At 35.0% G+C, this 144179-nt stretch overlaps 1 protein-coding gene across 2 annotated transcripts; it reads right to left on the bottom strand.

The window, feature by feature from the left end:
* Nucleotides 1–27737: 27737 nt before the first annotated feature.
* On the bottom strand, nucleotides 27738–81363 carry Gabra1 (gamma-aminobutyric acid type A receptor subunit alpha1). 2 transcript variants are annotated; one of them, XM_005325416.5, is made up of 10 exons: nucleotides 80895–81363; nucleotides 78497–78585; nucleotides 75103–75215; nucleotides 62356–62423; nucleotides 57212–57432; nucleotides 54465–54547; nucleotides 47114–47257; nucleotides 37342–37494; nucleotides 32411–32613; nucleotides 27738–30621 (listed from the first exon to the last, which is right to left on the bottom strand). In XM_005325416.5, exons 2-10 carry the CDS (start codon nucleotides 78568–78570, stop codon nucleotides 30310–30312), a joined length of 1371 nt encoding a protein of 456 aa, XP_005325473.2. In that variant the 5' UTR covers nucleotides 78571–78585; nucleotides 80895–81363; the 3' UTR covers nucleotides 27738–30309. The 2 variants fall into 2 exon arrangements, with proteins under 2 accessions (XP_005325473.2, XP_040128022.2); XM_040272088.2 differs by lacking the exon at nucleotides 80895–81363 and adding an exon at nucleotides 80762–80831.
* Nucleotides 81364–144179: the final 62816 nt, after the last annotated feature.

Genomic DNA, 144179 nt, shown 5'->3' with positions numbered 1-144179 from the left:
AAGAAAGTTATGGAGAAATTAAAAACAATACGTATGCAAATGGAATGAATCCAGTGTTCCCAAATTCAGTGTCCATGATTTGGACATAACAATGTTTAAGATAATAGGACTTGAGGAATTAGACCCAAAAATAGAATTGCTGGAAAATCTATGTGAGAAGCATTAAGACCTCACAGATCCCATTATCCATCTTCACTCTCCCACAAATACATATACTTGCAAATGGAGCCACTCACCAACCAAATGGAAGTCAGCAATTTTATTCTCTGAATAAATTAAATCTGATATGCTTCATCCTGGGGAACAGTGTGGCAACATTCTAATGACAATGGTTTGGGGATTTCAGAAATCTTTAAAGGAGGGAAAATTTATTTGGGATCTCAGTTTCAGAGGTCTCAATCTATAGGCAGCAGACTCTATAGCTTTGGGTTGGTGGTGAGGTGAGGCAGAACATCAAGAGGTGGGGCACAGGGGAGCAGCGCAGGACCTGGAAACAGGAAGCAAAGGACTCTGCCCACTAAGGACAAAATAGAAGCCCCAAAGGTATGCCCCCAGTCCTACCTGCCTACAAATTCAGTGTCCATGAATTGGACATAACAAACCTTCCTGTTCCAGCCACATTATCTGCCTTCAGTTACCAACCAGTTAATCTATATCAGTGGTTAAGCCATTGATCAGGTTCCATCTCATAACTTAATCATTTTGCCTTTGTGTGTTCTTCCACTGTCTCACACATGAATTTTTGGAAACCCCTCATATCTGAACCATAACAGCTTATTTCCATAGCCATAAAATTATTCAATTGATTTCTGCCATTTATTCTTAATTAATAATTATTTGTAGGAACTCTGGTGTCCTCAGTTCTGCCTACCTACAGTGTGATTGTCAGTTGATTATACAACCTAGGAAAGCTGGCAACCACGAGGACCAATGACAGAATGCATATTCTTAAGCACTGTGCTATACCAGTGTGACTGATCACCTGAGCTACCCAGAATTTTCCATCATACACTGTGAGTAGAAAAACCCTTGCAATTTTATTCACTTAAACTTTCAATTCAGGAACTAGAATGATCCTAGCTTTTCGGTACACCATGATACTACAACAAATGTTGGTTCTAAACTTCGTGCTTTTCAAAAAAATGTTAAGTTTTTAAAAGTAAAAGAATTTTTAAAATAACAATAGAATATAAATAAGTTAAACATAAATCTGAAACACGAGAAACATCAACGATAGGGCCACTACTCAGGAGAAAAAAAAATACTGTAACCATGGGTGAAAAAGTGCTTTAAGAGAATAATTTCCTAGTAGCTAAAAAACATTTCAACTCACTTTATATTTTAGAAAGTATCAATAAGACATGTTTTCATTATCCCCATATTCAACCAATATTTGATTTTACTTCCCACTCTCTTTATTGCACATTTTGGTGATGAATTTAAGTGTTCTGAAGTTCAGTTTTATGAAGGAGGTCATACTACAAAACTTTTTTTTTCTGAACAAATATTTTATTAGTTCTATCCTTCTTGTTCTCTCTGAGCAACTTTCAATTTTTAGTCTATTAATTCCCAGTTCATACAGTCTGACAAGTCTATTTGCCTTCAAGGAAAATATTGAAATTACATGGTTTTGGCCATTGATTTCTGGAAAGTGTTTCAGAAATGATTTATGATACAATGATAAAACACTTTTTCAAAGCATTATAACCAATAATGGAAACTAGGGCACCAGCATAAGAAGGAAAGTATATGGAAATTTGATGAGAGTATAAGTAATGAGCAAAATCAACATTTAAAGTCATAAAAATGCAACTTGTCAACAGATTCTTGGTCTAAGCTATCCATTATAAATCCTGGCTAAAATAGAGAGTAATAAAGCAAAACAAATCTGCAAAACATAATGGAGGCAAAAACCTATAAAAGAAACTGATGTTAAATATGATAAATAAAACTAAGCATTTTATATTAGTGTGTAAGTAATGCAAATTCAGTTTTAATATTCATATCTGATCAAAACTGCAAGAATATGTACATATGTACGCAAAGTGAATCTGTTAATGTGAAATATGCTTTAAACCTATGCTGAAAATATCTCATATTTTAGGAATAGGACAATAAAAATAAGTAGGATCAGGGCTAGTGAAGAAGTGAATTAATTTGCAACACAATAAGAAAAACTGCAAGGTTTATTTGCCTGTCCTTTGATTTACTAGTTTTTTTAATGTGGAAATGATATAAAAATGATTTTTAGGAGACAGTGTTATTATAATTTATTCAAATGAAATAACAAGTATTTATAGAATATCAAGCTAAGGGAAGTAAGCCAAACCTAAAACACCAAGTGCTGAATGTTCTCTCTGATAAGTAAATGCTCACCCATAATGCGCATGGATGTGTGTGTGTGTGTGTGAGGAGAATGGAGGAACTTTGATTGGGAAAAGGGGAGGGGTAAAAGGGGAGGGGGCATGGGGGCAGGAAAAATAGTGGATTGATAAGAATATCATTACATCAGGTTCAACCAGAGAAATGAAAAGTTGTGCTCCATTTGTGTGCAATGAATTGAAATGCTTTCTGTTATCATGTATAACTAATTAGAACAAAAATAATTTAAAAATAACAAATATTTGTAATGCAACATATTCTTTATAAAATTTAACTTTATTCTATTTTCTTCAGATGTTATTTACTGAAACAAAAAAATACATCTCTCGTATACACTTATCAGATCATACAAGATTGTTCTTAGTGTTTTGGACAAATTACATATGTTAACTAGTCCAATGCTCATAAAAACACTATGAAATGGTATTGATTACTTTTCCTTAGTGTACAAATAAAGAAGTTAAAAGTAGAGCTTATAATAAGCAGCTGAGAAGAACTTAAATTCAGACAATGTGATTACGAGTTTCCTTGTGCATATGGCACATTAGAGTAAGCACGTTCAAACCTGGTTGCCCAGAACCATTTTACCAGTGAACTTCCTCATAAACCAAGTATGAGATCTTGTGGTTATACACCTTCTCTACAGTTATTATCTTTAGACATTTTATTTTTTTTTAAATTTGATTGTGGCATATTATGGTTTTCCCTAAATCTCAGTAAATTTGAGCATCATTCCCTATGCTTAGTAGCTGTAGAATGTTTCTCTAGATTTTTAATTATTAAATTTTCATCAATCATATAAAGGTGTAATTTGCAAACCAAAAAAAAATGCCCAGAATTTAAGTGCAGAGTTTTAGTGAATTATGACAAATGACTCTTTGGTAAGGAATGGCAGATAAATCTGTGAATAGGGTCCTGTTTAACCCTCAGTCCAACCTATTTTCTCTCAATCAATCATATCCTTGGATCCAACCTGACACTAATTTTTTTCTGTTACTATCAGATTTTTTATTTCTTATGTAAATTAAATTTTACAGCATCCAGTCCATTCTACCTAACTTTTTTACTCAGCATATTTTTAGTTTCATTTATGACAGCCAAGTCGGATTTATTCCAAGACTGGTTCAACATTCAAAAACCAAGTAATGTAAAAAATCAACAAACTAAGGATAAGGAAAACATACGATTGTATCAACAGACACAGAAAATGTATTTAACAAAATCTAAAACCATTCATAATAAAAGCTGTATGCAATCTAAGAAGAGAGGGAACTTACTCAACTTTATAAAGAACATCTACAAAATGTTCACAATTAGCTTACATCGGTGTCAGAAACTGGATCCTCCCTTTTAATTAGGAATAAAACAAGGATATGTCTTTCATTTCTCCTACTTGCATTATTGTGGAAGTCATAAGTACTTTATGTGCTATAAATAAAAGGATTTTTTTGATATTTTTCTTGTGATAATAAGAAACTGGATTAATACAAGTCAGAAAACTGACACTCTTTACTCTAGGTAACCAAGACCATGTGATATTGGTGAAAGACTAGACAGATAAATCAACAGATCATGAAATAGAGAACTTAAAAAGAGTCCTATATAAATATAGTCCATTGATATTTGATAAAAGAGCAAATTTTTTTTTTTTGGAGAAAGGATAGCATTTTCTTAAACATTTTATTTATTTATTTTTTTTAGTTACATATGACATTAGAATTTATTTTGGCACATCATACATACCTGGAGTATAACTTCCCATTTTTGTGGTTGTACATTATGTAAAGTTGCACTGGTTATGTATTGAAATATGGACATAGGAAAGTGATGTCCAATTTATTCCACTCTCTTTTCCATTCCCATCCTCTCTCCCTTACCCCCAACTCCCCTGTCCAATCTAGTGAACCTCCACTACCCACCCCCTTAACCTTGACCTACTATGAGTCAGTATCCACAAATCAGAGAGAACATTGGGCCTTTGGTTTTTTGGGATTGGCCTATTTCACTTAGCATGATATTCTTCAGTTCTACCCATTTATCAGCAATTGTCATAATTTCATTGTTCTTTATTGCTGAGTAATAGTCCATTGTGTATACATACCACATTTTCTTTAAGGTATAGTATTTTAAACAAATGTTTAAATGAAGAACTGGAAATTCCAAATTCCTTTCTCCCCTCCCCATAAATGTTTAGACTGTGATCTTACTTATTTCACATACACACAAAAAAATCAACTTAAAATGGATCCTGGACCTAAATCTGAAATGAAAGATTGAAAAATCAAATCTTGAAAAGATGTCATTGGAGAAAATCCAGGTGTTCTTAATAGGGCAATGAACTTTTAGGTGTGAAATTAGAAGCACAGTTGATGAAAGAAAAAAATATGTTTGGCTCTATTAAAATTTAAATCTTCCTTTCTAAGATACAGCTAAGACAATGAAAAGACAAGCCATGGACTTGGAGAAAATCTTTTCAAAGCTTCATATGGATAAAAACTGGTTTTAAAAACACACAAAGAACTCTTAGAACTCAGCAATAAGAAGCAATCAACTAAAAATTGAGCCAACATCTAAAGCCAACATCTTACCTAAGAGGACTGACAGATACCAAGTAAGCATATAAACAATGCTCAGCATAAGTTTCTGTTACGGAATTGCAGATGAAAACCACAAGGTACCACCACAAACGTATCAGAATGGTTGAAAATAAAACCACTGACTTCCCCAATGGCGGGAGAGGGTGTGGCGCCACAGGCTTCAGTGTTGGGGTACCTCTCTAGTCATATCCGACTTCCACGCCTTTCCTGCTCACATTGGTGTACACTTAAAATATCTCTCCTATTTTTTCTAATCCCTAATAGGGAAGTTTCTCCACGTAAGATGCTGTATTTCTGGTAAACAAGTCAATAAATGAATACTTGCTTTTTAAGTATATCATTAACAAAATAAATTAGTGACCACAGGGTGCCATGGTTGAAAATGAGACGTTCCCTGTCACAGACATGACCAGAATGTGAGCACTGTAGCAAACCTGCAGATGTCACCTGGGGATGGCATGAGTCATTCACTCTTCCTTTATCTTGAGGAGAAAGAGCAGTACTGAATAGACTTTTCCCATCTCAGTACCACATTGTTTCAACATTTCCACCTTCTCCAATCCACCAGTTCACACGTGAACTGTGAATAATCACTTCTACATATTAATAATCATATATAATAATCAGTTCTACATATATATATATATATATATATAGCTTTAACTTATTAGGAATAATAATTTCTCTGATTTCTCATTTTTTTAGTTGGAATATTTGTGATGTGGGTATACAAATTATGCAAAATTATTTACTTTATTAAGTGGCGGGTTCTTCCATAAATTCATCTCATTATTGGCTCTAAAGTCTTCTTGAATATAGTACATCATAATATTCCTTTTTATTGAATACATTTAAGTATACAATATGAAGTTTTGGTATACATACACATAATGGAATAATTATTTCTGCCAAGCCAAATAATATATCTAGCATCACACATAACTCTTTTTCTCTTTTACTATTTTTTCTCTCTCTCTCTCTCTCTCTCTCTCTCTCTCTTTCTACCATGAATTTATTTTTTGTCTGTTCATCCATCAGTGTTTGCGTGGGGGGCGGGGTTACATATCTTGGCTCTTGTGTGGAATATTGCAATGAACCTGGGAGCACAGATAGCTTTACAACCTGCTGATTTCATTCCCTTTGAGTATATGCCTGGCAGAGGGATTACTAGGTCATGTGGCATAGTAGTCTAGAATACACTGACATTCTTAGAGTAAATTGTGTGGCTTTGCTTGGTCTTTGACAACTACCGTTCGATTGCTCTTGTATTTGATGCTTCTATGTTTTTCTTATTTCTTATTCTTTACTAGCAACTTTTGTGTCTAGATAGTTTCAGTTTGTCTAACTCTAATAATGCTCCCTCTCCTCTCATTTATATTATTTCTAAGAGGGGATAAACACATTGCAAGGGCTACTAAAATTTTTTTATAAGATCTTTAACTCTATATGAGTGTCAATATGCCAATTGGGACCTTTACTATCTAAACGTCTCCTCTAATATCTTCTTTTGAGGTCTTTGGATTCCTTTTTGATTCTTTACATTATTGAAATAGAATTTAACACATCTAGCTGAGTAAATTGATACAACATTTCGTTTTAAATACAATTATCTTTAACCCTGTTGGATAAATAAACATAACTGTTTACATAATTTTTCCAAAAGTGTTACCAAAAGTAAAGAATTAGGGAAAAATTATTTAGATTTACCATTTTTCTCCTTTCTTTCAGTGTATCAGATTTTGATGACCACCTATCCCATTTCTGTCATTAGACTAGCCTTTAATAACTTTGTTCATTTTTTTTTTGTCAACACTTAAACTGTTTCATGTACTTGATTTAAACTGTTTCTTGTATTTACTATTTTCTCCTGCGTAGATAATAAGGATTTGGAGAGCAATGGGAACATTCATTTAGCTAATCAGTACTTATGAGAAACTTAAGTCTTTAAAATGTCACACTTATATCTTAAACCACAGCAGAGTTGATCAGTTAATTTGGGACATTCGCTGTTACCTGACTTAAGGATAATGTATATAATCAGCATTTCTATTACTGAGGCTTAGAATTATAGAATGATGTAAGTACATGTTTACTGAATAGCTAAATGAAACAAAACTAAACCTGTCTAGAATAAATACTTTTTTTTTTTTTTAGATGTGCAGTAGTTTGCCACCAATATTTTGCATGGACATAGAATTCCTCAGAATAGAATTAGTGGGGAAGTTATTGAGATTTTATGTAGCTGCAGCTCAGAAATCATCAGTGTTTCCTTCATGTTTATGCAAAGCATCATGGCAACCTCTGCTAACTATTTTTTGTGTGTGTGTTGGCATTCTTGACTTTTCTAAAATTGGATAGAAAACATAGTTGTTGCTTCTTAAAACAATTGAAGTAGCATGAACAATGCCTTCATATAAGAAAGAAGAAAGTTTTAAGATCCAAATAGTCTGGTCAGATTCAGATTTAAAATCCTGGCTGCCTACTTCATGACTACATGACTTGGGGAAGTCATAACCTTAACTTACCTCAGATTTTGTTCTTTAAAATGAAAACATTATTTGCACCTTCCACCCAGAATTGTCAAAATGAAATGAATGAATGGGTGCAAAAGGTTTAAGACTTCCTGGTTCATAAAATCATTCATTAATAATAATAATAATAATAACCATTATAAAATACAATATGTAGAACTGAAGAAGTTTTAATAGCAAGCATTTGCTACATCCTAGTTCCTCAAAGGTTTCTATGCAAAGTAAAGAAATAATTATTTTGGTTTTCTGGCACTAGGTGTTGACCAGGTACAACCTCCCTGAGTACCCAAGGCACATGAGTTTGTGCTAGAAGCTATTTAGGTGATTTAAGTGCAGAATCAACCTTTCTTTGTCTGAATACTTGCAACTGTATTTCAGAACATAGGACGTGATTATGTACACTGTACTGAAATTCATACTGAGAAACTTGTTTCTAGTCCATTGTGAATCTTTTCTCTCTTAATGATTTGCTTTTCAAAACTGTGGCTTTGCATCTTATTTTTCCATTGTTCAAAGATGGAAAAGGAGAAGAGAGGCAAGAAGAGTAAGAGAAGGAGAGTGTCCTGGAGATGGATTGATGGTGTTCTTTCAGACTCAAAGAGTTCATTTGAATGGCAGCACTGTGCCCTCGATGCACAGTCATATTCCCTTACTCAAGTGTCAGCTTCAGTGGTGAAAATAGATCATTTTATCTTCTCTTTTGAGGTCAACCTCTTAGAGATGGAACAGTCCATCACTGTGTTTATCCTGAAATGGGTTTTTGAGCTGCACAGGAACATAGATGGTAATACACTGCATGATTACATTTAATTTGTATTTCAATTCTAACTCTCTGGAGCTCTGGTTCTGCTTTCTCATTTTCCATTTTTATGACAGTGGTGCATGGGGTGATAACTATAGATTTTCATCAGTAACTCCCAAATCCCTCCTCGGGTTGGTAAGCTAGAGCAATCTTTTCTTTTCAATGTTTTTCTTTGAAATTTTTGGTGATTTTCTATCTCCCTTGCACATCTTACTTGGGTTCTAAAACATAATTCACTTAAGTCCAATTTCATCAAGCTTTATTTGTATCTATATCTTCCTTTGAATTATTGTGGAATTCCATGTGCTTTGAAAATGATTCTTATTTGCTCAAAATGGGTAACAAAATGCTATAGTTATAGAAGAGAGAAATTGAAATTGATGCCTTGAAAAAATCTCTTGTCATTAACAAACACGAAGTTTTAGAGTTTTATCATTATCTCTTTGACATGTCCACTTACCAATGTTTTCTACATTCTCACATGTTAATCAACACTGGCAAGTTTGAAACACCACCGCCACATACCCCAACAAGACAAAGATTTCCCTCCAAATGAAACAATTGCTGTTTCCCTACAAATGAGCGTGCACTTCGAAACAGGCAACAAAACTATGAAATGCAGGATTAAAATGAATTATTATAAATATTATAAAGGATGAAAAATATATCATCAAATAAAACTTAGGTGCTGTGATGTCTATGAACGTTGTGAATGTTGATAAAGGTCAAATTTTACTAAATTCCTTCTCAGCCATGGAGTTCTGCATGTAAATCATATCAATAGGTATTTGCTGGGCTTCTCTCTCTCCCTCCCACCACTAAACCCCCTTAAGACTTCCACTGATCATCTCTCTGCTTTATGCCTGCAGATTTCCGGGTGGTCCACCCCTACTCCACAGCACTTCATGGTGTTTTCTTTGATGCCAAAATGCTTGTATCATTCTCCTCATGAACTTTGCAAACTGTGCAGCGTCCCACCACTGCTTTCAGTATAGCATCCAAATTTCTCACCACGATGATGCCTTTGTTATTGTTGTTGTTGGCAATGGTAAGAGAATGGTGGTGGTGGTGGTTTGTTTTGCCACAGCTATCCTCCCACACATTTTTATTTTAGAAGAAGATACTGCTCCCATTTCATTATCTTCTGTTAGGATTGTCAGCTACAGTGTCTGTCCAGGGAGGAGTACATGAGCCAAACTTGACAAGCTCTACCAAGAATTTTAATCCATAATAGATAACTAAGAAGGGTCAAAGGTAGTCAGAGCTGAGTCAATGGAATTATTGTGTCCCCCCAAAAATGGTGTGGATTCCTACTATGGAGATCCCTGGGACTCTCTTTTGTTCCGGTATCTCTTGTGATTTAGCTACAGAGCTTCTCCTTTGATTATGTGAATTAGCCAGTTCAAATAAGTTCCTTGGATTTCCAAAACTATATCTCTAGTTAATTTGCTTTTGTTGCTTTGTTAATGGATTCAGTTTTTACCACTTCCCCCTCTTCTCTTACAATTTCTCATCATGCCTCTAAGACCCACTGAATTTTATGTCCTTCACTATTTCACCATCCTCTCTTTGCCTCTATAGAATGATTTCTCATGTTTCCTTCACATGGAAACTCTATTTCTTATCTGCATTTCTCTACTTCCTATACAATCTCCAGAATTCAACTTCTGTCATTCCCTGCTGCTTCTACTCTGACCTCCTGTGGCCCAGTGAGCACAGTGTCAGCTGTTGCTTATCTTCTATTAAAATAAACTAATAAGTTTAGAGTCTGTTTTTTTTATTATTCATATTTTGTTTATAGTACTTAACTCAATGCCTTTTATATAAAAATTTAACAAATATTTGTTAAATAATGAATGTATGAATGCATGTAGGGAAAACCTATGCAACTCTATAAGACATTGTATAATCATGTTCCAAACTGAATATAATGAAGATCCAAGAAGCCCGTCCTCTGCCTAAGAAAAAAATTGAAAAAGATCAGTGCTGGGCCCTGTTACTCTGGGAGGAGACCCAAAGGGCATGGGTTGATTTGGTTCATGATAGATGGGATCAAAGGTGTTGCTAAAATGTTGAGCGGAACATTTTGACCTCAGCCTTGCAAACTGTACATTTCAAAATGTGCTTTGTCCTAAGATAACATCACAACAGTATGCAGATATGCTGACAAATAAAATTTATCTCATGTAAACTCTGAGTTTTTGTGGAATAATGAGGTCTCATGAATCCTTGGCATGAATGAGTGTGGTGACTGATCATCATTGGCTGCCTGGGAAGAGAAATCAGGAAGTATGTACAAGAGTCCATATGCTAGTATAAGGCATTACCCTCTATTTGCCTTTCAAATTAAATTGTTTCAGGAAATTCCCAAGGATATATAGAAAATGCCAGATTGAGAAATCTATAGAAAGCTGACTACAAAATCTTTGGAAAACTGATATAAAATCATAGAAACATTAAATTGCTAGGTTGCCCTGAACATAGTTATTCATATTGTTGATATGGAAGTCAAGGACTAGATGAGGTAAAAGGGTTTGCCCAAGACTGTCACCAATCCATCAGCAATAAAATTTATTTATTTTTTTCTATTTCGAAGTCTAGAGTTTTCAACTTACATAATCCAATTTAAGTTTTCTTTTTAAATCAAACACTGAACTTTTAAAAGTCACTTATTAGTTGTGGTGACTTTCCCAATTAATATACTTTTACTCCTCTTAAAATTTGTAAACTATATTTATAATTGGATTGCATAATTCTGTACCTGGCAGCTAGCAAGAAATTAATAATTGTTGCCTAATATTTTCATTGTGATATTTTATGGTCAAGTATAACATTCAACTGACTCATCTCCCAAATTCCTCGAAAGAATGTGTCAGTTTTCAAGGCTGGTTAAATTAGGTATGTTTAAGGGATTTCGGGCACATGTACTTTGTGTAGTTGATGAATTAAAATATTTGAATATCGTGTGTAGGACTTGGATCATGGAAAGAAGTAAAGAGGACAACTGGGTACAGAAGGATGCCCGAGGAAGGAGGAAATGTGAAGAAGAAACCAAAATACCCATTTTAATTAAGTAAGGTTGTCTCCAATTTCATCTCTTATAGTCTGGTGTTCAATTATCAAGGTTAAGTTTTCCTTTTCTCATTATAGTATCAATTGTTTATTACATTTTATTTATGAAATCAAAGGTGGTGAGAGCAGCAGCCATAATATTGGAACTCCACACAACACTCATAAGCCAAAAACATTATTAGAAATAAAATAGGGATGAGCAGAGTTAGCAAGTATAGGCAGCTGCTATATACCAAGCACTGAGCTCCCTGTTCCATGCTTGTTGCCTTATTTAATCGCCATTTTATTCTATGAAAAAAGTTCTATATGCTATGCTTGTATTTAGTTTTTCAATATAATGCTTTATTCATTTTTTTCAATGTGTATAGAAGCCAAAGTATGTTATTTCCACTTTTTTAAAAAATGGAAAAATGAGGCTTAGAGAGGTTATGGGATTTAATCCTGTCCAGACAAAATTTTGGTCTCCTTAAAGTTGAATCCATACTCATGAGCACTGCACTTTATTCAATACCTTCATGAGTAGAAATAATGCAAAGAATAAGATACATGATTTTGGCCAGGCGAGGTGGTGTACAACTGTAACTGCACCAACTTGACAGACTGACACAGGAGAATCTCCAGTTCGAGGCCTCAAGGATAATCTGGACAACTTGGAAAGACCCTGTTTCAGAATTACAAAACTAAAAAAGAATTGTAAAACTAGTGATAGAGTGCTCCTGAGTCCTGGGTTCAAGCTACACACACACACACACACACACACACACACACATAGACACACAAGTGTTAGAACATGGACTTGCCATAGAGGCCAGCATCAACTACTGATTTTCTATTCAAAAATACAATAGCTTAAACAGCCCGTTTCCCTCATGTTATCACCATATGCTCCAGTGGTCTCCAAATTGGCACTTTTGTCCTTCGGTTATCTCTCTCAGCATTTCTTGTCTGCTTATTCAAACCTTATGTTTCTATTTGGGGTAAAAGAATTAGCATTCATCCTCAGTTTCCAAGTTCACAGTGATGCACCCACCTCTGAACTCACAATACATTCTGTCGCTTCAATTCAGTGCCTTTCGTTTAAAAAAAAATGTAAAATTGGTGCATATTAATCATACAGACTGGTGGGTTCCATTGCAGCATATTTGTACGTGTAAGTAACATCATTTGATGTTTGTGCTTTCAGTGACATTTTGTTGTTGTAAGAGAAACAGTTTCTGCAGTCAATCAGGAGTCATAAGTGATAGCAGAGGCACATTAACATTGCATTCAATGCAACGTTGGGTTCAAATGTTTGATACATGTCCAGTGCCTCCATGCTGGGTCACTTGGCTAGTAAGAGGGAGTCTCAGGATCAGTGATAGGTGTGGGAGTGGGCAGATAACACCTGAGACCGTGGGTAACTGAAGGTTGTATTGCCAGTGAAGTGAATAGGGGAATAAGAACAGAGAAAGGTGCAGCTAAATGGAAGGATTTAAGAATTAGAAATTCATCTAAACATAAGCTCTTCCATAGAAGTTGAAGTAGACATGGGGTGGGTGAAGCACACCCCCTGAATCAGACATTCAGAGGGAGCTGAGAGCAGGAACTTGATTAAATCCATGCAACAGACAATCTTGTCAAGGACAATAAAAGATTCAACTTGCATATTTCATTTCTGTCTTTAGAAATGTTTGAACTTGAGGCAATTGCTGCCCTTGCCTGCTCTTGATAAACAGGTTGCTGTCATTTTCCTCCTGGATTTGTCAATGGATCAAAGACAGGAGATTTGACCACTCCTTAAAAGCAGGGCCCCTTTACTCTAGAGGACATTTGTATTTCATGAAGAAGAGCCAATGGAACAGTTGGGAAGGCAAGATTCACTTATTTTTCCTGTGTTATACTCAGGTACCCAAATTCCATGCCACCTGGACCCTCTAGCATCCCTGATGAAGGAGCATGGGGCCTGGCAGCCTGTGCACGGCTGCTCCCAGAGATGCCAGCGCTGCCTTGGGTGGCTCACAGCCTGATGGTCTCCAGACAATCTGTCGTTTCTGCAGTGTCCCATTGACCCTTGGCAACAGCAAATGCAAACAGGTGCCTGGAGGCTGAGGGATTCCAATACAGAGGATTTGCCCTTTCTTTATTTTAAAAAATAGGGGTGTTATTGAGACCACAAAGAGTCCTAAAGTTTCATTTAGAGTCAAGATCACCTTTGGGCTTGTTATAATTCTAAACCAAAAAAATATGTGGTTACCACCTTTGTTATGTTTTTCACTCTTGTCTTCACCAGGAGTGGAGAGTAAGAAGAGATATTTAAATATTGACAGAGACAACAACTTATGTATCATTTTCTCTAGATTCATATTGAGTGTGTTTGTGTGTGTGTGTGTTTGTGTGTCTGTGTGTGTCTGTGTGTGGAGAGAGAGAGAGAAGAATCTTAAATACTTTGCATACAGATATACATATAAGTAAAAATATAGAGATATGTGCGTATATATATAAAATTGTGTCTTGCATTTTGTACATATATGTATGTAGAGAGAAGAGATATCCTGGACACTTTACATATACATATATCAATATATGTAGGTACATATATACTCATCTATATATGTATGCATACATATATCATATGTATCTATATATAAAGATACCTTGAGTACTATGTAAGTATATCCATGATCTCTTCAAAGTGTATATATATATATATACTCTGATATAGTATTGATATATAGATGATATAGTTCATCTACTATGAATATGTATTTTCCCTTTTTTTATAAAACTAAAAGTTATTTACTGAGGTTTAACTATTTTCCTCATATGTCATATGTATACATACATACACACACATATACAGAGAGAGAGAGAGAGAGAGAGAGAGAGAGAGAGAGAGAGAGAGAGAGAGAAACAGAGAAACAAAGACAGCTACAGAGACAGAGACAGTTCAGACAGATTTATGAATATATAGTTATTATCTCCCCAAATATAAGACAGTTCTTCAATTATATGAATGAGGGACTTCATCAAAATGTTCAATAGTTCCATTTCTGTTGAGATCTTCACAGTGTTACACAACAAGGATCTCCAAATGTCTACAGGTTGAGAAAGATGACCTTGAACATGGCCAGGCCAGGGTGCTGCGTTTTGGAAAGGGTGATGCGGGAGGAGTGGGTGATGGGGGCTGTGGAACACTGTGAGCTTCATGCCAAGCCTGAAAGTGTGAGCAACCACTCACTTCCTGTCAGTCACTATGACAGTGCAGAATGCAGGTCCAGTTTTGCCAGATTTTCTTTCTATTCAAAAAAAGCCCATGAACCAGAGTGCACACAAGTTCTTTTGACTTACAAATGAGATTTTATTTCCTTCTGCACAAAATACACCAGAAAGCTGAATCTTGCTATCAAGTCATTTTTCATATCCTATAGATCAAAAAATTCAACTGACTCTAATTCACTCATTTCATTCTCCTTCCCCTTTCTTTTCTACTGAAATGTATCTTTAAAATTAAAAAATTATAAGTAATTTTTAATGAGCCTTCAATTATTCCTTTAGATTGGAGATGTAAGGTAAAATAAGCACAGAATTAAAAGATGCATTTGTATTATTCCTTCATTCAAAAGTCAATATATTTAGAAAATATATGTCAGAGTGATCATCCTCTGGGCTTAATATTTTTCTTATCCAGGATCTCTTCAAAGTATCCCTGATATAGTATTTGTTCACCTACTCTGAATATGGATTTTCCTTGTTTCATAAAACCAAAACCTATTTACTGAGGCTTAACAATTTTCCTCATATGTCATAGATCAAAATATTTTCTTTCTTTTTTTTTGGTACTGGGGATTAAACTCAGGGGCACTCCACCACTGAGCCATACCCCAGCCCAATTTTATATTTTTATTACAGAATTACAGACAGGGTCTCATTGAGTTGCTTAGTGCCTTGCTGTTGCTGAGGCTGGCTTTGAACTCTCGATCCTCCTGTTTCAGCCTCCTGAGACGCTGGGATATACCACCATGCCCAGCTCTTTTCTTGTTTTTGAGGTCACCTGAAGTTCATTGGTAGGAAAAATGCTTTGCCCATTTTCTGAGTCTTCCATATTCAGCTCACTTCATTTGATCATGATCTCTGCCCTACGACATTGGAATTATTTTGGTTTTGACCCATCCTAGAGAGTAGCAGAATTCTGATACTATTTATTGCGACCTTAAAGAATATGTGCCGCTCTAATTTTTCCAGCCCAAACTCAGCATCATCTATTGCTCATCCAAGATCCCTTTCCAATTCTCTGCTGGTAGTTCTTCTTTACATGTGGTTTACAAGTTTACAACTTCCAAATTTATATCTACAATTTTTCATAGTTTCATCCTCACCCCTCGGGCAGTAGTCAATAGATAGGGAATGAGTAAACCTCCCATGTGAGTACATATTGAAGCAGAAAATAAACTATTGAAGTTTTGATTCCTAGAAAATTATATTTCATTTGCAGACTCACTGAACTCAGAGTTGATTTTTCTAACTGCCCTTCCCATTTAGAGAAGAAGGTACTATTTTCTTTTCTTTTTCCTAAATACTTGGGGTGTACATATCATTTTTCTTTGCCCTAAAGCAATTCTTATGGTTTTTTTTTTTTTTCAAATCAACTCTCTATATTTTTTTTCTGGCTCTGTTATAAAAACAGCTCTGGGGTATGGTATTTAGAATGTGGAAAGGACACCAATTCTTAATTCAGACAAAGCTTCCTGGCCACTAGCATTTGATTACCCACAATAATGTTATACTTGTTATACTTAGAGTGAAATCCAAGCTCATTACTACAGTAGGTGCTTCCATATTCCTGTCCAGTATCTCCTAAAACCTTTTCTCTCAGCCACAAGACTTAAGCAATATGTGCTTTATTTCTCCTGTAGCACCAGCTCCACATTTCTCCTTGATTCACGTGGCTTATTGGTGGGACTTCTTGTCTTTCAAGCCTTAGAACTTCTGTTGACTTCCCCAGAGATCATCCTTGGCCAGCATGTGTTTTATTTATGTGGGTTTATGTTCTTCATTGTACTTATTATTTTAATGATTTTAATTATGCTTTTGTTATCTGCCTCTTTCACTTGAAAGTAAAGTCAATGAGGTTAGGAACCTGTATTATCCTGTTCACTTTGACGTTTGCATTGCTTACAACAGTGCCCGCCTATGGGGGAACAAAAATGTTCTTCCCTCTCCCCTCTTTCTCACTGTCTCCCAGAAAGTATAGGAAGGCTAATAAAATGACTACCTCAGTTTAAAAAAAAAACACAATAAACTTAAATGAGAATCCATTTACTAAGCTGTAAGAATTCATGATCTGCCCATGGAAAGCAGCAGCAGGTTCTCAGGCAGCAGAGTAAGGAAACAAAGACAAGCTGCTATTATTATTTCCCCAATCCTACAAAGATGTCAAAAGAAATATGTCCAGGACATCTCTGGTGTAGGTCTGAAGGGATGACATGGAGAATGAGGGCTTCTCCTTCGTGGAGTATGAAGCATCTTTCTAATTCAAATGTAATAGAAGTAACCAGTTATTTTATTTGTGACCTGATTCTCAAGCATTTGTTCTCAAGACACCTTTGCCATGTAATAAATTATTGAATATGCAGATTTTTGTAAATATGTTTTATACTTTTTATGCCTATCAATATTTACTGTTAAAATTAAATGAGGAAATATTCTCAGGGTGCCATGGTGAGCACTTGTAATCCCAGCAGCTCTGGGAGGCTGAGGCAGGAGGATTGTGAATTCAAAGTCAGCCTCAGACGCTAAGCAACTCAGTGAGACCCTGTCTCTAAATAAATACAACATAGGGCTGGGGATGTGGATCATTGGTTAAGTGCTCCTGAGTTCAATCCCCAGTACCTCCCCCAAAAATAATTAAATTAGGAAATATTTAAATGTTTATTACTAAATATTTAATGTTTACTTATTTATTTTCATTAGATATTCATTTTATAGAAAGTAATAAACTCATTAAATATTAAAATAAGTAATTTTAATGGAAATTAACTGTTTTTCAAGAAATATAAAGAAGAGTGGCTTGCTTTTTTGGCAAATTTTCTTTGGAACTTAGTAGAAGAAGGCTGAATTCTCATATCTTACTCTCATTCATTCTTGTGCTGTTCTGGTTGAAATATTCAAAGAAACTCTGGTTTCATATGGTTATACAGTTGAAAAGGGAAGGGTATTTATATCATCTTTGAAGATAGTCATAACTATTTTCTCCTATTACATAAAAACTTGACCAATTGTAGTTTCTTAAATGGTAGCTGCAATGAAGAAGCTAAAATGATATTTCTTAAATTTTTTTACTCTGCTGCATTAAAATTCAACAGTCTCTGTGTCACAGTGAATGGATATTTTAAAGGTACATAGCCTTATTTTTTTTAAAACATTATGCACCAGTCATTTGGGAAATCTTGTTTCACTCAATGAGTTATGTAAGTCTCTCTTGAGAGGGTATATCCTATCATGGGCAATAAATATTATCAGTTGTTTTCCTTGAAGAGAGAGGATGATTCCATTCATTTTTGAGAAAATGTCTATCCAATGCCCAAATTTCAGTCTGTAAGTAGATTTTTAAGTAAAAATGATATTCCACAAAACAACACTCCAGATGGGAATTCAAAAAAATTTAAGTGCTTTTCCTTGAGACATCGTGACAATTCATCCTGCTGCAAAAGTGTTTTATGTTACTATCCATTTTATCACACAGAATATTAAGGAGGGATAAACTCAGTGGTTGAGATTTAATAAATCATTTCATTGCTTTGTCAAGGACATCGCTAATTCAAACTGACTGTTTTTCCCCCTGTGAGGTGGAGTGGTAAATAATGCAATAACTATTACTACTTTGGGCTTCAGCTGTCCTGATTTGTTCTTGAGAACAAGCAGTTTTGTAGTCACAATTGCTGTTACATCATCAGTGCAAACATCAAGGCAATGAAACAAGGCCAAAATCTTAGTATCATTGTGAAAATGGTTTTGACCAAGTGGATACCCTTAAAGGTCACAAAAACCCCAGAGGGCCATATAGCACATGATATTATTACCAAACACTTGAACACATAGCAGGACAGATGGCTTAATCTCCAGTTCGTTTCTAGTCCTATTCAAACAAATCTTGGTTAGCACTGATAAAGTGTCGATCAATCTTATTTTTTTTTTCCTCAATGAAGTACACAAAACTGGGATATCAAAGAAACTAGAATCATCATATCTGAAGTGAGCCGTTCCAAAAGTGTCAGTTCAAATATTAGACCACTTTGAAGAAAGCTAACAAGTAGTTCTTAAAGATTGGCTGCCAAGTATACCACCTGAAATTTTATGGTAATAAAGTATCTGGAGTAATGGGTGCTTGAGTGAATATTTAATATTTTTTGCATGAATACACATTTATTTCTTATAAAGAGATATAGAAGATTTGTGTCATCCACCCTGCAGAAGGGAGCTTTCCTTCTATATAATATACATAAAAATACGTCATTGAATCAATCTTTAATTACATTATGAATGTTCTTAACAGTTCCTTGTCTCAATTTCTCATCTTACAATCAAACTAGGGACTCAAAACAGTTCAGTTTGACCTAGAATAGAGTTTTTCAAGAGATAAAAGTAGTAGAACAAAATAAAAAATGTAAGGCTTGAAGGGGAGGTACTGGGGAAGGAGATTGATCAGATTATTTTGTCAGCTTTGATTATAAATGTGGCATAATGAATCCCACTATTATGTAGTATTATAAAGCACCAATAAAACAATCAAAACCTAGACTCCTTGCACACTATAATGGATGTGTTTCAAACCTAATTTCTACTACATATCAGAGTAAATATCACCCAATATGTATAAAAATTGAACTTAAAAATATATGACCTATATATTTATTGGCAAAAATCCTGCCAAAAAAAATGGAAGACTTCAGGATTGTGACAACTGGAACTATTTAAACAATAAACTCTCCTAAGTATTGCTATGCAAATGCAAGTCCCTATACCTTCCTTAAAAGGTTTTTTGAGAAGGAGGATAAAGTAAATCAGGTGTAAATTACATGATACTTAACCATCTTCAAAGCCTGTTTCAAATGCTTATCTAAAGTACATGTACAAAGACATGAATTGGTGTCAACATACTTTATATGTAAGCAGTGATATGAAAAATTGTGCTGTATATTTGTAATAAGAATTGTAATGCATTCTACTATCATTTGTTTTTTAAACAATCAATAAAAAATAAATTTAAAAAAACTTCCCCTTCTCTCCTCCCCCCAAATAAATAAATAAATAAATAAATAAGCAATTCACCTTTTTTTTTAGCTTGGAGTTATAATTATGTACAAAAGCTTATACACACTAAGTATACATAGGTGTATGTATATATATCACTTGATGCATTTAGATAAACGTCTATAACCATCATTACAACCAAGATACTAAAAATATATATCGCCTCCAAAAATTTCCATGATTTTTAATCAAATATTTAGCAAGAGATTTATCCACTTAATTTATTTTAAATTGTACAATATTGTAAACTATAAGTACTATGATGTACAGCAGATCTATTTCTGTATTCATCTTGTAAAACAAAAATTTTATATTCATTAAAAATGGATGCTAACTCACAGTGGGGTAGGGGGAGAATAAAAGTACTTTGGATTAGATAAAGAGGAATGAAGGGAAGGGATGGGGAATGGGAATAGGGAAATAGTAGAATGAATCTGACATCACTTTACTATGTTCAAAGATAAATACATGACTAATATAATTCCACATCATGTACAACCAAAAGAATGGGAATTTGTACTCTATGTTTATATAATATGCTAAAATATAGTCTACTGTCATGTTTAAATAAAAAAAATGGTTCCCCACTTCCTTCTTTCCCAGTCTCTGGCAATCATCATTGTATTCTCTGTTTCTGTGACTTTGAAAATAATGTGAAGTCCAAATGAATGATCTCACAATAACATGGCAGGGATTAGAGGACCAGGCCTTTTGTCTGGAAATCTTTCTATGGGCTTTTAAAAGTAGGTAGAAAATGTGATTTTAGTAATATCCTAATGCAATCAATTAGAAAATAGTGCTTTGAGGGACATGACTTTATTTTTTTTTAAGCCTGCAAATAACTCTTGGACACTCCTGATGAAACAGTAAAACTTGGGTCACCATTTGCATTAGAAGCACAAACATGTGAGATTTGTTGATGGTCTTACAATAGAAAGACAATGTCTAGCTTCCTTTCTCCCATTCATGGTCCATAATAAATCTTCAGTTTTCTTGGTATCATCAATGCTGATGCATTGTTTAGACAGAAACAAGTGCATCCAGCACCCTAGAAATAGCATTGCCTTGGAAGGTGAGATCACGTTTTAGACACCACCTTTGCAATAAATTGTGCAAATTGGGTAATTGGTTTTCCTGTGCTGTAGTGACCTCATCTTTAAAATGAGGCTACTGCCCTGTATGTACCTTTCAAATTCCCATTACCTAAATTTTCACACTTCAAATAAGAGGCTTTGATTCCTGGCATTTGAATGCTTAAAAATGATCCATTTCAGTTTATTTATAGTTCTTTTTTTCCATTATGGGTAAACAGTGCTTCTGGGGTTTTAATAGATAAAGGTTTTGGGGGTAATGCTTAAAATGATGAACATGAGCAGAATCACGAGGATGCTCATTTGATCAGAATATGTCATTTCCTCCTTAGCAAAACACGATTTTATTCAGGAAATAATGTTTTTGCTTCTGCTGTACCCTTGTTTGATATTTAAACTTATTGTAAAGAATAGTTGCTTATGTACTTTTCAGATTAATGAGAATGAAATATTTGGTTTCAAATGTTGATATGTGAAAAAATATATTGAATCCTAATAAAAGGTCTACAAAACCTCTAGGTATTTCTATGAAAAACTCCTATACCATACTTCACAAGTCACATGCCTCACTACCTCAAGACTCAGGGTCCCTTTTCAAGATTGCTAGTAAATTTTTTAAATTTGAAATTTTGACTCTTAGCTGCATAGTATATAGGTAAAGTCTAAACCTATTTGCATTCACATCACAGAAAAATTAGAAGGAGCTTAATGACAGATCTGTTCCAAAAGTTGTTGCTTAGAGAGGACACTCATTCTTCCAGGGATAGGAGAATATATTTATGCTCCTACATTAATTTCTTAGGGGTAATAGCAAATTATCACAATCTGATGGCTTGAAACAACAGATTTTTTTTTTCTCAGAGTTCATAAGTCCACATGTCATCAGGCATGCACTCTCTTTCCCAGGCTACGTGGAGGATTCTCTCTTGGGTCTTCCAGATCTTAGTAGCTTCTGGAGTTGTCCAAGGCTGTATCCCTGGGACCTGTGTCTGTCTTCATGTGGACTTCTCTCTGTGTGTTGTCTCCTCTTATGTCTGTGTCAAAGCTCCTTATGCCATTTGTTTTTGACTTCTAAGGACTTGTCATTAAATTTAAGGCCAGATAATTAAGGCTGATCTCATCTTGATGTCCTTAATTATATCTGCCAAGAACTTTTTTTTTCCCCATTAAATTTGCATTGATAGGTTTCAGGAGTTTGAACAACATGGACATGCATTTTTAAGACTAAACTCAACCCAATATAAATAGAATTGTGTTCATGTGTTCCACAAAACCTTCTTTGGTCTGTGATTCTGCATTCTTCCCATGCATTCTTAAAGGGAGAGATGGCCCTGGAGAGAGAGTTCACATTATTGTCATCTTTCTCTTTCCTAAAGTCTGGCGTATTTCTTGACACATAGGTCAACTTACAACCTGTGTGCTCAATTAATGAATTTTCTGTAATATTTGCAGCAGAAGCCACATTTTGATTGCTTTCAACATTATTTTAATGTCATCTGGGTTAAATATTTTTCTTCTTCTCTGTAATGTGACATAGTTAAGGGTTAAGGCTGCACTGGGGAAGCCCAACATAATCATGTTTTAATTTCTTGTTGGAATTTGAGAAATGAGTATTATAATCCTGGATCTGCTTTTACCAGAGGACTTATCCATTATGACTTCAGTGATTTTTTTATTATTTATAAAATAAAACTTATGAAGACAACTGATGTCCAAATATGTGAACTCAGACTCCAGTTGTGAATTTCCCAACCCCCAAATAGTCTGAAAAAATATGACTGCTGATGAACCAAAAACTTTTGTTTACCTTTTAGGGTTTGAATAACTAACTGTTAAAAAGAAGTACCTGACAATATTATGAAGAGGCACTTATTGTGTCCCTTTGGTACAATTGTGAAGTCAGAAATAAAAAAATTGCATTTAATCATGTGGTGTCTCATCCTTCAATAATAAACCTCTGGGTCATGGAATATTATTCTGTAATATTTACCACACTCTAAAATTAGAACATTATTAGCATATTTCTATACCTCACTGTTCAAGATTATAAAAATGTTTAATAATTAAAATATCCATAAACATTCTCTTTCTCCTAAATCATGGAAAACTATATGGACAAAAGAATAGAGCTACAAGAACCAGAGCAGATGTTACTGTTTGACCTACAAATAGCTGTGCTGTCATGTAGAGAGAAGAGTATAATCTCATTTATAGTGTTGGAAATTGAGTTTCCCCTTTTAAGAACAAAGCAATTTGATTTTTGAAAATGTTTGAATTTAAGTATGTAAGAAAAGGACCTCTGTGTTAACAGGTTCATTGAATTTTATTTCTTTATTTTACAGGTACTCAATTTTCCATTTGTGGGTGGAATTTTATTCTAGTTACCAGGTTTGTATTGAATAAGACAAAAATCTCCACTATCTATTTTGATAGCTTTGAGTCACTTGTCATTTACAATGAAATATGTTTTTCCTAAATAAATATTTTATCATTTGAATCCTCTGTCTTCCTTCTTTCCTCATGTCCATGGACAGTTGCCTCAAATTCTCAAATAAAACCAATTAATCCTAAATATAGACTGGGTTAGGTTGATATCATGTGATGATGTATACATTTCCTGAAATCTGTCCCATGAACCAGCAGCATCAGAGTTTTCTGGGGACTTGTTAGAAATGTGAATTCATGGAAAACATCCCAGATTTGTTGAATTGGAAATTCTGCAGGTTGAGTTCAGCAATCTGTGTGGTGTCAGTGCTCCCAGGGAACTTGAAGCATGATTAAATTTGAGAACCACTGGTCTATAGCATTGCATAGCACTCAGGTACTGAAATCTCCTATTCCCTGCCCCCCCCCAAAGTCTTTGTTTGAGTATGGAAGCATGCATGAATGTGAAGGGAAGGGCTACATCTTTCATCTTTCCATCAATCTTTTGACCAAGTTGGTTGGTACAAGCATACATGCGGATTGGATTATTTATGTAGGTTGGTTCATACCCTTCTTTAACCCTACTTTCAATTTACAGATGAGAAATTCCTGCCTACCTTTAATTTTTTAATACAGCTGGCCCATTTGTAACTTTTTCTTCTTTTTTAGCTCATTTCCAGCTCTTTATTGCCTGATGCAAAGGAGGGCAGAGCCTTGAAAAAGAACCAATATTGCAAAAGAACCTGGAGAACAGGCAGCATGCTGGATTCTCCTCTAAACAGTTGATATCCGTGACTCCTCATAGCAGTTCTTCCCATTAGCTCTCATTATTTTCAGAACATTGTTGCAGGTTAATGTACAAAACATCTAAAGTACCTTTTAAGTGTACCATTCTGTACATTGTAGTAAATTCATAAAGTCGTGCTGCTATAATCCAAATGCAATTTTATCACACATCCGTTGTTCTAAAAAGATCCTTCATGTATGTGGTTCAGATTTCTCCACATTCTCTTTTGAAGATGGTTTATCATTTGATTATGGCCTTTCCTTGGGAACAAATTTTTATGTCATCATGTACTTAACTTACATTTTTCTAGTAACATAATGATATTGGACATCATTTAATATGTGCTTACTGATCATTTTTTAATGTCAAGTGTTAGCCCACTTTTAAAATTGGTTGTTGGTAAGATCGTGTAGTATTGTGATGCCTTTATACATTCTGGGAACATGTTCATTTTAGATTTAGTTTTCATAAATATTTTTATTCTATACTGCGGTTTGGGTTTTTAAAATTTTCTTCATTGTTCTAATGTTGCCTTTTAAAGCAAAGACATTTTTAATTTTGATTGAGTATAATGACTATTCTCTTACAAATTTGGGCATATTTAAGAACTGTTGACTTAACCTCAAACCATATTTTGCATTATATATTTTCTACATATTTTATAGTTTGGGGTCCCTATATTTTGATTTATGATTTAATTTGACTTATTTTTTATTTGGTGTGAGATATCAGTCTATTTTATATATGTCTTGTGTCATTTTTGTTCTTCTATTCCTGTTTTATTAGTATCATTGGTGTTTGATAGATGTTTCCTGGTATGCCATTTTAATTCCTCTGATATTGTATTGGTTTTGATTTTCTTTGTTTTTAACTTGTAAAGTTGTATTATTTTAAAATATTTATTTATTTATTTATTTATTTATTTATTTATTTATTTATCTTTTGGATGGGAGAGTACCATGGATTAAACTCAGGAATACTCAACCACTGAGCCACATCCCAAGCCCTTTATTTAGAGACAGGGTCTCACTGAGTTGTTTAGCACCTCACTTTTACTAAGTCTGGCTTTGAACTCACGATCCTCCTGCCTCAGCCTCCTGAGCTGCTGGGATTACAAACATGGGCCACCATACCCGGCTTAAATATTGATTCTTAGTTGAGAAAATTATATAAATTATCATGTGCAATATGTTGCTTTGAAATGTGTAGACATTGTAAAATGGCCAAATTGAGTTCACTAGCATATATATTACCTCATATACTCATATTTTTGCAGCCTGATGTCTTAAAATCTACTCTTAGAAATTTTCAAGAATACATCATTTTTAACTGTAGATATCATGTTGTATGACAGAACTCTCAAATATGTTGCTTCTAACTGAAATTGTGTATCCATTTAGCCAACATCTCACTGGTTCTACCTTTCTACTCTCAACTTCTTTTTAATTTTTTTAATTGGTTCTTTTTAATTATACATGACAATATAATTCATTTTGATATAATTACACAAAAATGAAGTATATCTTATTTCCATTTTTATGGATGTATACAATGGTGGGATTCACAATGGTGTAATCATATATGAATATGGGAAAATTATTTCAGATTCATTCTACTGTCTTTCCTTTTCCATCCTTCTCCCTTCTCTTCATTTCCCTTTGTCTAGCCTACTGAATATCTATTCTTTGCCCCTTCCTCCTTATTGCTGGTTAGTTTCCACGTATCAGTGAAAACATTCAACCTTTGGCTTTTGAGGATTAACTTATTTCACTTAGCATCATAGTCTCCAGATCCATCCATTTACTTGAAAATGTCATTAAAGTCATTAAAGTAATACTCCATTGTGTAAATATACCACATTTTCTTTACCCATTCCTCTGTTGATGGGCACCTCAATTGGTTCTATAGCTTAGCTATTATAAACTGAGCTGCAATAAACATTGATGTGGTTGCATCACTGTTGTATGCTGATTTAAAATCATTTGGATATATACCAAGGAATGAGATAGCTGGGTCAAATGGTGGCACCATTTATAGTTTTCTGAGGAATCTCTATCCTGCTTTCCAGAATGGTTTTACCAATTTGCAGTCCCACCAGCAATGTATGAGTGTACCTTTTCCCCCACGCCCTTGCCAGCATTTATCTACTTTAAACTTCTTTGAGTTCAACATTTTTTAGATTCTAGACAGGAGCAAGATGCTACATTATTTTCTTTCTTTGCCAGGGTTTTTTTTTTCATCCATGTTGTTGTAAATGGACAGAATTTCTTTCTTTTTAGAGATTAAGGAGTAGTCCCTTATGTATATAGTCCACATTTTCTTCATCTGTTCATCCATGAGTAGATACTAAGGTTGTTTAACATGTTATTATCTTTGAATGACAGATCTGTCCCTTTTTACCAGCAGCCATCCCCATTGCTAATATGCCTCATAAATGTTCAAACATCCTTCAAAACTTAGCTCAATTAATGCTTTCATATAAAAACGTCCCTGATATGATTCCCCAAGTATAGATCTCCTCTACCTGTGCATTTATTCTGTAATTTCAATTATCATTGGAAGTATTATAACCTTAGGTTTACATTTATTTTCTATAAAATTATGGACTACCCAAGACTATATTTTCATCCAGACAGAAAAGATCAATAAATATTTATCTCCTTGCCATCATCTAGCACAGTCCTTAACACACTGCAGGGAATCTGCAAATACTGGTAGAATTTAGTATAACTAATTCAACTTTTGAAATTAAGTGATTTGACTGAATTGTGGTTGTCAGAGTCAGGTGTTTGTTCTTATTGACTGTAAGAACTGCATAGATTTTAGAAAACACCAACAGACGCTTATAACTAACTGGTACAGTGAATTTCAAACAGATGGTCAGCAATAATGACAAGTCCTCTCTCATTTTGATTCCTTTGATAATTATATGATGAGCCTTGATGTGGGTTTTTTTTTGATAGCTAAATAATCATAATTTACTACCTCCCTATTTTCAGGAATAAACACAAATCAGTGAATGTGCTGGTTCAGCTGGTTTACATGGGCAGATTTTTTTTTTTAATTGAATAAGTCATTCTCTTGGAGTTCTTGTTAACTCTCTCTTGTTAACTCTTCTAAGTTCTGAATTATTTCTAGGAAGCTGAATACTAAACTTGTTAAAATGCAATTTATTTCATTTTCTTCTAGACACCATTTGATGCAGAAAGATTTTGTCCCTGTAGTCTGATCTATAGAAATTGGGTATCATTTTATACCTATTGCTGAAATGACTCTTGGTCTTTCACGTGATAATACTTTGATTAAACTGATTACAGAAATTAAAAAATTCTCCACATAAACAACAGAGAGTAATGATTCTCTACCTTGTCTGCACCCAGTGACTTGGGAAACGTTTAAAACTACAGTACCCAGACTGCACCCCAACACTGAGCCAGAGTCCTGGAAGGTAGATCAGAAACCCGATTTCCTGTATTAACAATAGACACAAACAAGTTTCACTATGTTTTTAACATTTTTATACTGTCCCATTTATGTTTTACAAAATTTGAATTGCTGCTGTTAATACCAAGTACCACGTGTTTAATGAATTTTTATCTTTGAAGGAATTCTTTTATAATGATAGTTAAGGCTCTAACTATTGATAAGTCTCCAAAAATCTGAGTGGCTGAGGTTCCTGACAATACTTGGTACTCTCAGGTTCTTCTAACATAGGGCAATAGATGGGCCTTTTGATAATGTGAAAAGAGAGTCAATATTCCATTTTATTATTGAATAATGTTAGCTTTATTATCATAATTGAATACAGTGTGACATAAAATTAAGAGCTTCTGCTAAACTCTGTAAAGCAATGCATGCATCTGCCATAAACAACCTTGACTCATATTAGGTTTTATTGCCACTTCACTGCACTGAGGTGCAATAAACATTCAGTGTCATCTTTAAAAAAGATTTCCTGGGAGTAAACAGGAACTGTCCTCTATAAGAGTGTATCTTTATTTTCAAGGAAGACTTAACTAGTATTACATGGTTTAGCAAAGCACGGTAGAAAAGCTACATAGAATAATTTGTCTCTGATAACTGTGCAATCCATTTATACAATAGAATATTACCCACATATACTAACAAACTAAGAAATGATAGGAATGCAATCATTGCATAGCAGAAGCAGACTAATAAGAAATATTCACATCTAGTGAGCAAAATACAGACCAAAATTTAACCATGAGGAGTCTGGAAGGTAAAATGCTCTCAATAAACACATTAGGTTAATGTCCAAAAATAACAAGATAAACAGCACAGAAGTTAGAGCCATAATTTATCTTTATTTTCTATACATAATATCTACATGTGATACCAGAGGATGAAAGGTCCTTGGTTTAGCCTTTATTGGCCTAGCTCAAGAAATTTAGGCAGGACCAAATTAAACAATGAAGCACATTTAAATGAAAACCAGAGTTTGTTTAGGAAAACACAGTATATTTTCCTACATCATTGGATAGCAGCTTTTTGAGAAAAACATTGCTCAAAACTCAGATATGGATCCCAACTGTCCTATTTGGCAATTATGCTAAAAGCTTTACATTGTATTATTATAAATGTGTTTAGACCATGACCTGTGGATTCTGAACACTAAATTTATATATCTGTGAAACTCTATCAGACAAAGGAGACTTCAAAAATACCTTCTGCATAAATATTTATCTCTAAAACATCTGGGCAGTAATGAAACAGACTAGAATTTTTATAGGGAGTATTAATGGACCTCTTTTATTTAAAGCCCTTACATAGTATGCCTACAAATATATTGCTACAGTATAAATGAAATGTAATAATATTACTCAATAAAAGCTATTTCCTGTACATTCTTTCATGTATTTTATATTGAATGCTACATATGGTACAGCACTTATTGAAATAGTTGGTATCAGCAAATATAGCAAGAATATACAGTTGATTTTCTAATTCCAACTAATGCTTCCCATTTTTTTTTATTTTACAATAGCCTAAAATAGGAAAATATGGTATGGCAGGATTTGAGCAGATAGCAACTGATCTACCGTTGAACACTGGACAACAGTTTGGAATTATCAGCTTTGTCTACATAAGTGGACTTCATACCCATATGTTTGAAGTACCATCTGCTTCCTTCAGGCTGTTCTGTTCTTAAATGCAGGCTCTGAATGTATTTCCATAGCATTTAACAACATTTTAACAGCTAAGAGTGGTGATTCCTACATGATATTTTAGGAACATAACTTTAAAAAAAGTAAAAAAATGTACAATCTCATGCTGAATATTTACAGATATAATTTATATATTCTATTTTTTGTTTTCTAGTCATAAATTTCAATCTAAAGCTTTTAATGTAGTTATATAAAAGAATACATTCAACAATTCTAGAGCTTGCAAAATATTTTTGCCCCTCTAAAAACATCTCCATAATAAGAATCTAGTGATTGTTGGATGAATGTGTTATCTGAAAATAGGGTGCAAAATAAAAATTAATTATCACTAATTAATTTTTAGTTTCCATTGAGAGAACATCTGTTAAGAGGATGCTTCATAGAGTCTAGTGGTAAAAGCTCAGATGGTGCAAAGGAGCCTATTTAAAGCATTTCTCTCCACTGGATTAAATGTGCTCTACAATGAGCAATTGCACCTTTGCCTATGAAATTTCCATAAATTTTAAAATAGCATTTTAACAGCAAAATAATGCATTAGAGATTTTTTAAAAGGAGAAAGAATGGGCTTTTTTTTCCTTTTTCTTTTTTCTTTTTTTTTTTTTTTAGCTTTGGAAACAAAAATGTTAAAGCTTATACATCAGCTTAAAATACAAACAAAAACATAAGCACACCATAATTTGTGCAATAAATACATAGATTTTTAAATTTTTTCTTCATTAAACATTTATATTTTATTCTTTTAAACACCTTCACACAAAAATATTTTTGACATATACAGTAGTTTTTGAATAATATTTGGAAATATATATCTACAAATGATCTAGGGATTATAGGTAAGCTCTATTTTTCTTCAACTTTTCCTCCTATCATGGGACCTTCTTCCCCTTCCTTTCCTTTCACGTCTGTCTCCTTCTGATATGGTTTTGCTCTCCTGCGTCTTCTCTCAGAATCCTGTCTCCAAGCTGCATATTCTGCTCTGCTCTGGATTGCCACACAGGGGTCTCTTGTTCTTATGTGAATTATGGAAATAAGGAAACCTTCAAATTCTTTTAAGACAGAGGCAATAAAGCAGATGGGAATTGCTGCATTAAGAACAGAAAGCCATTCCCAGTTCAGGGGACTAAAGGACAGAACACAACTATGAGAACCTATTGATGTGGTGTGGGGGCTTTTAGCTGAGGCTCTCTGTTGAGATATGTAGCCCAATAGACTAAGTTAAAGATTCCAAATAGCAGCGGGAAGGCTATTCTTGACAGGCGGTCAATTTTGCTGACACTGTTAAAGGTTTTCTTGGGCTCCGGTGGTTTCGTTTCCGGCTTGACTTCTTTGGGTTCTATGGTTGCACTTTTAGCAATGGTGGCTAAGCCGGGGTCACCCCTGGCCAAGTTAGGGGTGTAGCTTGTTGCTGTTGGAGCGTAAGTGTTGTTTTTCTTAATGAGAGGATCTTTCACCTTCTTTGGCTGTAGAAAGGAAGAATTTGGTTTAGTAAACCATAAGAAGCAGAAGTGTCAGCTGTTCAGCAAAGTGGACCTTGGTTGGGGACCCAAAGCTGAGTTTTATCCAAAATTTTAGGAATATAACGGATGATGGTCTTTTGGGATAAATTAAAATCGTAGATAATATTTTACACCCTCTTTTATCAAGAGGTGGAATCTATTTCATTGCTCATTGGATATACAACGGACTAGTGACTCTTGAGTATTGATTCCTATGCACCCTGATGATCCTAAACTCAAAAGGCTTGTCAGTGTCAGCCTTGAGTTTCTGGAAATTGCCACTGCCAAGTGAAGAACCTCAGAGAAGACAGCTGAATGGCCAGAGCCCATGTGCAGTGACAGGTCCAGCTGATGAGCAGGATCAGGCATCAGCCTCTGAGGGAGACCTTCATAGATCTTCTAGCCTGAATGGAGTTTCCAGCTGACTGCAATCATGTGAGCAAGCCCAGGTCACACTAAAGAAATACCACAGGGTTGTTTGTAGGATAAAATCTAGCATCGTGAGCAAGTAATTTGCTGTTATTGCTGAACCAATTATTATTTGAATGAAGAAAACTTGATATTCCAAATGAGCAAATAATACAGCAGAGATGAGCTGGGAAGGCAACTCAGTTGCAGACTGCTTGCTCAGCATGCGTGAGACTTTGGGTTCCATCTCCATAAATGTAAATAAATAGATAAAAGGATAAATGAAAAAATAAAGCAAGCAGGGTCATTTAGGGTATCTTGAATTCAATGCCTGTTCAATTATCTCTGCTCAAAAGTGTCATCTGTGCAAAGATTGACATCTAGAGCACTTCCCCTTTTTCTTTCATAGAGACAGTCCTAAAAAGTGATCATGATTTAGAACTATGCAATCTAACACAGTTACCACTTAACCATATGTGCTACTTGAAATGTAACTAGTCTGACTTGAGATGTACCATAAATACAAAACACACAAAAGATTTTGAAGACTAAGCATGAACACAATACAATGAAATAGATTTCCTTAATAATGTTTCATATGGATTACATGTTATAAAGCTAATATATTTTATTTACTGAAGTATATTATTAAATTCAATAATAAAGTTCCCTTGTTTGTTTATACTCTTAAATTGAGACTATTAGAAAATCTTAAATCACATATGTGGCTTACATTTTTTTGGCTTACACTGTATTTCTGTAGGACAATACAATTCTGAGAGCGTGTTTTCCATTCTTTGGTTTGCACTGAATTATACAAACATTTATAAAGAGAAAATATGCCTGTCTTTGACTTCATTGAAAACTGGGGATAGTTCATATTGCAAACTCAATTAAATTAAATCATTACAGCAAAGAATTTATGATCAAAGTGATCAGTCTTGGAAAACAACCAAAAGACAATGATTTTCACATTATAAAATTTATAGTAGACTTGATGCAGAAGGTAATTAGGTAAGTTCATTTGCTTCTAATGTCAGACTGGTTAAAACTGTTCTCAAATCTCAGAGATCATAGATGAGCATATTCAAGTAGAAATGTTTACCTTCCTATCTCTCTTACCTTTCCTTCACTCTGCCTACACTCACCCAAACAACCTCTCCTTTAAACATTAAAATTATCTCTTCACTTTGTCATTAACACACACACACACACAAAAAAAAAAAAAAAAAAAAAAAAAGAATCCTCACTACCCGCCTCTGCATGATTCATCAAATTCCCTGGGCCCAAGTATTCCAACCTAAAGGTTGACAAAGGCATAACAGTGAACTAGTAAAGTCTTTACCTTCTCTGGAACCACACTTTTGCCATCCCATGCATAACCTCTCTTGGTGAAATAGTTTACTGTGGCAAACTCAATCAGAGCCGAGAACACAAAGGCATAGCACACGGCAATAAACCAATCCATAGCTGTTGCGTAAGCCACCTTAGGGAGGGAATTCCTGGCGCTGATACTCAAAGTTGTCATGGTCAGCACAGTTGTTACTCCTATAAGAAAAGAATATTAAAAAGTGTGTGGGTTCATACTACAAAATTTCATGCCCGGAAATCAATCTACTTGTGCAAAGGGAATCAATAGTATCAAGGACCAAACATAGATTTTCTTTCGTCCTAGTTTGGTTTGGGATGAGGGAATACTAATTTAACCCCATTGTAGGGTGTGGTTTATAGTATAGCAGTTCTAAGGGGGACAGTCTGTCAGGGAGCTTATTAACAGGATCATGAAGTGCTCTAAATGGGCACCTTATACAGTTTCTTAGGTAGCATAGGAAATAACATTTTTCACTGTACCCAACACTTGAAATATAAATGATAGATCTTCAATGCTTTGGGCTCATTAAAAAAATGAGTTCTTCAGTTTTGTTTAATATTCTGTATCCCAAGTGTAGAAACTAGAAAGCCAATGACATCTTGGTAATTGATAGATAATTAAATAATTTTAGATAAAGGTTTGCCACATTAATACATTTTCTCTTACAATGTTTTGTTCTGATTCTAAAATTGACTCATTTGAAGAAAGTCTTGGAACCAATGTATGCATATATAGCAAGTTACATAAGTTTATATGTATAAAACCTTACACATATATAATATTCTCTTTATTCACAGAATAAAAGTTTTGTTCCTTTCTTATGGTCAGACAGCTAAAAGGTAGCAAAACTAAATTTTGAACGTGTTTACCTGATTCAAATATCTAAGACTTTTTTTTTCTCCTTTTTGCTAATGCTGCCTAATCTTTCCTACTCTGCAACTTTAAACCATGTGATTAAAATGACCCATGTTTAAGGTCAAAGCATTTTCAAGCCAGTTCTTTTTAGTCTATTTAGATAGTCAGATGCACTGGCATGTGAAAGATGATATCCTTTAATGTTCATTCAACAAATCAATGCTGTTAATGTCAGCCTACTATATGTAATGTACTGTATTAGATATAAGGTACTAAGTACAATACTATAATGTCCCTTTCAAGGCATTTGAAAATGCTTAAAAACAATTCAAAATAACCTAGTCATAAGGGATCATAATCCATGTCATTGGAAATGGCCAGACTCTTTCTAATGACTATCCCCAACCTTAGTACTTAGTAGGTTTGTAGACAGTAGGTTTGTAGACACTGAGAGGGACCCCAGTCTCCACATGTGCAAAATGGATGATTTGTTCTTCATTCTCTTTATTGTCTACACCACCACTGAATTTCTCCAAGGGAAATTTCTGTCCAGTCACTCACAAGATTTTTAGATTTTTGTGAGAATTAAATGCAATATTCAAAATAATTTTAAGTATTTTCTATTACTCATTGCTGTGGAAAGTATTGTCATCCATGTGTCTAAAACATAAATTTGTGATTCATTCTTTTGATTCATTATAGAAAATTAGTAGGATCATAGAGCTTCTAGGTGGCTAATGTTTTAGGTTGCTTTAAGTTGATCGGTATTCTTTGGTTTTTCTTGGATTTCAAGGTGGATTCCACTACATTAGGAAGTTAAATTATTAACTAAAAACAATGAGATTTTTATTAAATTTTATTTTAGACACATGGTTAGGGTTGTAAGAAATAAATCTTTTGTTAGCTCTGGAGGGATTTCAGAAAAACTGGGGGAAATATCAATTTTATGTAATTGACAAACAGTTTAAGAAATATTGGCTGGGGAACTGCCCCCAAATTTACATATTGATATTAACTAGAGCAAATAACAAGGTAATTAAAAGTCAGTATATTTGGGGAACACAACAATCCAGTTTCTAAGCTCAATTCTATAATTACTGAATGACCTTGGGAAAGTGTCTAACAATCTTAAGCTTCTGAGTTTTTTTTTTCTTTGCTAAGTGATTTTATTAAGTCTAATGCAGAGGGACAGTGTGGTGTGGATAAGAAATAAGATAATGTAATAAAGTGTTCAGTAATTAGTCTGATACTTCCTAAGGGCAAAACTAATGTTTATTTTTTAATAAATCTCTAGTAAAGTTATTTTTTTTTAATTTTGCTTTATGTAGGCTGTGTTCAGAACTAATTTGACAATGGGTATTTCACCAAGTGTATCCATCAATCAAGATCATTCATGAACAGCATCAAGAGAGGGATGGGTATGTTTGTGGTATTGCAATTCCTGCTGTAGAGAAAAAGAAAGGAACAAAAATGTACTTTACAGCTTTTATATTCCAAGAATTAAGCCTGACAATTTATATAGTTTGTTTTCCAAGTTTAATTATTTATTTTAATTTTATATTGTTGCTACTTTTTATGAGAAGGGCTCTTGCTCTGCTGCCCAGGTTGACCTCAAATCCCTGCATTCAAGCATTCTGGCTGCCTCAGCCTTCAAAGCTCTGGCACCATAGGTGTTTGCCTGGCATCATTTAAATCTTTAAGTAACACTACTTTACTTTCTTGTCTTTTCCCTTCAGAGACTGTGAAAGCTCAGAACAATGAAGAAATTTGGTCAACATCATAGTGCTAGTAGGTGATGAGATTGAACCTATAACTTGGATCTTTTTGGAGGAAAATTTATATGACAACATTACCTCCAATTAAAAGTGAGCACATGAAGCCAAAAGTATGATCTTTTATGACATAAAATAGACTTCAACTTTGTTTAATTCTGGATTCCTTTTAATAAAGTGCTAAAAAATATAACATTTTTTAGTTTGTTTTTCCTTTTAGTATTTCTTGAAAAACCATTGATTCACTCCGGGATCTACAGAAATCAAAACAACACACTGGTTCAGATTTAAAAAGAATAGGAAAAAAAAAAAGAATAGAGGGGCTGGGGTTGTGGCTCAGAGGTACAGTGCTTGCCTAGCACATGCAAGGTTCTGGGCTCAATCCTCAGCACCACATAAAAATAAATAAATAAAATAAGGGTCTTGTGTCCAACTACAATGAAAGAAAGAGAGAAAAAAAGAAAGAAAGAAACATTCATTCATTCCAAATGGTCTAGGAATATTGTACTTGTGATTTCACTGAACTTAAACATTAGAAACTTATAACTTGATACACAGAAATACTTGTCACCGCTGAGTTTATAGATATGTACTTATGTTCACCAAAAGGGCACCAGTCAATTGAAACGTAAGATTGTTGAAAATGTTAAGAACAATGTTTATGACTTATAGACTTTCTGAAATGCTTTGGAGAATTTCCAAATAGAAGGGGCAGTATTTGTTGCAGTGAGAGTGTGAAAGGCCAGCATTTACAAAAAGAAAGAAAAAAATAAAAAAAATATATATATATATATATAAATATATATTCACTATATTGCTGGACTATTTCTTCAATAGAATAAAGCAAAGCACATAAAATAAATAAGTTGTGTGATCCAATTTGTTTTTTATTTCCTGGTGAGTAAAAGACTCAAATGGTATATACCAATAGAGGCAAACATCTTCCCAAGAGGTCAGTCTTCAGTAGCTTCAGTCATTGACAATATTGACAAATGGTCATAAAAAAAAATTAATCTGAAATGATCTGTTCTTTGTCTCTGCTGCTAGAAATCATTCTGCATCTCAATTTAGCTGTGGGCTTAGGCTACCATCGGAGCACCAGAGCATGGATTTGGTGGTTTCCCACCTGGAAGCATTCCAAGTTAAGAAGAAAGTCTCTTTTCTGTCTCATGTGGCAAAATTGCTTTTTTTTCTCCGGTAACTGACTTTTTTGCTCCTTATACGTTATGGAGGTTGATACAGGAATCTATGCACACGGATAATCCTCTCTTTAGATCATAAACTTCTGAAGTCTATTTATTTTGTAGCACTGGGTTTTAAACACAGCAGGTACCTAGATGGCATTTGTGGAGTGAGCTGGATATCTGTATCATTCCCTAGTGAATATGTGCTTATTATTTCTAAATGAACAGTGCTGACCACACAACCTTGCCATTACAGCAAGATATCGCACAGGTGACAATATTGCATCATAATTAAGGGCCCAGGACCCAGAGCCAAGGGTCCGGGCCTGACTTCTCCCTCTTTCACCTAATAGTTTCTGACTTTGGATAGGTCACTTAATCTTGTGTTCTTGTTTGTCGTGTTTGTATAATCGTGATCTTGGTGGTATACAGGATGCTTTTAGGGTTCAATAAGATAACAGGCTAATTGTCAGGGACTACCCTTTTTATGAAATGCAAGCTCTAAAATGGTACATTAGATCAGTTTTTCCCTTAGAAAAAAAATAATTTAAATAATTCTTCTCTAGATTACCTTTAACTGGGAATATTGAAGCTAATAAAGGTTTTCAATTAAAAAAAATAAATTTATAACTCTTCAGGCATGCACACATTAGGTAAAGGTCATTAGTGACATGGTCACCAGTGAGTCTCCGGAATTAAGGCAATCCTGTTTTTATATACATTAGGAAGAAATTCTGTTGATGTTTCCTAAGATTCCCCCAAAACTGCACAGATACATGCTATGAATTCTAAATACTGTTTTCTGTGTACATGTGTTTCATCGAGTATGATGTTTTTTTCTGCATGCTATGTGAAACTATCAAATCAAATGTTCATGAGTCCCATCCATTCACAAGCAGTAAAACAGTTTGCTATTTAACAATGTCATTTTTAACCACACTACCTTAGGGATGGCATTTCTGTGAACCTTTCCATTGTATAACTTTAGATTTGAACACATAGCAATCCTTTTTTTTGTTTTTCCTTGAAAGGTCACAGACATGGCGTAACTTGCCCTCCAAACCTTGGCAGGCATGTCTTGACTGACACTTACCAAAGACAGTTCTTGCTGGTACAGACTCTCGGTTGAGCCAGAAGGAGACTTGTGACAGAATGACCGTCATTATGCATGGCAGGTATGTTTGAATAACAAAATAACCAATCTTTCTCTTCAAGTGGAAGTGAGTAGTCATAACAACATATTCTCCTGGAGGGTAAAACAGACAGTGAGGTTGAGCAATTTGACCTTGAAAAGAACCTATTCTGAGGTTTCCTATTAGCAGCAAAGACCTGGAGCTCAGACACATCCTTTCTCCATGTGACATTCAGTCCCTGGAGAGAAAAGCTTCCAAGAGAGAAAAGAGACATTTTAAACACACACAAAAATGGCTCTGTGGATGAGATGAAGGCTCCAGAGGTCTCATGGGTATCCTTACCAACTAACACTGCTGTGTCATATATTTAAGGGACAAACTCTGAGCATATATTCACACATTGGTTTTCCTGATCACAAAGGCAATGCGCTAGGTTCTGTGACCTGCATTAGGGTATTTTAAACAGAACAGATATCCAGGGTGACCTTTGCAAAACAGACTCAGGCTGTTCCTTAGCTGCTCTGGTGGGCAGATCAGTACAGCTGAATTCTACCTCCAACACTTCCTTGGATCTTAGGTGAATAATTTAGTCCACCTGATCTGCAAAATGAGGAGCAGGGTAGAATTTCATAGTTTTTTTATAATCTATATCCTGGAATCACCTGGGAAGCTTTAGAAAGATTCAGTTGTTCCAGTCCTACTACATTTACAAACCACTCTTCTAATTCTCAGGGAAATCTGGACTTATAATCTGTTTTTCCCCCCACTTCTGGGGATCCACTTGCTGGGGCTGGGCAGGCGCTCTCCCACTACCACTGAGCTACACCCCAGGCCTATACCAGCTTTTGAGCTTGGCCTGCTTCCTAAGCTGAACTGGGAGATGGTAGCCTAGGTAGGTACATTCCATGGTCTTTCTATCCTCCAAATCCTGGCTTCATTTAGGGGACCTAAGCAGTAGACACAACCTAAATTGCAAGAGGCTTTTATTTTCCTTCATGTGGTATATTTTCAATTACAAATCTTGGAAGTGTTTTAGCCTGATTCACCCAGAAGATATGCTTAGCTCTCTGTGGGTGGGCAGGAGAGAAATAGATGTGTTCTGGATAAGAAAGCATCACTCTATTTAGAACTCGTCCCCACCTTTCTCCTTCTTTCCCCTCCAAACTTCTCCCTCCTTGAGTTAGCATGTTCATCTCAGTTCATGGGCATCTGATCTCAGTCCCTATAACAGGAGGGCAGCTGCTCAGGAACTTTAATCTACAGGACTAAAACCTCTTCCTTATCTTCCAGCTGCTGACTTCCTTCATCACAGCTGAAATTAGTGATGTCCCTATTGTCACTATAGTACACTCTCGATTCCTGCTTTCCTTTTATCTCTCGTTCTCAATTTCTTTTTGCTAACTCATTGGTAGTTTCAACCAGAAATTTCTTATTAAGTTGTTCATATTTATCAGATATTGGTTTTCTTATGTCTTAAAAGCAAATGTGGGGGTTCCTGGGTTTCCTTGACTCTGATAATGTATTTTCCATCTCACCCCTGCTCCTACTGCTACCTGTATGTAGGTGTACAGATGGCTGACAAATCTACATCCTTGTGAACAGGCTCTCAAAGTAAAGAGGTATATCCCCAAATCTAAACAGGACTAGTCTCAAATTTTCTGTACTCCCAAGTCAAGGCTAGACAGTAGCTGTCTCACAGATATTGACTTCTCATTGGCACCATCAACTATGTTTAAAATTCATATTAGCTAACTTTTCCCAAAAACAATGAACAGCACATCTCTGTCTATTGCCTCAGGCCGAAAACAGAATGTGCTTTGGAAATATAGGAAGAAAGGAATCTGTTGGTCAAACAATTTCAGTGTTACCTGTGTGGTATCTTGTAATCTGACCCTGAATATGTCATTGTCACTGCCCTTATTAGCTTTGTAAATTTATTATAATAATCTATTAACTATCATATGTGCCTCCAGTTGCATATTTACTATAAGTTTCCCTAAACTTTCCTGTAAAGTGATTGTTTATATGTGATCATGTAATCTCATTTTTCCCACCAAAAATATCTTAATGTATTCTCATTGTGATGGTTGATCCTAGTTGTCATCTCTAGTGGACTGAGAGACACCTAGAAAGTTGGCAAAGTACATGTCTGCATGTGTCATTGAGGATGTTTCCAGACACCATTGGAATATGAGTCAACAAACTGAGCAGAGAACCTGTCTTGAATGTAGGTGGCACCATCCAATAGGCTGGGCCCTGGATGGAACAGCAGGTATGCATAGTAACTCTCCTGCAGGGGTCCACTTTTGCTGCTGCTATTACTCCCCCAATATCAGACTCTACCTTCTTCATACTTCAGATATGGACTTATCCCAGTACCTGCATTATTGGTCTGACCTATACTGAGACTTCCAGGTTTTTGGACTGAGCAGCTTTGCTCCATCACAGGCTCCCTTCCATGATGTTCTATGTCACCACAAGCCCAAAAGCAATGGAGCCAGCTGACTATGGACTGAAACCATGGGTCAATACCTTTCTTACTTTTAAATTCTTTATCTCAAATATTTTATCAGAGTAATAGAAGACTGACTAACATGCCCACTATTCACATCAAGGATTCCTGACCTCTGCACTCTTGGAATTTTGTACTAGATAACTATTGTAGGAGACTTGTGTTTTATATATTGCACAATGTTTAGCCACATATCTGTGTTCTCCTCACTGGTTGCCAGTAGCAAAGGATGATTTTCCCTTTCCCTATCTATGTTCTTTTCACACTAAGGAACAAATGCGTAAGCCAAATTCAAACCTCTCCACTGCATACCTCTAACACATATTACAGGGATTTGTCTCGACACACATTTTCACATTTCTGTATCTTGGTCTACAAGACTCTACTTCACATTTTCTGTGATGGAATATTTGTTCATTTGTGGTTTGGGCCAAACACAAACAACAGGTCGTGTGTGAAAATAGGAAGACATGTTCTAACAGAAAAGTATATTAGCTTGGAAGGCTATGGACTTGAGTTTAAAATCCAGATCTGCTATTTTCTTGCTATATAGCCTTGGGAAACTCATGCAAGCCTCTATTTTCTGATCTACAAAATAGTGGAAACTGTGATAGAGCAGAATGAAAACAAAGAGATCTAATTAGGATGACACTACAAAGCATGCTAAAATAAGTTTCAGTTCCTTTCTTCATTTTCTTCACCCCCCCTCCCAAACAGAATTGAAGGAACTATCAATCAGAATCAGTGAAGCTACTGGCAGAAGAGATGCATTCATTGTTTACAGATGCAAGTCACCAGTGCATTTACTTATTTATTTCATCACTGTTATTAATGGTCAGACTGGCTATTAACCAAGCACTTCTTAAGTGCTTTATTTATAGCTCTTGTTTATATTTATAATAAGATCTCAGACTTTGTATTATAGTTATTTATATGTATATTCCTCCCACCAAACAAAAAGCTAACTGTGCACAGGGCACCTCCTTGGGATACACCATGACCTCACAGATTGTCAGTATCTGGTTCCTATCAGTGGTGAAAAGGTAGCTTAAGGGCTCTCCATCCCTACACAGTCTACGAGCGTCTCTGTCTTGAAAGGAAAACAAAACATTAACTAATAATTGCCTTTTATATTTTTTCTTATGTACTTCTGGTGATGTCTGTAAGGTCATTTGAAGGACAAGTAAGTGATCCAAGTTTGAGGGAAAAAAAATGCAGAGAACCAATTTCCCCAGAGTTTTCATCTAACATGTAGTCTTGGGTGGACAAATCCATGTTATAATTTACCATCTCAGGGTACACATTATTATTCCTAACCATTCACTCACTTGTGGCCTGTAAAATGTCATCAGCTCAAAGAAAAAAAAATTCCATCTTCCCTATAATGTCAGTAAGAAGAATGTCTACATCTACTCCATTATCTTTTGTTATTGGAATCTGGCATTTTTGTGAAGATTGTGAAAAGAATATGATTTTTTGATATCTAAAGAGCCATTATTTGACATCATATTTATTTTATAAACAACCTTCATTCCCTAACAGATTGGAGAAAGAATAGAAGGGCTTTCAGTATTTTGAAACCTTCTTTCTAAACTAAATGAAAACTAAGAAGTTTATTTATTGGCACAAAACTTTTAGATAAGGGAAGGAAACGACAGCAACATCAGAATCAAGTTGTAATCATTTAAATATGAAAGGAAAAAAAGACAACATCAGAAAGCCCCACTCTCCTATATTAGATTGAAAAAGTCTAGACAATAAGGGCTTATGCGCTAAGCATGTCAATTTCTTTTCCTCTAATTCAACGGTCTAGAAGAATGGCAATTCAAATATCTTTGCACTACATCTATCCCTGAGGGAAGCTTGTAAATTAGATGTGACAATGTTTCTGATATATTACAATATAAAATTAAGAAAAATGGAAGAAAAATAATGGGATATAATTTTGCAAAATGCTATTAAGGGCTTGTGTAGAGCTGACTTCTAATCTTTGCTTCTTCCAATGTTAGTTACTAAAAGATTACTACCTTGCTTAGCTTTACTTGACTTCAGTTTCTTGACATGTCGAATTCATGAGATAGTAGTTAGCTATCCTGCCATGCTTTAAGGCTAAAAACAAATAATAGATGTAGAAAAAAACAAAAATCCTAAGTCCTACACAAATTAACAATGTGAAGATGGAAAAGGCAGCTTTATATGTTCTCTCCAGCTTGGGAAATCAAATGTCCAGATAGTGAATAAAATTTTATTGGGCACTGATTCCTTCTACAGCTATCATGTGCCTTCTAAGTTTTTAAAATTCATTCTTTTCTATAAACAAGATTCTTTAAAAAGAAATGATGCATCATAATATTACGGATGGGTGGGGTGGCTGGGGGTATTTTAATAACTGCTTCAAATGGTACTGAAATAGAAATAAGGAGAAAGAGAAATAAGGAAATAAGTCTACAGTGCTGGGTCACTTCACCTTTCTGAGCCATTTTTCACGCTTGAATTCTAAAGTGACTGACCAGATAACCACAGTCTTTTTTTTCCCCTCTAGATCTCTAAGTTTATAATTATTTCCCTGGAGATCATGTATGAAGCTTTATAAATGGTAGCCCTTGAGGTGCCTATGGTGAGTGCTGACCACCACTGTCACTTCATGATCAAAGACAGTTGCAGTCCTCATTGTTTTGACATTGCAAGGTCATCCTTAAATCAACTCATTCAGAGGAGCCTCTTTAGCTCAGAAAAAGGGCCCCACAATTCTTCTTAGCCATTTTATTCTGAAGATAAATAAATGATCGTCATTCAGGAGAAACAGCTTATTGCCAAACAAATCATGATTTCCTTTAAACAAATTTACTTTGGTGAATACAGAGAGCTTCCAGTTATCATTATGTGTTTAAAAACCTTTTATGTCATTGCATTCTCATTGTTTTCTTTACACCAGTATCTTTCTTATGACTAATGGCCAATCAATTTTTTTTTATGTGTAAGTTACATCTCATGCCCTTGAACCACTGTTGTCATTTTTGAATGAACTCCCCTTAAAACTTTGCTTCGGAAATGTCATGTGATAAGATGTTAGGAGAAGGGGTCTTGCCTAGAATCTGGGTCCAAACTTTCTTCCCCAATACTTCTAGCAGAAAAGACCTCCTTCTCCATTTCTTCACCACTTAACTTTTGTACTAGCTCTGCCATGACCACAAATAGTAACATCTGCTATTTTCTGCCTGGTTTTTACACAGCAGACCCTGTTCCTAGTGATTGACATGCATTTTCTCATTTCAAATTCACAATAGTTCATGAAGCATATACCAACTATGAATAAAGATGAATAAAGATACGAGAATATTTGCCAAAAGGAACAATTCATTAGTGCTCAAGCCCACAATATAGCCCTTGTTACATAATTCCAGAATTCACCTCCCTAACTGTGCTTCCCTGTATCACATGTCTGTGTTGCCTCTTACTCTTGTGCTTTGTAATTGAAAAGCACACTCTGTAGCCAGACAGCTCAGATCCAAACCACAGATCCTCCTCCTCCCAGCTGTGTGATCTTGGAAAACTAATTAAACCCTGCTGTGCCTCAAATTCCCATCTACAAAACCAGGATAACAATACTGCAAAACCCCTAGGATTTCATGAGGATCAAAGATGAGAATACTGGCTATAATGTTAGCTACTTATATCACTCAACCAGGAGCTTCTTGAGGGTAAGAGCTGTGTGTCTTTCATCTCTCCTATCCAGACTCAATCACAAGTTGGAAGCAATAAAACATACACACACACACACACGCACACACACACACACACAACCCTGATTGAAGGAATAAGTGGATAAATGAATGAGCAATAGAAAACTATATTGGATTTGAAAGCCCATGATAATTTATCCTTTCTATGTGCATATAATGATTTTGCTCCACCAGGTGAATAAGTATCCTTCAAAGTGAGACACTAATGAATTTTCTTCCCCTAAATTTGATGGCAGACTCCAAGGAAGGGATTGCATCTCTAATGTGTTTGCACTGAAATAAATAAATATATATAGTGTTAGAATTCCCATCATTTCCCCTTTGGTGTCAACAAAAATGACTGGAGGTATTTTGACCTGGGATTGTGTGCTTACGTGTTCAAATGTGTGCTGGTGGCAGGCGAGCTGGACACCCTCTAACCTTGTCAGAGGTGATCTGAACTCATCCCCCAAGGAGAACTCCAAGGAAGACCAAAGATGTCCCTTATCTACCCATTCTCATTGGGAGGCTAGCTCTTATCATCATTTTCTAGTCTTCTGGTAAAAAAAAAGGGAAGGGGTATTTCACTCAATGCCAGTTATCTTAGTGTTTTCAGGGCTACACGAAGAGATGTGACATAGAGCACTGAAGACCTTTCACCGCTTCTTTGTTTCTTTCCCTTTAAATCTACTTGGGTGGATTAGTGATGAGCTGAATTCAATGTCCTATTTGGAGCTGAACACATGCATCAAACTGAGCTCCTATCCTTGAGATATTATTCTCCCTCTTCCCCAATACTCCTCGAGAATAACAGGGGAAAGTTCCTGTTTCATACAGGCAAATTAGCTTTCCCTTCTGATAGACCCAATTTTCTTTCTTCCTTTTTTTTTTCTTTCTTTCTTTCTTTCTTTCTTTCTTTCTTTCTTTCTTTCTTTCTTTCTTTCTTTTTTTTTTTTTTGAGTAACTGGAATGCAGTTAGTTTGGATCCTTAGGAAATGAACTTGGGATGGATTAGGATGTGGCTCAATGGTAGAGAGCTTGCCTAGCATGCACAAGGCCTCTGGTTCAATCCCCAGCATTGAAAATTTAAAATAAAAAAAGAAGAAAGAAAGAAATAATTGTGAGGGAGCTTTTGGAATCTGTCTAACAAAGCCAATTAATTTTGCACACCTGGCAACTAGGGCCTAAAGTGGGTTACAGTGACACGCTGAAGGTTGCTAGGGCTAGAAGCAGAGTGGAGGCCTTGCTCCTCTGAGCCAACGTCCAGGCTTGCACACTGTTGCATACATACTTTTAAATTTGAATGCTTTTCCTGACATACTCCAACTTCCATTTTAATCATAAAGGTGGCCTTTTTGTACCACAAAATGTCTGCATCTATTATTTGAAATGCCCTTGGCTTAGAACTGTGATTATTTGTCTCTCACCAGATGTAGACTCGCAAAATGAAAAGCCAACTTCTGAAGCAATCCTTCCTTAAATATTCCAGTCTATCTTCATTTATCTATTTTTTATTAATTCAAAATATTTATTCAGTGCCTCCTATGTCTCAGCTATTACAGAAAATAATAGAGGTACAGAGGACGGACATTGTCTCTGCTCTCACAGAAATGTTAATCACAGTGCTTACCATCCATTTGGATAATTATGGTGTACGTGTTCATGTGCTCTTAGACATTGGATTCCATGAGAGCAAGACCTGTGCCTTGTCTGTCATTGACTCTCTAGCGCCTGACATAATATCCAGGTTATAAGAGTGTTAGATGTTTAAGAAGTAAACACCGACTTTTTTTTTAGTATCGTTTTTCAATACAGAATGTTTTGAAAGAGAAAAATCTTCAGCCCTTTCCATGTTTGGGATATGTTCAGGATTAGAGTTACAGCTACTACATGCCATTTTGATCACCTACCATGTAATATTCTGCAGTATTTCATACTATCTCATCTTTAATGCAAAGCTATGACTTTCCTATTCCTTAGATGAGAATACAGTTTTTGTTTGGATAAACAACTTGTCAAAAGTAACAAGACTTCTAAGGAATAGGACCAGGACTTGGGTCTCCATCTTACAGCTCAACCCAGGACCTTCTACCACTCCATTTCTAATAAAAGCCAAGCTGAGGAACATTCTTGCCCATATATTTTTAAACAAGCAGCATAAATATGTAAGATTCTAAGGTAGCTATGGAAGCTTTGAAAGAAACAAAAGACAGATCCAATTAAGCAGAACTCACCAACAATCACAGTTAAGAGATATCAACCTATTATTTGAAGGTATTGGAGTTATGAGAGTCCCAAGATAAAGTCTGAAATCTAAAAAAAACTTTTTTTCTGATGAAAATTGTATTTAAAAATTGTAAAAAATAATCTTTCTTTACTAATCCCAAATCAAAATGAATAGACAAATGTAAATTATATAAGACATTCATAAAAATAATTGTTGGTTCATATTAAATATTTCAGTAATTACACATTTTAAAATATTGAGCTTTGTGGGTATAAGTTTTCTTAATTTTTAAATTCCGTCTTTTAGTTATAGCTATTCTGGCTTGAAGATCACATTCTCAGACAGTAAAAGATAGTTATTCACATAATTAACCCTTAGTGTTTGAAACGCTTTAATAACTCGGATATGGCTTTCTAATAGTATCTAAGCTAGTTCCAAGAATATCATTAGTGAATCACAACACTCCAAAGGAGGGTACCCTACCTACTTTCAGTTCCAACATGGAGGATCAGTACCATGGCTACAGCTCCCTTGACTTTAGCTGTGGAAGATCTTTGGCTAAATCCACAAATAGATTTATAGAATGAATTGTTTTATTTATTTATTCATTTATTGGTACTGAGGACTGAACTCTAAGGCACTCAAACACTGAGCCACATGCCCAGCCTTATTTTGTATTTCATTTAAAGACAGGGTCTTACTGAGTTGCTTAGCACCTTGCTATTGCTGAGACTGGCTTAGAACTGGCTACCCTCCCTCCTGCCTCAGTCTCCCAAGCTGCTGGGATTACAGGCATGTGCCACCACACCCGTAACCATCTGTCAAAACTTCACTGAGAATCATTTATTGATTGCAAGAAATGCAGCCTGGATTATATTAATAGCCAATATTTATGGAAAATTTTTTCCTATGACAAGTAATCTTCAAGGGTTTAATTTCTTCTTCCAAAAACATGCAGGGTAATGAAAACAGCTTGCAAAAGTGTAGAAATAAGGAATTAACCCAGACATTCATCCCTAAGAGGTCATGTATTTACCTGCTATGCTACACTGATCACCCAGAACCAGCTCCTTATTTTGCAAACATAGCAAGAAGCCAAGTGTCATCCAATGACAGGTCTTACATCACAGGTCTACAGAGTTTACATCTAATATCAACTCAGCTCACCCCGAGTTTTGTGTGATCTTCTGGAGGACTCGTTGAGTTCTCACATCCCCACAGTATATTTTTCTACCCCTTCCTCATACCTGGAGTAAGCAAATGGTGCTTACCTGTGCTGGACTGAACAATTCCAGAGTCTACTGTTTGTCCAAGAAGATCATACTGGTTTAAGCGTGACCCATCTTCTGCTACAACCACAGAGCGTGCTGGCTCTCTGGTCCACTCATAGACAACTTCTGCTCTGGTATAAGCATCTGAAAGAAAGGATGTAAAATTATCCATGCATTTGCCACTTTGATTTTCTTGTTAGTTAATGTTTCACCAGCTTCATATCTCCTCTCACAGCTTCAGAGGAAAGCCTAGCACAGAAAAAAACCCACATTTCTTAGTTTGGGAACACCAAAACACATTTTTCTGATTCTTTCAGTGATTTGGTCACTCTTCCAGCAAATTCTTGTTAAGAATCTACAAAGAGCAAAGCACTGTGCTGGGGACAGTAATGAATGTAATGAGCAAGGTTGCCAATCTTAGGGGATGTGCACTTTAGTGGTGGGGACAAAAGCAGATGAGCAAATAAACATAAAATTCCAACCATGTTAAGCGCAATAAAACCATACACAAGGGCTAGTGCTGCAGCTCAGTGAGAGAGCACTTGCCTAGCATGTATGAGGCACTGGGTTCCATCCTTAGCACAACATAATAATAAATAAAATAAAGGCATTCTGTCCATCTACAACTACAAAAATAAAAATTAAAAAAATACACAACTGGATAAAGGGATGGAGAATGATATGGGGGAGGGGACTAATTTAAGGCAGGTAAAGGATTCAGAGAGTCTCTGAGGAGGTGGCATTTATATTAGTATCTGATAGAAATGGAAAAATGACCCAAGTGAGGTCATGGGGAGGAGGTCACCCAATGCAGGCTAATGATATTTTTCTTCTATTGAAGGTAAAATCTTGACAAATATAATATGACTACAATGAAGGGCATGAGAGATAAAATAAGATCAGCTTGGTTTCATATTATGTTAAGCTACGGGAAGTTTATGATAAATATGAAAAGTAACATTATAAATTTTGCTACACAGCTATCTGCAAAGGAAGTTTGATATTACTCTCTTTTATCAATTATGCTTCTTATGGATATTTACCATCATTATGAAGAGGATGCAAATGATGATAATGAGTTACATTATAGAGCTTTTCTTCCCAATCGCTTTCATATGCCATGTCACTTTTAACCTAGCCATCTCCTAGGCAAGTGGTTTGGTCATAAATCTTTAATCCACTGCAAGTTGGAGGAAGAGAGTGCATAGGTTAAGAGAAAAAGAGGAGAAGAAATTCCTCAGCTCTTCTGGAAAAATGAACACAACTTCCGCAGAACACAACTTCCTATAGGCTGACATGAGAGTATATAGTCCCCGCTGTTCAGATGAAGGGTGATGTTAAACATTTAAGGAAAATCCCATTAGAGACAGTAGGCTGTGTCCAGGGAATTTGCTGGGAGAGCACGGTAGCAAAAGTTGGCCTTAATGTATAAACTGGACTCATTGGCCAAGGGCCATCTTCTCCATTAAACACAGTGGGCACAGTTCCCAGGCCCTGAAATAGTTTCAAAAGGCCATAAAATGTTTTAATATTTTTTAGATTAAAGATAATAAAATAAATATAACCTCACCTGGTTTACATTCATCTTTAACTAATATAGTCATAAAATATAATTTCATATTCACCTGTATACTAATATAAACGTAAAATAAAATTTTAATTTTGTTTTGGAGGAATGGTCCCCAAAGGCAAAGATGCTTAGGGCTTACACAAACACACACACACATACACACACACACAACACATACACACATGCACAAACACATACACACATGCACACACACACACACACACACACACACACAAAAAAAAAAAAAAATTCATGATGCAGCCCTTCTTGCCCCAACCCTCATCCCTGGGTGATCAGGCCTGTGACTTGCACCCAAACATGGGTGTTCCCAGCCTCAAACATTATGCAATGTAACATTATGGATGACTTTTGAAAATGAAGTTGCATTCAGGAGGATGCACACCTTGAGCCTTACTGTCTGAAAGAAAGCTTCTTAAAATGGCCTTGTTCCTCTGACTTGACTGACTCACAAAATGAAGTCAGTGTCCCCTGGTTTCACATGAGTGTCCTGTCATCATTTCTGGATCAATTTGCAATCATGTATCTCTTAAAACAATTTTTTTTTCTAGAAGTTTAAGGGAAATTAAATTAGCTGTTCATGAGAAAGATGAAAGTGACAGATGAATATTTGGGAATCTGTCCTTGTTTACTTTTCTTCTTTTTAATTGTGATTGTGATTGTCCTCACTAATATACATTGGTGTTGTAGACAGTAGGAAGAATGCATGTCTCTTATATTTTAAATCTCTTAGAAGAAGGCAGAGCACACTAGTTTGAGATGGAACATATTTCACACAATTCGTAGGAAGCTACATTTAGTAAGAGATTTTTCTGGCATCTTGTTCTCTTACCTAAGAAGCCATTCTCAGATGATGGCGGCATGGAGTGATTGAATACTCGACTCAGAAAGACCTTGGAGGCCGTATAATGTCATCACACTATGTAGATGGTAAATTGAGGCATAGAACATTAAGTGACTTTTGTAAGCATATATCATATTTATTGAGAAAACTAAACTAACAACTTAGGATGTGATTCATTCTACTCCACTTCTGTTTTAAAAATTTTTTTTAGGCAAAAGCTGTATATATATATATATATATATGTTTCATAAGCCAAGAAAGGATAGTTGGTGATCATTCAGTTCTAAAGTCACTTCACAAAACACTAAACCCCTTGCTACTATATGACGCTCCTATTAGCAATAGTGGTTTGTCATGTGTTGTCACTTGGTTGCTGATATAGTTGTGGAGAGAAAACTGTCACCCATTGATTTTTCATTTCTTCTTCTTATTATTATTATTATTGTTACTAGGGATTAAACCCAGCGGTGCTTTATTACTGAGCCACCTCCCCAGCCCTCCACCACATTCTTTTCCTTTATTTATTGTTTGTTTGTTTGTTTGTTTGTTTGTTTGTTTGAGACAGTGTCTCACTAAGTTACTTAGGGTCTTGCTAAGTTGCTGAGGCTGTCCTGCAAATTGTAATCCTCCTGCTTCATTCTCCAAAGTTGCTGGGATTACAGGGGTGCACCACTGTGACTGATTTTCCTTTCATATAATTTTTAACAACTCTTTTCCTGCAGTTTATTAGAAACCACATTGGGGGTAAAAATCTGCATCTGCTACCAACATGCCATCAATCTAAAGGTGCAGATAACTCATTATTCACATCTCCCCCCAGAAATCTCCCAAACTGAAGAAGTGTAAACTCACATGATGAAAGACAATATTTTAGATAGAGAAGACAAACATACATAAGGTCTAAGAACAGATGATAGGTACTATTTGTTTCCTCAAATTCCAGTATCTGAAAAGATGAAAGCTTACTTGATTTGAAACTTCAGCATTAAAAAAAAGGATGAAAAAGGATTTTCAACTATTTGATCAAAAATTTTAGGCTATGATATCAAATAAATCATACAAACCCCTAAAAGTTTTTTTTTTTAAGTTTTTCTTTTTTAAAGGCAGGAAGATTATGGTTGGGATTATGAAAGAACTTTGTGGGGCTCAACACCAGGAACATAGACTTAGTATCAGAAAAGCAACTGATAATTGATACTATTGTTTCATGTTGATGATCTCTGTATTTCCATTAGCATGAAGCAGTTGAGCTGTATAATGTCCAAAGTTATGCACTTTGGAGAATTCATTTAAATTTGTATGCATTCTCCTCTCCTTATTTGTGAGGCCCTGAGATGGACAGTCAGTTAAGAAACATTCATTTATGAAAGTCTTCTTACTAGATCTAGTACCTGCTTGGGTCTTAGTGTCAGAATTCAAAACCTTTACGTCTTCTTTTAGAATCAAGGATTTATTTTGTATCTTCCTCATAAGACAGTGAAGCTGTAACCCATGCACTGTCTCTGGGTTAACTGGCCTTATGAAGAGGTCTTCATCCCCAACCAGCCAGAAACATTGTTCGGCAACTGACAAACGGAATCTAATGGAGAGCAGGAAGGAAAACATCTAGTTTTCCAAGTGTAATGCTTATTAACATAAGGACAAAGTTACTCTAGAAGCGTCAAAAACATTCATTGTCTAGAGCTCAACTAAATCTCTGGAAACTTGTCTTGCTTATCCTCTTCTCTGATATTTGAGTGAGACATTCACACCAAATATTGGGTCAAAGGATTTTTTCACTCACTTTTTCCTCCTTTTCTTCACCTTTGAAATGTACTAATGAGCCCAGGGAAGAAATGATCAGATAAGGAACAGATCTCCTGCTGCCTATCATGCCAAGGTCTGGAGATAAAAACTAGTCATGGTGGGCTATCCCACTGAGCAAGACAGTCCAAGCCTCTTTCAACATCCATCTCTGTTTTAGTTTAGTTCCCCACAGATCTTACACCCTCTTTTCTGAAGTCCAAAAATTGAAGGAGCATTTGAAGTCTGGTTAGTGTAATACTAATACTAACTTCATTTTATTAACCTCTGCACTAGGAAATGCTGAGTAATATATATAAACTCATGAAGTTTCCAGTCTTCAGCCAATAAAAAGTATTAACCAATAAATAAAACGAATAATTCATGCTGTGATAAATAAATTTGTGTTGGGATCAAGAAGACTGATGGGGTTGTGTGTAAACTCCTATAAAGTTATCAGGGAAGGCTTGAGGAAATGACATTTATATGGAGATGTGGGAAGATAGAAGAAGCCAGCCATGATAACATCAAGTGAAGAGTAACCCAGGGAGACAGACAAGCCTGTGCAAAGGCACTGAGGTGGAGTCTAATATGTTTTTCTTTAATATCAGTTTTTCTATGTGATACACTATTTTCTACTCGTTACCCATTTCCTTCTTCCTAAAATACTTCCAATATTTTTCAGGAAAATTATTTGTCCAAACAAAAAAATTTTCTTTCCAATCTCCTTTGCAAATTACGCTGTCAATCTGACACACATTTGATTATTGAGATGTAAGTAGATGCCTGTTAGGATTTCAGGAAAAGCTTTTATGTTTTTCATGCAAAACTGAGTTCTCTTTTAGCTTTCCCTTATTTTTGAAAGCAGAGTTTCAGCAGCCATCTTTAGACGAATATCTGGGGACACTGTAACCCATCAGGTTTGTTAACATGCTGAAATAACCACTAATCAACCAATAATGATTTGCCTCCATAATCATATATGAATACAAAAATGCTTCTTTTCTTCACCTATCCTTACTGCTGAAAAAAACCCTGACTAATGTAAAAAAATATGCAATTCATTGCCCCAGTAAAGACACTTCTAAAGATAAATAGGGGCATAATTAGCAATTTTACTAAATCAGTATTATCTATGATATATTAGGGGTATATCAGTACAGCCTCAGGAAAACTACCATCAGTAATCTTCCTCAGTATAATAATATGTTGTAGATTAGAGAGTTTATAGATGCACAGACATTTAATATGCTTCCTGGCATACAGGTAACCCATAATATATATTTAGTAAAAATGGAACTGGTATTCAGGATAACACATACTAGTCCATGATGCAAAATTTATGTTAAATTGAGGAAAGTGTGGGAAGAAAGAACTTATCACCAATGGCCTGATTAGCTGACAATTGTTGAGGTAGATTATCCTTAATTTTCTCTATAGAAGGAGCTTCAGAAATAGAGAACATTGTCCCTCTGTGACCAGTGTTACTAGGAGCATGAGGGTCCCTTTGTGTGCTGGGTTCCTACACTACCGCTATTTTTCTTCATGAATCATATCTTCACCAAAGTAATTGCTCAGATGCCTGTCTAGTGAGAACACAGAGCTGGTTCAGTGTCCCAGGAGTGGACTCAGTCCTTGTATGGAACACCTCTGCAGGAAATCAATTCAGGTGCTCATGCGAGTCAAAAGCAAAAGGGCAGAGAGAACCCCAGAGCATCCTAGTCTCCAGGCCACTGTTCTCTTAGCTCCTCTCAGATGCACCTAAGTGTCTTCAAACAGCAAAAACCCAGAAAGTCATCATGAAGGAGATATATCTAGAGGCCCATCAAAAAACATGAGCATATTCATGAATTCTATGCAATGTCCCAACCAATCCAGAAAGATTTAAGAACTATGAGAATAGATTATTTTCTAGAAATCTCCATAAAGGCAGGCTTCATTAGTAAGGAAAAACTTGCATATTGTTCTTTGCTGCCTAGTAGTATTTTCCACTTGTAATTATTCTTAAGACCAGACACTGCCACTAATGATACACAATGAATAATCTCTGTTTATTAAGAGGAATATGTTATTCATGAGGTACAAGCCTCATACCCCATTCTTTTTCTCAAGAATACCTTTTCAACAAAAATAGAATTTTTCCACTAAATACCTTCATCTATACTGTATAGTCTGCTAGACAGAAAATTGCCCTGAAATAGTATTAGAAAGTTATCTACCAGTCCACCTGACTATAGCAAAACTTTTGAGAATTAAAATAGATAAAAGCAAATAAATACTTGCATTATGAGGTGAGAGGTATCCTAATTAGCCTGAATGATTATGACACAATGTGTATGTGCACTGAGATATCACAGTAAGCCCCCACAGTAAGTAATTAGAATGTGTCAATTAAAAATAAAATGAAACTTGAAAAAAACACATAAACAGGGATTACTACTTATAGGAAATCTCTGTAGCAGGTTGCTTTTTTCTTCATATTTTTTTTGGGGGGGTGTGGTGCTGGGGATTGAACCCAGGGGCCTTGTGCACACTAGGCGAGCACTCTACCAGCTGAGCTATATCCCCAGCCCAGCATATTGCTTTTTGAAGCCTATGTGTCTCCCTAACAGATATAACTAATTAGCAATCTCTTAATAAACTCTCTAAAGAGTAAAGAAAATGTTGACATCCAATTCAAGTCTTTATACATATACTTTGTATAATAATAACCATCACATTCCACCATCCTTGTTATTACCCTTTTAACATACTTTATATACAAACAGAAATATAAAAAGCATGGTATTTTTGTGTATTAAGAATTGTAGTGCAAAAAATAATAATAATAATAATAATAGCATTACCTTAGATTAGGTAGAGGGAAGTGAAAGGAGGGGAAGGCAGGGGATGTGGGGATAAGAAAAATAGTAAATTAAAACCGACATTAATACTGTATGTATGTATGTGACTGTATAACGAATGTGATTCTACAATATGCATACTCAGAAAAATGAGAAATGATATCCCATCTATGTATGATACATCAAAGTTTATAAGTGCATTCTACTGTCATGTATAACTAATTAAAACAGATAAACAAATAAAAAAGAAAAAAAAAAAAAAGAGTAAAGAAACTGTGAAGTAAATTTACTCACAGCTTCCAAATTTCAGCGGGCAGGCGTGGGCATCCATGGGGAAGTCCTCCAAATGCATCGGGCACTCAGCTCTCACCGTCAGCCTTGTTAATTAAGAGAAAGAAGAGGACACAAACAAAAGCTCTGTAGGTTAAACTCTCGCCAACAATCTGAGTGAGATGCTATTAACAGTAGCAGAGATATGAATAAAACAGGAGAGACAGGCATAAACTATAGATCACGCTAATATGTTCATAATCTAACATCTAAAAATAATTATTTACAACAATGACAAAATTCTATTTATTTTTCATTTGCTTTGAGAAAATAGGCAATATTTGGTTTTATGCAATGGGCAAGCATTGCCCAAGTTCTCCTAATAAATATCATCCACTAATCCACCTGGCTAGAGCAAAATTTTTGAGAATTAAAGTAAATATAAGCAGATATATATGCATAATGAGGTATGCTATTTACCCTCATTTGATGATTACATAATGAATAATGTGTATTGAAACATCACAATGAACCCCCTAAAATATGTAACTATTGTGTGTCAACAAAAAATAAAATAAAACTTTAAAAATACATGCATAAATACTAATTCATCCTGGGTTGGGAAGTAGACATCAAGATCAAGGAAGAGAAGTAAAATCCTCCTGTCCTAAATGAAGCTCTGTCTCCTTCCCTAAGTATCATCAAATGCATCAACCAAAGAAGGAATGGGGGAAGGAGGAAGTGTCTTCAGGTTTCGTGAGGCCGAGATTAAAGTTTTCTTGAGAATTTCTACATGACATCATTATATTCCATCATTATAGTTTTATTTTCAAACCTATGGCCAAGTTGGAGCCAGGTCTTGGCTGTGCTTCTCTGTAATCTCTGGGATGTTCTGGAGAACTAATTTCTAGTCATGTTTTAAAAAAATAAAAAAGGATGTCAAGGAAAGAAATTCACTGAAATACATTTGCTCTCCATTTGTAGAATAATGAAGGAATTTATATTCATTTTCTTTATATGATTTTGGCAAGTTTTTATAACCCATATTATTAAGTCACTAAAAAATGTAGTGGGATGTCTTTATAGCCAGTGAAATTACTAAGTGAGTATAACACTGATTACAGCAAATATGAAATGTATAGGTTAATGACTAAATTGCATTCTTAAATCAAACTGCTCAAGCAGTAACTTGTTAGCAAAGGTGGTGAGAAATTTAGGAGATGGTAGTAATATGCTGGTTATTGATGAAGAACTTTACATTCATCAGAAAACCATTATCATAAACTAGTCAGCACGTGCAAATCCTTGCCCAGAAAATCATCTCCTGGGAGGAATGAACACTGGAATTAGGTTCCAAAGCAAATGTATGTTTTGTTTGCTTGTTCGATTGTTTTATTGTCATTTGTCTTTGTCACCAATGGACAACATCTCAAATTTCACATATATTTAGTTTTTGGTGTTTTTTTTTTTTTGTGTGTGTGTGTGTGTGTTTTGTTTTTCATTCTGAAGTTGTATTACACTTTAATAGTTGGGTCCAATATCTAACCGGCTTTTAAAGCAGTTTTTCTTTTCCATTTGGATGTGTGTATTTGAAAAGATAGGTATCCTGGAAGCAGTTTTCTCTAAGGCCAAAATATCACTCTATTCCCATGCTGAGTACTAGCCGCTAAATTGGGAATTTTGCCTCTATTACTTTTTTATACCAAAGGAATAACTGGATGTTGGTCAGGTAGGTCTATGAAAACATCATTCTAACAAGTCATCTGGAAATGAAATACCGCTGCTCCCAAGAATGAGTCCTGGACAATTCAAAATTTTCCATAAATAGGGAATATTCTTAAACACCTCATGTTTTTATTTAAAATATCAATGTAAGTGTAACTGATGTGATTCTGCAATCTGTATATGGGGTAAAAATGGGAGTTCATAACCCACTTGAATCAAAGTATGAAATATGATATATCAAGAACTATGTAATGTTTTGAACAACCAACAATAAAAAAATAAAAATTTAAAAAAATATGTATTTTTAAGATGTTTCTTTAAAATAATGAAAACTTCTTTGGTTTTGTGCTTCCTTCATTCAACCTTAAACATAGAGCACATTCCAGATGCTGAATTTTGTAATCATCTTGAAGAGGGAGAAATATTTATATACCAGAAATATATATATGTGTGTGTGTACTATATAATATATTATATATGTATAGTCTTCAGCTTAAGCAAAATTAAGAATATCTATCTATATAGATATATCTAAAATTAAGAATATCTATCAATACCACTTGAAAATTCATGTACTATTTCATGTATGTATTTTCATATAAATTTATATTTTCCTTTAAGAATTCTTTAACATTCTCTATTTCTTATTTTTTGTTCTTCTGAGTAGAAAGATTTTTCCAATCTACACCATTAGATCACTTTTAGAAATTTAATTTAGACCTTCCTGAACAGTTGAACTTCACGAAGTTTTAGTGAGGAAAGGAAGCCAGTCCCTCATATAGAATTAGAGAAGGTCAGAGGGATACATTGTTCTGTATTGTATTATCTAATACATACCACAAACATCTTTTCTTATTTCATATAATCATTTTTTGACATATTCATGCTTCCCTAATATTCCAGCAGACTAAGAATTCAGAGAAGAGTAATTTTCAAGGTTGAAAAACTGGAAAATCAGCGTCCCACTGTGGCACCTCAACTTGAGGGTCGCCTGCAGGTGGAAGGGAAGCGCAGAAAGTTCAAGGCTAAAGTGCCCCTGGGCTCACCTCATGGTGTACAGTAAGGTGCCGTCCTCTGTGATCCGCAGTAGTTTGTTGGGCATTGTCATGTTATGGGCCACAGACTTCTTTCCGTTGTGAAAAAAGGTATCTGGAGTCCAGATCTTACTTGCCATTAGGTTATTTAAGCGGAGAACTGTCATGGGTCCTTTAAACTTTAATCTCTCGTCCTTCCAGCTTTGACGGAAAAACACATCTATTGTATATTCCTAGGTAATTTTGAAAAATGGCAGAGTTTACTGTGCTGTGATTTGCAATGCAAATATCTGACAAACAATGCGTAATTCTTCTAACTTTAGAAGACAAATGTGAGCTAGATGATGTTTTAGTAAACTGTGGTAGTATGTACATATTAGTGTCAGGTGAATCACTGGTTGGAGTAAAATATTTTTTTAAATACCTATAGTATATGATAGATTTCTTTGTGATAGGAAAATGTTTCCGATTCTCTCCTGAGATACACAAAGGAAGTGAACTCTGCTGCACTATGCCAACCACTGAAAGAAATAGAACATAAGACTGTTAAAACACAATCTAATGCTAAAGGATATCATGTGTAGGAAAATATTTAAATTAAATATTTGCAGCCACATGGACAAAGTGTCATCTTTTGGAGAATCTCCCAGGGTCTCTGAAAATGTCACACCCAAACCTGTCAATCACAGGTCTAATTTAGATGTGAAGATCCCATCTTCTGTTTGGCTAGGTAAACATTTTATTTTCACAGATAATATATAGAGACTTCCAATTCTCTGTATATAGACTTTCAGTTTTTCTATTGTCCTACACAATGAAGAAGATTATGAAAAATAAGGAATCCATTTCCACTTCCCAAAAAAGAGAAGAAGAATACAGAGTATGTACAGGCTTGGAAGTGTATGTTTGTGATAGTATGTGTGTCTAAGTCACATGAAAAATGTGTGAGGCTTATCATCATTCACAGCCAGGGAATCTATTTATTTGAATAAACACAGCATTTCTTAGGGCCATACCCAGAGACAAACATCTGCTAATCTGAAAACAAGCAATTTGACTTACCAGCTCCTAAAATTGAAAAGGGTAATATTCATCTTCCTTGCAGGTCTTGCTACACTGGCACTAAATTTGGAACTCAATGGTTTGAAATAAAGATCACCACATTCTCCATTAATCTTCCCATGCTCAAAACTGGAAGAAGGACTAACTTGAAAACACCATGCTACATTTTCCTAATCCTCTAAGCCCTAACACATCTGCAAGCAGCTGTTTTGCAAACCTTACACATATCATCTTTAGGATGTACAAGATAAATAATGTGTGTCTTTAGGCATTTTGTGCACAAATTTAACCACCCGTCTCTTTCCCAGGATTTAAGCAAGACTGGGCAAAACCTGAATGGAAGTTCCTCCTTCTGGCACATTTTTGATATTGCTGAGTCCTTGCTGATCAAGAAACCCACAATAATTGGTGGATGGTTTGTAATGTAACAAAAGCATTGCTAATTGTTGACTGAAACACAGAAAAAGATCCATAAAATGATGCTGTTCTGTTGATGTGGGTAAGACAAGTTACCTTGTTTGCTGGTAAGGTTTTTCTGTATCTGGAAGTGTCAGGTGAATGTCATTGTGATACGAGATAGGATTTACTCTAAACACTGGTTAAGCATTGCTAAATTCAGCAGAGGGAAAACGATTTAGGCTCAGTACTGTCAGAGAAACTCATGGAAGAGTAGGATGGGCATACAATGGTAATTTTCCATGGAGAAAAATGGGGAAGAGACTGAATTATACCAGGAAGTGATACAGGGAAGCAGTGTTGTCCTGGAAATAAGGAGACTGAATCTCTAGTCTGAGTCCATCATGTTCTTCTTTCTGAACAGCAGACAAGCATATGAAGTAGGAATATAATATATGAGGATATTTATGTTATCACAACCTGCTACATAAGCTCCATCTATCTGATTGAACTTCTTAAGACTTGTTAATAACAGAGGGGATGACCACTTGTAAATGAAAATTCCAAGAATGTCTAAGCTGAACACATTACCATGAACTTTAACATTTGTTTCACTTGTTTGCTATGTCCAAAGAGATTTTTAATAAATTAAATACTAAGTATTAAATAAACTTAAAATAAATTTCTAAGCAAATTTATTCAAGGTATATCCCAAATGCAATGACCACCCCCCCCCAAAAAAAAAAGAAAAGAAAATTATATCAAAATTTTCCCAAGGCCTAATGTTTTTATGTTTATTATGTTTACGGCCAGCTTTGTTTGATTACCTGTGTTAGTGGCAGACATTTCATTTCACATAAGCTGTCTTCAAATTCTATACTAGTCACAAATGCACACAAAGCAACACTAACTGCCTAAGGTTGATTTCCATTTTCCACTGTATTTTACAAGTAGAATTGAAAACTGAAATCAAAGCAGTTGATGGTGATCAGCTCTGGCCTAATCAAGAGTGTAAATATTTAGCCTCCCATTTTCTAAGAACTACCCTTGCATGATTACCATGGCAGCAGTAGGTGGCTCCTAGTAGCTATTTATATAGCAAAACCTTGTTCCAATCGCCAGAATTCATTAGCTCAAGATTGGGTATCTTGACCAAGATGGACAAACCCCGTTACTCAGAACTTGGAATAAGAAGGGGGAATGGTGAAGATCTATAAAATTAGACATTATAAATATAAATTTTAAACCTTCTGGCTAACTTATCTCCAGGAATTTTGTACCCTACGTCCCCATGTTCTAACCTATGAAAGTAGGAAAATTTAAGTTGACAATTGTAAGAAGTGAGTCACTACATGTGAATAGAATTTCTAGAATATAGGAAGCTCATAGTATACATTAGAAATTATTCTTTGTTTTATTATTTTATCAACACAAAATTTTAATAGATTTCTATATAGCTGGGAATTATATATATATATATTTTTTTTAAATAGATCAGGGATCCTAAAGAAAATGAGAAGGTAGGTGATGACCATGATCATGCCAAAATAAAGCAGCATGCAAATGAAGGAACTCGTGGAAAAGAGTCTGAACACATAGCAAAGTCTGCTGAAATTTTTTTTTCAAGTTTCTGGGTTCCAGCACACACAAGTAAAAACTCTGAGTTACTCCATTCAGTAAAGTAGGTCTCTGGCGAACATGAGCCTTATTCTGAAGATCTGGGACAAAACATCCGCTATGTTCCTAAATAAATATTGTATTGAAGTGTTATCGCTTGTATCCTTTATTACCATCTGTGTGTGCTTTGAGTTAATACATTTTGAGCACTACGAAAAACAAGGCTTCATGATTGTGCTGCCTAGATATTTCTGTCACAACCTAGTGCCCTGGGAATGTGTTGCTTGATGGCCAATTAATGGTTTTTAAAATAAAGTTAAGGAGTTGTCCTAATTTTGTTTTCTATTCCAGATGAAGTCAGATGCCTTGGGAACCACGACTCCCGTAGGGGTGGATAGGCTGGAATCTAGTTGCTACAGTTAGCTAATGGGTCACTTTCCTTCTCTAGAAAATGTGAATATGATTAATATTTAGGTAAAATGTTTGCAATGAGAATTAGATTAAACATGATTTGTAAAGCTTTTGCATAGTGCCTAATGTATTGTGAGCATTCTATGCTGGTAAATGCTGTTGTGGTTACTGTTATTCATTACGTATTTCATTAGTTTTCATTTTAAGTCCTACAAAGCTTTCCCTGTTTTGAAAAATAGCTTTGTCATTCTGCCTTCTAATTTTGATTGCCTCTAAATCATACTGCTTTTTTATGCACCATTCTTTCATAACATGGTTTAAGAAATTGATCTCCTAAAGCAAAGTGATCAGGTACAATTTCCACTAGTCACTTAGTCAATCAGTGGTAAACCTATGGCCAATTTGATGCTTTGAAAGCAGAAATCAAATGTAGTCTGATTCACAAGTTTTAAGCAGTAGGCAGGACCCTGGCTTTGAAAGTATTATTCCTATTTGATGTTTGACCAAAGGCTGTATATAAAATGTTCAAAATAACCATAAGGCTGATGTTGTATCAAAAATCCTATTGTATGCATTTATTCTAAGATGAAAAAAAACTCATTTGAGAGATGCCTTAGATGCTTAAGAAATTTGCCCAAGGATATGCTACTGCTGGTGGTGAGATTTGAATTCTGCCAGTCTGAATCCTAGAACTGGCCCTACCAGCCTCCAAGATTGATTGCCTCATAGAAAGAAAATTGTTAACAGGTGAGGAGGTATGACAAAATCATTTGTGGATTATGTGGAAGTCAGCTAGAAAAGGTTTGAATTTGACCTGAATAATTCTGTAACTTTTATCCTGACTCATTCTGAGCTACTTTGAAATCAAAAGACTTTTACACTAAACACCAACCAAGCGGCATTTAAAAAAAAAATAATTCCTGTTACTATGTCTTTGAAATATTCATAATGGTATATCTTCCTGTCCTCTATGATGGTGTCCTTATGTAGAAGCTTGGCTGTTGTGAATTCAGAATATTATATAACATCTGCAATGCTCTACTGACTTACCACCTCTGATCAGATGGACTAGGAATTCATGTTAATTTATTTGAATGGAGAAGAGAAAGGACAGGTATATATCCATTTGATTTGCACTTTTGGTAATAATTTGATGAATCTTTTTTGCAAAGAAGCCGAATAGTAAACACTAGTGTATTTTATTTTAACTATTTCTCTGCCTAGTTCTGGTCAAGTAGTCACTCAACTTTTATATGCATTTCCTCTTTAGAGCCAAAATTAATTCAGAAATCACAGCAGCAATGGTTATTCTGTAAACATTACTGGCTACCTGAAAAACACAATATCCTAGAATCAACATGGCACCTAAGTGAAAGAGAACTTGCACATGACTCCCAGAACACAAATCAAGACAAAGTAGTCACCCCAGGGATGGAGGAAAACAAAGACAAATGTGGTTAAGAACCATGTAAATAGTACTGATCTGGGAAGAAAATGGTTATATAGAATATATACATATACAAATACACACAATATTAGATATCATATACACAGAGACAAAAGAGACAAAAAGAAATATTCAAGCTTTTCAACTTTCTCCATAAGTACTTATTCAATTCATTTTTTCAAAACTTAAATTTAAAATATACCGAAGATGCTGTGTCACTTACCATATCGTGGTCTGAAACGGGTCCGAAACTGGTGACGAAGATGTCAGTCTTCACTTCAGTTACACGCTCTGATGAAGCAGGAAATTGGGCCAGTGAGTGTCTATCAACAGCTCTTATTAGATCTCACCACCACATACTCACACCCAAATGGGAAATTTATTGGCTTTGATTAGCTATTTCTAAAATTGGTCCACTGTGTAGTCCTGATAATTTACTGCTTACACATGAAATTTCACAGTTAATATTTTCAATGGAGAATAGAGTCTAAATGGGAAGCAGACTTTATGGACAACTCAGCTGCTTCCTAATGAATTCTTCAGGAATGGACAAAGGTGCCTAAAAGATACTAAACCACTTCTTATTCCATTAGCATAGGACTATGCCATAAATTTAAATATTGTTACCCAGCTAGACAGATCCTGCAGGTATGTAGACTACTCTTGGGAAGTATATATTATGTCATGGCAAGCTTTATTAACTCTTTAAGATCTCCAGAGAATGTTTTATAAATGTTTGCTTTCTTGCACTAAATCTTAACCAAATTATCTGAATTCCTCCCTGGGAAAAATATGACAACCTATGTAAATATTTTCAATTTTGAGGATAAGTAGAGCATATTATGGCATAAAAAATTCATTTAACTCATTCTATTTCATATTCTATGTAATTTTATTATATGGGCCTCTGATGGCATATATATCAACCAATAAAATATATTTATTGTAGTTCTCTGACAAACTCAACACAAACACTTCCAAAGAAATACAGTCACTTATCAAGAAATTGAAAAAAAAAATGTTGCTTGCAGAAAAAGAAACAATTTGTTGAGGGGTGAGAATGAGAAATATGACTCTGTAATTTTCACCTTAGCTCTGAGAAATAACAGTCTACTGTCTTAAGCAGTTCATTTGTCAGTATCTTTGTATCTCTGTCATAGAACATTAAAAACATTATCCTTTAAGTGCAAAAATAAATTCCCTTGAAAATTAAAAGATAGCCTGTCTCCTTCAACTCACTTGTGAAAAGTTAAGACTTTTAGCATAAATTCCTAGCAAAGAGGTCATGTCATATGCTACACATTATGCTTATCTCAATTGATCAAACTTTTTTGGAGTTGGAGATATTCCCTTTCATAATGAATCTAATGTTTTTTTGTTTGTTTTCTGCACAAACTTTCACTGACTCCAAAATGTTCAAATAAGCCTCTTGACACAGAAATTATCTGGGATTTACCCTTTAAACAAGTCAAAGACATAGCTTGTGACAAAGAAAGTAGAGTTGTCTATTTAGAACTCACTTCCAACCTTAACATCAACATGCCGCAGTAACTGAGCATGAATTGAGAGGCACAGTTGTCACAGTGAGTCTCAGTTCTCTCACCCTCTGTCCTCAGTAAGGTCCTTGCTCTTGTGCCCTCAAGCATTTCCCCAATAGATACCTCTCTCTCAGTATGGATGCCTCTTTCAATATTACACTCTTGCTCTCTACATTTTTTTTACTAGACTAACACATTTACCTAGTTAAAACATCTTTATTTCTTAAGACTTCATCATGAGCTCACACTGTATTAGAATATCAGAAACACTTTTCAATTAAAAAAAATAAGAAAATCTATGCCACCTATTCATAAAAGCTAGAATATATCATATTAAATAAACTCATTTTTTTCCCATTTATCTTTCAGCATTTTCATTTGTAGGTCAAGCAAAAGAGCCATCACTAGAATTTTCTTTGATATAATAAGATACACATTTATGGGTATGAAAAAGAACAGAAACATGACAAGAAATAATGATGTGGGCATATTTTCATGCTAAATTATTTTGTATCAAATCTGCCCCTTATTGGAAATAAGTTTGTTTCTCATCATTCATAGATCAACTTTCTGAAATTAAATACTTCTGAAACAGACCAAGGGGAGAATTAATATCAAAATTATCCTTTGACTTTGATATGATCAAATGTTCCTGTTTTACTATTTTTATAATTATTTGACTCAACCTCACTTTGCTTCCAAGGTTTAGTTTTTGTTTTTTCCTGATTATGAAACATAAGATTAATAGTAAATATCCCATGGAACTTAGTAACATGGATATAATCAAAATTTTGTCCATTCTTTTCATTTTATTCTTTTATTTGAGATGCATGCTCATTTAAAAAATACCTATTGATCCCATCTTCAAACTTATACATGCGTGGTTGCCTGAGGCATCTCTCTTGGAAAACTTCATCATTCTATTTCTTGAGTGTGGGAAAGCACATTTCTACATTATAAAGAATGGGATAGCTAGTTTTAAAAAAATTGGCCCACCAGGTGTTTTAGAGCAACTATTTTGTATTATTTTGCATGAAAAAGTGCCCTGAAGGAGTGAAGTGTCCAGTTAGCAAATGTATGGGTCATTTTCCCTCTATTGTTTTTAGATTGTTAATAGATGACCACACTACAAAAGCAGCAAATTAAAAGCTTATTTATAAAGATTATCGAACCAAACAGGACATGGAATATGGTTAAGTTTAGAAACATTTATTGCCATGCATAATTGTTACTATGCCATACAGAGATTAGGCATAAATGGAAAGCAATTTGCATAAATGACTATAACTTCACTTTTAATTCTTTTTTTTTTTCATCTTTTATCTATTCTTGGCCCTAAACTTATTTACCATACTGGTTCATTGCCTTCAGATATTTCATCTTATTTTATACCAGCCATTTGCATCTGAGATATTCCAAAACACACCTTTACAATATTCCAAGGCAAAGACTCTGACCCAGAGCCTCTATATCACAAGTCTCCGAAATGACCTTGTCACCAAAGATTTTAATAACAGATGCATTCTTGTTCTGTATGTTTTTCTCTTTCTCTTCCAAACATTAAGAAACATTCCATGTCAGAGAACTTAAGGATGTCTGTGAGGGACTGCAGTGACCCGTCAATGACTAAATGGGAGGGGTGAGGGAGGGCAGAAGAGGGATAAAAACAGAGTGAAACAAGGCTCTGCATGCCTCTCTGTTCCTGCAGGGCCAGGATAACTACAGGAAGAGAGCAAACACTTTCCCCCGCTCTCCCTTCTAATGTACTTCCCTTGTTACATACACAAACAATTTTCTTTGATTTTTTTTATCAGCTGTTACAGTGAATGCCCACTGGAACAAGTTTCCATAAGAGGAAAACTCTGCTTATTGCCTATTTCCTGTGGAGGATTGAACATTAACATCTTAATGTTTCTAAGAAATTATGTTTTAAGAAAATATAGTCAGTTTTGTTTTATCTGTTTCCCCAAGTTACTGGGGAATGCTACTTTAAAATGTTATCAAAGCTTTGGACTAAATTGGAGGACAATATAATACATCATGGTTTTGGTAAAAAACAAAACAAACAAACAAAAAAGTCATATTGTAAGTTTAGAAAACTCAGATGTGGGAAAAAATCCCTGGATAAATAAGTAAATAATAAATAAATAAATTCACGTTTTATTCAAACTATACTTCATGATTTTTCTCAAACCACATTCTCTCTCAGATCAATATAATTTCATTGACAAGGGATAGTTCCGGCCAAAATAAATCTTTCCCTGTAATGCACCAGGAATTCCCTGAGTGCTCTGTGAAGTCATCCTGCTTTAAGACAGGAGGTTTACAATCCCAAGTGCAAATGTTCGAGAGAGTATTACGAATAAATTTCAGCAAAATTGCAAATAGCAGCGGCATGGGTAGCTTCCCTTCTTGGTAAAGAAATGGTGGCTTCAAATTAAGACCTTGTTAGGCCCAGGACCAGTTCTAAAAGGAGAATATTCTCATATTATATGCTATAGTTGAGATGTACAGAAATTTTTGAGGAATCTTTCTTTTCTCGAGGGCTGGGAAAATTTACTGCTCTCCATGAGCTACCTTCAAGAAGATTCCCACAGAATATCTATTATCTAACACCTACCATTATCTCCATCTCTTAATGAACATTAGAATCTAAATCATGTTTTCTTAATACCAAGAATTGTTTGACTTAGTACCAGACTCTAAAGTGTTATTAGATATACCTGGAAGGTACTCAAGACCTTTCTGTAGATCACATGGTGAAAAGTCAACATGTTTTTGTGCCTCTACGTATTCTATTTAAGAGCATACAACATGAGTCAGGAAAGTCAAATGAAAATTAGGTAAAATAATTATAGACATAGCCAAATCTATATATGACTGAACTCCTTATGTAACTAGGAAACTCTTTAAAAATTGATAGCAAGTAAAATAAAAACAAAGAACTTATCAATCAAAGAATTTTTTCAATGATATTTTCTTTATGCTAATCTTTTCATGTCCAGCATAAATGAAAGATGACAGATAAGTATAAATGTATACATATGTTCAAATTGTCAAAGGGAAAATATGGAAAAAAGTTATACAAAATAGGATCATGAAATTATGATGATAAGTGCTATTAAAATTGTTGGAAATATTTCAAAATAATAAATGTGTAAAGTGTCTGATCAATCATATTCAGTCTTTAAACAATCACACCCATTCAATTCTATGTTGTGTATGTACAGATACATACAAGCATATGTATAAACATGCTCAAGTGCAATATTATATATTTTTACTGCTATACAGAACTGTTTTTACTAGGAATTTCCTACAATGTTGATATCCTGTTGATAAGTATTGAAATAACAGATGTTTTGAAGTGATAATTCAGAAAGATGATTAGTATCAGAGGTATAAATGAGAAAAGCAGTATATTAAAGTAAGTAGTAAGCACATTGGATTAAGACTATAAGTGCTCAGGTTTTAACTCTGATTTCCCTTGAGAACAAGCTGCATGATTTTTAGATACAATCCTGTAATCTCTCCGAATCTATTTTCTCATTCTTTGAACATGGAAATACCTATACAGTTGAATACATAGTTTGGGTGTGAAGGTTGAATAAAATTGCAATGCCAAAAACACTTTGAGAAGCATTTTTTGGGTGTATTAATTTAGTCAATGAATGTTTATTTAGGATTTTCTGTGTCCCAGCTAGGCACAATGCTAAGTCACAGTGATATAATAATGAACAAAGGTGACTATGCTCCTTCTCTAGCATACCTCAGAGCGTTTCTTAGAGAAAACATATTTTTCCATAGATTGGGTAGGTAGGTAGGTAGGTGGGTACAAATAGGTGTAATTTTAAATACAGGTGTGCATAGACATATAAACACAAATTATTCTAATTAAATTCAGATAATTTTAAAGTGTTCTAAAAGAATGTCCATGAACTGAGATCTGAAAGATGAGGAAAAGTCATTCATGGGCATATCTAGGAATGGTATCAAAGAGGATAAATCAAAACAAAGGATCTTACGTCAGAATAAGTGTGTCATGTTTAAGAAAGAGAAGGTGGGCCATATCTGCAGTGGTGATGCAAATGATTATGGTACAGGATGATGCTCTTGAGACAAGTGCGACCACATTTGAAGAGTCTTGCGTATTTCAGAAAGCCACTGACCTTTATTCTAATGCTGCAGGAAGCCTTTGGGTACTGAAGTAACATGATGTTACTTGCAGTTTAGAAAGACAGAGGAAGCTATATGGATAATGGATGGTAAGACTGTAATAAAAGAAGTGAAATGGAAAACAAAGAGGAGAGAATTGTAGTTGGTATATGTTAACAATACCTATCACCACAATTTGTTTAATGTGGCACTGGAATGTTTTCACTGGAAATGTTTTCACTGGAAATGCTATTAATTAAGGAAGTCAAAGAGTAATATTCACTAGACAAGCTTCCAGGGACCCATAACTTAGGAAGATCTATTGCCTCCTTTAAGCTACTCTATTAATCCATAGAAACAGACACCACATGGAGGCCAAATGGACTGATGTTAATAATCATAATAAAATTTATCTCAAAGTCCTACTATAAAATGTTCTTGTTTGGAAAGTGAAAGTACCCTGGACTCCTACATAAACATCAGTGTATACTTCAATGGATTGGGCAATGTTCTAGCACCTGGCCAACCTGCCTAGAGCAATGTTTTTTGCTCCCTGTTCTTTGTTTTTATTCTCTTAATGCCCTAGAATATTGGCATATATTCCCTGATTAATATAGAGAGCTACTTAATTTTGGCTCTAATACTCAGCTGCTAAGTTGGGATATGAGACAGATAGTGAAGCTTCAAGATGCCTCATCAATCCTGCCTTTTGTGTTTTTGAATTCTAAGAACACAGATGATACAGGCATCTCAAGGAAGAAAGGTCCATTTTATCATAGGCATTTATTCCATTTTCACTGAGAAATTTCTGCTTTCCCTCCTTACATTATAACGTGAACAGTTTCTACTGGGAAAGGGCTAAACTTAACCTTGATGAGTATTTTTGGGACTATATCAACCTTGACCTAAATTGTACAAGTTATTATAGTTTTAAAGCATTATGCTTTCTGATATAGTATTTTAGTGATGTGAGAATGATAATATAAAAATCTTGGAGGAATATTCTATCACTTTAGGTCTTTGTTTTCTGTTAAATTTTCCACAAATAACAGTCTGTGATGTTTATCAATGACATTCTTGTCTTAGGTACCATACATAGTTTTCCAAATACAGATTTTAGATTATGCCAGGAAAAAAAAAGTCAATAGAATATATAAAAAATAACTGTTTTAAAGATCCCATGTTGATACTAGAATCAAGATGGGAAATAGAAACTATTAAAAGGTCCAGAATAGATGCAGGAGAATAGAAACTATAGCCATTTACTGAGACTGGCCTTTAAACTTGGGTGTAGTCTCAATGGCTTTATTTTATCTCAAGAAATTCTTGGAAGCTGCTTTATACACAATAGAAATGGTGAGAGTAGAAAGTTTCATACACAAGCCAGAACATTCCTTTGGGTATCTAAGTTGGATATATTGCACAAGCTAGATTCATGAACTGGCTAGAGAGCTTGGCCAGGGAAGGTTAAAAAGGTGCTTTCTGTTCATTTTAACAGTTCTTCTTGGGTTTTTGGTAGTTGTCTTTTCTGTGAAACTCAACTGAGTTATAAAATGTTTTTATATAGTATTTTTGTGAAAATGGGTTGAATTTGCCAAAGTCTGAGCAGCTGCTCTACACCCTACATTAAAATACAGTAGTTTCAAAAAGAAGGATGCTTGTGAGTTGAATTTTAAAACAGAATACTGAAGGATATTTTCTGGTATAATAATAATAATGATAATAATAATAATAACAACAACAACAACTATAATAACAACAAGAAAAAGGGATTGGATAACCAAAAAAAGTCTATATCTTATTTTTACAGATATTATAAGTGGACTTCTTTTATTTTATCTAACAGTAATATAGTATGAAAGAAATATCTTTGTCCTCTCTATTTTTGAAATTCTGGCTTTTTAATATAAGCAGAAAATGCATGTTTTAAGCTTAGTTAAACATGAATATGAGGGGCTGAGGTTGTGGCTCAGTGGTAGAGTGTTTGCCTGGCACGTGTGAGGCCCTGGGTTCAATTCTCAGTACCACGTACAAATAAATGAATTAAATACAGGTCCATCATGACTAAAAACATATTAAAAATGAATATGACTCTTCTTTATGATCTCAATATCACATGGGATGCAAAATAATAATAAAAAATGTTTTAATGACATTTTATAAAGTGGAGGTAGACTAAATTTCAGTTTTAAAAAGTATAAAGCTATATTTCTTTCCCAATTCTCTAGTGACCCAAGCTTCACAAATTTGCAAATAAATAAATAAATAAATAAATAAATAAATTCTCAAAACTTAATCTTTTAACTCTCAACTTTCCATTTTTTAAACCTTTTTTTTTTAAATAAAGAAACACAACCCAAGGTCCAGACTAATTACCTAAAGAGAAAAAAAGAAAAAAAGTCATTTGCCAGCTGCAGAGAATTTTCAACTCCTTTGACTCATTGGAGGAGTTGCAGGATCTTGTGGTTTAAAATGGAGGTTTCTTCCAATAATTGGGCTAAAGATTAGGCCAAAAGGTTTTATAAGAGTATGAATAATCCAAGATGAGGTAAATTATAAAGAGAATGTCTGTTTGGAGGCATAGATTATTTTTTAAAATAATATTTTAGTGCTAAAATGCTTTGAGAGGAAATTACAGCTGCAAATGTTCTTCTTACACTTTCAAATAACTGCTTAGATTTCAATTGCTCTAGATCCTTCTCCCAATTATTTGTTTAGATTTGCTTAAGCAAAATCTAAAACAAAAACAATCAAAACAGTCAAATCTATAACACTTACAGCACACAAAAAAAGAAAACTGTAAATATTATGAAGTGTACAGTAGGGTAAGTTCCATTCTCTACTTACAATCCTATCCACTTCCTTATCCACTTGGCCACCCATCCCTCTGGGTCTGTTACACATTCAGCTCTCTTTCCCTGGCCATCTTCATAGACATGGTTTGATGATAAAAACTTTGAAAGGCATCCATTGTTCTATACATCATTTACTAAAATCAAACTTAAAATTGAATTTAGCAGTAATGACAGTTTTTCCCAGGAACTACCATAATGAGGGATGGAGTCGGGGGGAAAGTTCTACAATCCCTACAAGTCCATCCTATTTGTGTTCCACCTAAAACTGGATGATTTTTTCCTAATTTGTTTTTAGAGAAGTGAAATGAATTTGTTTATAGAAGAACATGTCTTTTGAGAGCTAGATGAGGGAGACTGAGCTCATGCACAGGAGGAAGGGGAACTCTTAGCTTTGTGACATGACCTGGATGATGACTGCGATCACCCTGGCTCACCCAGGATTCTGGCACATCTTAAACTATAGCTGGTACATACAGAAGGATAAAGAAGAAGGAAAGGACGTCATTGGAAAGGTCTTATTTGTCCTTGACGACCTGCAGTGTTTCTTCAGGATTAAGCTTTGGGTGTGTTTATGATTACTTTTTCCTATTCCCAAAGTGTGGGAGGAACCCATATGAAAGTGAAATAAATTCACCTAGATGTGTGCAGTTCAGCAGAAGTATTATTTAATTTTTCATGAAGCTAGAGCATATACAGGCTTCCTCTATTTATTATAATCACAAGTAATAGGAGGAAACTTGGGACAATGAGTTCACTCAGAGAAATTTTGGTTTGGTCACGATTGAAAGTAAAAAGACAAGTCTTGATGATCCCTGTGCCCTCATGTCTATCTGTCCTAACGGGATGGATTCCTCTGCTTTATGGTTTTATCTGTTTTTCTCCAAGACCTCAACCCCTCTCAATTTGCCTTATTCAGACTCCTTACTTCTATCTTTTTATTTCTCTCCTTTTTCCCTGAACTTTTACTTTTTCATCTTCCCATTTTTCTGACTTCTAACCAGCTATATGATTCTTCTACAAGCTGACCTTGTTTTAGACAAGAGTTTTCAAAAATAGTTTTTAGCTCCTCGTTGCAAAGAGAGAGCAACCCTTCATATCTTGTCACCAAAGAAAAAAATAATAAATGAGAATGAATTAAACAATGATCCACAATCCCAATTTGTGTTTTCTGGCTACTGATGATTTTAATTAGAGTTTATTTAAAATTTTCTTCATTTACTTTGTGCTTAAAATATAAACCTGGTTGAGTTTTCTCTTTAGATTTTCCTAGTATATTAAAATTTAAAATTTCACATAATCTAATCTGTTTTAACTCTCCTACCTTAAAAAGAAAGAAAGAAAGAAAAAAGAAAAAAAGAAAAGAAATCCTGCACTTAGGGTTGTGGAGCGTGGTAGAGCACTTGCCTCGCACATGTGAGGCACTGAGTTTGATCCTCAGCACCATGTTAAAATAAATAAAGTGAAGGTACTGTGTCCATCTACAACTAAAACAAAAATGACAAAAAAAAAAAAAAAACTTTCCCGGATGTCTCTTTTTATGTTATCCTTATATTTTTCACCTTCATAGGCTGTCTCTTGACACTGAAAAAAATAGCCTTTTCCAATACCGTTACAATATCTGCCAGCTGATTTCTATTATCTGAATCCACCCCTTTACGTACTTAGGTCCTGGTTTGTACCCACAGCGCACATCCCTAAGGAGCAATACTACACTTCTGATGCAGTGTGTTTCTAGAAAACGAGTCATGATGAATTTGCACATACAACAATTTCTTATAATATTCTGGAGTCTCGGGTTCTCATATTTTCTGAGGATTTTCAGAACAAAATATCCATGCTTTTTGAAGAGTTTTGTTATTTTTATAAAAATCAGACTTTTGTCATAATAAAGAAGGCAGAAGGCAAGATGAGGCTGTCCTAGCTGTGATCATGAATCAACTGAAAGGAATCTTTTACCCTCTTAGTAAATAATGATAATTATTCAAGTATATAATAGTTTTGTTGTTTTTTTTTTTGTCTGAAAACCAATGATTCATGTCAAAAAGTAAAAGGAAGGAGATTCTTTTTGCAACGGGAATTTATCAGAATCCATGTCATACTTAAATTGAAAGAAATGCATGGCAATCTAAGGAAATAAAAATATATTCCAAAACAGTAATGTTAAAGATGAACTAATGTACTCATTTCTGGAAGCAAATCTCCAAGTGTTGCAAGTTCTGAAAATTAGCTTTTCAATCTATGCTTAGCCTGGTTTACAACTCCACAAATCCATGGTTCTCCATGGTCTAGGTATAAATATAAGGAAATGGTTCCTGCTCCGACTATATTTGAATACTTAATTAATGCATACAGTTATTAAAAAGTTACACACAGTTAAATAAATATTAACAATCATGGCTTGTTATTTATATTTAGAACTATCATACAACTATGCAGGTGATCATTGAAGAAGGTGATTGTATAAACATAAATCGTCCAACAAACTGAAAACTACACACAAATCTTTCAGAGGATATTCATGTGCACACATTAAAATATTAAACAGAATTTCCTGAAGTAGGATGAAAGGAAAGTCCTTATAAATGTTATAAAATTCTGCTCATTTTGTAGGGAGTGAAATGCATCAGGAACGAGATTCAGTGAAGGAATCATACACATTTTTACGAACTTTCATAAGTCTTACTTTTAAAAAACTTACATCAGTAACCCATTCGTTAGTTCTGTATATACCTCCTCTATATGCAGTCTTTATAATTTACTTCATATTTTATGCATCAAGAGAAATTTCCTTGGAGCCAATGCTGATGTTATGTATTCATAGACATTATATCAACATATGTACACTATCATGCTCTCTCATTTTGTGATGCCCCAGGTCTAGTTTGTTTTTCTTTTTGGAGACAGGGTCTCCTTATCTTCCACAGTCTGGCCTCAAATTACTGGGCTCAAGGGACACTACTGCCTCAGCCATCAGATCAGCTGAGACTATAGGCACCTTCACCTGAGTCTAGCAACTTTAGGATTTTTTAAAAAATATTTTTCTTAGTTGTAGATGGACACAATACCTTTATTTATTTATTTATTTTTATGTGGTGCTGAGGATAGAACCCAGCATAGAACTCATGGGAGATGAGCACCCTACCACTGAACCACAACCCCAGCCCCTAAGATGTTTTTTTTTTTTTCAACTGAATGAAAACTAAGGGAAGAAGAAGTCTGATGAAATTTGTGTAGCATGTCCTAAATATGAACATTTGAAATAGATAAGAATGGACACCTGGTAAGACCTTTGACATATATTTTAGTTGTGAGTTTTAAAAAGCAGTTTCTCTTAAACCTCTAAGACAGTAATGACATTTAGCAGCTTGAAAATAGACCCATGATGCACATCTCTGTGATTACACTACACAAAATATTTTTAAAATGATTCTAAATCCATGTTACTCTATTTGGTTGTAAAATCAGTGCTTGACTCTTAAGCTTCTTACTCACTGTTTATCTGTGCTGTCTAAATGCAGAAGAGGTGTCTTTCTTATTATTGCCGTTTAGTTTAGTTACTATTTAAATATTACTATTAGTTTCCACAGGTGCTTTGGAAAAGGTGCCATATCAGCTAAAGCTGGGAATCAAAGATTCTAATATTGTTATCCTGTGTGACTTCAAACGAGATAATTAATATTCTTGCTTTACTTGTTTTACTCTTACAATATTCTGACTTGGTTTCAGTAATTTTTGTTTAACCAAGTATAATAGTTTGATTATTTTATTCAAATAGATGGATAATTTTTGGAACTATTAATTCTTATTGTTATACATATTTATGTATAGTAATAAGTTCTACTTTATTCCTTAGCAGAAATTCTTCATTATGACCAATGAATTGATATTCAAAAAAAAATCACTACAGAAAATTAGGGTGTAAGTTCAAATGCATGGTTAAAAAAACACTACCATTTATTTCATTCACCTTTGATCCTAGAGGTGATGGTAATCTAGCATAGCATAGTGGATCAATATATATAAACGTTTAAGGCGACAGATTCAGTGTATCCTGTATGAATTCAATGCAGACTTAGCAAAAACAGGTGAGGTTGATGTAGTTTTTAAACTGGAAGGGACAGTGTCCTTCCCATTGCTTTCCTTGTATAATCAAATTATAAGAAAACATTGTGTTTGTCAAATAGATGTAATATCTCTTTCACATCATTATGAGAACTTTGCATCTTTTGATCCATAAAGTTATGTGGACACAACTATCATAGGGAATTGGATTAACACTGAGCAATCTATTAAAATAATATTAATCATTGAACTCCATGGTACCATTCTCATTATTTTAACACTTAAAGGGAAAACAAGACTATCATCATAAAGATTTTCATATTATTCTTTAAAATAAAAAAATACAGTAACACAACCCACCTCCCAAGCCTGGTCTCAGGCGATTGTCATAGCCATCTAAGAGTCGGTCCAAAATCCTAGTGAAGACGGTGGTGTTGTCTTTAAGTTCATCTTGCAGTGAGGGCTGTCCGAAGCTGGAAGTAGCATAAAGATAAGCAGTGTCTGAGTTAGATACACGTTTCCACTGAAACTTCTTTCTGATTAAGATTTTCCTAGGTTTGCCTACTTTTCTTTCTATTGAATCTTTGAAAATTCCTCCTGCTAATTTTTTTTTTTTCTTTCAGAACTGGGGATTGAACCAAGTGCTTCATGCATACTAGGCAAGCACTCTACCACTGAGCTACATTCCCAGCCCTGATTTTTTTTTTTCTAAATTTGGAAGGGAGAATAGAGGAAATGAATACTACCTCCTTACTTTCTGAATTCTCAGCATAATATCATGTCATAATGTGTATCTTCTCTGAGCAAGCAAAAATATTCACACGTGTTAGAAAAAAACTGGGAAACTTCTCAAATTAAAATGTGTGTGTTCGTGAGAAAGAGAGCAAGAAAGCGAGGCAGTAAAAGATATTTATAAGAATGGTTTTGTTTTTAATTTAACATGTAGCAAAACCCTAAGTTTTACCTATCATTTTTTCTTCCAGATCCTAAGGATCTGTTTTGATTTTTTTCATGTTCTCTTAAGATATTTAGATGAGAAGAAGATAAAAATGTTTACATTAATTATATTTTAACTAATGTTCAAAATTTCATTCATCTTAAGATTTATGCTTCAATTTTAAAAAAAAATTATCTGATCAGTTACCTAATTGAATTTTTGTCATTGCTGGCCTTAGACATGAAAGAGTCCTTGAAAAAGAGAAAGTTCAATAATCTTAATTTATAGTTTATAAACTGTAGCAAAGCTTTAGTGTTTAAGAAGACAGCAATTTGTAAGCAAAGCTCATTCTAGAAACCAGCTTTGTTCAACTTTTAAGCAAAACTTTATCTCCATGTTTTTGTATAGAAATAATTATTTCTACTTAAATTGTACTGAGGATGTAACTTGTATCTCATCTTACTATCAGTCTTTGATTTTCAACCACGTCTTGACCACAATTCATATACTGTTTCTTTTATGAACTGCATTACTGTCTATGCTCCTTGAATCATATTTTATGTAATGATTAGCATGACATTTCCAAAATCCTTTGAGAGAAGCATTTTCTATCTTAGGATGGATCACACTCACTGATAAATTTCAATGATAGCTCTGACCTTGAGTAAAAAAATACATGAATATAGGGTATAAACTAAGGAACTTCTGTCTTTCATATTTCCTACTTAATACACTTTTTATTTCACTCTTGTGTGTTCTTATTACTAATAAGTATTAACATTTTAAAGAAGAATTTATTTGACAGTAGCAAGAAATACAAAGTATCATTTTGAAAACACTGTTTTGCAGGTAATTGATTTTGTATTAGTCAAATGCAAAGGCATTTTTTTCTGAAAGTTTTATTTTAATAAAGTTATTAAAAATGAAAAGTTATCCAGGATATTAAATATGTTAAGTGTGTTCTCACAAAACAATTTTTTTATTCTGCTAAATTCAACATTAATATCACACAGATTGAGGGCTTACTCTTTTTCAGTAAAATTAAACATCTTTTTTTAAATCAAATTTTCAATGAGTTCTGTATCTTCCAGTATGTCTCATTGACGGATGGCAAAAAATAATTTTCTGAATGCAATTATTTACAAAATCTCATTGTCACAAAACTGACTGCTATGCTTGCATCTTTCAAGGGTATTGGAAGGTCATCTTGATAAAGATGGAAAAGAAATGTTAGCACACCTTAAGCTGTAATGAGCTCCTGATAGACAGCTCTAAAGAAGAAAGTAATAAAATAGCAAGGAGGAAACGTGAGATGGGATGACAACACAGAGTGCAGTTAAGTTGTTTGCACAAACCTTAGAATAAGAGCTGTCTATTACCTTTACCTGCATTCCCTAAGTTTTTATAGCTCATATACAATTCAGGAAATGTTTTTCTCTCTGGTTTTGTCTTATAAGTGTTTTCACCAATTCCTTCCATTGAAGTGCAAATACCAAAGGAGATTTCCCCTTCTCCCAAGAACATTAGCTCCCCTGTCCCTTTTAGGATAGAAATCTCTTTTTTGTGTGATTATTTTTTTTCTAATCAGGTGCTTCATCTTTGCTTCTAATTGACTATGACAAACTGTAACTGTCAAAGTAAAACCTTAGAAAAAATATCAAAATTATTTATCTGGTAATAAATTATCCATGCCACTGCTGTGTTTCCTAAACAGAATGTATATTTTGAGGAGAAATGTCAGTTACAGTACCTGATTTTGATTCCATATGAAGCACTATAGAATAAAACACTGTGCACTAACTCCATCTACAGGTCATTACAATAGTAACACTTCATATAATTTTTCAAAAGCAGTGAAGATCATTTAACTTCTCAAATTAAGAGTATCTGACAGTAATGTATATCTTGTTCATCTGGTAGTCATATATACTATACAAAATGCCAAAAAAATAATAATAGACAACTTCTCAATTAGAAAACATGCCTCCAAATTCACAGATCTTTCCAGGATACTGTTTCTCTCTTTCCGTTACATTTGAAGAAACTCAGGTTTTTAGATCTAGTTTAATAAGTTCTTATGGGCTACAGGAATAAAGTACACAAGAAATATTCAAGCAAACAAAAAATCACTCTCAAGTATTTGGTCATATATTTTTACTATAATATCTTATAGTCTTGATTGGATCATTAATCATATTTTGAATATGCTTATACATTAATATTTCTTTTAACTTTTATATAAAATAGTTATGCTTAATTAGATAAGTTTGATTTTACCTAATGTTTGTAAATATTTATTTAGTATATTCCACCTTTGTTGGTTGTATAAATATAGTTTTGAAACATAGTATGCACCTGTATTCATAGAGGCATGATTTTCAAATTAAAAATATTATGTTAAACTTTCCATTTCTATATATTCACAAATTATCCTATGATCCTTAAATTGGCTAACATTTTTCTTTTTGGAAAATCAGCGTGCATGGTATGCAGACATTAATTGGGGGAACTTTTTCTATGAATTAGGAAACCGAATTTTTTTTCAGTTACAACCGAATAGTGAAAAGTTCAATCCAGGACTCAAATGTTAAATTAATACATTTCTTAACAAAGTCTTAGTAAGTGTATTCTAACTGACATGCAAATAAGATGTTTATTTTTCCTTAATACTCTTTAGTCTTTTATTGCACTTAAGTTTTTTTTTTTTTTTTAATTCCCTTAGTCATGAATTCATCCATGGACAATTGTCTTCCCCCTAATGTAATAAATGAAAAGTTACAGAAATTCTCATGCAGATTTAAAATAAAGTGTCCCCACCTTCTTCCAGTCAACATGCTCAGAAGGAGGGTCCAGGCCCAAAGATAGTCAGAGAGACCTGGACTTCTCTTCATCGCGGACTTGAGCAGCTGAAAAGTAGAATAAGTAGAGATCAATGTGTCTTGCAAGAAACATCAGGTTATAACCACTAGGGCTGACTGAGGCAGTTCAGATGAATGCTTTGAAGTCAGGAAATGACCTCACTGGAATATGACACCTCATTGGAAGCAATGGAAACCTGGACCATCCATTTTCCACTTTTCTTTCCAATTCTCCATTCAGAAATCTATCAGTACCTTAATTTCTCCTGTAAAAGAATACAAGTTGAAATGCTTTCAGGTGACAATATTGCTCAATATTAAAACTGTGAGTTGTTTTCCCTGGGCTTTTTAAATTTCTATTAAAATTTGATTTATTCTCTTCTTGTTGTTTTGCATGAGAAAATGTTGACCTTTCTGATTTGAGTCCCCATGACTGGACTCCACATTGAAAAATTTAAGCTTCTATTATTAATAGGGAGAAAAATGTTCGGGGTGGAATGTGGATGGTTAACCTGCTCTGTTAACTGAATTCATCTCTGGATTCTAGATAGTACCTTGATTTTAGAAGCAACTGTATTTATCTCTTTATAAAGCCCATTGGAAACACACTGTTGAATGCCAAAGTCGTGCTTCTATTCTGTGTCTGTGATTGCCTTGTTAAATAAGCTCACAAATGTTTCTGTGAAGCTAAAGGACACACTTTATAGTCAAGCCATGTACTGATCTCTCTCACATACCAACCACACACACACAAATGCACACAAACATGCCCACACATATCTTTTAATCCCTTTCCAATTCTGCCAGGTTGCTGCTGAAAAATGTTTCATTCCAAACAGATGGAAGCTGGAGTGCTTTGCCTTGCATGAAAAGGGGGATCTTTTTTCCCTGTTAGGTAAAGTGCAATCCATCACTATTGATTGTTGAATTTAGACCTGGTAGTGGGATGCTGGAGGAATGGAGGAGTGCGGAAGGCTTACAGAATTAAAAATATACATAACCTATTTATGGAGTGCATTTCAGAAATTCAGTGCCCTACCTGGTTAAGGAGCAGATAGTTACATTTTATTTCAATGAACTGTCATTAATTCCAGCAATAATATGAGAAATGTTAGAAGTATGTTAGCACTTCCCTCCATCTCTACTCTTCAGTAGGATCCGGTGATTAATGAATTGCAAGTATTTTAAAGCATATTTTTTCATTAACCAGTCTATAGTTTAATGTAGTATACCTTTAATTATAGCTACAAAATGCTTTCCACACTCCTGGGGATCATTTAAATCAGTAAAAACCATTACAAACAGGCAAGTAAGCAGTGAAATATAATTAATGTGTTTGGAGTGAAATGGTGTAGAGATAAGAACTGTGAGCCACATCATAGCTTTTACTTAATTTAGTGCCTGGTTTTGATACAGATGAGTAGAATGTGACAAGAAATCTTGTATAAACATTATTATGTTAAAATATTGCATCTAAATGGCACAATTATTATTCACCCTTTCATTAATCTTCATTAATGTTAGGAAGGGAAAAACAACTCCTCTTAGCCCTATTAATTTTCTTTGATCTTTATAAAAAGGGGCAATTCCTGAAGGAATAAACACAAAAACAAAACAAAACCCCAAGGCAAGACACCATAGCTTTTTGCTTTCCTCTGGTATTTTTTAAAACAGAAAAACAACGCTTCAGTTGTTGGGTAAGAAAGTTTCCTGCAAATACAAACATAATAGTTTAAAAGAAACGCTAAACTGCCTCCTTACCCCTTTCCACCTCCAACCTTCCCCTTCCAGACAGACACTCCAAACACCCTTAATATCCCCTGCCACCCATTTCAAATAACAAGTTGAGTTTTTCATGTTCAGAATGGGAGAGACCCCTACACCAGAGGGCATTTTAGCAGCGTCCACTAGAAAGGAGAAAAGAGGCAATTTTTCATCCAGAATTAAGCGTGCCTTCCCTGAGATGGAAGAGGGAGAGAGGATTTCTGTCCCAGCGTCTTAACTTTAGACCTTGCCCCCCAACGCCCCTCCCAAACTCACCCCAGCTCCCCCTGGCAGGGAGGAAAAAAAAAAAAAAAAAGACCAAAACAACATGTCACCACCCACCCCGCGGAATAAATTCAAATCTGCCTAAGAAAGCAAGAGAGAAAAGAAGAGAGGGAGAAAATAAAGCTCCTAGATCGCTGCAGTTTTCGCCCTGAAGAAAAACATTCGTTGCTGCTACCTGCTACAGGCTCAGGCTCCTGTCCGGCTCCCTCTTGCTTTCTTGTTTTCCCACCACTATAGCATTTCTGTCTCCCAGGTTAGGAAAAGCCATGTTCAAAGCGCTGTGGGTCGCGGTCCGAAGGCGCACTTACCTCGGGCCCCCTCTGGGCACCGGATCGCTCAAGACCGGGGGAAAAGTCTGCGAGAGAAAATCGTGGAGAGCCGGAGCCGGCGCGAGTCTGCGAGTCCAGGCGCGCTGCGAGCGGAGGGGCGTCCTCGCTCGCTGCCTCTCACTCACTCGGTCTGAGCCATCATGGACTCTGCGTGCTCCAGAGCTGAAGATTTCACACCCAAATTTGCTTCCCAATATCCAATCTGCAGCTATACAACAAAAGATTTCTCTTTACCAAGACAGTAGTAATACGTCCCAGGGCAAACCGGATGTGAAATAGGCGGTGACTTCATGCCAGAGAGATTTTATTTTAGAAAGGAAGGTGGTACCAGCCTCTGGATCTGGAGACCAATCCGCCCATTTTTTATATGCAGCACAATTTAACTTGCACCGCTCTGGCCCTAATCCCCTTCTCTATAGCTGCAGACTCAAATCCTTCCACAATCTGCTGCATGCATTCCGTTTGGGGGCAGTGGAAATGGGGAAGGGAAGGGTAGAGAGGTTTGGAGACGTGGGGAAAGCACTTTGGATCTTTTCACACTTGCAATTGACGAACACCCTATTTTAAGGAGTGCCCATTAGAAATACAAGGGATCAGTATAATTGTTCCACTTTAGATCAAATATTTAATCACTGCATACATATGAATGAAAGCAAGCCATGAAACAGGGAGACGCAGGGTTACACGTGTGGAGAGCGCACGGTCCTCTCGCCTCTCTGGCTCACACACACTCCCACACGTATGTCTAAGTCTCTGTGTCTTGCAGAGTCATGATTTGAGAGTGACGGTAGGGAAGAGTTCTGGCCGGTAGGGAATTGGCCACTGGGGTAGGAGTCCTTCGCACTTTGGCAGGTTTGGAGCGCTTTCCAGCCCACCTTCGTTGGTAGCTTAGAGGACAGCAGGAACACGCTCCTGAACCTGTTTTTTATTATTATTATTATTATTATTATTATTTATTTTATTTTCCTGTAGGCAACTGCTTGTGTACGTGATCACGAAGAAAACACAGGCGTCTTTAACTCTGAATTGTGTTGGGTTCCCTGAAGAAGCAATATTTAACTTTAAACACATCATTCTGATCATTTCTAGGTTTGAGAGGCATATCTCTATTTCTGGAATCATTTTCTTTTTCTTTTTCTTTTCTTTTTTTTTTTTTTTTTTTTTTTTTGCCTTGAACTCCATCATTCTTGGAATGGGAAAATAGGAAAAGGATGGAGGGATTTTTAGAAGTCAGAACAAAACTCGCTTCCCCTCCCCCCCCCACCCCAACACACACCCTGTCCTATTCTATTACACTCCCTGGTAGCTCTCCACCCACGAATAATTATACACTCAGGGAAGGGGTGTGTGCTTCAACAGCCTAACTAAATTTTCAAGGAATCAGGGATGATTGTGGTTCGGGTTTTGTGAATGGCTGTTTTTAGCAGAGTGGATGGGTGCTGTCTTCCTGGGAGTGCTTACTGAAAAGACCCACACCACCAGGAGCTGTCCTTTCAGCACTTTCGTCCAGATTCGGTAGGCGGTGCTGAAAAGATGGGAAGTCCCTGTATAATAGATCTGGAGGAAAGGTCCAAGCCTTTGGAAAGCTCACGGGCCACTTTCCCTGAGTACGCTTCTAGCAGAAGAGACGTTTGAGATGGGGCTGAGCATGGCTAAGAAAATACTTAGACAGTCCATATCACTTCTGGGGTTTTGATTCTACAAGTGCTCCTTGACCCTGTGCTGCAATGATCAACTTACAGAAATAAACTTAAGTGAGGTGATTGAAAGGTGATAAGGGACACAAAATTGAAGAGCAAGTTCAGAGGGGGGCTTAGGTACCTTCTGAGTTTTGAGGTTAAGTGTTACTAGCAAATGGTTTTAGAGATAAATTTTTGGAAGAGAGGTTTGCAGATCTTAGGATGATCCTTTCTGTAAGCAGTAGTTAGTTGTCAATGAATGACATGACAAATTCAAAAGTTTCCTTAAAGATATAGACTGAAGGAACATCACAACTTCCCTTTGTGGCATTACCCAATTTTTGTTTATTTACTTAACCATTAATTAGTTTATTTGTCTATTGAACAATTTTAAGAACAGAACTGACTTTAATGAGGTCTTGGAACCCTGGGGTAAACATTAGAAAACATTATTTTTTAAACTTCCCACATATTATAAAAAAAAATTATACTTTTTTTGGTGCTTTTTTTAAAAAAATCAGTATTCATAAAATGTGTTATTTTATTCTTTTCTTCTCCTCACTAAATCCTTACAACTCCTCATACCTTCCTCTTACAGCTCCTTATACCTTCCTCTACAAATTGAGAACAACTTTATACCCACTATCTACTGCCACACAACCAAATCATTCTACTTATTATTATTATTTTTTTTAAACTCAGTCCCTGGAAATTTATCATTTGAACTATAGTCTCTAAGAACAATGCCAATAACATCTGGTTCAGACTAAAAATATTAAGTGACTATGCAGTGGGATAAAATTTATTTTCATACCCATAAAAATAAATATTTATGAAATACAGCATTTAAATGGAAATGGAAAAGCCCTTTAAAATACAATATTGACAATGTGAGATTTACTAGATGACTTCCCATGGATATCATCTTTATATACATTTGCTTTGGGGAATCCATATTTTAATAAATAAAATACAAATATTTAAGTACTGATAATCTTACTATTTCCAAAACAGTAATCACTATTCTGGACTATGAGCATATTTGTTATTCCCCATCTGAGACATCATTACCACATAGACAGAGAATACAATACAGCCGATTAATTTAAAAACAAATGGCTTTGTATTGTCTTGTTATTTTGACTATTTTGGATAACATTTTGCTAACATTTATTTTTTCTCTTATACTCAGAATACATGTCTTCAAAGTGTGTACTCTTGATGATATAAGTTATTGAAGTAATAATAAACATGATGGCTAATATTCACTAAGAGCTATGTGGTTTCAAATAATGTACTAACCACTTTGCATAAATCATTCAATTTAATTCTTAAGGAAAAGTCTATGTGAGAAATAGTCTTAATATTCCTATTTTACAAAATATTCAATAAATTATGGATTAGAGAGATCAAAAAGACTTGCCAATTTAACACAACTAGTGAGTATCCATGCTAGAATGCAAATCCAAATCTTCTGACTTCAAAGCTTATTCTCTTAACCACATTTTAGATCACTCTGTTTCCCTACTCACTATAAGGCTATGAGTTTATATTAATTTTATTCATTAAATGTTCATGCTTGACCATTTTTGTATAAGTCACATAAAATCTTCTCTGGCAATTTTTTATTATTTATTAATAGTAAGAATCTTTCCTTTGATATTTTAGTGTGTCCATCTGCAACATACGTGTAGGCTTACATTTGTATTTCAGATGTTTCTGCTATTTCCCCTTCATTCCATCAAGCCAGTGACCAAGACCCTCCTACTAGTTATTAGTTCTTGACATCAGGAATTTGAGGTCAAATCTAGGAACAGAGATCCTGAGAGGCCTAATAACTCTATCTCCAGTGTTGCATCTGGTACATTTTGCTTTTTCTGTCAATTTTAAATGGCAGGAAGCCCTGACCTAATTGAAGAAGTGGTGCTGATTCTATTCAATAGAAAAATGTTTTTACTTTCTCCAATTAAATATGAATCAAATGAGAAAAAAAATAGCAAGAGAATTTCCAGTTATGCAGTGGAGCTTTTTATCATTTACAAAATAATTTGGGGTAAAGAAGAAAAGTGATTAGGAATAATGAAATTTGAAATAAATTTCAGTTGAAATGTAGAATAAACTGATCTTTTAAAACATATTAGCATGACTCAGATAAATGAACTGAAAATATTTCTTAGTGTTAACATATCGTGAAACACCATTACCAATCTGAAGCAACAATGTGAAGTTTGCAGTTGAGCACCTATGTTTATATACATCTGGAGTATTCCATTATATTCAGACAATTAGTCCCACTTTTCTAATTTTCCTGTATTATACACACCATCTTGTTCAATGAACTGTGTTAGTATATCCAGAGGGATATCCCTTCCTTTATAATTGTTGTTGAAATATAGCTCAGATGGGGGGGGCAAGAAAATGTGATTTAGGAAATTAGGTCACTTTTTGTACCTTAATCTAAATACCTTTGGCATCTGGATCATGCAGACAAATCATATTTCTCAGACTGGAGGGCAATTTTGGCATTTCTGTGTATGGAGAGACACAGTAAATATAATGTAAAAATTATTTAGATTTGAGTCACAAATATTTGGCACTCTTGGGAAATAGAGATTATTTACCCCAGATCATAAAGAATTTGAACGCTGCAATCTTTGTGGAAGAAAAACTGGGTTTACCAGAGCACAGCACTGATCAAGCAAGGACATCTACTCTGAATCACTGATACTCAGTAGTATGGCTATGGGTACCTTCCTGAGCTTTGCTGAACCTTATTTTGTGAGTACTAAAATGAGGTAATGACACCTCAAATTCTAGATGAGATGTTACCTGGGAAAAGGCATGTTAATCACTTAGTCTTCCAATGTTAAAACTTGAGAGGCAGCTATTGAATACTAGTTTTTTCCCTTTCTTTTGCCTCACCGTGGATTCATTATTATTTTTTGTAAAGCCATGACCTTTTAAAAAATATTATTAGTTGTAGATAGATGCAATACCTCTTATTTATTTATTTATTTTTAAGAGGTGCTGAGGATCGAGCCCAGTGTTTCACAGAAGCTAGGCAAGCACTGTATGACTGAGCTACAGCCCCAGGCCCATAGATTTATTCTTTTCTCAGAATTTTAGTGCCTTATTTATGAAATGTTCATATAACCCAGTAGTAGTGATGGTGTTATCCATATTTTGCTTAAGATATAACTAAAACACAATTTTTTTAGTTATTAGACAAGGCACTCTGACAGCTAGCTCCCATGCCACTTTGGTCCTAGGACTATGTTCTTATTTCTAAGGTGTTCTGAGAAAAAGAATGATTCCCAGTACATCTGCCTTAGGCATAGAGTGTTCTACATACACCCCAGTCCAGGAAGATTAGATTAGGGTACAATGCCATGGAAAGCCAACCACAGCAAACACTCTGTAGCTGCTACAGTCAACCCTAGACACCCCCAAAGACACATTTACAACATTATTTTGTACACAAAATTTAAGAAAAAGCCAAGAAGTACCTGTATGTCAGAGTCTATTTAATAGTTATGTAAGTAGGACACTATCTAATTTTTCTCTGTTGGCATTTTTCAGCTTATCAGCAACTCATATGTAACCCAGATTCACCCATTTTCTTCCAAAGACTTCTCTTTTCACAAATGTCAAATCCACCAACTCAAGCAGATAAATGCATATTTATTCAGAATTAGGGGAAGTGATAACAAGTGAATGGCTAGCTGCAATTACTTTTTTAAATAAACAAAAATCAATCATATTCCACATTTTGAAGAGGAGTGTTTTGACTATGTAGATTCAATTGGTAACTTGAAAATTGTACCATGAATCAGGGGAAAGATAAAATTGTTAAAATTCTGTCACTAGTTTAGATATTTTAAAATTCTAGTTCCTATAACACTTGGTTAAAGCAATGAGCATTCCCTATTTTTTCAACAAAATTACAACTTTCATGATATGTGTGTATTTTGTTGAAGTGTGTGTGTGTGTGTGTGTGTGTTGTGTGCGTGTGTGCTTGCATGTAAACTCTTTTTAAAATATAGGACGTATACTTCTTCTGTTTTTCTTTTATAATAAATATGGTATGAATAGACAATCAGTGATAATTTTTAAGTGTCAAGCATGCAGGAAAAAATGATCTGAGTTAAGGAAACAATTTGGAGAGATTATCAGAAATAATAAAAAAACAATATGTTAGTACCAAGAGACTTAATTTAGTATGTGCAGGATCTTCTGCCATGATTAGCTTAAAAATTTTGAAGATTTTTATGTAGTTTCCTTATTCTGTTGGACATTTGCATTTACATATTTGTTTAAAGTCATAAAACACATACAAAAATGATACTACCATTAAAACAGCATTTAAAAAATCATTCATTATTCTTTGAATGGCCACTGGATTTGTGGAAAGGATATGAAACAGAAGGATTTACTAGAACAAAGATCAAGAATTAAGACACTAATGCTCCATCTGTTCAATAGCTCCCAATTCTTAATGTTTACAGTAATTGTGTTTTGTGGAATAAAATAAAAACGAATCTCTGAATATGGATGCTTTTTTATTATAATGGTACATAAATATATCCAAATATAATTAATATGCCCTGTGTTCAATGTAGAAAATGGAAAAAAAGAATTTATATACTATAATTTATAAGTACACAAAATAACTTATCTTAACCTAATGCTTTTTCACTTTTGCCTATAATAACACTGACCAAGATTTCTCTTTAGAGAAAAATTCAAAAAAAACCTCTGTGTATACACACACACACACATGCACATATAATTACATATATAAAATTGTATACAGAGAAGCAGAGAACTAAAGAGTTTTAAAGATGAATGCCAATTGCTTTTTCATGATTACTCACAAAACAATGACTAGTTCATGCAAATTTCAAAATAAAATAGACTGTTCCCCATGGGAACTTGGGATATGTTTCAGGAAAAAAAAAAACCTTGCAAAATAAATAAATAAATGAACAAAGGAATATCAAAACCATATAGCTCAGGTTGGGGCTGTAGTTCAGTGGCAGAACACTTGCTTAACATGTGTGAGGCACTGGGTTAGATCCTCAGTACCACATAAAAGTAAACAAAATAAAATAAAAAGGCATTCTATCCATTGGCAACTACAAAAATTTAAAAAATATAGCTCAAGGCCAATTTAACATATAGAGTTAAGATGACAAAAGACAAATGAAGATATATTTACTTATCCTATAATTTGCTTATAAGGTGTAAGCACCTAATTACCTTTGATAAAATGAGATTTTTCAAAGCAATTAAGTGGACTTATTGCCTGTTGCTACTCAAATTCTATATCAGGATTCAACATAATGTAGATAATTCTTAAACTCTTAAGGCGATGACAGAAGGAATTTTAAAATAATATTCCCTTCCCTCATAGAAGAAATCAATCCTTATTTAGTAACGAGAACATACCAGTCATCATTCTAGTTTAATTTCATTTTCACAATAGTGCTGTTTGTAGATGGAGATAATAGGTTTGGAAAGAATAAACTACTTTGCCACAGACACATGCCTTGTCAATCAATCTTGAATTTGAATACAGTCATAAATTTTGTTGGTTCCAAAAATTAATAATTATAATTCAGTGAAGATACATTTCTTTCCTATAGCACAAGGTGGAACAGTTATGAGAGATGGCTGAAACCTTTTTTGGTCACAAACATTTGAAACAGTATAATGTAATTTTTATGAAGTTAAAAACACTGAGTTTAGGGAAGCAGTCTTGCACAATACTTAAACAATATTTAAGAAAGAAATTGTCAGGTACAACTTTTCTGTCTGCAAATAAGTTACTTTTATATTTGTGAATAAATAAACTGTTTGTCCACATCTCTGAGCTTCGGTTTCTTTATTGAGACTGGGGGTATTCATATTTTCATTTGATGTGGAATATTTACAAAATAATATCTGCAAAGTGATTATATACATTAAAAACTCTAAACAATCATTAGCTGTGTTTATTGTAATAAAATCCTTACAGTTTAACAGTTATTTTTTCTGAGATATTTCTTAGCTTTCCAATACTTAAAAGTCTTTGGACATAGTAATCAATTCACTGAGGTTTCAGTTGAATCAACACAATCAGGTAAAATTTAACAAATACAAGATTGACCATTTGGTCTTATTATCATATAGTGGTAGCCTGGAAGAAGGAAGGCTTATCCTTTGCAAGAAAAGTGAACTCATTATTTCAGAGAAACTCATTATTTCAGAGAAATCAGGAGGTGATGGAACACAAGACATAAAACACTTAAGATTGAAACCGTGGCAAAATTCAATGATCCCCTCGACAGGAGGAGAAAAATTCTCTAACTTCTTTCAACTGATTTACCAATAAGACAATGTAGGTTTAATGGGGAACATTGCTTAATATTAATATTTTAAAAATGGAACAAAATAAATGGTCTACAATGTAATGAATCAATCAGAGTCTAAGGGGTATAACTCACTCTTGCTATGTGATACACTTTTACTGACAATTGAAGTAGATGATGCTGCAGTCAGAAACAATTCACAAAACTCCAGAAGGAAACACTGAAAGACAAGCTATTAAGTTTGAATTCAGCAAATTCTGAAATCGGAAGGCAACTTTTGTGAGACAATGTAGAATCTAGAAAAACTAGTGGTCCATTTTTACACCATATCCTTATTTAAGTGGTGTGGAAATATTTTATCAGAGAAGTTCAAACAATGATGAACCAAATGAATCATATTGATGTTCTGAAATTCAAATTAAACACAAACATCAACTGGGAATGCATTGAAAATCACACAAAACATTTTGTTTTGTTTTAGCTTTCTTTATTTAGAACCACTTGAATTAAAAGTTTGTTGATATTTCTTCTAAATATCATAGTGGAATGAAGACAGAATGTAGACTGAAGACAGGTATCCATAAAGCCGCGTAACCAGACTGCAGTTCTGTTCTTATCAATCATCACTAGCTCTGTGAGCCATGCTAAAATACTGTAGTTAGTCTTCTGGTGACCTTGAGAGATTTTCATACCTCTAGGAAAACTAGCTATTTTACAGATTGAACCGTCTTAAGTTAGTCTGACAGTCATATGTTTAAATCATGATTTCAGTGCCTAAAGAAAAAAAAAATTTTTTTTAGGCTCCCAAACAAGTCAGTGAATTCAGTAGAGTTGCCCTGTGGCTCCAAGAAGGGGAAGGTCAGTCAAGGTTCAAAAAGCCTTTGTCAAAAATTGAAGGAGAGCTCCCATCAGACCCTGCATTTCAGACAGAATGGCATCTGTTTCTCATGCACATGCTCAAGGAAGGCTCCATAGATTACCAAAAATGAAAAAAAAAATTCATTATAAAATATCTCCTCGGATTTCCTAAAATCAGTGTGTAATTTGACTCTGAGCATTATATAAACATAAAAAGGAAAAGTAAAGAAAAGAAACAGAAGATAGGCTAATATATTCTTGGGTAGGACCTTGTCAGGTACTAGGTAATGGTAGAAGGAAGAAAATAAAAATTTTAGGAACAGATTTTTTTGAGACTCTCCTACTACCATTATGGGTGCACCCAGCAAATGTGTTTATAAAATGTAAAATTATGGTCCTAAATTTTCTTGTTTTTGTTTTCTTCTCCCTCTGAAATATTATTCTTACTCTATTTTTTTTCTCTTTCTGAACATCAACTCAGAGAAATGGGAATACACTTCTCAGATTTCATTAGGGCAAATACTAAGGAAAAACATTTTCATGTAAAATCTAAAAACAGGGTTTACAGGACAATATATAAGTAGTTATCTGTTCATCTCTATTTTTTTTTTTTTTAGTCAGGGATTGACCTCAGGGGCACTTGACCACTGAGCCATATGCTCAGCTCTATTATTTTATTTTATTTAGAGACAAGGTTTCACTGAGTTGCTTAGCACCTCACCATTGCTGAGGCTGGCTTTGAACTCGTGATCCTCCTGTCTCAGCCTTCTAAGCTGCTGGGACTGCAGGCGTGCACCACCATGATGGCTGTTCATTTCATTTTTATTTGAAAGAAGCCTCAGTAATCTTTATACTGATCATTGCTTTAGTTTCCAAATCTCAGCCCAAACTTGAATGTTCCTTATCTAGCCTCAGGAAAATGAGAGAAGATGCCTGATCCCGTGGTTGTGGCACTTTCTCATGTCCCTTGGCACAATTCATATCTGCATATGTGTTTACTGCCTTGGGATTTCCAAACGCTGTTTCACACAGTTTTAAAAAATATTGCAGGGGGTGATGATGCACACCTGTAATCCTAGTGGTTCATGAGGCTGAGGTAGGAGGTTCTCAAGTTCACAGCCAGACTCAGCAACTTAGCAAGGCTTTATACTTGTCTCTAAATGAAATATTAAAAAGGGCTGGAGGTTTGGGATTATGGCTCAGTGGCCGAGTGCTTGCCTCACATATATGGGACACTGGGTTCAATCTAAATGCATTGTGTCTATCTACAAATATATATGTATATGGGCTGGAGATGTGACTCAGTGGTTAAGCACCCCTGGGTTCAATCCCTAATACTAATACTAATACTAATACTAATATAAAACTTTACTCAGATTTTTTTTAATTTTTAGAACTAATTAAGTTGATTTAAAAGTTCTTTGAAGAATATAGTGAACAAAAAGATGAAGAAATTTTGTAAAAAAAATGAAGCATAGAATTTTTTTCTGCCAGATATAATAATATACATGAGGCTATAGTAAATAGAACTCAATAGTCATTGGTACAGAAAGATTTGCACTGCTAAAAACAAATAAAGAATTGAGAAACAGATCCATCCAACTGTGAGAATTTTACATGAAAAAATATATTCCAAATCAGTGCAAATTTTATTATTAAGTAACACATAGAATGAATTATAGACCATATGTTTAAATAAAATACATAAAAGCAAAAAAACCTTTAAAATTAGACTAATGCTGGAAAGAAAAATGGATTCCTGGTGAAAGAAGAAATCTACAAATACTCTATCCATTCATTAATAGTAATAATAATAAACAAGTTGAAATGGTAGGTCAATACAAAGTTTCTTTTCATGGCCAATAAACATGGGAACAGACATTGGACTGCACCTGTGATCAGGGTAATGCAAACTACAACAATTTGATGTAATAGTTGTCTAATTAATAAAAAATTGGAAAGAATTGATAGCATTCAATATTCATCTGAGTCATTTCATTTGTAATAAAATTGGCAATCTGTTAGTGCACATCCAAGGACAAATACATACAAAATTGGAACTAGTTTCCTATTTCTAGGAATCTATAATATAGGTAGTTAATGCAGTGTGAAAAGATATGTCTGGATGGAGGTTGAAAGTAAGGTTATCCATAAATACTTCTAAAATTATTGGCATATTTAATATCTAAAATTAGAAGAATGGTTAAATAAGGTCTGATATATTCACATCATGAAATTCTATATACCATATTAAAAAAGGAAGCAAATTTCTACCCAAAATATAAGATTGAGTATCTATACCATATATATACATACACACACATATAAACACATATGTGTGTATATATATATACCTTTTCGTAAAAGATATGTGCAATGTATTGTTTATTCAAAAAGCGATTATATAAATAGTTTGATATTTTTTAAAAAATCATATATATGAAGATAAAAGTAGGTCTGAAATACACACATTTCAGGTATCGGATACGTAAAAATGTTGACAGGGTCATCAGTTTTTATTTTACCCTTTCCATTTAGCATGATTCTTGAAATGAGTATGTATAGTTTATGAATTCTTTTTATAAGACAATAACAAACACAAAGGAAAAGAATGTGATTTAGTTTCCTGGATGTAGAAGAAATGACTCAATGACACCCAGGGTTCACTTAAAAATCCCAAAAGTAACTTTTTGCAGAGACAGGTTTGTTATAATTATCACCCAGGAAGAGTTGAATTCTCAAAATTGCTGAGATTTCATGCACTTCTAAAAGTTGAGGAGGAAGTGGCAGCATAGTGCTAGAAGCTCATACTCACTTTGTCTTCTTAATTATATAGTCATCCAGGAGTAACACTTTCCTTCAGAAATAAGATACTTAGTCACTCCTCCAAATAATGTGCTTATAGGCTCACTGTAAATTCAACAACAAATGATTGAAAATAGAAACTGTCAATCAGTGGAATAGATATACTTGAGTCTAAGAATCTCTGCTGCATACTATAAATGTCAGCTCATTTTTGCAGCATTACTAGTATGGTGACTTGCAGTCACTTCTTTTTTTTTTTTTTTTTTTTTTTTTGGTTTTAGGGAGAAATCATTTTATGCCTGCAAATACCCTAGGGAGCATATGTTTAAGTACGTTAACATCACATTGATTGGAACCAGAGTTCTTAGCCTACTTCCCTGTCTACACCCTTGGGAATCCTTCACTAGTCACATAATTCTTATAGTCTAATTGTTAAATGAATCACCTTTTATGTTCTACAATAAAAGACATATGAGTTTAGTTTTGTGATTTTGCACAACATTTTTTTTAATAAATAGCTCCAAAATTCTATCAAGAATGTTCTTTTCTCACACTGACAAGTACTTGTCCCACACATCCTCAGTGAGGAGAATATGTTTCAAAATAGAGAATAAATTTAAAAGTCTCACTTTCCTGTATTTTTGCCTCTAGAAACCATACCACATCAATTCAGTGCTTTCAGAGGCATAAAAAGTTAATCTCAGAGTCAAGAAGAAAGTGCAATTATTCCTGCATCATTGTACTAAGACAATTCCTCCATTTATGAATAAACATTTTGGGCTTCTATTTTCTGTGTTGAAAGTGTTGTTCTCTCAAGGATAAAAAGATCAGGCACAATGAATAATCAATATTATCAGGATTTTATTGAGACACTTCTCAGTGAAAACTTTGGATCATTACATTTTACTATGAGGTTAGTAGATGAAATTAGCATTTCTTACTGTCAGTCAGATTAAGTAGGTATGCATTTCAGAAGTATAGGTAAATTAAGATTAACTTGATTATGGTCCCATGAAGTATGGCATATGTCAGTCTGCAGACTGGCCATAAAGGGGGTTTTCTTTTGCTCTTGAGATCAAATGAGGTACATGTTGGAGGAAGGGACTGAATGTCTAGCCTTGGATAGACATAAAAATACCAAGAGATTTTATTCAAGACTCCTGCAATTTAAAAAATGTGGAAGTAGAAGTATAGCAAAGCAATTTCAGGCAAGTGTGGATTTATATCCTTGCTCAGCTAATTACTGAACTGAGATAAACTACTTAACCTTTCTGTATCTCTGATTATTTTCACTAGAAATTAATAACAATTACCACTTCAAATGTTTTCTTATAAAGTGTAAATAATATAAGGTGCTTAGCATAATGTGTGTCACAAGATAAATGCTCAATACCAGTGTTCTAAATTGTTTCTGATGATATGACTATTCTTATTAATACTATTGTCACTACTGCAAGGAAACCTTTGTGACACTCAGTTTCTAAATCTGTTGGTGGGTAAATAGTTCTTCCTCGGTAGTCCAAGGGACACCTCACTGAGGTCACCACTGTGGAGGACTCTTGAAATCACAGTATTTTTTCTTTAGGGACTACATTATGCCACCATCATATGAGAATGTGCAAAACAACTGTGTAAATACTGTGCGCCAAGGAAGACACATCTCTCTGAATACATGGCAATTCTATTTAGGATTTCAGCTACTTCAATTATTAATTACGATGCAATTTAGGATTGAATGGATGTATTTAAGATGATGTTCTAGGAGAAATGATGCCAATCTATATTAGCATGAACAGCCATTATGGGCTCCAGATAATCCTATCTTAAAAACGATACACTATAGTCACAAGGGCTTAGAAAGATCCAAGTATAAAACACTGATGTTATATCAGTCAGAATGCAAAATCATTTCTAATTTTGGACCCCATGAATCCCTGTATAGGCAAAAAATATCCTAATATTGCAGTTTGCAAACGTGTATGTCTCCCTCTCCTTCCTCGTTTCTTTGTAGAGTAAGAATGATTTTGATTATTATTGCAGAAATTTAGTGGAACAAAAAAGATTCTGTACACATCAGTCCATATATTTCTTATGAATAAAACAAAAGGCCTTATCATACAGTTTCAAAAACTTCACAGCTCAGATATTGGTGCCTAAGTTTCCACTGGACCAAAAACTTTCTTCTTCTAAGCTTGACTTAATAAACATAAAGTGTGACTGTGCTCTAATGTCAGAGGCACATTTCCAACACTAAGGTATCGGAGCTTTGCTAATTGGGGACATTCTGAATATTATAAATATCAATACTAATCGTTTGCATAAGGTTTTTTTTCCCCAATGCCTTCATGCTCTAATTTCTGCTGTGTTTAATACTTCTAATGGCTTCAGAGTATAACCAGTTTTCCATGTTCATCCAATAGAGACAACTACCTCCTTTCTGCTATACACAGGGAGACAGAAAAAGAGTGGCAGCAAATTAAACTACTTGGTTAGAGCAGGGAACTGAGCTGGACCTTCTATGTTTGCTCATTAATGTGAGACTGTCAGTTCTTTGAGGCCCAGGAGCAAACGAGTGAATTGAAAGAATCGTCCTGAAGAGTACCATAGACACTGGGCTGAAGTGTTAGGGTTAGAGGAACCTGTTTGGAGAATATTGCGCCTGGCATTTCTGTACATCTCATGAGCAGAGCATTGACTTCCTTTACTCCAGGTTATCTTTTTCTGTGGATGTTTCTGCGGAGATCATATTTCTCTCCAGAACAAAGAGCACATTTGCTTACAGCCTTGGAATGCAGAGATAGTGTTTCCCTCTGGAACAAAAGGAAGGTAAGTTGCTTCTTCTAAAAAAGAATGTGGATTCCCAAAGTGGAGAGTTCCTCTCCTGGTGTATACTTCTCCAGGTGGAAGTGCAATCAAGACCTTCCATGTCACCTTGTGGGAAGTGAGGGAGGGGAACTGACCTGACGTAGGTGCTGTTTGCTGTCCCTGGAATAACACAATCTTGTGTCTTAGACCCAGGAATCTTCTACCTTCAGCCAGCACCGAGGAAACTGAAGCAGGATGAGTAGGGTTAAGTATCTTGGAGATTTCATAGTTCTTGACAGAAACACAGTTAAATAAAGTGATACAGGAATTAAAAGAAATCTAGAAAGGAAAAGGATTTAAAAAGGATAGGCTGAGATTCCCTCCCTTTATGTTTAGTGAAGGCCTACTTGGAATTAATTCATTTATACATATATTGGTCACTTTCCATACTGCAGATGTTATTCTACATACCAGGAATATAGTACTAACCATGGCTGATAATCCCCCTCCTCTTGTGCTACATAGGTACTATTGAGCAGAGTAAAATCCAAATCTCCTAACAAACATCTATTTTAACTCCATATGATTATAAATGATATGAAGCTAAATACAACTTTGTGCAATGAGGGAAATTTTCATTCATTAGGGTATTCAGTGAAGGTCTCTTTGAAGTGATAGCATTTGATATAATGTCTTTGATGTAGAATTTTGGGGAAAGAGCATTCCTTATGATAAAGGAGGGGGAGGGAGACACAAAGAAACAGCAATTGTGGAGACCCTGAGGACTGAACAATTTTAACTCTTTTCCGTAGAGAGAATAAAAAATACAGTGGCTGGAATAGAGGACGTGAGAGGAAAAGGGATATTGGATGAATGCAGCTATTTCTTCAGGAATCAGATCATATAGAAAATTATAGACAATCAGGGAAGCTTCTGTCTCTTTTCCTTTATGAAGTTAAATTGGCTCTCTTTCCTCATTATTTTTAAACAGACACAAAGCTTATTGATTCCATGAGCATTTTAAAAGTAAGAAAAGTATTTCCACTACAGAATGCAGGTGTATTGATTTCGAGGACAAAATTAGGGGGAAAAAAAAGCTTTTACCTAGAAACATCTGGAGAATGGAACTAAGAATAATTGCAATTAATCAGTACTGTTACTGTTACTACTAAAACTTCTATAATCCCAATACTACTAAAAATGACAACATAAAGATAAGGCAGAGGAGGAAGTAGAAGGAAATAAGGAGAAAATCAACAAATCCCACAAATTATAAAGAGACACTTCCATGTCAAGAACTAAGACCAGGGCTGGGGTTGTGGCTCAGTGGTAGAGTGCTCACCTAGCATGTGTAAGACGCTGTGTTCGATCCTCAGCACCATATAAAAATAAATAAATAAAATAAAGGTATTGTGTACAACTACAACTAAAAAGTTATTATTTCAAAAACAAAAAGAACTAGGTCCAAAGTTTTGCATACTTTTCCCAAGTTTCAAAATCACTCCGTAGAATGCCTTGATGTTTTTTGCAGAGATGAAAATCCAGGATCCCAAGAGTAAAGCTCATGGCTTGAGATTCCCCCAGCTAGCCAACATCTGTGCCAGGATTGGAACCTTGAAACTCTCTGGCTCTGGAGCCAGAATATTTGCACAACATGCACCCCCTATTCTAATGTGGCATCTTTGTGCTGCAGATGTTCCTTCCCTTACAAGGCAGGCAGCTTTGTCTTCAGTTGATAGAGAATTGCAGTACTGCAAAGATTGTTAGGTTCCATCCTGGGACAAAATGATTGGTGGTTTTTATCTACATTGTTTGAAATGTCTGGCTCTATACAGTGGCTGAAATACAGCACTTTTTTTTCCCCTCAGTGGATGCCATAGCAGAAAACAGATGTACAATGTCTTATAATAGATGGGCAGAAAGGCCTAAATCCATTCTCTAGCATGGGTTATAGCTGACCCATGCTTTATTCCTGGTGCTTCTAGACTTCAGTCTTTTAGAGGAAAATGATGAATTTCTAGAATATATCTCTTAAGAGAAAGGATTATTCTAATCCTAAAAAAGTACTTCATAAATACACAAAGTCAAAGGGGACATATAAAATTAGCAGAAAAGGCAGATATTTATCTAAGAGAATAACAAATCCATGGAAACCTGAAATTCATACCTTGAAAATTTAGTAACCCATGACAGGTTGCTACACTAGGAATCTTAAAAAGATAGTCTAGACATTGGTTCCATACCTGTGTTGAAAGGAATGCAGGTTTCTAGAGAGGGCAGTGTAAAATTTCATAGTTTGAGAAACATTTAGCAGGATTTATTTGTCTAGACCCTCTTTTCTTATCGGCAGGACCATATTTAGTTTTATTTAGGGAAGGAGTGTTGTTGAATCTATGCTGTCTTTGTATCTGCATTTCTCAGCCTACATTTCATTGTAGGAGGCATTAAAATAAAATGTTGGTCTATACTATGAGAAAGGTTCTCTAAAGGGCTCTCTATGGCTTGGAGGGATACCATCTTGCTGCTTGCATTTGGTTTTTCAGTGTGCAAATTGTGTGTGGAGCTCCAGCCATTGGATTACATTACATTGTTTTTAGGATAAAACCCACAAGTTAGCATAATAAAACTTATAAATGAAACTTGGATTGATTTTGTGGCATTACCATATCAGCCGTGATGCACCTCTGCCAGAATTCAGTTTTACTCAGAATTAAAATCCTAGGGTGTTTAGCCAAGTCTCTGCCACTTACCAGGAATTGGACACAGTTCCTGATAGATTTTATATATTCCATTTTTTTTCTCAAAAGTTTGAGGCACATTTGATGATTAGAGATCTTGAAAAGCACAGTCATAAATAATACGTAGGTAACTAAAAGAACTGTTCAGTGATTCCTATGTGCCAGACATTATGCTGGATGCTGAGGATATGATCAGACAAAAGAAGCAGATCTACTCTGAATCTGTTATAAAAAGGGAGACTTTCTAGGAGGTTAGTTAGGGTTTGAAAGGTTGATAGGAGTTTTCTAAAAAGAGAAAAATGAAAATACAACTCAAGTAGAAAATATAGTAAATGAAAAAGAGACATAGATGAGATGCTTCCCAAGAATTTCATCATTCTGATAGAGCTGGAGATTTACAACAGAGTTGATCTTGTGGCTGGGTGCCTGGTCCTGGAACAGAGATGAAGTTTAATGAGATAGATAAAAGCCACTCTGTGGAAGGCTTTTTATATCTATCTAAGGAACTTAGGCACGGGGCTCTAGTCAATAGGCACCATTAAGAGCTTCAGGCAAAGAGAATCAAGATTGAATGTGTGTTTTTGAGTGACCTTTCTGGCATAGATGTGGAGGAAGGGTAAGGGAGGCTGTTTGTGATAGGTGGGTGAGTTTGGAAGGAAATCGGATGCAAGGAACCTAGATGGAGTCAGCTGAAGTTGCAAATATCAAGAGGATGGAAGCCTCTGCCAAAGCAACTGCTTTGACTGACTAATAAAGGACCACATGATCTTATTCATGTGACAATGCCATTTCCATGAACCTAATCAATAGTTGTAGGAAATAAGAGGACACTGACTAACTCAAAGCAAGCCTATATTTGAAGAAATTTATTTCATAACTTGAAAGTTTAAAAAATATCTTCCTTAACATTCCCAGGTTGCTGTCAGAATCAATGGTTTTTAAGTGCACAAAAATGCAGGCACCATTTTGATCTAATCTGGTATTCCCACAAGCATTCAGCAGCTCCCATGCTGAGAAAGTGGTAACTTCTCTGCTGCTTTGGAGATCTGTCACTACCCCAAGTAAGAGCACATAACATGTAATCAAGAAGGCTTCCATCTTCCCAGAGCCCCTGTTCTTTGCATTTAGAAGCTGGTGCATGTCATCTTACTGTGGCATTTATCACCATGCCCTCTCGGGCATTCTGACTGAAGCCAAGTTTGTCACCGGAGTCCTATAACTTACACTGAAGATCTAATGATGACAGCACCCGTGAAAATTTGCATAGTTCTTATTTCAAAGGAAATCATTTCATTGAGATATAACCACAGCCTTAGAATCCATTGGCATCTCTGAAATGATTTAAATCCATGTCCGGATTCACTAGCTCTTTGGCACTAGAGTCCTACCATCAAAATCTGAGTGCTCCTGAGTTTCTGTACAATTCCAGCTCCTGCACTGTGCAATGTTTACTTTGTAACCTTTTAAGAAGGGCTGGAAAATACTTCTGAGTGAGGTTTGCAGCTGAAGAGTTCCATTGCCTCAGGGGCTTCCTGCAGGGATGGTTGGAGATCATTTTCATTATTGTAGGGGTGGTGTTTTGCTATCACTTATACCCTATCCTATCCACAGACCTTAGTATCTCCATGTTACCAAAAGGATTTCTGGAAGAAATCAGTCAGTGTGAGAAGGAAGTTCTCAGGTGCATCCATCATGCTTTACCCACCTTGCACATTCTTTGGTAAAGACTTGCCTTTGATTTTAGGGATGCTTTTTCTTTCAAGTCCATGAGATGCCATCCTTTCATGATAGAGAATATACCCAAGAACTCATGGAAAATTGGGCATTAAGTAGCACCACCTCCATCAGATTATAGCAGCTACTGAATAAATAGATGGGGGTATGTGATTGTTTTGAATACCTGGTGAGCTTAATACATAAATATTTTAATTAGGAAATAATGATTAGGTAGGTGTCTTAGAAACACAATTCTCTAATGGCCTTTTTAAAAAAAAAAAAAAGAGTATATTTTCACTTATTTTTATTTTACCTTCAGCTTATTTCCAGAGAGAATTAAAAGTGGCTAGTAGTGCACCCTACTTGAGCTTTAATATTATTATTCTAGTAAATGTTGTGTATTGGCCTCCTATAGTACAAATCCAATAAAAAAACCACACTACTAAAAATGGTAGAAGTCTTTTTTTCTCTTAGTCTTATTAAATGCAATTTGTTATTTCCATAAAATGCATGAGACAAAAGGGAAGGAACCATGAAAAACAATTTTTTGTTTTTCACAAATGGAGAAGAAAACAGTAGTATAAAAAATCATGGAAATTTAAGAAAATTTAAGAAATTTATACAACAAAGCTTTTCAAGAAATATGGGAATTCTGTCATGTCTAAGACACATCCTGACTTTAGGCTTAGAATAAGTAAAAGTCATAAAATCTGTTATATCTTGAAATGAATCAGTTTATGTAATGATGATTTTTACCGAAAATGTAATTCATTGACTACACCTTTCAGAGTAGGCAACAAACATCTCAGAGTGGTTAATTAACCTTTCAATGTCACATAGTAGCAGAGGCTAACTGAGGCTCTGTGAATCAATTTCCAAATTACTAGTGAGTAATGTACTCATGGATAACTGATTCTAGGCCAATGTCCTGTGCTATAATTCCCCTTGTGCCCCTTCTACAAAGTAGATAGATGACTAAATGAAATAGGATACTTTTTTTTTTTTACTTTTTAGTTGAAGATCTAATTCTGATTTCTAAAAATCTAACCAAAACCAGCTAAAGAAACAACATTTGAACCATTGTCCCAGATCAAAGACTGAAAGGTCATCTACTCAGAAATTAAATGCAAAGTAGTTCAAATCAGATTTTTAGAACCAGACAGCATACTTTGCACAGTTACTTCACTTAAGGTAGGGATATATGAGGACACAATATTTCAAATAGTAAAAGTGTCCTTTATCATATTCAGTTGAGCCTCTGCTGGTTAAAAGATTAAAGAATCTTCTCTCTGTTTCTAGCAATACTTAGTAACCCAGTTTCATAAGATCCCATTATATCACAGCAGGGTACTTGTTTGAGAACTCTTGGATGTAAAAGTTTTGCCTCAGGGGGAAAAAAAAAAGAGCCAATCTACTGGAAGAAAAGCATTCACATTTTTTTTTCCAAGTTTCACCTTTAGTAATTAAATTAATCAAATGGATATTTTTCACTTTTCTTTCATAAAGCACATTTTTAGAGACCATGCAAAGACAAATTGCTCTCAGAATCATGCTAATTGGCTCTCTGGCAATTCAAGAGATGACTTCTTGATGAGGAAGATAATGACAAGCTCACAAGGGAAGGTAAGGAAAAGCAGTCCCACTCATGGGTTTTTTTTTAAGGATATAAATAAGAAGCACTTAGCACGGAATCTAGATAGGAGTTCCTTAAAGAGAAAATAATGTGACATTCCTGGTCTTTTGGTCTTTTAGGGTAAAAGTTGAACTCTAACCTTATATACTGATCTACTTTCTACTGCTGTGATGGAAAATAAATGTATGCATTTTGTAGAGCAGAGAATTCAGAATGCTTCTGGAATCCATGAATTCAGCCGGCAGCCTCAGGAGGTTATCTGATCTGCTGACTTCTTAGCTGCAGAACCTCAGTCAGTTTGCATGATCACCATAGAGCTGGGAAAAGAGGGGGAGGTTTATGGTCAGTTTCACTTTTTTTTTTTTTTTTTTTAGAGAGAGAGAGAGAATTTTTTTAATATTTATTTTTTAGTTTTTGGCGGACACAACATCTTTGTTTGTATGTGGTGCTGAGGATCCAACTCAGAGCTGCCAGAAAGCCAGGGGAGCGCGCTACCGCTTGAGCCACATCCCCAGCCCCAGTTTCACTTTTGAATAGAGTGATAAGGCATGATATGTATGACCCACTAGAGGGACAGGAGGGAAAATCTAGCAACATGGGTTCACAAGAACATGTAAGCAGCAGAAGAAATGCTCTCTTTTTCAAGAGGTATAAAGCTGCTATAGTTTGGGTGTAGCTGAGTGTCCTCCAGGGGTCTCTTGTGGTTAAAGTTTTAGACACCAGGCTGGTCCTCTGTGGAGATACTGGAACATTTGAGAAGTATAGTCCAGTGAGATATCTTAAGGTCAGGAAATGGGCCCTCAAAAGTGATAAGTGATTGTGGTATATAATGCAAAAAACAAACAAACAAACAAAAATTACATGTATAAAGACATGAATTGGCATGAACATACTTTATATACAAAAATATGAAAAATTGTGCTCTATATGTGTAATAAGAATTGTAATGCATTCCACTGCTGTGTATTTTTTAAAAATCAATAAAAATAAAGTAAACTTATTTTGTTAAAAATAAAAGTGAATGTGGGACACTAGTGTCTCTCTCTCTCTCTCTCTCTCTCTCTCTCTCTCTCTCTCTCTCTCTCTCTCTCACTCTTCCACAAACATGCCCTCATACCATGTGCTGCAGTCCACTACCCTCACCAGAAGCTAAACCAAGGCCTTCCCCACTTGATCATAAACTTTGAGCCTCAAAAACTGTGAGCTAAATAAACCTGTTTTCTTTATAAGTTGTGTTATGTATAGCAACACAAAAGCTGACTGATACATGCACATAAGCCAATATTATATTTAAAAAACTGATGCAAACATCTTGCAACCATAAGTAAAAACACTAAAAAAAATGCTGAGGAGAACAGAGTACAAAAATATTGTCTCTGGGTCCATGATGATATTACTGATTTGCTAAATCAACACTGAAATTCAAGTGCAGGTAGTTTTGTTCATTTTCCTAATGGTTAGTGAATTACTCTAAGTACTGCAGCCATAGGATTTTTTAGAAATTTTTTTTCTGATGATCCTTACAAGGATGCATGTATAATAAATGGGTTCCACAGGTACAATATCTCCTTCTGGAACAAAGGGCTGTTTACTATGGTAAAGATGAAGTTTAGGGGAAAGAAAATGGATCCCATTACAGATGACCTTGAAGCTTGGATTTCCTCTCATGTAATGCATCCAAATCATGGATAGTGTCATCTGGCTCTCTGCATTTCCCTGTGAGAGTGGAGCTCACCACCTACCAGGTTTGTTCTGATACTCTTCCTATTATCACTGCTTTGAGAAATGAAGTTTTGTGTTTCTGCAGTCACCAATGCAGCAAGGTTCAGAGGCAGAGTAACTGGATCATGAGGACTCCAGCCTCATCAGTGGATTACAACACATGGGGGCCTAGCTGGAGTAGGTAGGTTGCTGGGAATGCACCTGGAATGATTTATCTTGGCCCTGGATGCCTCTCTCCGTCTCCACCACACCCTTCTTCTATGAGGTTTTGCCTCACCTCAGGTGCAAAGCTATGGAGCCAGCCAGGCATGGAACTAAGTCTTTCCTCCTCTGAGTTGTTTTTCTCAGGTATATTTGTCCCTGTTCAGGGATGAAAAGCTGGGAATGTATGACATGAGTTTTATACATCACATTGTACCTGTCATTAAAGAAGCATACAGAAAATACTGAGACACGTCAAAATGAAACAGGAGCTGGTTTGAATGGGATGACTTGGGCATCAAAATCAATAAAGAGAGCAATGGATTGTGGCCTTGTTAATAAAATAGGAAACTGTGATTTTATACAGACTTATACAATAAATGAGTGACTTAATAGCCTCATGGTTTTCATTACAGATGGATATAATCTAGTGTATTATAAATGGATAGGAAAATAAAAAATAGAGAAAAAAATTCTTACACAGAATACCAATGAATTTGGAAAGAATAATGGAAATAAGAGCGTTGCCACTTAGGCAACTGTGAAAAACAACGGTTAATTAAGGCAGCTGCTTATCAATGGATATTAAAGCCATTTGGTGGTGATTTGATAAGGAACTGTTTAATAACATAATTATAAAATTCTTTACTTCAAAATACTAGTGCATTAAAATGAGAAACTGGAGATTATAAGAGGTGAGCTCTTGGCAGGGTCTAGTACAACTAAGTAATTCATGCGAAAGTCACCAGAGAAAGCATTGGTGCCGCATCCTCTGCCTCCTAATGGAACTGAGCTAAGAAGGGAACAATATAATGTTTATGAAACTCCTACCCGAGAAACTTAACCTTAGTCAGGACAGGAAGAAAAGTCAGATGGACCCAGGATGAGAGATGAGATCCAGAAGCTAAGGCCTGTTCCCTTTGAACATGCCAAGGACATGAGAAGCAGGGAAATCCTGAGGGACTCCTTCAGCAGGCAGGAATTTAAGAACACTGGACAATCAAATGCAATGTTGTTTCCTGGGCAGAACAAAAATCACCAAGAGAAAAATTACTGTTGGAGCAATTGACCCTGTTGGAATGGAAACTTCGGGGTGAATGGCCGTACTGTGCCAATTTTGATTTCCTGATACAGGGGATTATTGCATAATTGTCCAAAAGCGTATTTTTGAGAAACATGTAGACCATACTATTTGAGATAAGGAAATGTTGTGTCTACATTTTACTCTTGAAAAGGTGAAGAAAAAATAAAAGATAGTGGTTACAAAAATTTTAACAATTGAAGGAGCTGGATAGGATAAATAGAAGTGGTTATTGGAATTTAAAAAAAAAAACTTAGAATGAAGTATGTATGTGCCTATATTGAAACTTAAGGTAACATGGTTATTAATAAGATTATAGTCACTTGCATTTAATTTAAGCTGGTATATAGCACATCATTCATTACCCCCAATGAATGCTGAGATTTCACTAGGGTGGCTCCAATGTTTTAGGTGCAGAATTGAACAGAGAAGAACAATTCAATCCCACGGCCTACACCTATCTAAGTCTCTAGCAGAATTCACATAATCACAGTCAAATTCTTTTAGTTATTTTCTAAAGTAATTAAGTCATTAGAACACTATGTTCATTTTATTATTTTAAGACATTTTTGTGGCCTCAAGAAAAGAGGTGAGTAAATCTGAAAAGGAATAACAACCTTCAATAGAATAATAAATACATTAACGCAAGCTGTTTATGGCAAACCTATGCTATTTCCTAATTCCTTGGAACTTGAGCCTAAGAGGTATTTCCTATAACCGGGATTATGAATGGAGATTTTTAAAAGATCTTTCCCAAGTACTTTCACAAGCAGGATCTCATTTATGAGAGCTGCAAGCATTCTGATAGCACTCTGCTTTCTCAAATCATAAATACTGCATTTTCTTCCTTTCAACTCATAGTTTCTTAAATTTCAAAGGTCAGCAGCCTTCTGAATAAAAGACTAAAGACCAAACCCTTATAAATTGTGGTGGAGGCCCTCAGTAGAAACAGTATTTTTAAATTGCTTAAACCAAAGCCATAAAGAAGGGAGAATCCACAAGACATAGGCACATTCCTTCCCAACTCTCCCTTTAAAACAATAAACCTTTTTTATGGACTTTATCCTTATCTTATACATGCCAGAAATGTAAACTCTCAAAACTACAAAAAAAAATGTAAAATACCTAAGAATATTTGCAATTCAGCTGAGAATCTGGGTTTTGTTTTGTGAAGCTCCAGTTCCTTTTTTATAACAGGGATTTGACAAAAGACTAAAAATAGTTAATTTGGCTTCACTCTTCATGCATAATATGAATTTGTTTTAGTTCCCTGTGTATATTACTTATTTAGAATATCTAGATTTAGGAATTTAAGCTAAAAAACACAAATACACACACACACACGTGTATGAGTATGTATGTGTATATATTTTTTTTCCTGGTTATCAGGAACTGAACCGAGGACCTCATATGAGCTAGGCAAACACTCTATCTCTTAGCTATCTATCCAGCTCCCAATCACCTTTTTTTTATTTTGAGAAAGGGTCTCATTAAGTAGTGTCCAGGCTAGTCTCAAACTTGGGATCCTCCTGCCTCAGCCTCCTGAGTGGTTGGGATTATAGGCTTATACCATTGCACCTGGCTTAGAATACGTTTGTTTAATGGCTAGACCACCTGGAGCCCACATGAAACATAAAACAAAAGAAATGCAGTTCCTCCACAGAAGGCTCACTTTTGTGTTGTGTAAACATAATTCAATAAACAGGTACATTGATATATCTATGATTAAGGTATAGAGAAAATTTAGAGGAAAGCAGGATGGCCTCCATCAAAGAAAGTACCAGGAATGGCTTTCTCAGGAAGGGGATGACGACCCGTTTTAAGACTTTAAGAAAGTTTGCCAAACAAAATTTAAAAAGAAAAAAAAGTCTCAAATGATGCAAAATCACGGGGAAAAATCATAGAATGTGGTAAATACATTCATTATTGCCTCAGTACTGTGTGCATGTGTGTGTGTGTGTGTGTGTGTGTGTGTGTGTGTGTGTGATGAGTAGCAATTGCTGATGAAAGCCATCATTAGCAACAGGACAGTATCATACAGGAAAAGTTGCATTTTAACCATTGGAAGTATACAAGTTGCTGTTGACTCTGTTTAACATGCAAAATTATTGCTAAAGTAGAGTTCCACTCACATTGCAGTTACTGTCTGCAGGCGAGGTGGCTTTCAATGTGAGGTCATTCACACTACTTCAGAGGGCAGGCAGGGAGGCAGTGATAGAAGGAGATAATAACATCTGCTGTCAGAGATTTGAGATGCTACCCCGTGATGGCCAAATTCCCTGTTACCATGCCTAGATATACAAGATACTTCCTTTTCCTATTCTGCATATTCCTGCAACAGCAGTGTGTGTGGTACAAAGGTGTATGCACATATACATAATTGTTGTATTTATATTTGCCATTTTCTGTCCCATAGCCAGAGTGACCTTTCAAAAATTCATATCCAATTATGTTATTGTTCTATTGAATATCCCCAATGGCTTCCTTCTACATGTAGCATAAAACCTGAGTTCCTTACATGGCCCAGCTTGCCAGTTTCTTCAATCTCATTTCAAACCCTTTCTTAGTCACTTGCTAACTGACAATATTGGCCTTCAGTCAATGTTATGGTTTAAATATAAGATCTTATGTGAGGCAATGCAAGGAAGTTTAAAGGTGAAATGATTGGGTTATGAGAGCTTTAACAAAATCGGTGTGATCCACTTGAATGGGTTAACTGGGTGGTGACTTCAGGCTGGCAGGATGTGACTACAAGAGATGAGTCACTGGGGGCATGACTTTGGAGTTTATATTTTGTCCCTGGTGAGGGTAATCTCTTTTTCTGCTTCCTGATTGTCATGTCCTGAGCTGTTTTTCTCCTCTACACTCTTCTATCTTGATGTTCTGCCTCGCCTTGGGCCCAGAGCAATGGAGTCAGCTGTCTATGGACTGAGACCTCTAAAACCATGAGCACCAAATTATTTTTTTTTTCTCCTCTAAAGTTGTTATCTTCAGGTCTTTTGGTCACATTGATGGAAAAACTGACTAAAACTGTTTCTAGAATAACCATTGTTCTTCTCTAACATATGAACCTTTGAACTTACCGACTCTTGTTTACAAAAATATCCTTCCCATTAGCAGGGTAGCTCCTTTATAGACTTCATGTTATAGATTAAATGCCACTCAACTCAGAAAAACATTCCATATGGTTCAACCTAATACTATCATGCTGCACTCCATGGTCACAATGACATGAACTATTGGAAGCAAGGTGGGAACAGTTAACACAATGGGATACCCACAGGGTTTGGAATCAAATTCCAGTTGTACAACATGCAAGCTGTGAGTGCTTGGATACATTCCTGAAAAATCTTACACTTGTTCCTTCATTCCTTCATTCAGGCTCTGTTCTAGACATCAGGGAACAAACAGTGAACAAGAAAAATAGTAACCCTGCATTTACAATGCTTTCAGGATGCAAGTTGTAGATATCTGTTACAATTTCAAGGAGTGATGGGAGAGATGAGTAGGAAGGAGCGTCTTTTGCATATTTTGAATATGAAAGGTCTTTCTTAGGAAATGGCATTTTAGCAAAGCGGAAAACAGCATTTATCGCTTCTACTACAGTGTAAACTGAAAGATTTATAGAGAAAACATTAGTGATGATCAGTCCAGGAAAAATATTGGCATACTTAAGGATTAAAATGTGTAGATACTGAGACCTATTTTTCAGAGTTGCTGTTCTGGAGAATAAGTGAAGTGTAGGGTATGCTGTACAATTCAGGGAGCTTAGCACTTGAAAATATTAGTCTCCTACCCTGCTTTTCTTTTCTCCATCCTACTGCCTAAGATTAAAGAGAACTGAGAAATAGATAAAAGCTCACTGGTATTGACCAGCATTGCTACCTTTTGCAAACTCATTCTCTCACACTGTCTCTGTGCACGTGAATGTGGTCAGTTAAAAGTCTCACTGAGACATACACATTAGGGAAAAAGCCAATTCTTCCCAAATTCTTGATCACATTTTCTAATGGCATAATGGTAGGTGTTGCTCAGAGTTAGAATGTTCCCCAAATGCAATGCATGGTCAAACAAAGCAAAACAAAGAATATTGAATTCAATCCAATCTTATTGTAAGTCTATGATTCATCATTTGTTAGCTGTGTGACATTTGTTTCAGTCACCTCAACTTTTTAAGACTCAGTTTCTTCGTTTGTAAAATGAGAAAAGGATTTTCATCCTAAAGTTAACTTGAGGGATTCTCAGAGTGTCCCAGTCACTGTGTTAAGGATGTTGCATGTGCTAGCACGTGTTCCTTGTAATCACTTTCTGATTCACTTGAGCTGTCATTATTCCGAGGGTACAGGTGAGGAACCTGATGACTTAAGTCACTTGCCCAAGGCCATTTTTCTGATAAGTGTCAGAACCAAAATTGGAAGCCATCCTACCTATAACATGAGTGGAAAATAAGTAATGTTGAAAACTCTTGATACTTTTCATTGTTTATTATCACAACAGAGCTGTTATGTTGTTTTGTAGCTTTTAATAAGTACACTCAAACATTATGACACTGAGGAGGGAGCTGCTATATGAACTTTGTTCCATTGTATTTTATTTAGCAAATTAATGCAAAATGACTATGTATGGACAATGTGTTCAAAACTTGATAAATATGAACTTTTTAAATATTCCATGTCAACACTATGGTGCAATGATCCCACTTCACAGCTAAGGAAACTGAGGCACAGAGAGGAAATTTACTTCCTCCTGGTCACATAGCTATGTCTAGCTTTAACCAGATTCTAAAGGTTCAGAACATGAGGTTAAGCTCTTGACCACTATGTTATGATGCCTTCCACACGACATATGTAATAACATGATCCATACATCTGAGACCAATATTTTTATGAAGTTCATGTGATCACTTCATAAAGATTCTAAATGTGGATTCCATGAGTATAGAATAGCCTCGTAGTTACAACCTCTGTTGGACTCTCATTCGCTGTACAAGTACACTCTTGGCTCCTTATTCTTTCCTTGAGTGAGGAAGATTTCTCTCCTTCAAACAGAATCTTGACTACGTGCTCTAGTCTTTCCAATTTACTGGGTATTGTACAGTCAAAACCTTTATGTGACTAAAATTTTGAATGATGCTACTTGGTATTTTGTTAGAATATAAATACAATTCTCAACTCCTGAAATGATTTCATTAGCATTTAGTAACTTTGAATGGCATAAGGTGCAGAAAGAAAATGTGCTTTTTAAAAGCTTTTCTGACTTTGAAAGTTCAGAGTTATTGGAGTGTTTTTAGAACACAATCCCTTAGCAAATTGTGCGTATTAACAGCTTTACACTGGCACAACATGAATAAGAAAGCTTTAAATTTTATTCTGACCAAATAATCTAAAACTCGATGCAATTTCTGAAATCCAAAGCAGAGGAATACTTATTACTGTGCTTTAGCAAAACAAAACATTTATTTTAGAAATAGCGTGAATTCTGATTTTCTCCCTCAGGATCTTCCTATAGCTTCTAACCACGTGATGAGAAGTTGAGTTAGTGTCTAAGATTGATGGAGTAAAAACAAGCATTGTCCTTAGGTCTATTCTATCCCAACAAAATCACCCTGTATGGATATTGCCACAAATATGTACTTGTGGAGTATCTCTGGAGAAATAAGATGAAGTGTGAATCTGAAAGTGTCAACATCTTGAAAAATGTTTTGAACCACAGGGAACTGTACTTACTCTATGATGATAATTGCCAGCTTTGCAGAGAGAGTTGTGAAGGATGCTCCTGACAGTTTATGCAACATTCTTAGACTCGGGGTCATTTATACTTTTAACCAAAGCATTTCTTCATTGAAAATCATTTGATCTTGTTCATCCCATTTCTCCACCCCACCTTCAAGAATACTTGCAGCCCTCACTGGTATTACAATGGATCATTTTAGAGCGTGAATTCCATATGTGAGTGTGAGGATAACATCTTGAGAGAGTGGACTCAAGAATAGACCTAAGGACATGAGTGCCATCAGCTGAATAAGTGCTAATTCATATTATTTTTTCAGATTAATATATAGAGACTGTCAATGATAGAATAAGATTGTGTGGTACCTTTGAGTTTTACAAAGCTCAAAATCATGATGAGCATTCTTTCAGTGAACATCTAGGCATTAAACATGTTAACTTTAACAATTGTTTTATTAAATTAAATAGTTTTAAATTTTTTGCAATATTTTTCTTTTACAATTCATCCTCAGTCCTTTACTATGTGGTTCTAAATCACACATAGTCTAAAAAAAAAAAAAAATCTGTTGATGCCGGGTACAGTGGTGCATACTTATAATCCCAGTGACTCAGGAGGCTGAAGCAAGAGAATTGCAAGTCCAAAGCCATTCTCAGCAATTTAGTGAGACCCCATCTTTAAGTGAAAAATTAAAAAAAAAAACAGCTAGGGATGTGGCTCAGTGGTTGAGTGCCCCTGGATTCAATTCATTGTAACCCCCCCAAAAATTGCTGACTTAGCTTTTTTATTAATTGTTGTTTTGTCTACTTTTCAGTCATGGTTGTTTTTCCAAATAATAAATATAAACATACTTAATCTAAAATCATGAAACTTTTGAAGAATCTAAAACTTGAAAAACATGTAACAATAATCTCACAGTTCAAGTATGTTTTCCATTAATATTTTATTTCTTGTTTTCTTTAATGTTTTCTGCAAACAGCAAAATAAATACCCATGTACACAAATAATCTCTTTCCCTGTTTTTAAATATCTTAAAATAATGGGCACTTCTGGAAATCCAGAACTGAGTTAATAAGCAATGTAGTAATTTGCCTTTAAAATTAATTCAATATCCCATAAACAAGAAACATATATTTGAGATATGTGGCAATTTAATGAAAATTTATATTTAAGATAGTTTCAAAATATCTTTATATTTTTAAGGACAAGTCAGAACTGCAGTCTTTTTACTATCATTGACATTAAAGATTCATAACTTTACTTCAAGAATATCAATTTCTTTTCATCTTCATGATGAGAAGTTGAGTTAGTATCATAAGAAAGAATAAGTTAACACCAAAAACACACAAATAATCCAATCAGTAAATGGGCTAAGGAACTGAACAGACACTTCACTGAAGAAGAATGATCAACAAATATATGAAATAATATTTAACATCTCTAGCAATTAGAGAAACACAATCAAATGTTGGTGAGGATGTGGGAAAAAAGGTACACTCATACATTGCTGCAAATTGTTGAAATCATTGTGGAAAGCAGTATGGAGATTCCTTAGAAACTTGGAAGGGAACCACCATTTGACCCAGCTATCCCACTCCTCAGTTTATACCCAAAGGACTTAAGATCACCATAGTATAGCTGACATAGCCATCTCAATGTTTATAGCAGCTCAATTCACAATAGCCAAACTATGAAACCAACCTTTTAACACATGAATGGATAAAGAAAATGTGGTATGTATACATAATGAAATATGACTCAGACTTAAAGAAGAATGAAATTATGGCATTTGCAGGTAAATGGATGGAGCTGGAGAATATAATGCTAAGTGGGATAGGCCCTTCCCAAAAAGCCAATGGCCAAATGTTTTCTCTGATGTTTTCATCTGCAAGATGCTAATTCACAATAAAAGGGGGAGGTTAGAAAAAAATAGAGTTACTTTGGATCAGATAGAGGGGAGTGAAGGGAGAGGAGGGGGTATGGTGGTGGGAAGGGTATTAGAATGATTCGGACATTATTATCCTATGTATATATGACTACAGAACTGGTCTGATTCTGTATCACGCCCAACCAGAAGAATGAGAAGTTATATTCCATTTATGCATGATGTGTCCATATGCATTCTACTGTCATGTATAACTAATTAGAACAAATTAAATTAAAAAAGAAATTAAGAAAAACAGGAAGAATAAGATGTGGGATACTTAGAATCTCACAAAGCTCAAAGACCTGATGGAACATGGGGGTTCTTTCAGTGTACAGTTAGGACATCAAACTTGTTGTCTTTAACAATTATTATACTAAATTAAACATTTTAAAATATTTTGATGTTTTTCTGCTACTGTTTATCCTCAGTCCTTTCCTATCTGGTTCTGAATCACATGTAGTTAAAAAAAATCTGAGTTTTCTTTTGTCTTAATTGTTGTTGTTTTGTCTATTTTTCACTCATGATTGTTTCTCTAAATAATAAATACAAACTTACCTAACCTAAATTAATGAAAATTTTGGAAATCTAAAAGTTGAAAACCATGTAACAATAAAACAACTATAAAATCTCCCATTTAATTTTTGTTTTAAATAGCATTCTCGATTCTGTTTAATAGATGAATTCTAACTGCTTCCCAAGAAGATACAAATTAAACATAAAACATGATCTGTTTTTTTCTTATAAGTCTATAACATTGTGGGCAAGGCAAGCTAGGTGCCGACAAAGCAGTGAAATAACAGAAAATTGCTAAGCTTTGGTAAAAAAATAAATAAGCGAAACACAAACCTGGTCACTTCATTTACCTACAGTAATTCATACACTGTATTGCTGAGATTGAAAGTGGGAATTGTTTTGCCTGCAGCCAGTGATAGTCTCCAAAGAAGAGGCATTATTCACAGGACTCTATTGTATTTCTGTGTGAAAAGAAAAAACACATAATTTCCCAACACATTAGTATCTTTAAAAGGGTGAGTTGAAGTGGGGTGTGGAGTCAAGTGAGTGGAAATTGAGCAAGCACGGCAGGTATAGGCTGTTCGAGAGCCCACCTGTAGAAGCAAACTGCTTTCTCCCTGCTCCGTAGTGGAGGGGCTCAAAGGTGTTTCTTGAATAAATCAATGAGTGAGGTTTGTGAGTTATATGGTCATGAGAACAAAAATGGATACACAGCATCCATGCATATTATTGGTATTGAGATAATGAAGTTTTTTTAAAAATAAAATTCCTGTGTCTAAAAAAAGTCCTCTCGAATTCTACACACATAGCCAAGGTAAATTCAAGATTGAAGAATTGAGGTGTTTTTTTTTTGTTGTTGTTGTTGTTGTTTTATTTTTATCTATCTATCTATCTATTTATTTTTGGTATTCAAAAAGTGACTTAAATGTTCTTTGGCTTTTAAATGATGAGATATTTAAATGAAATATTTTCCCCTGTAGACTTCTGCCATGTGGGGGACAGGCAGGTAGGAAGAAATAAGACATGGAAATAAATGGAAGCCGTATGCTTTATAATCGTTGCTGTAAATATAGTGAGAAAAACTTTTCTGGCTCTGATTCTTTTTTGTCACAGCAGACGCAACATTTTTAAAGTAATGTCTATTTGTATTAAAAATAAACAGTTTTTCACTCTCTTTATATAACTAAAATGATTTCCCCCAGTATTGATATGGTATGCAGTTTCTGCTTTAGTTAAATTATTTTAAAATATATATAATAAAAATATAAAATCCTAGTGTAGGTTATTTAGTAAAGAAAAACTGAATGAGGATTTCTTTTAGTAGTTTCTTTCCTGAGCAGACTTTTAAAATGTTATTTTACTTACAAATTTTTCATACCACATCACCTTATAATTTTCTTATGTTCCAAAACCACTTTAAATAATCAAGAAATTGGACTGGGTGTGCTGGCCTACTCCTATAATCCCAGAGGCTCAGGAGGCTGAGGCAGGAGGATTTCGAGTTCAAAGCCCCCTCAGTAAAAGCAAGGCACTAAGCAACCCAGTGAGACCCTGTCTCTAAATAAAATACAAAATAGGGCTGGGGATGTGGCTCAGTTAGTGCCCCTGAGTTCAATTCCCAGTAACTGCCCCCCCCAAAAAAAAATCAAGAAATTGTTCTTAAAATGAGTTTTGTTGAAAAAAGTAAAGCAAAAATTCTCTCCTGAAAGTAATGTCTAATAATAAATATTAGCTAATAAAAAAGGTCAGAACTCTGTACTGTGTTTATCTAGCCATGGGCTCTTCATTCACTTCTTTCCTTTGAGCTTTGTTTCTTGATCAATAAAACAAACATATTAAAGAAGGAGAAATGGTCTTAAAATATTTCTACTTTTTTTCCCCAATTACTCTTAACAGTATCCTTAAACCAAATAATCTTCTTGAAATTTTGAGAAAATAGATCTCATCATTTCACTTCCTGCCACTTCCATCCCACCCTTTAGATTTTGTCTAGTTAATTACTCCCACAGCACATTAATTGGTTCTCTCCAAGAGCACCTATGGTCTCCTGCTTTATTTAAAAATCATTTCCACCACAGCTGCCCCTTAGGACCACAGAGAGTCATGACTTGACTTCATAGCTCCAGGATTTCCATGGAGAGAGCAGGGTTAGGAGAGGTGCAAAAGGAATTTGCAGGGTACAGTCGTGCACAGCCAGAGGTTCAAGTTCTTCTCTACTATAGACTGTAGGTTGCTTAAGGACCAAGATTCTTTATTTGCCTTGAAGCATAGGTTATTACATGGTGGGCTTTCACTAAATATATACACACAAAGATGCAGAATGAATAAATGAGTGAAATGCACAATTCATTATTTGGCATTTCATTCCTATTCAGATTTGAAGTGAAAAACAAGTTCATACAACAGTTTTGATTGCTAAGGTAGATAAAATATCTCTGAAAACAAATTTTATGAATCTGTGCCCACTGACAATAAATGCAGGCAGATAAACACAGGTGGCATAAAGAATGCTAAACCAAGAAAGAAAAGAGAAAGCCTTAAAATCGGAGATTAACATGCTGTTGTTTTCTCAGGACCTAATTCTTTTTGTTTTTGATTTTCCTGTTTCAGGTGTTTCTGGTGAAAGACTGAAACTAGATAAAACTCTATCAAAATTTCCTTTGTGTTCTTTTAAAGCAAAAGGGGAAAAAAATCCCTTTGTTATGGAGAAAATATGTTGCAAGAAAAAACATCCTTTCTAATAAATAAATCTTGCAAAAAAAGAAATTTTGAAATGCTTTGGAAACTGATGCCTACATCTACTACAAATTACTCAGTTTGACATGAATGCAGCCAGGTACATTTTAAAATAATTTTCTAAATCTGAAATTAGAATATTATAAGATTGAAAGGATTGCCTTACCTTATTGCTTCTGTTAGAGTCCCAGATCATGAGCAGTATTCTAAATTAATCTAAACCTTATTCAGTTAGCTATCTATAGATAACCTTGAATTAGTGGCAGTCACTCAACATATTTGTCTGCATTCCTACTATGTGTGAGACTGTGTACTAGGTGCTGGTAGTATAGGAGAAAATCTTCGCTTTTTTTTTTTTTTTTTGGAAAATTTATCCAAATGGAAGGAATCACATGAATGATACAAAAATGAAATTCAATGTGGTAAGGTATTAAGTGCTAGAATGAAAAATATAGCAAGGATAAGGGAGAGGAAGTTCAGATAATGACCTGATGTTTTATTTATTTATTTATTTTAGTGTTTTAATTTTTGGGAGCACTGGGGATTGAACTCAGGGGCTCTCAACCTAGTGATGACTATTCCGTTTCTTCTTCTGCAAGGCTCACTTTCTGGTTTCTACAAATGAATGAGAACAAAGTGATATTTGTTTATCTCTGTCTGACTTGAGTCACATAAACTAATGACCTTCAGGTTCACACATGTTGAACCTGAGATCCTTCTTCCTCAGTCTCCTGTTCTGGGATTATAGGAGTGTGCCACCTTGCTGAGCTTGGTATTTTAAATAGAGATACAAGACCCTATTGAGAAGATGACATCAGAGCACACATTAAAGTGTGGAAGAAAGTCTTATGGCACTTGATAGTACAATATTTAGAGATAGAATGACATTGATGCCCACAGCTATCTCCAAATATTATATTGGAATGCCACAAGAATAGAGAATAATCACTTTTATTGATTCATTTACTTTTATTTGTACATTTTTCAGGTTTCCATTATAGTAATTCAATACATATATACAATGTGCAATAGTCAAATCAGGATAATAAACATTCCCACCTTTTCAATAATTAATCATTTTATGTGTTGGAAATTTTGTGCTTTTGTTATCTACTCATTTCGAGATACATTATAGGTTGTTTTAACTAATAGTTACCCAACTGTGCTGAAGAAGAATCAAAAGTAATTATTCTACTCTGTGTTCTATTGCTCCTTAATTAATTTCTTTCTGTCCCTCTTCCCTCTGCTTGTTCCAGTCCTAGTGATGACTGTTCCATTTGTTCTTCTTCAAGGTTCACTTACTAGTTTCTACAAATGAATGAGAACAAGTGATATTTGTCTATCTCTGTCTGACCTGAGTCACATAAACTAATGACCTCCAGGTCCACACATGTTGATATAAATGGTGGTATTTAATTGTTTCTTATGACTGAATATTATCCCATTGTGTAAATATGCCACATTTTCTTTATCCATTCAGTTACTGAAGGGCATCTTGGTTGACTCTATCTTTGGGCTATTGTGAATAGTGCTATCATAACAAGGTAGTTCACATATTTTCCTGATGTAATGATTTCATCTCCGTTGACTATGGATACCTACTAGTGGAACTTCTGGATCCTATGGCAATTCTATTTTTTATTTTTCTGAGAAATATCCATACTGTTTTCCAAAATGGCTATATTAATTTACATTCCAACCAATATTGTTATAATTTCCCTTTTTGTTTGTTTGTTTCTGCATCCACACCAGCATGTGTTATTTATTTGTAGTATTGGGGATTGCACTCAGGAGCACTCTAGCACAGATTGACATTTTCATTACTTTTTTTTTTTTTTTTTTGAATACAGGGTCTCACTTGGTTGCCAAGGCTGACTTCAAACTTTCAATCCTCCAGCTTCAACTCCAGAGCAGCTGGGATTTTTAGGCCTGCTCCACTAAACCAAATTACTTTTTGTCTTTTTGATACTCTTCACTCTAACCAGGGTGAGATGATATTTCATTGTCTTATTGATTTGCATTTCTCTGACAATTAGTTCTTTAGCCCATTTTTTTCCTATTTGAATTGTTTTTAGGTTTTCTTGTTTGTTTGTTTGTTTTCAACTTTTTGAGTTTCACATATAGTTTGGATATCAATCCCTTTTTCAGATGAGCAGTTTGCAAATATTTTCTCCCATTCTGTAGGTTGCTTATTAATTCTGTTAATAATTTTCTTTACTGTGCAGAAGTGTCTTAGGTTGATAGGGGAAGTGGCTTTTAATTTACACCTATTGATTGAGAAATAAAGTTCAGATTAAGTTTACAAATCCTAATTACAAGACAAGCATTTGTAAATTAGATTAAGGACCAACAGCTTATATTTTCTGTTTCTTTTCTTCAGGTTTTTTCTCTTGCATCTATACTGCATTCAAGTAATGTGACTCACAGGCATTGTTATTTGGTCACATGTTTTTCTTGGTACTGCTCTCCTGCAGTCTGGCTGGGCACAATTCAGGAGCCACTTGTCCAAAGAAACAAACTTTATTTTTAGAAAACACACACACACACCACCACCACCACCACACAGCTCTTCAGGAAAACCCTCAGAGCCCAACTGCCACCACCTGCTTCCCACAAGCCTCTCAACCTCCCCCACTCCTCCTGCTCTTGAGGCCGATTAGCTGGGTCACATGAGCAGAGCCAAAAAAAAGTCCCTCAATGAGCTGCTCCGTGGTCTGAAAGGGCAGGGAAACAGCCCAATGAGCATCACTGCAGAGGAGCCAATCAGTTGGCAGCTAGAAGTTTGCTAGGGCGCTGTGAGCCAATCATCAGCTGGCAGCTGGAAATTTGCTGGCAGCTGGAAGTTTGCTGGGGCCCCTTCGGCTGTGGCTCTCAACACTGCTCCAAGGTGGAACCCCTGCTTAAAAAATGCAGTAAACCACTTTGATGCTATCCATATAATACAAGCAAGCAAAGATCCCATCAGTCTCAGTTGACAAGATAGCCAGGCGGTTATTTCAACAATTTTCTCTTCTCACTATAAAATTGAACAAAGCTAGGTCTTTATTTACTCCTTCTGCTTATTTTTTATAGCACCCTTTAAACTAAAAATCGTTTGTATCTAATGCAAGTTAGTAAGTACTGTACACCCAGAGAGGCTTGGCGCTTCAGATCATGCTATTCTGTCAACCAAAGCCTGCAGCTGCTATGTAGTCTGTCATGGAAGCCTTTGCTTGGGATTCTGAACTTCACACCCCTCTCACTTTCTCCCTAATCCTTTTCCCACCTGAGAGATAGGCATCTAAGCCTGCTCCCTGAAAAGTCATTCTCGATAAAATATGAATTAGCTCTTCAAACAGTATCTCTTTTATGGATTGATGTCTTAACAGGTGGTCAAAAATTCAATGTAGAAACTCAAGTCCCTTGGTTACTAGAAAACAATTTGGGGAGAAGCATATGGTAGGCTACTTTCCCTCCTGTTTGTTTATTTTTTTTTCTCTCTCTCTCTTATCCTGGACTCTTAAAATAAAAACCTGAGCTCCTGGACAAAAGCAACCCAAAACTTATCCAAACTCCCCCAACCCCATGCTGGTTATTTTCCTTTTTGGGATGGGGCCACTTAACCATTGAACCCAAGAGCACTTAACCACTGAACCACATCCCCAGATTCTTAAGTTTTATTTTGAAACAGGGTCTTGCTGCTTGCTTAGTACCTCACTAAGTTGCTTAGGCTGGCTTCAAAGCTGGGTTCCTTCTGCCTCAGCCTCCAGAGCTGCTAGGATTACAAGCATTCACCACCAATATTCAGTTCCCATGCTGTTTTCATTCCTTCCCCCCCTCCCATGGGCACTTAAACAAGGGCACTGAGAATGCCAGAATCTTCTAGGAAAACCTTATGGTTAAGATATTTGGGCTTACTATATAATGCAGTATCATAAGGACATTGGCAGATACCTTAACAAGAGAAAATGCCCAAGGCATAAGGGTAAGTAATGTAAGCATGATATAATGTGGTGTGTCTTCATAAATACATACTCTTGTGTTTTTATATAAGAAGATTATATAGAAATGTACAAATTTTGAGACAAGCACACATGCATTAATGTGGTATTAATGCATTATCTGTGGTAGTGAAATTGCAGGTAACTTTTTGATAGCTATTCTTTGTCCTAATCTTCTGCAGTTTTCCAATTTATATAGCTCACAATTTCAATTTTACAATTAGGGAAAGTAATCTTTTTACATGATATGTTGTATTAACCAGTTATTTTTTACTTTTTTGCTTTTCCCCTCCACAGGAAAAAAAAAATGTGTGAATTGGAGTGTCTCTCAACTGCATTAATCCCTCAGAGTGGAAAAACATCTTAAAATCAAAAAGCCTCTTCCCAGCCTTTACAGCACCAACAAGAGAGATGCTCAAGGAGCTGAGGTCGAGGAGCATGTGCGTGCTGCTGTGCACAGACTTGTCCCCAAGGGGGTAATTCAGAGGACACTCAGCCTGAGAACATGCAACACAGATGTCCTGTTTTCTTAGACTGTCTGCAACATTTAAATGCACTTGGCAGTCTAAGCACATAGATTCTTTCTGAAGGAGGTTTTCTGTTGAAGGTTATGCTATGCTTTCCATTAAAACATAAATCCGTCGGCTGTTTGTTAAGCTTCCTGTACAATGAAATCAAAGAGGTCGTCAATGTATATGGTTCTCCAGAAAATGTAAACTGGCTTCCCCACCCCAAGAGGGAATGGATTAAATAATGCAAGCAGTTTTGCACATGCTCTGTACACACATCATCTCTCTTTGAAAAGGAAATTTTGACTGGAATACTTCTCATTGCACCTGCCAACTTCCTCTCTTCTCCTAAAAACACAAATTCCCATTGCACATCGAAGAATAAGCAATGACTCTAAAGTGCTCAGAATATGTTTATAATAATTGATATTTCATTCTCTGGTGCCAGGGCTGCACGGATGGAATAGTTTATGGAGAAGGCTCAGGCTTGTGCTTTTGTCCCTTTGGTATCCTGCCCAGACTAAGCATTCCCACAGTCAGTAAGGGCTCAATGCAACCAGAATGCACAGGAGACTGCACCCCACAGGACACAGGAGTGCCAGAGGCTTGTGCAATGTATCACAATATCCAAGCTCTCTTTGGGGAGATAAAAAATATAATACAGCAAATGCCTGAGGGGGAAAACATTTGTTTTTCTAAGGAAATCAGATCTATATTGATAAGAGCAGCCTGAATGGAGAATAGAATCAGAACTTCGCATACATCTAAATATCCTTTAAGTATTTACATTTATTGGTATAAATTCTTTCTTCTCCCTACCAAATTTTTCTCCATCGTTATATTTTGCATCAGAATGGAGTTTTGATTAAGCTAATATTTTAATAAAGTGCTTTTATGTAGACTTTCCATGTCATTTGAAAAAATGAACTATAAGACAGTCACTTCTTTAAGTAGTTTTACCACAATTAAGATTATAATCTTACTGATGAAAGAGAATAAAACATGCAAAAGTCAAAATGATCCTTCAGTAATATGAAAGCTAGTATACAATATCAAATTTTTTTCTTTAAATAGCAGAATATTGAAGGATGGAGATTTTTTATCATTATATGACTCTTTTATTATTTTATGAACCTAACTTTATTAATTAGAATATATTTTGTAGAAATTGTAAAGTTTCTTGTGGAAATATTTTACTCCAAATATAAGTTATAAATATTTCAGAACAAAAATTAACATTTGGGAGTAACCCTTATAATGTAGTTAATGGCCAATTAGCTGTTACACATTGATAGTTAATTGTTAATAGAAAATTGTTAATTTTCTACAACTTTTGCTTTCTTACCTTCCCTGTTTGTACTTCTCCTTACATCCTTACACTGCAATGTTTTGACCAAATCAAAGAAAAAAATAGAAGATTTGCCCCAAATACCATGAATTAAAAATCAAAGTGCCCAATTCTTATCCTTTAAAGGTATATCCAGTTACTACCCCTAAAGAGTTCTAAAGCAGCCCTTGGAATAGGAAGTGAACAAACAAGATCAAGAATGAGCATGACGTTTGTTATGTCTGTTTCTCCATACTGGACAATGCATGATGTATCTCCCACCAAGACATCTCAGCTTTCTGATTTCAAGGGCCTGTTTTTGCACAAATGCCAGTGTTTTCAAGTAACAAACTATGGAAATACAATCATATGGATCTATGGACGGTGTATCTTAAGCACAGTTAGAACCTGAGCTCCACTTTCAAAATCAATCCCTATCCCTAATATGAGTTTCTAGTATTAATGCTTCCTCTGCTCAAAGCTAGTTCACTGGGCCATACCAAGATGGCCCTGTTGCCAACTCTGATCTCACTAGTGCTCATTCCACTTCCAATGATCTAATTTCATCATCTTAAATTTGTCCACCAGTCTTTTTCTTCAGGTTACTCAACCAAGCCTGAATACATACCTAAATAATTTAACAGTCCAGCCAATTATACTGTGCTATGAAATCTAATTCTTGGATTTCAAGCCTTTGTGACAGGGCATTTCCCAGTACACAGTGTTAAACAAAGGAGAAGAATAGCCAGAAAAATAGAGGCCAGTTATTAGGGGAAGGATGGACATTAAGTAGCTGTCATGGGAGGTTATCTGAAAAATGATGGCTGATGTTGTATAGCAGGAAATGTCCTTTAGCAAAGGCAGAACAAGCCAATGCAAGAGTCTGAGAACAGGCACTATATGAAACTAGGATTGATTTGATCTATCATGAATTTCAAAAATCAGATGTATAATAATTAAAGTTGGAGGAGGTATAAAACATCTTGACAAAGGATCACCTTTTTTTCCTATCACCCAATTGTATGTTATAGAAGAATAGCCATGATGTTGACAATAGGCCATTAGTGCAAACCAGAATAGATACTTGTACTCTGTGAATTTCAACCAAGTCTGTTTTTTCCATTAATACTTTACAAAATTAAATGGATAAAGCTAAGGTTGCTTGAAGTTTTACTCCTCTTATAAGTAATTTAAAAAATTGACCATTTTTATTTTTAATACTCTAAGTTGTTGATATTATCTTAGGGCTTTTATCTTTCTTCATTTACTCTATTAATTTTACAGGTATGTTTTAGCTATGTGGCAGTGCCAGTCACTGGTAATGTAAAAGTAAACAAAATAAGGCAGACTTCCATTTTCAAGATTCAACTAGTCCAATGGGAAACAGACATTAATCAAATACAGCAAAATATCATTGGAAATTTTGTCTAGTCCTATGATCACTAATAATAATCTTTCTTGAGGATTTGATTTGTGCCAGACTCTAGTATAAATACTTCAACACTATTACCTCATTTAATCCTCAGTACCACCTTCTGAGGGTATCCAATTATTATGTTCTTTTTATAGGTAAGGTAGTGGAGGCTGGAGAGATTGAACAATGTAGTTAAATATGTAAGAATCAAATAGCAGAACCGATATTGACTCCAGGAAATTTGACTTTAGAGAAAGTATCTATTAGTGTCATGGTATATTTTTTAAGCATGCTATCTCAATGTATTAGTCAGCTCTCACTATTGTTATGATCTGAGTTAATCAATACAAGTAATAAGTTATAGGTTATAGATCAGGAAATATAGATTAATGAAGTAATAAGGATAATAGGATTATAAAGTAAGTATTATAGATTTTTTGGTCTTAAGTTACTTTAGTTTGCCGTAGTTATAAGGCAGAAGAAGCAACTGTTAGAAGAAGTAACAGTACAATATGGCTGGGGATGTGGCTCAAGCAGTAGCACACTCGCCTGGCATGCATGCGGCCCGGGTTCGATCCTCAGCATCACATACAAACAAAGATGTTGTGTCCACCGAAAACTAAAAAATAAATATTAAAAAAATTCTCTCTCTCTCTCTCTCTCTCTCTTTAAAAACAAAGGAAAAAAAGAAATAACAGTACAATAATGTAATATAGCAGTAAGACATAGGATTTAAGGTTGTTATGAATAAGAAATAGACAGTATAAGATGATAAGTGTGTGCCCATAGGTTACAAATAAGTATAGGTTAAGTTACAGGTAAGTATAAGTCAATAGAACAATAGTTAAATATAAGAAATAGCTATAGAAGTAAGTATAGCCATAGTGTACTCTGTTTGCTTGCAATGTTGCGAAATTCCATAGAAAGTGGTTTTCTTCCTTAAATATTGGAACCACAGGCAGCCTGACGTGCTTCTTTTGGAAAGCCATTTGAAATCTGTGAGAAGCATCCCTGGCCAGAAAAAGATAGATAAAATAAAAGTATTTGATTTGTTTCAAATTAAGACTTAAGGTGTTTTCTGAGTGGTCGCTCCATAACACTATGGTATGCTGAAGTGACAATTATACACTATGTTTCAGTGGCTTGTGATAAAAAAAAGTTTATTTATTTACTGCTCAAGTTAATATACCATATGAGTCAACAGCTTCATGTCCTTTTTTCTGGAATACAGGCCCCAAACGTGCTCCTTTCTTAGCTGTATCAGTTTTAAAGTCCTTAAAGTCCTCATATGGACATGATATAATTACTTCCACTTACATATAATTTTTTTTTGCATAAAGTAAGGCTCAAGATGAAATTTGACATCAATGGGGTTGAAAACATTCTACTGTGTAAATAGTCAGTAGAGGCAGGTTTTTCCAGAATGAGTCTAGAAGGCAGAATATATTTTGAAGAAATAATAAATATGATCTGGGGTAGACATGTGAAAGGGGTTCTGGGAGTCGTGGGAAATCTGGGGTAGCCGTCTCACTAGTGTTCTCACAGAGGAGAGATGGTTAGCTAAAGACTGTGATGCACTGAGAACATCCCCTGTGGTGGGAACAGCAGGTACAGATATTATGAGATGTTTGCTTGTCTTGGAGAACAAAAAGCACTTGATAGAAAGAAAGGCAGAGATGGGGAGACAGCTCTTGTGGGCTTCTTTAAGAATTTAGGCATTTATCCGAAAGGGGAACTACTCGATTATTTTAAGCAAAGGGAGTGAGATAATCATTCCCTGGTAATACTGGCTGCTTTACAAAAGAATCGTTCTATCTGAGCTTCACTAACTTAGCTATCTCCTCAACCCCCAGATTCTCTGAATAGCGTTGTGTCAACTGTTTAAGAAAGGAAAACGGAACTGTATTTTCTTTTAAGCTACTCCTGGAAGAGCTCACTATCAGATCCAGGGAAGTAAAATGAGCTGGAGCAGTTACTTCCTCCCTCACCCTCCCAGGGAGCAGTCTATGCTCTTGTCATCTTCACAGTTCAGGTTCTCTCTGTTCAGGAAGCCTTCTGTAGTAGTGTGTGTGCATGTGTGTGCGCGCGCGCGCGCGCGTGTGTGTGTGTGTGTGTGTGTGTGTGTGTGTGTGTGTGAGTCATCTTCCTAACAGATTGAAGGGCAAAGGGAGCCAACACTGACAGCAAGTCTGTGCTGAAGCCCTTTGCCCTTTATCTTAAGAAGGAAGCTCAGCAGGGAATTGTAGCAGGTTGGGATTGGGAATATGTGCAAATTACCTCTAAATAGAGCATTCAATTTGGGAAAAGGTGCAGCGTGTACTTTAGATGTTTTCAGCAGAAATAAATGCCCCCACCCGGTTGTCGTGGCAACCATCATTACACTCTGATGTGCACTCAGGTCTGCCTTCAGCATTCTACAGGGAGTTGTGCTGACCCCAAAAGGGTGTGCGGCTTATCCTAGCCTGACTTCCTGCTATAGGTAATGTAGGGCAGTTTTGACTCCAACTGTTGCCATCAACTGCCAGATGTTGGTCAATTAAGAGAAAACAAACAAACAAAACGAAAAGCACCCACCATATGTTCTCACTAGTTCAGATGCTGGAAAAGCTATCAGTCAACACTTCTCTCTGCCTTGGAAAGCACACTGTATTTGTAAGGGTACTGCCAGTTTCTATAACTACTAAGCATCCAAATTCCAAATTGTACTCCATGTTATGTGACCAGAAGTGGCCCAGTGTGACTGATAATCTTCTGAGTGGGTTATTCAGGGAAGCTGCTTCTTGATAAAACTCTTTATTTGTCTGTTATGCTCTAGAGCCGTGTCATTCACATAAGATGAAGAAAAAGCATGAAGTGCTCACAACTGAGGGGTTTCTTGGAGCAGGTGTGGAAGGGTGCACTTCAACTTCTGCTCATACTCCATATACCATGAGCTACAACCAGCCATGTGGCGACACCAAAATAATAGAACAACTGAGAAGCAGTGTACTGTGAATACAGGAAACAGAAAAAAAAAAAAAAACAAATTTGGAGAACAGGAACATCTCTACCATGTAGGCTAACTCTTTAATCTTAAAATTTAGGGGTACAATAGTAATTTGGTTATATATAATTTATTAACATTGAAAATAATATTAAGGGAATAAGATTTTCAGAAACAATCAATTTCCTTTTCCAATGAAATTTACTAAAGCTATTCTTTGGGTGGACCTAGTTCTTACTATTGTAAATACGTTCAGTTAGTTTGTTTTCCTTGTTTACATAACACAACATGATTCCTAATTTCTGGTATCTGGATTGAGAGGACAGAGTCTGAGTAAAACTTTTAATCATCAGAAAAAGAAATAAACATGATTCAATATTAAAGGATGAGGTTGTAACATCCTTTCTGAGAGTTTATAATGGATTACAACTGAAACATGCTCAAAACCTGCAATGATGTTACCTATAGTGAAGATGATTGCCAATACTTTCTAAGTTAAAATTGGTTCTTTAATTAAACATTGAACATTAAGAGCCCATTAAACTTTGGAACATTGTGAACTTTAGGTAGTTAAGGCCTAAGTTAATTAAAATTCTTACTTTCCCCATTCCTACCACAATATTGACCATCAGATTTACATGCATGGGAGGTTGAGGAAGAATTGGATGTCCTTCTCTGGACCATGATCTTGAATAGTTTTCCTTGAAAAAAAATCACTTAAAATTACATTAATGATAAGTGGATATTATTTTTCTCAATATCCATCACCTATGTATTTTTTTCCAACACATTTATTTTTTAAATGGCTCTTCTGCTCAAGTGCTCTATCAGGTAATGGGAAAATAGCAATAAATAAATGGACTCATCCCTGACCTTGCAAAGTTTATATTATTTAGAGGCAGAAAGATATTACACAAAGAAAAAAAAAACACGCATAGTTAATTAACAACTCTTTGATACTCATTATAAGGAACCAGACTGCAGTGCATGCATAGAATTGGGAAAACAGCCACAGTCTGTGTCAGTAGCAGTGACCTGTAAGAAAAGGTCAAATTAGTTGCAAAGAGCATTTGCGGCTACGCTGGAACAAAGGCTTATTGGTTCAGAGCAACAGAACAGAGCAACGTGGTGAGGAAGAGGGAACGGGACCCAAGAAAAACAAGGGAACATTAGATAAATCCACACCATGCAGGGACGTAAAAAGGATTTCGGTCTTGCTTCTGAAGGTGGTGTGGGGCAGCCTGTCAGTTATAACTTGGAAAGATGTCCCGTGGTTGTTCTTTAGCTAATGCAATAGAAGGGTACCCAGGAGGAGGCAATTACTTTTCTTCAGATAAAAAAATTGACCAAAATAAATGCTGAAAGTTTACTGGCAAAGAAGAAAGGAGGCAAAGGAGAGAGAGAGAGAGATAAAGGGTAGAAGGCAGGGCTGATGATCATAGATAATGATGTAGGAAGCAGACAGACATAGAAGTGAAGGACAAAGGTGAACAATCATGGAGTAACCCTCAGGCTGGCCTCCCCTCTTCCCTTGTTAGCACACGGGGTTTACCTTACCTCCAGTGCCAAACTGCTTCTAAAAAACAACTCTGTAGGCTTTAAACCATCCTTTCTTGTTGACTCCCAAAATATGCAAATTGAGGACAAAGTTGGCTTTCTCTGGTCCTCATCTCTCCCTTCAGGGTTCCCCTGGCTCACCTACTCAGGTGCTTTAATAGGTCAGACCTGTAACAGGAAATGGGCTCCATCCTGGGGATAAAGGAGAAGGACAGTCAGGGTTTCTTCAGTCATTGGTTTTATAGACCAGAGGGTCTCCAGGCTGCCTCTGCTGAGACAATCTCATCCAGTTACCCTTCCTTCCTGCATTTCATTCCAGGCCAGTTATGACATTTGAAATGAACAAAGTGTGCGTGCTTGGGACCCATCAATTACTTTCAACAAATTAACCAGGGAGGAAAGTTGAAATCCAGGAGTGACTGAACCAATCAGAAAGAACACCCACATTACTCACCAAATGCACTGTATAAAAGTACTTACCTTCAGCTGTATGGAATTTTAAAAGCCACATAGCTGTCATGGCACGTCAAAACATCCTGGTGCCTTCAATATTTTAGGTGGAAGCATCAACTCCGTGGACTCTCATGATGAAAGTCCAGAGAACTCTCTCTCTCTGAGCACTATGCAACTTCTTTCCTTTCTCTTCAAACTCTCCATTCTCAGATATTCCTCTTCTATAATTTCACTCCACAATGAAATTCCCTAAAACAATCTAACATAGTCTTCCTTACATCATCAATTCTCAAGACAATAGTTTTTATTTTCATTGTATAATTCTTACCTACCAGTGTCTAGTTTGTCAGTTACAGTCTGATTTAGTCCTCCTCATTAGCCACTGTAAATAGCTCAGATCAATAGTGACCCCTAATTACAAAATATACTGGGCAATTTTAATCCGTATTTTACTTGATCTTTCTGCTGACTTGATAAACTTGGCCTCTGCCTCTTTAGTGAGTTAGTAAAACACTTCTTTTTAGCAGCACCGATTTTTTAGAAACACTGATTGGTCTTCGATCTCATTTAATGGCTCCTTTCTTTTGGACAATTCATAAAGCATTTATTGCTCTTAGGGTCTCATTTTTTTTCCATATACTTTTTTAACTTCTTAGTCCCCATTGATATTTTGAAACATGATTGATGATTCATGTATGTGATTTTGATTCTCAAATTGTCATCCTCAATTTCCACTTCTCTACAGAGTTCCAAATTTATGCACACAGATTTGTATTAGACCTATCTTTCAATCACTTAATAATAAAGCCTAGCCAGGAGTCATGGCCTACACCTGTAATCTCAGTGGCTCAGGAGATTGAGGCAGGAGGATAACCTCATAGCCTCAGCAACTTAGCAAGCCTTTAAGCAATTTAGCGAGATGTCAAAATGTAAAAAAAAAAAAGAGGACAGAGGATGTGGCTCAGTGGTTAAGCACCCCTGGGTTCTGGGTTCAATCCCTGGCACCAAAAGCAAAACAAACAAAAATATTAATAAAGCCCCAACTGACCTCAGCTTACTCTATATCATGTTCACAGATTCATCATTCACAAATACACCTACTGAAAAAAAACTCAGCTCTCCATTTTCTATGGTCCACATCTAATTGGTTGATAAGCATCATTGATTTTATCTTCTATTTATCACCAAGTCTCTTTGCTGTTTCCTGGGCTTCAGCTTTATCAGTACCTCTTCATCTTTCCCTGGATGGTTCCAACAATCTCTAATTTGCCCCAGTCTTCTGTGACTTGTTCTTGCTTTCAGGATAAATTCTAAGCTATTTGACGTGGCAGACACACTTCACTGTCTGGCTTAATCTATCTTTTCTTTCTCTTCTCCGGGCACAGACTCTACCAGTTTCTTTGATTTGTAACAAGAATTGCAATTTAAATTCTTAGACAAATATCATTTTCTTGCTCTAGGAAGCCTTTCTTGCATGTTTCTTGGGGCAGTCATCCTTCTTTTCCTTTTAGTGCCCACAGCTCTGTGTGTAATTTTCTTTTACATCACTTAGTGCACTGTAATGAGCAGCCTCCATGTTTGCCTCCTATCATGCATTTTGGAATTATGTAACATGTTTCATTTATATTTGCATTCCTAGTACCTAGCACAGCCTAAAGCTGAATTATGTGATTTATTGAGCACCAAAGCAATGTAGATAAACAAATGAATGAAAAATATGAGGGCTGCATTGATCATCTGTGGTCTATTATTCTATGATGTTAAAGTGTTAAGGAATTTTAATTATGCTGTTTGCTTACATTATTACAAATTTGAAAATAATTCCAAAATAAAAATGTCTTAATTCTCAATTAAGACTATGTTTTGATACTTCAGACATTAATAACCCTTCTTTCACTGTTCAGAAATCCCTTCTTTGTGTTTCATAGAAAGTCTCTAAGGGTCAGAGATCCATGACAAGGATAATTTTGAAAGTGAAAACTATGGCTTCTTATATGGTTACTGGGAGTAAAAGTAAACATGAATTTTTTCTGAAAAAAATTGGCAATATATTTTGACAGTCCTTAAAAAGTTCATGCCAATTCACCCAGAAATTTTATATCTAGAAATTCACCCTAAGGACCTAATCAAAGAGCATAGAAATATTCAGGTAGAAGAATTTATAACAATGTTACTGCGTTATCAAATCTGATAAAGGGATTAGAGGGCAAGTCAGAAAAGATGATACATTCATTAGAGAAAATATCATACAGTCATTTATGTTGACATTTTAGGAGAGGAGAAGGCTGGCCTCTTCAAACATAAATAAAACAATCATTGTCTCTGATCTTATGGGTCTTAGAATTCAGTGAAGGAAGGTAAATTCTAGGCACTGACAATAAAGAAAGACTAAATTAATCATTATTTACTTAGTTGCTTACCAGGAAAGTGGGATCTATAAAAATAAACAGACTGTGATCTCACATCTCTTTAAAAATGTTTATTCAGTTTTGGAAATATGTGTGTGTGTTTATATATTATATATGGAAAAGGTACAAGAATACAGATAATGATGTATAATTATGGAGATACTCATGAGTTGCACTTAATCGTATTTTGATTTTATAATCTAGAAAGACAGCTGTAAGGAAATCTTTTGTTTATACTAAATCCATTTTGTGCAGCTCACTTCACCATGATTTCTTTTCAGAGAATCTGTTTGGACCCTGATGAAAGGTTGGCACGCTACAGGACCCTGGATGGAGGTCCCTGGGGGGACTAGCTACTGACTTCTAGAGAAGGTTCTTCACTTGGCATTTAAAAAAGAGGGTATTGATGGTGTTCATCAGCATTTGGAATACAGGGCCTTTCTTTAAAGAGAGGGGCAAAGGAACCCAAGAAGGGAGAAGGGATACACAGCTGTAATGGATTTAGAGGACAAAGTAGCCTCAAAAGTGAGTTGACAGCCAGAGAGAACAGGACTGGCAGGGCAGGGTACTACACTGACATCAGCTCGTGAAACACAGGAATCAGTTGGGTCCACCTCTGTTTTCCTCTTCTTAGAATTCTCATCCAAATGGCTCTCTCTGTACCTCAGTCCTCGTGAAATGCACATCCTGTTATGAAAAATTCCCTTTATTTAAGATTACTTTAGTGTGGCACTCCTGCTTGCTATAAAATAATTCTTAGTAAAGTGAGTTTTTTCATTTCCTTAGTAAAATTATTTTTTTTCAGTTCATATAGGTAAGATATCAGATTATTGAATCATGAAAGATTCAATGATTCTTCATTCCTATTAATTTAGTTGAGATTCACTTGTTTCTATTCTGACACCCCCAGGAAAGGATGAGCTACATGCTGTTCTCTTCTGCTCTTTATTTCATTTACTTATTTACTTGGTGCATATTTATTGAGCATCTATTTCTTTCAAAGACCAGGCATTTGTGCTAGGCTCTTAGGATACAAACATAAATAAAACAATCATTGTCCCTGATCTTATGGGTCTTACAATTCAGTGAAGGAAAATAAATTCTAGGCACTGACAATAAAAAAAGGCTAAATTAAACATTATTTACTTAGTTGGAAACTCTAGATATTTTTAATTATTTCAAATAAATGCTATAATAATTTACCTAAAATGAACTTATCAGAGTAAATTCTGTCTCAATTAGATTTTTATGTTTTTGGGTAAAGAGTTTTGCCACTTCCTGTCACTGATAAGAATTTACATTTTCCTGTTCATTAGAGTACCAGAGAAACATGGTCCATGAAACTACACTAAGTATTATTTGGATGCTGCCTACAAAGCTCAGAGCACTTGGCACATGCTGTTGCTACTCCCTACAGTAGCCTAATCTGACTGCTTTATAAGATGTTGATACCACCGCATTCTGTTATTTGTTGGGTATTAGCATTGTGATGAGGTTTATTAAAAAATTTCTAACATGGGCCTCCTCCAAATTTAGGAAATGGAAATGATAAAAAAAAGGGGAGATTCATATCTCTAGGAGACTGATTAAATATTGTGTGTATATATGATCACTCTTGTGATGGAATTAAAAAAATAGAGCTGTACATGATGGTGTTACAGATCTTGGAGATACATTATTATGTTTGGCTGGAGAGAGACAGCAAGGAACACTTCATGGGTATGTGTGCAGTGAAGGTTGCAAATTGTCCACTTAGTATCTGTAGCTTCCTTCTGTTTTCTTAACAGAATCCAAGTTGTTTTGAGGAATTCACATTTTTTTTTTTCCGTGACTCACATGTGTTGCCATAGAAAGGGACCCACCCACCCAAGACTCTGCAAATCCATTTTTCTTGCCCATGAGTGGTTCGGAAAGTGACCCAGAAAAATCCACTCTGCCACCAGAAAAAAAAAAAAAGCAAAAAACAAAAAACTTCCTGGGGCCTTCTAGGAGTGTTCTTCTCCCTATTCTGGAGGGTTTCTGAAAGTGGCTTTCACTTTTTCAGGGTGCTGCTGTATGTTAAAGCTGAATTCACAGAGCAAAAAAGCTTAACAGAAAATCACAAGGAAACGTAGCTAACGGCACTGCTTTAGATCATTCTCAAATACTACCTTTGTCTAAGATTTTACGTACGTGAGCCAATAAATTGTCTCAGTGCACAAACTAACTTCTTTTGTATTTGCATACTAAAACACCCTGAGGTTTTAGATGTGGGTATAGGGTATTAGCACATTAACTAATTGACTACAAATCAGGAGAACACATATCAATTAAGAAAAGAAGTATGGAAAAGGTGGGATTGTGAGTGGGGAAAGGAGTCCTTCACTTTTTCTCCTATATACTTCTTTATGAAAACCTAATGGTTATGTATTGCTTTGTGTTTAAATGAAGATATTAGGAACATTTATGAAATATTTTTCAATATTACAGGTCTTAACTTTTTCCTTGGAAAATGACATCACTATATCTTTTATTTCTAGTAAAATTGTTGATGAACCTACCAGGGAATCTAGATGGGTGAATATTTTGAGTTTGCCAAGTTGGCACCATGTCATGTTAGAAAAGAGTCAGCAGCCAATGCCAGGTGACTTGGGTTTCTTTTGGGTAGAGCACAGAATCTGATATCTCTCATCTATGGAGAGATAAGTATAAATACTGACATCTATTCTACAAATATTCCAACCTTCTCCAAATCTTTGAGATTCATACTTTTTTATCCACAAATGAAATAGTTTATATTGAATACTGACTAACGTCAAGGAAACGAATAAGATGAATTGGTATAATTTTCAGTCATTCTGGAAGTGCAGTGTGGCAGCTAAAGGATGATGGGGGGGAGTGCATTAAAACAGTGTATTTCATTAATTCACTTTTTTCAGGCAAATGCTTTGCATTGCCCTTTGAAATAAAAATGTTCAAAAAAAGTAACTGGAATGTTTTACCCTATTAACTCTATCATTTGGTAGTTTTCTAATCTCATCACCATAATGAGAGTTTCTTTCATCAGCTCAAAAATATATTAAAAATTATTTTAAGAATTAACTCCACTTGTTTTCTTTTTTTCTAATTTATTCTAAGTTATTTAGCAAGACAGGCAGTAAATCCTGGAATCAACAAGATTAACCCTGTGTTAAAGGATAAACTTGTTCACTTACTTTATTATCATATTCTTGATCAGGATAAATCCAATTAAAAATATTTTACATTAGCAGAAAATATTAACATATTCCAGTTGTATTTTATCCTCCTGTGTTATTTTATCATACACAAAAGCATGCACATACAGTTGATTAATTATCCAAATAAATTCTGACTATAATGTAATTAACTTCTTTGTTGGCTATTTGTTTTTAATTTGCACAAAATACTGGGTGCTAATGATTACTTATTAGATAATATTTTATAATCCTCAGCTATCTCTTTCATACACTTTTTTCTTAGAAATTGAATATTCTTAAAAAAATGTTCTAAGGAAATAGTCTCCAATGCACAGACAATGAACAGAAAATGTTAAGATACTAATTATTTTTTCTAATTAGTTACCTAATTATATGGCCAGTCAATCTCAGATTTTATTAGAAAATGAGATTCATTCAATAGTATGATCCCTCTACTCCTTGACCTCATATTTTCTGATGTATTATTTAAATTATTTTCTTACAAAGAAGAAAAAATGAAGTTAAACTGTGTCCAGAGATTTGCAAGTATTACTAAAATGTGCTTGAAGTGAAAAAATACAACTGTTTCTGTTAATAATATTCTTGTATTCATAATTAACGCTTGTCTTTCATAATAGCAGCACTGATAAGACAGTCAGATGATAGGAGCAGAATATTTTATGTGGACTCCATTTAAGTTTATAGATGATGCAAAAATGTCCCAGAAAATGATGAGAATGCTTGACAGAAAGATGGAATAGACTTAGGGAATAATATGATATCCTTTCATGAGATTACAATCTGGCTCATGCAGAACACACCCAGAGAAAGGGATGGCTGTACATCATCAACAGGGCAAAAGGCCCGGGTCCTCAAGTGTCCAATATGGTGCCCAATGGCCAACAATACCACAAGGCCAACATTCCATCTGATCAGTCAGGAAGTTGAGATTGTCATTGTCAAATTGAATGGCACAGGATAAAGAAAGATCACATTCATCTGGATCATCCCAATTCCTTCTGAGACACTTATAGAAATGCTCTTTCAGGCAAATAATGAAGAAACACCACTGATACTAAAGGGAACTATAAATTTTAGTATGAATCATGGATTTCTAAAGCATTTCTCCCTTCAGTCCATCTTAGATATGAAACATCTACACAGCTAATGCAAATTTACAGGATTTATATCTACCTATGGTTATTGCTATTAAAAGCATATACCAATGCAGTTAGGATTTTCAAAATAATTATGAATTTTAAGGACCATACAGTGTACTACTCTATTTCCTTAAAGTTAGTAAAAACGGCCATCTGTCTTTTTCCTAAATTAGTAAAAACAGCCACCTTATAATAACTAAAGGAATAGGTTATGCTAGACTCTCTTTAGTGGAAATTTCATTTAACCAGATGCTCATTCTCATCATTGTGCAAGTCATTTGTACCTTTAACTGCACTGATCTGTGTGTACCTTCTCCTCAAAATGCTGATTCTCAATCTCTGTTTGCTTTCTTGATTTTGATGGGTGTCAGTCAGAGTAGATTTTAAACACCAAGTTCTTCGTAGAGGAAATTCTTAAATAGTCATGCTGTGTGCAATGCTAATTCTTTTGAAAGTTAAAAAAAAAAACTCACTGTGCTTTATATAACATGATCTATTTATACTCTGTCACCAAGGAGAGTCAGCTGCATTTATGTTCAGGGTGAATTGAACAGTTCATTTGCACCTTCTCATCCAATGGATGACTTCATGTTTACCCAACTCATGGACAACAATGAGTTAGATAATGAGAATTCTTCATAGGAAAAAAATAAAAATAATGTTTTGAACTGAAACTCTGAAAGTTGTAATACCAGAATTCTGGAATCCATCTCTAGTATCAAATACGATATTAAGTTTCACCAGAGGATATTATCACATGACAACAGTTACTAAGAGACTATTGTAGTCTCATTCCCCAGCTACATGCTTTCAAACTTCCTACAGTATGTCAACCACCTGGTAGTAACTAATAACACCCATGTGAGTTTTGCAACCAATAAGAAGTTCTTTGTCTGTATAACACATTCTTTAATCGTGAAAATAATTTAAAAGTTGGGGTTGTGGCTCAGTGGTAGAGTGCTTGCCTCACATGTGTGGGGTACTGGGTTCAATTCTCAGCACCGCTGTAAATATGAATAAAATGAAGATCCATCAACAACTAAAAAATAATTTTTTAAAAAGTCTAGTATTTAAGTCTCTTTCTTTCATGTGTACAAACCACCAAAATATACCAACTGCTACTGTTATTTACAGCTCTTTCTTCTCTTGGGCTTCTATTTGATTCTTGTACCTATTTATTATTTAGCATATGGTTTCTTTTAGTTTTTCTCATGATCCAGAGCTTATTTTATGTTGTAGTGTGTGGAGCCCCTTATGTGCTATCTTTTAAAACAGCTTCACAGTGACCTTTTACAGTAGGGACTAATGTCCTACAGATGTGAAAACTGAGATATGGAAAGCTAAGGAGGTTGCTAAGGTGATACAGCAAGTACCTAGTGGAGAGTTGATCTGAACTTCCGACAAGCAGACTTCTTATAGTCCTCACTTCTTTCCCTATTTTTACCCTCCAACCCCAATATGACAACAGAACCCAAGTCTTGCAAATCAAAGCCCAGAACAAAGAGAAGCCAGTGTCTACATGATGAAAGTCACTAACAGAATTCAAACTGAATTGATTTAAAGTTAGACTTTATTTCAATATTTTTCAACATTTCTACCTTTTCTGAATTTGCAAAGACACCAGGGTGCCACTGTCACATAGGTGGAAAATATGGTTCTCTTCAACCTGGCAACTGGAAACCTTGTGTGCTGGAGGGCACTTTGAGAAGTCTCCCCACCTCAGCCAAACATATATTACACAAAAAACTCTTGGGAGATTTGCTATTAAATCCTCTGAGTCCTTTTTTTGTTGTTGTTGTTGTTTCCTATCTCACTAATGGGTTTCACTTTAATTCTGTTTTATTTATTCTTTGCTTATTTTATTACAGTAAAAAGATGCCATTTATAACCTCACAAATTACATCCCTTTATATTTGTGCAATGTTTTTTTTTTCCTGTAAACCTTACAAAGAGAGGTAAAATGAAAAATGGACTGCAATTCAATAAATTAATACAAAGAGAAAAGTGCTTTAAAGAATGGAAACAAATTCAGAATAAATTAGTAAAATGTACTGCCATAAACACATATTTTAAGATATTTAATTAGATATGATTTTAAATTCTTCAAATCAATAATTCACAGATGGCAAAGGATTTCAAATTTACTATGTTCCCACTATGTACACACACACACACACACACACACACACACACACATACATACACAAGTATGTGTGTGTGTGTGTGTGTGTGTGTGTATATATATATATATATATATATATATATGAACTCAGAGGACTTAATAGCAAATCATTCATTTGAAATGATGATATTGCTTTGTCATTTGCAATACATACTTCCATCTCCACCAAACTAGGAAATAAAATAAATTAGATATGAATTAAGTACTGCCAAACTATTTAAATTTATTTGTCTTAAATATAACTGGAATGTTCCACTAGGAAACATAAGATATTTGCTGAAAGAAATATATACACATTTTTCAGTAATCTGAAAACTGAGACTTTTCTGAAGGTGAAAAGACAAAAAGCTAGCTCTAAACTTTCTCATCAGTCCATAGCTCATGGAGTCCTAAACCTTTCTCAGTAGTGTAAACACTATTTAACTGCAACTGAGCCCAATAAAGAAATTATGTGAAAAGGGGTGTGAAGAGTCAGGATATAAAGTATTTGCATAAATTTACATCACATACACATCCAGAAAAATTTCTCTCCCCAGCCAAATTTAGTTTAGCAGACAAGAGCTCTTAGATTCAAATTCTAATTTCTGACTTCAAAGTTTACTTAGGAGACCCCTTTATTATCTACTCTTCTAAATGCTTTGCTTCTCTTTTTAAAAAAATAATTTTATTTATTTTTAAAAAATATTTATTTATTTATTCTAATTAGGTATATATGATAGCAGGAAGCATTTTGATTTGCTTCTCTTTTTGCACAGATATCAGAGCCTAATACCTTGATCTTGGGGAAAGTATTTGCTTAATGATAATTTTTCTCTACTAAACTAATAAATTCCATGAGGGCAATGCCATTGCCAACTTCCCCTGCTTAGAGCAGGTGTTCAATAAATATTTTTGATCAAATGAATACATGAGCATCTCATCAACCTTCTAGAAAAAAAACAAAAACAGATCATCCAATGGTCCTAATTGAAGTCTGTTTATTCCAACACAATGCTCCTTCCTTGACAGTCAGGTTCATTCTCTGGCAGGAAATAGAGGTTTTAGAGTCATCCGAACCGAGAAAGGGAATTAAAGCTACTGACTCACTGTGAATGGTTCTGGTTCAGAAAAGATTTTTAAATTATTTACACCACATCTAGGTTTGGCAAATTAATATGAGATTAACATTTGAATGGTCCTAATAAGAAATGTTTCTAACTGTGGTAAGATTTTGGATTTAATAAAGAGGAGCATTTTGTTGCATTTTTAATAAACGATTCCTATTTTGTACCCCTTATAACTTTAGATCAAACTTATATGAGCATATATAAGAATAAGACATTCTTATCTTGTATTTCATATATGTATATGTATTCAAATGTGCCATCTCTTTCAGAATGTGTTATTGTCAAAATAGTGTAGAAGGCAGAACCAGGAGCTCTGTGTATACTTGGAGTAAATTCTGCCTAACTCTCATTTATGTTGCATGATAATGATGTTTGATCTAATGAAATGTAAATTTTCTAAAGAAAAGCTTAAAAGCTTTAAAATTCTGTAAAAAATATCTGTACAGGCTGTCTTCATGCCTGTGTATACACATTTACCTTGTAGTACACAAAACAATGATACCTATATACTCAAGAGTGTAAATGCATGTGAACTTCTAGATAGCAAATCTTGTATTGTTAGACTTATTCCATCTGGCTATATACTTTTATATTCCTCCAAGTAGTTTTGGTTACAAAATTTACTTATGATTTATGAAATCAGAGAAATATCTCTGTTTGAATTTGTCATTTTTAATTTCACTTGGGACAAAACTTAGAATTCTTCATTCCCTACCCAAACATTTAACTTCATCTATGGCGACCTTTATGTGTGTCACTTCCTTTAAAACTACTCCAAGAAAACTACAAGTAAATAGCAGAAAGACTAGTAGAGGGACAGGAATGGGGGAAGGGAAAGGGAAGGAAAAGGGGAAATACTGGGGACAGAATTAGAGTAAATTAGAACTTGCTTTTATAATTATGTCAAAATAAATCCTAATGTAATATATAACTTAAAAAGAACCAATAAAAAATTAAGCAAAGACAATGAGCTATGATTGACTGGTGTGTTCAGTTAATTAATACACACCTTTAAGTCCCTCATTTCATGTTTTAATATTTTCCTTCAAAGCTAATTTCATTGATGTTTTAGGAGTGGCCAGTTTCCTAAAATCATTTTTTTTTTTTTACCAGCAAATGTCTGTTGTAATTCAAAAGTGCAAATGCTTTAGTGTCTTTGTTTGCTATTAAGCATTCTGCCATTTTTTTTTTCAAACAGTGCCTGAACTCAGCCACAAATACATGCTTTATCCTGTATGAGCCTCTCAGGTCAATACCACTTCACCATAACCTCACTGCTTCTGAACTCACAACAGGACACTCACTCCATAATTAATCATGCCTGCCTAGTGACATTTCTGATAACATATGTTTAACATTTCGTGGTTATATGGTTTGTCAGTGTATCCATGCCCCCTGGCCTCAATTAAATTACAGATTATTGGAGGCAGGTTCTCTCACTTTCCTGCAGAATGTGTTGTAAACAAGGAAAATGTGTGCTGATTGATTACCTAATTGATTGAGCATATTCATTTAGATATGAAAAAAGTCAAGCAGCACAGATAATGGAAATTTAGAAGCATTTTCCCACTGGCCAGGTGTTCTTGTGGGTTTTAGTATCTAACAAAGTGAGAGTTCTCAACAAGGTGGCCACAGACGTCTTTGCCTTTTTCTACAAAGTCAAGAACAAGGATAAGGTATAAAATGAACATGGAAGAATAATATTCATCTCTTTGACTTTCTATGGTTCTACTACAAATCCTTCAACACAAGGAGATGCCATTTTTTTAAAACGGTATTCATTAAACCTTTTAGTGTCACTTCAATCATGGGACCAAAGGGACAATGCATTTGAGATAAACTAGTATAAACACATTAAACAGGTTTCTTTGCTGTGGGAGTTCCCAGAGCCTTTAATATACTGTGTCCACTGCAATTTCTAAATGGATAGGATAGAGATGATGGTATATCATCTTCTCCTTAATCTGTGTATGCAAAGTTCTTTGTTTGTTTTAATATCTTACAAGTTATGTATCGCATGATGCTCAACTTTGGGAATCCTGAGGTAAAATTCCAGGGATATCTTACATAATTAACAGTGTTTAGGAATTGATTGTTAATTGCAAAATAGATTGTGTCTTACTTGGTGGGCAAAGTCCAATATTAACTTGAGGTTAAAAACTAGGAATGGAACCACCATCTGGCCCAGCAATCCCACTTTCTTGAGTTAGCAGTATAGAGCAGAACACTGAATCTTTCTTAGCTATATGACCATTTTCTCGCTTGGTAATAATGAGGTTTATTTACCATTAAATGATGGGTACCTTGTCTAAAATTCATCTCATTTACCAGTAGGTTTTTAGGAATTCTATTGCTTCCCCCCCCCCATAGTATGATGAATGTTTTCAGATTGTGTATGGGTATTTATGTTTGTTGGACAGTAGTTTCAGAGGAAAAATTCTCTATCAAAATTTTGCCTATATTTATTACTTGTGTGACCTAATTTATCCCTTTCCATTCTCTTTCTAAATCACCATTTTACCTTTTCACAGGGTTGCATTAAAAAAAGGTACACATGAAAGTTAATAGTAAATTGCAAAATACATTTCACATATATGGTATCATTTTAATGTCATCTTACAATTAGCTTCTTCCATTTCTTTGTATTGTGTTTAGAACAAGAAATTTAGGAGTGGCACTGGAGGTGGTAAAAGCACAAGGGAAATGTCCACAAACATACTTCTCTGTGTCCTTACAAATTTGGAGTTTTCTCAAAAAACTAGGAATGGAACCACCATCTGACCCAGCAATCCCACTACTTGGTATATATCCAAAGGATTTAAAATCAGCATACTACAGGGACACTGCCACATCAATGTTTATAGCAGCTCAGTTCACAATAGCTAAGCTATGGAACCAACCTTGGTGCCCTTCAACAGATGAGTGGATAAAGAAAATGTGGTGTCTATACACAATGTAGTATTACTCAGCCATAAGCAAGAATAAAATTATGACATTTGCTGATAAATGGATGCTAAGTGAAATAAGCCAATGCTAATATGTGGAAACTAATCCAAAATAAAGGTGTGGAGGGGAAGAATAGAAATTTAGTACATTGAATAATGGGGAATGAAGAGAAGGGAGGGGGAATAGGAAAAGGAAACACAGTGGACTAAATCTAACATAACTCTCCTACATATATATTTGAATACACCACAGTGAATTTTATCATTGTGTACATCCACAAGAACAAGGTCCTCATTAGAATAAGATATATTCCATGCTTGTAAAATTATATCAAAATAGGTCCTAGGATCATGTACGACTATTTTTTGTTATAAAAATATTTTTTCAAAAGTATATGAAGAAACACTCTTATTTCAAAAGTAATGTTGAGATAATAGCTTATTTCAAAGGACATGGGACTAAAGCTATAATGTAAACAAATATGAACATGCAAGGGCAAGACTCAGTATTGATCTAGAATTAAAGGCCATTTTGTTGTTCACAGCTCAAGACTAAAGAGGATGAGCTAGGGGCCTCTCTAAACAGAAGCACAATGGTCTGCCAAGTCCCAGTTCTCAGGCTTATACATCTTTCACAAGGGAAGGTAGTGTCTTCTCTATTAAAAAAAGAATGAAGAAAAACATTTATCACGCCTTTTGTTTGTGTTATAAGAGCATCATTTATAAAGGAAACTCTTTTCTGTTTCTCACATGCAGATGCTAATCAATTATGTCCTTCTTTATCTTTGGATAAAAATCAACAAAACATCCATTAGCAAATTATTTTATTAGACTCTGGGGAAAGCATTGAACAACATTTCCAGGAGAGATTTTTGCAAAAGTAGCACAGATCATGGGATGAATATCAGCGAAAATCTATTTTTCTACCAAAGATTTTTTAAGTGATTCATTTGTTTAGTTGGAAACATAGTTTTCATATCTAATATTAAAAATCAACTTTTTCTTCATGTTGGCCTTAATCCTTTGAGAGAACTATGGAAATACAGTCTGACACATTGCTTATGTCAAAAAATTGGTTTACATTTTGTTAATGCTAATAAGAAAAAAATCATCTCATTGTTCCTCAAAGTGTTAAGAATTTATGCATATAATAATTATAATAAGTGATCAAAATATATGATGAATCTTTTATTTTAATATCTATTTTATTAAGATGTTAATCATTAATATTGATGGGATTCACTGTGATATTTCTATACGTGCTCAGGCTATGCATTGATCATATCCATTGACCCTTTCCACTCTCACATACCATCCCCATCACAATTCTCAGTCCCCAGTGATAGTTATTCTACTTTCAAATCTACTTTTATTTTCTCTTTAGTTTCCACATATGAGTGAGAATATGCTATATCTTTTTTTGTTTGTCTTATTTCATTTAATGTCTTATCATTACATACATTTTGAGATACATAAGGAATTCATCTTTATGGGTGAAAAATATTCCATTGTGCATCTGTACCATGTTTTCTTTCATTGTTCTGGTGAGCATCTAGATTGATTCCCTATCTTTGCAACTGAATAGTGCTGCAATGACCATCAGCGGGCATGTATTTTTCTCATTTGCTGTCTTCATTTCCTTTGGATATATACCCAGGAGTCCTAGAGCTGGACCATATAATACTTCTCTTTATTAACTTTTTGAGGAGTCTCCATATTATTTTCCATAGTAATTATACAATGAGTATTTCCAACAATAGAATGTAGGAGTTGCATTTTGTCTACATGCATAATAGCATTCATTACTTTTTGGTTTTGTTTAGATAATTGCCATTCTAAATGGTATGGAATGGTATCTCTGTGTAGTTTTGATTTGCATTCTATGCTGACTAGTGAAATAGAGCGTTTAAAAACATACTTATTGCCCTTTTGGATTCCTTCTTTTGAGAGATGACTTTAGATTATTTTCCCATTTTCAATTAGATTATTTGTTTTTGTTTTTGTTTTGTTGTTGTATTGAATTTTGGGTTTTCATACATTCTAGATATTAAGCCTCTGTCAAATGAATAATTGGAACATACATTTCCCCATTCTGTAGGTGTCTCTTCATTCCTTTGCTTCTTTCACTGGGCACAAGTTTTTAAACTTGGTGTAATCCCATTGGTTTATTTTTGCTTTGTTTTCGGTGCCTTTGTAGTTCTATCCAGAAATTCATTTGCCGTACCATATTTTGAAGTGTTTCCTCGGATCTTAAAATTGTTTCCATGTTTCTCCTAGTCATTTCCAGATTTCTTCCATGACCACTCCTATCAATACCCTGCTACACACCTGTTTCTTAGAAATCTTGACTCTATTTGCACACATGCTACCATTGAAATTAAATTACAAAGAAGAGAATTTGTTTAGCCATTTACCTTCCTATCTGTCCCAATGCCTAGCACAGGACATTTTTTCAGTGGGTGTATTAATCCTCACAGTTAACAAGCAAACAGAAAATGAGCAGACTTTTTTTCTGGTTTATGAAATCAATCAGCATATTGGTAGTATCTGATAAATGTTGAGTTTAAAAACATAAAAGAAGGGGCTTGCATTGGGGCTCAACGGTAGAGCACTCGCCTAGCATATGCAAGGCACTGGGTTTGATCCTCAGCACCACATTAAAAAATAAATAAATAAAATAAAGGTATAAAAAAACAAATCAATCTTTAAAAAAAGACAAAAAAGAAGACAAAAGATGTGTACTCAAAATATTTTCTTTTATATTTATGTGGAAAGACGGAAAGAGAAATAAAAATTTCAGTGAAAGTTTTTTTCCTTGTCCTCTCTACACAGTGAACTAATATTGAGGGTAGAGGGGTCACTAAAAATAATTAAATTATATACTATTTTAAAAGATTTATTTGTTTACCTACAAAAGTAACTTAATTTTAGAGATGTATAAAATATTCCATTTTCCAAAAATTTATATCACACACATTTAATGTAGTAGTACATATCAGTGAACATTAAAACAAAATAATACCTTTATATTAAAAAATAAAAAGCAAAATAATTATTTCACAGATATGTTTGTATGTTAGTAGTTTAGCTCTCTCTCTCTACAATTGTGATTCACCAGCCATTCTATGATTTGATATTGCAAGGAATGTTTTGACCACTCGCTCCCAAAACCAACAAACAAAAATGGATCTTTTTCCTTTAATAAAAAAAAAGAAGAAAAATAAATTATTTTAAGCTCACAGCATTTCCTTGGAAAAGAGGGCTTTTCTAAAGCTTCAATTCAGAAGATACATATAAAAATCACAAACTCGATAACCAAACATATTACACATCAAGAAGACCTAAGTAGAGGCCTAATAATTCTGTTAGGTAACCTGTCATTTTATGATTGTTTTACTTACACAAATAGAGTTTTTAAAAATCCATGCCATACATGATATTATAAAATTTTAGGTTCTTTGTATAAACTCTTGTACAATCTAAAGGCAGATTCTGATTTCAAAATCTGTTTGGCTTTGCATATCTAGGATGCTAACATGTTATCATTGTTAC

Source organism: Ictidomys tridecemlineatus, chromosome 1 (assembly GCF_052094955.1).
Source record: "Ictidomys tridecemlineatus isolate mIctTri1 chromosome 1, mIctTri1.hap1, whole genome shotgun sequence".
Lineage (NCBI taxonomy): Eukaryota > Metazoa > Chordata > Mammalia > Rodentia > Sciuridae > Ictidomys > Ictidomys tridecemlineatus.
Note: the sequence above shows the minus strand (reverse complement) of the source record. Positions and strands in the feature narration are given on the sequence as shown.

What these genes read in the sequence shown, in the direction of transcription:
- Gabra1 (XM_005325416.5), bottom strand. Translation starts at nt 78,570, where the DNA reads ATGAAGAGAAGTCCAGGTCTCTCTGACTATCTTTGGGCCTGGACCCTC. An exon ending in CCGTTTCAGACCACGATATG is followed by an intron (nt 57,433 to 62,355) that starts GTAAGTGACACA and finishes AAAATTACCTAG; the next exon opens with GAATATACAATAGATGTGTT. An exon ending in AATTGTTCAGTCCAGCACAG is followed by an intron (nt 37,495 to 47,113) that starts GTAAGCACCATT and finishes TTTACCCTCCAG; the next exon opens with GAGAATATGTTGTTATGACT.